This window comes from Dasypus novemcinctus, chromosome 11 (genome assembly GCF_030445035.2).
Source record: "Dasypus novemcinctus isolate mDasNov1 chromosome 11, mDasNov1.1.hap2, whole genome shotgun sequence".
NCBI lineage: Eukaryota > Metazoa > Chordata > Mammalia > Cingulata > Dasypodidae > Dasypus > Dasypus novemcinctus.
The window spans coordinates 96767001-96911179 of record NC_080683.1 but is presented as its reverse complement, the minus strand read 5'-3'; the positions used below and the strand labels follow the sequence as shown (position 1 = coordinate 96911179).

Below are 144179 nucleotides of genomic sequence, written 5' to 3'. Positions count from 1 at the left end.
GCCGGACCCCTCCCCCTAGGGCTGGGGCCAGCTGCGGGGATTCCTGAAGGCTGTGTTGCGCTGCGGTGCTCCCAGACCCTCTGTTAACCAGATGCGTGGTTCCCAGGTCTGTGTCCCCTAAACCCTGTTGGCCCACACTCCAGAGATTCACACACCTTGAGTCTGCAATATCACAGACTTCCCATCCCTGAATCCGCCACGCCTTCAAGTCCATCTGAGGTCCTTTATTACCTTAGCCCTCAGCATTTGTGGGGTTTTTCTTTTCTTTTTCTTTTTTTTGTCTTGATTGCTAATATTGCCTTGTCTCCTGGTCTTTTCTCCCATTTTATCCCCCAAGGACCTTTTTCATTTATTTAGTTTTTTTTCTCCTTTTCTTTTTTTGCTTGTTTCCCTCCCTTTTCTTTGCCCATACCCTTTCTGCTTCTCTTTTTTTTTTCTTTTCTCTCTTTTTCTTCTTATTTTATTTTATTTTCTTTATATACTAGGTGCTGCAGGGAACACTTCACATTTGCTGTGTTTCCTCATCCTCCATTTCCTCTTTTCTGTGTGAATTGATTTTGGCCACCTACACTATCCCCTTTCTCCCACATCTTGCTATCCTCCATCATCTACTATTTCTCTTACATTCCACCTCCCTTTCTTTGGCCCCCAAATTGTCTGACTTTTAATTTCGAATACCTTTGTTCTGTTTTCTGTCTTTATCCACTCTTGATATTATTGTCTTTCTTTTCTCTTTCCCTCTCTCATGAAAACACTGGCTTTTTAATTCATACTATATTCTTCCCCATATTCAGTTGACTGTCTCATTATAGGTACTCTACTTATTGCTATAACTCTACACAACTTACATGAGTCTAATATCCATTCTCCCAGATCTCACATTGTTGCTCTGCTAACATTTATTACCAATACTACTTTACACGTTTTGTTTTCTTATTCATTTTACTTTCCCTGGACCTAATATTTTCCTTCAAAGTGAACTTAGCCAGCAACAAAAAAAAACAGAATAAGAAGAACAAAGTGACAAAGAGAAGACATAACACTTATGCAAGAACAACAACTAATTAATCCCCAAGTCTAGACAAAGAAGCTAAGGAACTGATTAAACCCATCAAGATAAAATGATGACCAGACAGCAACAAGAAACTACAAACCAAACCAATAATCAGGAAAACATGGCTGAATCCAATGAACAAACTAAAAACCCGGAAGAGGACCAGAATATCAAAGAAGTAATTAAAGCTCTCAAAGCATATATTAGAGACCAACTTAATGAAGTAAAGGAAGAGATTAACAATATGAAGAAAACACTTGGAGAGGAAATTGCAGACATACACAAAAAGAAAACAGATATGATGGGGATGAACACCACAGTTCATGAAATCAAACATACACTCTCAACAAATAGCAGCAGATTAGAAGAGGCGGAGGAGAGAATGAGCGATGTGGAAGACAGTACATCTGAAATCAAACAGATAGTAGAACTGATCGATAAAAACATAGAAAAAAATCCAGCTAGGACTTAGGGACCTGAATGACAATGCAAAATGCACAAACATACGTATGATAGGCATCACAGAAGAAGAGAATGGAAAGGGGATAGAAGAGGTGTTGGAGGAAATAATGGCTGAAAACTTCCCCAATGTACTGAGAGAGATGGATGTACATGTCCAGGAAGAACAATGCACCCTAAACTCCATAAATCCCAACAGGCCCACCCCAAGACATATTCTTGTCAAATTATCCAATACTCAAAACAAAGAGAAAATTCTAAAATCAACAAGAGAAAAGAAAACCATCACATACAAGGGAGCCTCCATAAGATTAAGTGCTGATTTCTCATCTGAAACCATGGAGGCAAGAAGGCAGTGGTATGATATAGTCAAGGTACTAAAAGAAAAAAATTTCCAACCAAAAATACTCTCTCCAGCTAAACTAGCATTCAAAAATGATGGAGAGTTCAATATATTAACAGATAAACAGAAATTAAAAGAGTTTGCCAACAAGAACCCTGCCCTTCAAGAAACACTAAAGAGAGTTCTGCAGGAAGAAAGGCAAAAACAGGAGAGGCAGAGTTGGAGGAGAGTGTAAGAGCAACAAAAAAGACAAAAAGAAAAGAGAAAAAGCAAACAAAATAAGACAAACACAAGTCCAAACAAAATATGGCTAACATAAATAATTCCTTGAAAGTAATAACACTGAATGTCAATGGATTAAACTCACCTATCAAAAGATTCAGACTGGGAGATTAGATAAGGAAATATGACCCATCTATATGCTGTCTACAAGAAACACATCTTAGACCTAGGGATTCATAGAGGTTGAAAGGGAATGGTTGGAAAACAATCTTACAAGCAAACAGTAACCAAAAAAAGGCAGGAGTAGCTATATTAATATCAGACAAAATAGACTTTAAGTACAAAACAATTGTGAGAGACAGAGATGGATAATGCATATTAGTAAAAGATAATCTTTCAAGAAGAATGGACAATCATAAATATTTATGCTCCTAACAAGGGCACCTCCAAATACATGAGGCAAACACTGGAAAAACTAATTGAAAGAATAGATGCCTCTACAAATATAGTGGGAGACTTTAATGTACCACTGTCAACTTTGGACAGAACATCTCAAAAGAAAATCAATAAAGAAACAAAAACTTTGAACAGTATATTAGAGGAGCTGGATCTAATAGACATATACAGATCATTACACCTGAATACAGCAGGATATACATTTTTCTCAAGTGCACATGGATCATTCTCCAAGATAGACCATATTCTAGGCCACAAAGAAAGGTTCAATGAATTCAGATGATCAAAATCATACAAAATAATATCTCTGACAACAGTGGAGTGAAGCTGGAAATCTGCAAGGGCCAGGGGCCCAGATTTCACACCAAGATATGGAAATTAAACAGCACACTCTTAGAAAAACAGTGGATCAAAGAGGAAATCTCAAAAGAAATTGATAACTACCTTGAAACTAATGAAAAGGATAACACAACATACCAAAACTTATAGGATGCAGCAAAAGCAGCACTGAGAGGGAAATTTATAGCCATAAATTCATACATCAAAAAAGAAGAAAGAGCTAAAATTGAAGAATGAACTGCACATTTGGGGGAATTAGTAAAAAAACAGCAAAGTAACCCCACAGGAAGAAGAAAGAAAGAAAGAACAAAGATAAAAGCAGAACTAAATGAAACAGAAAATAAGAAAGCACTTGAAAAGATAAACAAAACCAAGAGCTGGTTCTTTGAGAAGATCAATAAAATTGACAAACCCTTAGCTAGATGAACAAAGAAAAAAAAGAGAGAAAATGCAAATACAGAAAATAAGAAATGAGAAAGGCGATATCACCACTGACCCCACAGAAATAAAGACTATCATAAGAGGATACTTTGAAGAACTATATTCCAACAAAAATGACAGTTCAGAAGAAATGGACAAATTCCTAGAAACACATAAGCAGCCTATATTGATGAAAGAAGAAATTGATGATCTCAACAAACCAATCACAAGTAAAGAGATAGAATCAGTCATTAAAAACCTCCCAATTCAGAAGAGCTCAGGGCCAGATGGCTTCACAGGTGAATTCTACAAAACATTCCGGAAAGAACTAACACCAATCCTGCTGAAACTCTTCCAAAAAATCAAAACAGAAGGAACATTACCTAACTCATTCTATGATGCCAACATTACCCTAGTACCAAAGCCGAACAAAGACACCACAAGAAAGGAAAATTACAGACCAATTTCTCTAATGAACCTAGACACAAAAATCCTCAACAAAACACTTGCTAACTATATTCAACAACACATTAAACAAATTATACACCATGACCAAGTTGGATTCATTCCGGGTATGGAAGGATGGTTCAACATAAGAAAATCAATCAATGTAACACACCATATAAACAGATTGAAGGGAAAAAATCACATGATTATATCTATAGATGCAGAAAAAGTATTTGACAAAATACAGCACCCTTTCTTGATAAAAACACTGCAAAAGATCAGAATACAAGGAAATTTTCTGAACATGATAAAGAGTGTATATGAAAAACCCACAGCCAACAATGTTTACAATGGTGAAATCCTTAAATCCTTCCCTCAAAGATCAGAAACAAGACAAGGATGCCAACTATCACCTCTTCTATTTAACATTGTCTTAGAAGTACTTGCTGGAGCACTGAGGCAAGAACCAGATATAAAAGTCATTCAAATTGGAAAGGAAGAAGTCAAAATTTCATTATTTGCAGATGACATGATTCTATACATAGAAAACCCTGAGAGGTCTACAACAAAGCTTCTAGAACTCATAAATGAGTTTAGTAAAGTCACAGGTTATAAGATCAATGTGCAAAAACCAGTAGCATTTCTGTACACCAATAATGAGCAAGCTCAGGAGGAAATCAAGAAACAAATACCATTTAGAGTAGTCAATAAAAAAATCAAATACCTAGGAGTAAATTTAACTAAAGATGTAAAAAACTTATACACAGAGAACTACACAAGACTATTCAAGGAAATCAAAGAAGACCTAAATAAATAGAAGAATATTCCATGTTTGTGGATAGGAAGACTAAATATTATTAAGAGGCCTATCCTACCAAAACTGATCTACACATTCAATGCAATCCTAATAAAAATCAACACAGCATTCTTTAAGGAACTAGAAAAACTAGCTATGAAATTTATTTGGAAAGGAAAGGGGCTCTGAATAGCCAAAGACATATTGAAAAAGAAAAACAAAATGGGAGGAATCACACTACCTGACTTCAAAACATAGTACAAAGCTACAGAAGTGAAAACAGCATGGTATTGGCACAAGGAGAGACACACAGACCAATGGAACCAAATTGAGAGTTCTGATATAGATCCTCATATATAGAGAGTCATATAATATTCGATAAAGCCACCAAACCCTCTTAACTGGGAGAGAATGGCCTATTTAACAAATGGTGCCTGGAGAACTGGATATCCATATGTAAAAGAATGAAGTAGGATTACCATCTCACACCTTATACAAAAATCAACTCAAGATGGATCAAAGACCTAAATATAAGAGCCAAGATCATAAAGACCTTGGAAAGCAGTATAGGGAAACATATACAAGATCTTTTAATAGGAAATGCCTTCATGAACTTCACACCTAAAGCACGAGCAGCAAAAGAACAAATAGATAAATGGGACTTCCTCAAAATTAAGGCCTTCTGCACCTCAAAGGAGTTTGTCAAGAAAGTGAAAAGAGAGCCTACACAATGGGAGAAAATATTTGGTAACCATATATCAGATAGGAGACTTATAACCTGCATATATAAAGAACTCCTATACCTTGAAAATAAAAAGATAAACAACCCATTTAAAAAATGGGAAAAAGATTTAAACAGGCACTTCTCCAAAGAAGAAATACAAATGGCTAAAAAGCACATGAAAAAATTCTCCAAATCTCTAGCTATCAGGGAAATGCAAATCAAAACTACAATGAGATACCATCTTACTCCCAAAGATTGGCAGCTATGGAAAAAACAGAGGACTACAAATGCTGGAGAGGATGTGGAGGAATGGGAACACTCATCCACTGCTGGTGGGAATGCAGAAGGATCCAGCCATTCTGGAGGACAGTTTGGCAGTTTCTCAAAAAACTAGCCATAGATTTGCCATATGACCCTGCAATTCCACTGCTGGGTATATACCCAGTAGAACTGAACAAGGACACAAACCGATATATGCACACCAATGTTCATAGCAGCATTGTTAACTATCGCCAAAAGTTGGAATCAACCCAAATGCCCATCAACAGATGAATGGATAAATAAAATGTGGTATATACATACAATGGAATACTACTCAGCTTTAAGAACAAATACTCTACAAACACACATGATAACATGGATGAATCTTGAGAACCTTATGTTGCGTGAAGTAACCCAGGCATTGAAGGACAATTACTACATGACCTCAATGATATGAAATAAGTAAACCAAGCTGCCTCAGAGAGCTAGGAACTGGATGATAGGCTTACAGGAAATTGGGGGCAGAGGAAAGATGTCAGCTGACACCTACATGGGTGAAATCTATGATAAGCTGGAGGTAAGTATTTGTACAAGGAAGGGATAAAATGGGGGCATAGGGTTACCTTTGGTGGGGCTTTGTGGGCTTGAATGGGGCTAGGGATGGGAGGATGGGTAATATTACCCAAGAAATTGGGGGGAGGGTGGGGCAACATATGAACATAGGAGATTGTCAGGTATTTGGTTGAGAGTATAATGCTGAGAAAACTTTTTCAAAAATATAATAAGGAAAGTTACCTGTTTAAGATGCTTAAAGGCGATATTCTGAATAGGACAGGCTCCTAGGGAATATGTGAATGCTCATTTTGTGATATTGGGTTATATCATTGGATAGAAACCCACAAAATGAGAGTGAAGGTATACCCACATCCTGGGGAGGACTGATGTCCTCAAATAGAGGGATTTGTATCTCTCAAGAGAAATGGTGGCTCCCAGTGCATTAGGGCAGGTGAGCATGTCAAGCCCTCAACACTTTTCCAAGTATCTCTGAACATGGCCCTTCAAGCAATAAAGATTGACTGTCACTGTGGGTCCTAAGGGGAGGGGAAAGAGGAATTGAATAGATGGAACCAATGTAACTATGTGGGCAATAGAAGTGTTCCACAAGAGTATGCAAGGATGGATATAAGACATGTAAAATTACACCAAAAATATATAGGGGGTGATAGGCTAAAATGTAAATCATAATGTAAAGCATAAGATAACTAAAAATTTAGAAAATGTTATAGTCTAAAATATAAACCACAATGTAAACACAAATGTTACCGTGTTTGAAAGCCATTGTCTCAATATCTGTACATCAGTTTCAGTAAATACAGTATGAATATGTAAAAAGATTACTGCCTTGGAAGGGAAAAGGTTTTATGCTGGATATGTGGGGGTACTGTATATTGTATATATGAATTACTGTGATCTAAAACTCTTGTGAAGATAAGCTTAATAATTAGAAAAAAGAGAAAAGAAAAAGTAAGACATAGACACTGAGAAAAAAACGGAAGTAGTTGCCTTGCCAATTTGCATACAGGGTAACACTTATTGCAGTGATGGAAGGCAAAATATCAAAAACAAAGCTTTTGCATTTTTTAATTTTTTGCTACCCCAATTTATTTTTACCATAATTTTTCCAAATTAATATGTATTCTATATCTAACCTTTAAACTCATCGCTATATTCCATTTTACTATTAATGAAACTTGGCAATATACTGGGCTTCACTTTTCAGGAAGTTTTGGATCACAGAGAGGTTCAATAACAGCAGTGGAGGAATACTGGTGTGGGATGTTATTGACAGGGGACACATGGTTGGCAGGGAGTTCTACAGGGCATATATCCAGAGTACATAAAAATGTTTGGATATTTTCATAGTGGGTACAATTAAAAACAATAACTGAGGGAGTGCTGCATTCCTAGCCAGGGGAGCTCTATCACAGTCCCTAAAGGAACAGCAACAATCCCCCAAGTGCAATGGCAAAGACCAAAAAAGAATGAAGGTCCAACAATGAGCCCTTGATACTAATGACTATGCTTGTGAGCCTGTGCACCTGAAATAAAAACAAGGCCTAGAGCTGCAGGGTACCTAAGAGTTACCTCCTGAGAGCCTCCATGTTGCTCAAATGTGGCCAGTCTTGAAGCCAAACTCAGCATGTAAATGCATTGCCTTCCCCCCAGCATGGGACATGACTTCCAGGGATGAGCCTCCCTGGCACTGAGGGATTACTACCAAGTACCAGCTGATGATGTAACTAGAAAATGACCTTGAATAAAAGGGTCATCTTGGACCAGCAGAAAATCTCAGTCTACATATAATACCAGGAGTTAAAAATGCCTTTTGACCTGGATCAAGGGGGAAATGGAAAGGACAATTGAGTTTATATGGCTATGAGTCTCCAAAAAGAGCCAGGAGGTTATCAGAGGGGTTGCCCTTATGCACACTTCAGCAGAGTTCCAGAGACAGATAAAGTAGATACAACCCTGGGTATTGGTTCTTCTGAGGGCTACAGAGACCCACAGGTTCTATGGACATGACAGATGGAGTTCAGTGCCATGTCAGTTGACCCTTCTTTGGAGTTTGTGTTTCTGTGTGATGGAACTGGACTCAGATGTGATCTTTGTTCACAAGCCTCTCCTGTTATTTTTACTGGAACTGTAGTTGGTGCTGGGGTTTAATATATACCCAGGGTCCTGAATCTCTGGACTGACCATATGATAGCCAGACCCTGAGCCTCAACAGACTTCAGCTCCTACACTCTGGTTTATTGGACTTACCCCACTCAGCTAACATGGAGTTGAAGAAAGTCAAACACCACACCATGGAGTCAAGAGTGCCTACAACTGAAAGCTGGGGGATTGCATCCAGCATCCATGTGGAATCTAAGCCCCCTTTTGATATAGATGTGGAGTGGACACAACCATTCCAAGGTCCACAGGATGGAGGAATAGAATATGGATTAGAGTGGACTTACTGCTATTCTATTCATAAAATATTGTGATTAGTAATTGAAGAAAATGTGGCATTGGTGTGGAGAAAGTGGCCATAGTGGCTGCTGGGGATGGGGAATGGGAGGAAGAGATGAGATGTGGAGGCATTTTTGGGACTTGGAGTTGTCCTGGGTGATGCTGCAGGGACAGTTACCAGACATTGTATGTCCTCCCATGGCCCACTGGGTGGAACGTGGGAGAATGTGGACTATGATGTGGACCATTGACCATGATGTGCAGTGGTGCTCAGAGATGTATTCACCAAATGCAGTGAATGTCTCATGAGGATGGAGGAGATTGTTGCTATGTGGGGAGGAGTGGGCTGAGGGGGGTGGGGGGTAAATGGGGCCCTCATATTTTTTGAATGTAATATTTTTAAAAAATAAAGACAAAAAAAAAAAAACAAGCAAAATCTGGTAGGACCGTCTTTCTCAAAGCTCTAGAAAAGTTAGGGTTACAGTAACTGGGCAAGCATCAAATAAAGAAAAATGCAACTTCAAGGCAGTCTTTCTTTTGTCAGCTTTTGGCATTCAAGGAAATCTCTGTCATAACAAAGTTAGATACAAGCCTAAGGAACAGACACCTCAGTGACAAAATTCCGTAGTTAAAACTTGAAAGTATTAACTGTGTAGTGTGCAAAAAAGAATACAAGGCATACAAAGCAAAGAGAACTAACAGCCTATGCAAAGGAACAATATAAAGCATTAGAAACCATAATCAAGGAAGATCAGACTTCGAATATTTTTTTTATTTTACATATTTTTTATTGTCTTTTTTTTAAGATACATAGATGACACACAAAAAAATGTTACATTAAAAAGTATGAGGTTCCCATAAACCCCACACCCCACCCTATCTCTCTCTTCACACATCAACAACCTCCGTCATCATTCTAACACGTTCATTGCATTTGGTGAATACATTTTGGAGCACTGCTACACCACATGGACTATAGTTTACATCATTGTTTACACTCTTCCTCAGTACATTCAGTGGGTTATGGCAGGATATATAATGTCCAGCATCTGTTCCTGAAATATCATTTAGGACAACTCCAAGTCCTGAAAATGCCCCCACATCACATCTCTTCTTTCCTCTCCCTGCCCTCAGCAACTACTATGGCCACTGTCTCCACAACAATCATACAATTCCTTCCATTGCTAGAGTCACAATAGTTCTATAGTAGAATACTGGTAAGTCCACTCTAATCTATATTTTATTCCTCCATCCTGTGGACCCTGGGATGGTGATGTCCACTCCACCTTTATATTGAGAGGGGGCTTAGATCCCACATGGTTGATGGATATGATTCTCCTGCTTGGAATTGTAGGCACTCTTGGTTCCCTGGTGTGGTGGTTGACCATCTTCACCTCCCTGTTAGCTGACCTGGGTAAATCCAATGAACCGGAGACGAGGAGTTGCAACTCTGCTGGAGCTCAGGGCCCAACTGGCACATAGCCAGTCCAGAGATTCAAGTCACCTGAGTATTCACCAACCCCAGTGCCAACCACAGGTTCAGTAAAAGTTACAGAAGAGGCATGTGTAGAAAGGTCACATCTGAGTCCAACTCCATCACATGCAGGAGCACAAAATCCAAAGTAGGCCACACTGACAAGGCACTGAACTCCAGAACCATCTGCTCTGTGTGTCTCCATAGCCCTCAGGAGCCCCAGTACCTGAAGTTGTATCTACTTTGGCTGTCTCTGGGATTCTGCTGAGACAAGTGTAAGCACAACCCCTCTGATGACCTCCCGACTCTTTTTGAAGTCTCTTAGCCATATAAAGTCATTTGTTTTTACCATTTATGCCTTTTATTCAAGGTCTTCTCTTTTTTTTCATTTATTTTATTTTTTTATTTATTTCTCTCCCTTTCCCCTCTCCCCCATTTGTCTGCTCTCTGTGTCCATTCACTGTGTATTCTTCTGTGACTGCTTCTATCCTTATCAGCGGAATGAGGACTTTGTGTTTCTTTTTGTTGCATCATCTTGTTGTGTCAGCTCTCCATGTATGCAGTGCCATTCTTGGGCAGGCTGTACTTTCTTTCACACTGGGTGGCTCTCCTTATGGGGTGCACTCCTTGTGCATGGGAGACACCCCTGAGTGGCATGGCACTCCTTGTGCACATCAGCACTGTGCATGGGCCAGCTCCACACGGGTCAAGGAGCCCCAGGGTTTGAACTGCGAACCTCCCATGTGGTAGGCAGATGCCTACCAATTGGGCCATGTCCGCTTCCCACAGGTCTTTTTCTAGTTGCATCATCAGCTGGTGCTTGGTAGTAATCCCTCAGTGCCAGGGAGGTTCATCCCCAGGAGTCATGTCCCATGCTGGGGGAAAGGTAATGCATTTACATGCTGAGTTTGACTTCAAGAGTGGCCACATTTGAGCAACATGGAGGCTCTCAGGCGGTAACTCTTAGGCACTGCGCAGCTATAGGCCTAGTTGAAATTTCAGGCACATAGGCTCATAAGCATAGTCATCAGTATCAAGGACTCATCATTGGACCATCTTTCTTCACTGGTATTTGCCCTCACACTTGGGGGATTGTTGCTGTTCCATTGGAGAATGTGACAGAGCTCCCCGGGTAGGAACTCAGCATTCCCTCAGTTAGACAATGACCTTTTAAGTTGTTTGAAACATACTCAAAGAGCTGGAGGAAAAAAAAAGACTAAAGGAAATAAATAAAATGGTATACTTGCAAAAAGAAAATTTTGATAAGGAGATGGAAATGATAAAAAGGAAACAAACAGAAATACTAAAGCTGAACAACACAATAACAAAATAAATTCTGTAGAGGAGTCAACAGCAGATTGGCACTGGCAAGATAAGACCATTTAAATTATTCAATCTGAAGAGAAGAAAGAATAGAGAAAAGTGAAAAGAAAAGATTAGTGTAACACCATAAAGCAAACCAATATATGCATTATGGGATTCCCAGAAGAAAAAGAGAAAGGGAGAGAGAGTAAATTTGAAGAAATAATTTGAAGAAACTTTCCAAATTTCACACCAAGAGCAAAAGAACTCCAAACAGGAAAAACAAAAACAAAAAAAGACATATAGTAATCAAATTGTTGAATGTCAAAGACAGAGAAAAGCTTAAAATCAAAACCTCAAGAACAATGAGGCCTCGATAAAATTAAGTACCAATTTCTCTCAGAATCTATGGAGGCAAGATGACAGTGGATGACATAATTACAATACTAAAAGAAAAATTACCAAGAAGAAATTCTATATCCAGCAAAACAATCTTTCAAATATGAAGGGAAAATTAAGACATTGCTGCGGTCACCCCTCGGGCTGAAGTGTGGTTTGCTGGCCTGGCGGGGGAGCGGCCGCGGCAGGCCAAGCCGCTGCCCCCATAATAGGGTGGCTGGTCGGACTCACCGCCACCCCTGAAGGGAGCTCGGCATGGGCGCAGAGTGCCCTAGGGTCTCCCCTTCTCGGCAGCCATGCTTCCACGGCCGCCCCTCCTCCCGGATGGCGCCACACGATGCCTGTGGGGCGGCATCCTTCTTCTTCCTTCTCCCTGCGCAGGCGCAGGGTGGAAAATTCCAGTCTGCCCTTTTCCCCTCCCCCGACAGCAGCAACAGCCAGGTGTGGGCGGGAAACTCAAGTCTGCCCTCCACCCCAGCAACAGCAGCCACCAATCCCTAAACCCTGCCCCTTCCCCCAGCAACAGCGACAGCCAATCCCTAACCACCACCCCTCCCCCGTCCAGTACCGCCCACTGACCTTTCACCGGCAACCAATCAGAACAGGGCGTGGCTTCGACCAATCAGCCTTCCCCAGCCCCTATAAAACTGTTGCCTCTCCCTCAATAAAGTTGGACTTGCGTGTTTACCTTGTCTCCGCGGTAGTTCTTCTGCCGTGCGCCCTCCAGTCCTGAGAGCCCCCGACAAGGGCCTGGCCTCCCTTGTCCCCAGTTCGTCGCCTGCTTCTCCGGGCGACCCCTTCGTCGCCTGCTTCTCCGGGCGACCCCTTCATCGCCGGCTTCTCCGGGCGACCCCGTCAGCCGAACCGCGCAACCCCTTGTGAGACCGATCCCTCGTCTGCTGCCGACCGACCCCTCGTCCCAGGTGGGACCGACCCCTCGTCCCAAGCGGGACCGACCCCTCGTCCAGAGCTGGACCGACCCCTCGTCCGCAGCCAGACCCCACCTCTACCGACCGAGCAAGCCACCGCACATTGCCAAATAATCAGAAGATGAGGTAATTCATTACCACTAGACGAGCTGTATGGGATATGCTAAAGATATTTCTTCATGTTGAAAGGAAAAGAAACTAGACAATGAGTCAAAGCTGAATGAAGAGAGAGTTCTGTGAAAATGGAGCCCAGGTTAGGCAGGGCACAATGCTCTTACAAAACAGGAGAGTAAGGGCAGAAGCTGCCCAAAGGAACTGCTTTGGAAATTTGCAGACCAGGAGAGTGCAATGCACATCAACCGGGAGCAACTGAGGACAGAAAGACAAAGTGACCAAAAGGAAAACTATGAGTTACTAGACCCTGCAGCTCAGAATGGCACTCAGACCCACCCTCAAGGCAAATAATCTTGGTAAAACCTGTGACTGATGGTGGCCAACTGAGAGTATATTGGACATCTTCCTCCCTGGGAAGTGGGAGGCTGTAGCAGAGAACTGAGAGTGCTTCCTCTTCAGTGAGTAAAAAGGAGGGCATGACTTCATATTGCTGATTCAGAAAATCCAGCCAGTAGAAGTTGAAAGATCCATCTTTGTGGAAAAGTTTGATGATGAGGGTCATCAGCTGATGATCTCGGAAAGTGAAGGAAGACAAAGCTTATCTCTCATCCTTATTCCCAGACCTCTGTAGATCTGGTCTGTATCCCATTGTTTTGATAACTTAAACAGGGAAATATTAAAGTTTTAGAAAATGCTGAACCAAAAATCAAAGAAGAGCCATGAAAAAAAAAAAAAAACACTAGGCAAAGGGAGAAATTGCTCAACAGAATAAAATCACCAATATAATCACATGCCAAGTACCAGCAAATCATTACAAGTCATACTAAGAAACTGGAAGGCATGACCCAGACAAACAAATGAACCAAAACTTCTGATAAGCCACAGGATTTAAAACAGCTCATCAATGATGTTCACACAAATCTTTTGAATCAATTCAAGGAGTTGTAGGAAAATATGGCTGAAGAGATACAGGACATTAAGAAGACACAGGGTTAGCATAGTGAACCATTCAAAAGCCTTCAAAGAAAAGCAACAGAGCTTATGGGAATGAAAGACACAAGAAGGTGATTAAAAATGTACTAGACCACCTCTACTCCCCCTCCCTCCAGTGTGTGTGCTGCTGCCCCTGCTGTTGCTTACATCAACCCCAAGTTCCTTCTTTCCACCATTTGGATCTGTTGGGTTTCTTTGTTGAAGAAGCCAGAATGCACGCCCAGTTTTCCAAGAGCTCCGTGATGGGAGAAGCCATCATGGAGAGGACCATGGAGGCAACTGTGGCCTCTTAGTCTTCCAAAGTGAATGGTCAGGAGAAGACCATGTGAAGTGAAAGGGGACCCTTCATAGGCAGCCTCCAAGGAGGAGCTGCAGGCCAATGGCAGCACCTGTTAGATCCTGATTAAATAAGGCTCAGAGACAGACCAAACAAAGTTCAGGCAGAGAAGTTTATTAGATTACAGGTATGGCTGTGGTCTAAAGCGAGACTTCAGTGCATTTGACTGATTTAGTTGTGTCTTAAGTAGCATAGGGGTGGGGTACTAGCAAAAAGTACTGACTTCTACTCCGTGGGGCAGGCAGCTTGGGGTAGGATGAGGTAGATGAGTCAGAATTTTTAAAGAATGTTTGACAATCTTGAGGTCGGCCTTGAGGTCAGACATATCCCATTTTTCAGAGTGGGGGGGGTTTGGCCATCTGTTTTCAGGGCAGGGGACATTTAGTAGCACAAGTTGGGGGTTAGAGGTGGGTCATTTGTCCGGATGGGGCTGACATTCTACTTCTTTTGATATGTTTACGGGGTAGGGAGAGAGAGTGGGAATGTGGGCAACAATCGTCTGACTACTTCCTGCTGTTGTGGGGCATTGTGGAGGATGTTGCCACACCCTCTCCAACTGTGTGTAGTAGGTTTTTTGAGAATTTGGAGTTAGGGGCATGTAGCTGATTCTTCTCATGAGTAGAACGTTGTCAATGTGCATTTCAGTCATGCTGTGCACTGTTCTTTGGATGAAATAGGAGAAGATTCGTTTGGTTTAGGTGTGACTTCTGATTCAGCATCTGGTACTGTATTTCTCACATCAGGAGAAGACTGCCTACATGATTCTGGGTTGCATTCTAGGCTGTTGTTTGGATAAACTGAGTTACTGCATGGAAGATGTATGGACCTGCTGATATGAGGAGAATGAGAGTTATGAGTGGGATAAGGATAGGATTAACCATGAGAGCCATGGTGGATTATGAGCCCATTGGCCCAGGAATTTGAGGAGCATTGGCAGATTTTGGAGGCTTGGTCAGCTAGTTTTCCTGCTGTATCTCTAACTATTCTAGATTTGGTTGACATAAAAACAGCATTTTTTCCCCAAAAAATAAGTAGAGTTCACCTTTTTTTGTGGTTAATAGGTTTAGGGCTTGGTGATTTTGTAAGGTGACTGCTGCCAGGGAGTCTACATGATCTTGTACTTATATAAGGCTTTTGGAGTGTTACCAGGCCAGGATAGATGATTGGGTTATGCACACAGCTTTGGAGAGCACTGCAAAATCTACTCTTGGCTTTTTTACATGAAGGTGAATGCAGGCTAGTTTGACTTGTTTAAAGAGCTATTAGAGAAAGTTTTAGCAAGTTTTACAACAAGGTGATACTGACATAACCGGCTATTAATTTTTTGAAGCAAACCAGCAAAATTTGGGATTAGTGCATATAGCAATGGTGTAACTTTAATTTTAGTAGAGGTGGGGTAAATTAAAGGAATACAAGTCAAAGCATTCGCCTTTTGTTTCCCAGGCAGAGAGGTTGCTGATATGACATATATTTTTTAAAATCATTAAAATTATGATTAACATGATACTTTTATCTAACACTATGCAGAAAACCTTATTAAATTTTCAGGAATTTTATGTATTCTTTAAGTATTCAGATGAATTTTTTTACTCATACAACTTTAATTAATAGAGGGTTAAAGAATTCCTTTTAATTTTATAACACTTTTAAACATTTTCCGCTCAACTTATATTAAATGAACTCAACTATTTTTTTATTTCACTTTTTTCAAGGTGAAGGAAAAAATCTTTTGCAATAATAAAAGATATTTTCCAGGATTTGACTTTGACAAACCAGGTTTGAACATTATGTTCTTTTAAAAATGATAAGACTTGTTTCTCCAACAACCAAGGAAATGATAAGGTTAAAGTACAAGAAGCTATTTTGATAAAAACAGATTTTTTTTTTGTATACTGATTATTCAGGAGAAAAGCTCTTTATAAACTACTAAACAGAGAAGTAGAAGTTGAACAAAATTTTAGTTTTGCATCATTACATTATTTAATATTAAAGCTTTTGAATTTTAATCAATAGGCCCATCAAATCTTACTTAACTTTAACCATAAAATTTCCTTTTCCACGAACCTTCTACACTTTATGTATTCATACAGGTTTTGTCCCACAATTTACTCTTTTTAATAACCAGTTATTTTATATTAGAACAAAATTACTTTATTTTTCCCTAGCAATAAAAACACATTCTATACACCTTACATACACCAGTTACCAAAATGATTTTAGAAACTGTTTTCAAGCAAACCTTTAACATACGATTATCATTAAAGTTAAACAAATGTCATAATAAGATTCAATTTGGTTATATGCAAACATAACTTCTTTAAAAATTTTAAGTATTTAGTAGCATGCAACACTGGAAACAGTTTTTTAGAGGCAAGTTGGCAGGGGAGGCTGGCTGCTGAAAAGTTTCTCTGTTATGAAAGTGTTTTGTTATTATTATTAATTCAGTTGCGGGTTTTTTTAATTAGCAACTTAAATATTCCAATTTAAACAATGTTTCTACAAACTTTTTATAATTATAGTCAGCACTTTCATAAATTTTTACTTTTTTATATTCATTTAAGTTTTACATCTTTCATTCCATATTGTGAAGAAAAATAAACTATTCATTTCAATTTCGGAGCAAACAGACTAGCACAAAAAGGGTTAAGAGACACTAATGGCAACATAATGCTTATGATTTAGATTTATAATTTTTATTTCTTTGGTATGGCTATTTTTAAGCTTTTTTATCATTTCACATCTCTGAATTTATTGCTTTTAAGATCTTTCTGGAATCAATGTTGTCTGCAATATGCAAGCTTATTCTTGAACACTGTTATTAGTAATTAGCAGTCAGCTAGGAATATTTGAGCAGTATAAATGCAGTTAAGCTCTAATTTAGGAGTTTAGAATTGGGGTATTAGCAGGAGAGTTAGTTGGACGCACAATTCCAGCGACAAGGAGTTTGTTATTAATGGGCTGTAACCTCTGCAAGGTTGGGTGTGGGGGGATTTTGGGGTATGATAGGAAAAGGAGTATTGCTTTTGAGTTTTACTTTAATCGGGGTGTGGTGTTTTGCTGTGGAGGGTCATTCGATATCCCACATGACAGGGTTTACATGCTCTAGGGGCATGGAGCGGAGATGTGGAGCAGGGTTGGCTGTGGGGCCAAAAGGAGAAGGGGTGATATTTGGGAGTTAGAGATTGGTATAGTGATGGTGGAACCACGTTTTGTAAGCAAATTTTGCCCTATTTGGGGGGTGGGACAGGTGGGTATGGTTAAAAAAGAATATGTGAAGGAAGTTGTTTCAGTGAGACAAGTCAAGGGTTGTGTCCAGAGGGGATTTGTTATTTGACCATTAACTCCCACAATAGAGATTGAGGAACAGGCTAAATGTCCGGCATGTTCTGGTAAAATCGAGTAAGTGGCCCCCATGTCCAAGAAAAAGGCGATCAGCTTACCTGAAACCTTTATGATTAGCCTGGGTTCAGCTTCAGCAATGGTGTCAAAGGGAACCTTCGAGCCTGGGCAGTGTCGGTCTTCAGTGGGTAGGCCCAGTAATTCTGGGAAGGGCGACCCCGGCTCTGGGTTAGGACCTGGTTTCAGAGCCGTGGTTTTTGGCTTGCTGCCAAAGGGCAATCCGACTTCCAATGTCCTTTAACTCTGCTCTGGTCAAGGGCCCAGTGGAGCTCAGGAATAGGAGCACCCCTTTGCCCAATGTCCCTCTCTGCCACACTTGAGGCAGGGTCCTGGCGGAGTTCGTGCAGAGCTTGATGGTGCAATTAAACAGTACTTAGCCTGATCTCGTTTGTTCTTTTGCGGCTTAATTTCCTCATCTCTATTGATAAAGACCTCGAAGGCCATTTTAATGAGGTGTTTCTGGGAAGTTGTGGCCCATCCTCTAGTTTTTGCAATTTTTTCTTAATGTCTGGGTTGGGTTGTGAGATGAAATGAGTGTGGAATATAATTTTTCTGCCTCAGAATTGGGATCTAGGTTGGTGTATTCTAAAATGACTTGTATGAGTTGGCTCGTAAAGGCCATAGGGTTTTCAGTAGGTTTTGGGTTATTTCTTGAATTTTATCATAATTTACAACTTTAAGGGATGCCTTTTTTAGTCCTTCTATCATGCAGGTAAGAAAGTGAGACATGCGGGCGAGGTCTGGGAGTTGGCTTGGTAGTCCCAATCTGGGACAGCAGGGGGAATGGCAGTAGGGTCTGCTGGGTGCCGATTTGGGTTCTGAGTATGAAGGGTATCGGCAAAAGCAATGGCTGTGGCCCACTTGTGAGCCTTTTCCTCAGGAGTGGTGGAGGAAGACATTATAATTTAAACATTTTGGAAGGTTAACCTATATGATGACTGAGTGAGGTATTGGAATTCTTTAGTACATTGTGCCGGGCCGGTGGAGAAAGAACCCAAGCATTTCTCAAAATGGGAAAAGACAGGAAGTGAGAACTTGTCTACAACCAGGGACTGATTTTAAAGATGTCTTTTTTTTTTTTTACTTTTTTTAGCAGCCAACATTGTTGTCTTAATGTTTTTGAACACTTTGCGTCTCTACTAAAAGATGTAGATTTTCTTTGCCAATCTATGGACATCCTCATATATGAAGGAGATGGGTAAGTCAAAAAGGGATATCAAATGAAGTGACAGGGGCCACAATGGAGAAATTTAAGTGATGCATAAAATTGCAAAGATAATGTACCATTAGAAATGGAGGTGTACTAAAAAAGAGTTGGGAGGTCATCAGGGGGGTCATGTTTACACATGCCTCAGCAGGGTCCCAGAGACAGCCAAAGTAGATACAACCCCAGGTACTGATTCTCCTAAGGGCTACAGTGACCCCATAGGTTCTATGATCATGGCAGATGGCTCTGGAGTTCAGTGCCAAGTCAGTTGGACTTACTTGGAGTTTGTGTTCCTGACTGTGATGGAGTTGGATTCAGATATGACCTTTCTATACATGCCTCTTCTGTTACTTTTACTGGACCTGTGGTTGGTGCTGGGGTTGGTGTATACTCAGAGACCTGAATTTCTGGACTGTCCATGTGACAGTCAGGCCCTGACCTCAACAGACTTGCAACTCCTACCCTCTGGATTGTTAGACTTACCCCAGCCAGTTAATAGGGAGGTGAGGAAGGTCAACCACCACACCAGGGAGCCAAGGATGCCTACAACTGCCAGCAGGAGAATTGCATCCATCATCCATGTGGAATATAAGCCCCCTCTCAATATAGAGATGGAATGGGCATAACCATCCTGGTGTCCATAGGATGGACACATGAAGCTTGCAACTTTATACTCTGCTCATTTTTGTAAAACTGCAGTCATATTGGACATTATAAACACAAATTTTAAACTCAGCCAAGCTGTGATAAGTAGTATGGTCACTCTTTGAACTCTTGTATGCTTCTGATTACAGCAGACAATGCATTCTTTTCCAGTCATCTTTGAGAATAAAGGGGAAAATATATATTAGAGGCATATGACAGCAGATTTGAATATACTGATGATGGAATAAGTGAATTAGAAGACAGCATCTGAACATGAAATGACAGAGACTAGAAAGAGACAAGAATGATAAATATTGAACAAGGCCTCAAAGAATTGAATGACATCATGAAACATTAAAACATTCATATTATAGGTGTCCCAGAAAGAGAAGAGACTAGAAAAGGGACAGAAAGACTATATGAGGAAATGATGACTGAAAATTTCCCACCCCTTAGGAAAGACATAAATTTTAATATCCAAGAAGGACAATGCATCCCAAATAGAACAAATCTGAATAGATCTACTGCAACATACCTATTATTTAGACTGTCAAATGCCAGAGATAAAGAGAGGATTCTAAAAGCAGGAAGAGAACAGCAGTACATTACATACAAGGGAACCTCAAATAGACTAAGTGCCATTCTATCATCAGAAACCATGGAGGCAAGAAGTCAGTGGCATGATATATTTAAGGGACTGAAAGAAAATAATTGCCAGCCAAGAATGGTTTATCTGGCAAAACTTCCCTTCAAAAATGAGGGTGAGTTTAAAGTTTTCACAGAAGAAAAACTGAGAGTTCTTCACCAAGAGACCAGATTTACAAGAGATACTAAAGGGAGTGCTGCAGCCTACAAGTTAAAGACAAGAATGAGAGGCTTGCAGAAGAGGGTAGAAATGGAGATTAACAGTAAGAGTATCTAAAATGATTTTTTAAAAAGACAAGCAATAGTAAGATATGACAACAGAAAGCCAAAGGATAAAATGGACAAAGTAAATGATATATTTGAAGTTATAACACTGAATGCTGATAGACTGAATGCCCCAATCAATAGACATAGACAAATAAAATGGATTTTAAAAATGAGCAATCTATATGGTGTCTATAAGAGATTCACCTTAGAAGGAAGGCCACAATCAAGCTGAGAGTGAAAGATTGGAAAAAGATATTCCACAAAAATAGTAATCAAAATGATATAGATTAGTGATACTAATATGAGACAAAATAAATTTTAAATGCAATGTGTTGTACTTAATAGTGAATGACTGAAAGCTCTCTTGCTGAGATCAGGAACAAAACAAGGATGACCATTGACACCATTGTTATTCAATATTGTGCTAGAGGTTCTAGATAGAGCAATTAGGCTAGATAAAGAAATAAAAGTCACCCAAATAGAAAGGAAGAGGTAAAACTTTGACTATTCACTGATGATGCCATCCTATATCTAGAAAATCCTGAAATATCCACAACAAAGATACTACAACTAATAGAAGAGTTCAGCAAAGTGATGGGATACAAGATAATTAGGCAAAAATCAATAGCATTTCTATACAATACTGATGACTAATCTGAGGAGGAAATCAGAAATAATTCCATTTACAATAGTGACTAAAGAATCAAATATTTAGGAATAAACTTAACCTAGGACACCAGGAACCTATATTCAGAAAATTACAAAACATTCCTAAAAAAAAAAGTAAAGAAGATGTAAATAAATGGAAGAACATTCTGTGTTCTTGGATTGGAAGATTAAATATCATTAAGATGTCAATTCTACCCAAACTGATTTATGGATTCAACACAATCCCAATACAAATCCCAACAGCATTTTTTGCAGAAATGAAAAAGTCAATTATCAAATTTGTTTGGAAGGCAAGGGGCTGAGAATAGCCAAAAATGTCTTTAAAAAGAAGAACAAAGTTGGAGGACTCTCACTTTCTGACTTTAATGCATATTACTCAGCTACAGCAGTAAAAACAGCAAGATACTGGCATAAAGACAGTCACGTAGACCTATGCAATTGAATCAAGAACTCAGAAATAGACCCTCACATCTGTGGTCAAGTGACTTTTGACAAGGCTGGCAAGCCCTCTTGGCTCAGCCAGAACAGTCTATGCAACAAATGTGCTGAGAGAAATGGATAGCCATATCCAAAAGAAAGAAAAAGGATCCCTATCTCACACCTTATACAAAAATTAACTCAAAATATATCAAGGACCTAAATATAAAAGCAACAACCATAAAACTTCTAAAATAAAATATAGGATAACATCTTCAAGATCTTGTGGTAAGTGGTAGTTTTTTTAAAACTTACTCCCAAAGCATGAACAACAACAACAACAAAAGTAGATAAATGAGACCTCCTCAAAATTAAACACTTTTGTTCTTCAATAGACTTTGTCAAGAAAAGTAAAAACCCAGCCTACACAATGGAAGAAAATATTTGGAAACCACAGATCCAATAAGGGTTTGATATCCATGTTACATAAAGAGATCATCATACTACGCAATGATAAAAAGACAAGCAACCCAATTTAAAAATAGGCAAATGACTTAAATAGACATTTTTCCTAAGAGGTAATACAAATGGCCAAAAATACATGAAAAAAATATTCATCTTCACTAGCTGTTAGGGACGTACAGGTCAAAAGTATAATGAGATGCCATTTTGCACCTTACTGAATGTCCATTAATAAAAAAAATTAAAAAACAGAAAGCTACAAGTGCTAAAGAGGATATGGAGAAATAGGAACACTCCTTTACTATTGGTGGAAATGTAGTGTGGTGCAACCTATGTGGAAAACAGTTTGACAGTACCTCAAAAAGCTGAACATAGAACGACCATATGATCCAATGGGAAATATATTTCCCATTACTAGGAAAATACTCAGAGGGACTAAAAGCAAGGACGCAAACTGATACTTGCCTACTGATGTTCATAGCAGCGCTATTCACAATTGCTAAAATACTGAAACAGCCCAAGTGTCCATCAGCTGATGAACTGATAAACAAAATGTGAAATAGAATACTATTCGGCTGTAAGAAGAAATGAAATCAGGATGCATATAACAACATGGATGAACCTTGAGGATATTATGTTCAGTGAAATAAGCTAGACATAAAAGGACAAATACTATGTGATCACACTAATATTAACTAAATATGGTGAGTAAGCACATGGATTTACACTAGAGTTAAGTTACTAGGAGATAGAATGTGGGTTGAGAATGGGAACTGATGCACAATGTAAGTAGAATTTTTTAAAAGATTATTGTAGAAGTGTGGTAATGAATAAAGTTGATAGTAACACATAATAGTGAGTATATCTAACACAGCTGACTTATAAATGTGATAGTGACTGAAAGGGGCAGTCTGCAGGTGTAATTGCCATTGAAAGGAAGCTAGAAAATAATCTAGGGGCTGTATAACAATGATTTCAGTGGTGAATAAAGAGTGTGGTTAATAGTATATTTATAAGAATGTTCTTTTACAAACTGCAAAGAAAATGGTGATACATAGAAAAATTACAACTAATATAACTTATGGATGATAGTTAACTTAATATTGTAATATTTTTGCAGCAATGGTAAAGAAGATATTATATCAATTCTAAGGAACATCAATGTGGGTACTGGGGGTATGGAATTTTTCCCTTTGGAGTAATGAAAACATTGTAAAATTGACTGAGGTGATGGCAGCACAACTTAATAAAAATGAGAGCCGCTGAGTGTACACTTTGAGTAGTTTGCACAAAGCATGGGACTGCATAACACAGGGAATTCTGTGGTAGAACATGGACTGTGGTTAACAGAACAAATATGAAAATGTCTTTCATGAATTATGACAAATATATAATACTAACACAAGGTGTCTTTTTTCTCAAATTGAAAAAGTTTAGCTAGATTGACAAAAAAAAGAACAGAGGAGGTGCAAATAAAATAAAAAATGAAAGGGTAGACATTACTACCAAACTTACAGAAATAAAAAGAATAATAAAAGGATGCTATGAATAACTAACAACTATATAAACAAGTTAGATAACCTAGATGAAATGGACAAAGTTCTGAGAAGCACACAAATTGTCTAAACTAACTCAAGAAGAAATAGACTATCTCAACAGACCAATAACAAGCAGATTAAATCTGTAACCAAAAAATACCCAACAGAGAAAAGTCCAAGATCACTGGTGAATTTTACCAAACATTCCAAGGATAATTAACACCAATTCAGCTGAAACTCTTACAAAAAAATTAGCAGGAGAACATACTCTCTAACTCATTCTATGAGGCCATTATCATCCTAATGCCAAGGCTAGATAAAGATACCAGAAGAAAAGAGAATTATAAACCAATATAGTCTATGAATACATATGCAAAAATCCTTAACAAAATACTATCAAGCTCAATACAACAGCACATTAAAAGAATTATATACTATCATCACGTGGGATTTATCCCAGGAAGGCAAGACTGGTTCAACATAAGAAATCAATTATTGTATTATACCGCATTAAAAGAAGGGAGGAAAAATAAAAACAGATGGTCGTCTCACTTGATGCAGAAAAGATATTTAACAAAATCCAGCACCCTTTCTTGATAAAAACACTTAGAATACCAGGAATAGAGAGATACTTCCTCAATATGACAAAGAACATGCATGAACAACCCACAATTAACACCATAATCAATGGTGAAAGACTGAAAGCCTCTCCTCTAAGATCAGGAACAAGACAAGGGTGCCAACTACTACCACAGTTATTGAACATTGTACTGAAAGTACTAGTCAGAGTAGTTAGGCAAGGAATACATATAAAAAGCACCCAAACTGGAAAAGAAGAAGTAAAACTTCCTGTTTGTAGACAATATCATTCTATATATGGAAAATCTCGGAAAATCCACAGCAAAGCTATTAGAGCTAATAAACAAATTCAAGATCAACACAAAAATTAGTAGTGTTTCCAGGGAATTCTGTAGTGGAAGATTAACTGTGGTTAACAGAACAAATGCGAAAATATTCTCTCAACAAATATATAACAAATATATAATATTAATACAGGCTATTAATACTTGGGTGGGTTGGGGGGCAAATATACCAATATACCAAATGTAAGATATAGGTCATAGCTAGTAATATTTTGGCAATGCTCTTCCATAGTTTGTAAGAAATGTTTCACAACAACACAAGGTGTTGGTGGTAGGGTAAAGCATGTGAACCCTATATGATAATATACATGTTTGTTTTGAAAGTTCACAACTATTACTATACACTTATTGTTTATGTACGTTCATGAATGAATGGTATAATTCAATATAATTTTATTCAAAAAACCAGTAGTGTTTCTATACACCAGCAATTAACTACCTGAGGAGAAAAAAAAAAAATTCCATTTACAATAGCAATGAAAAGATTTGAGTGTCCAGAAATAAATTTAACCAAGGATGGAAAGGACTTGTACACAGAAAACTGTAAAGCATTACTGAAAAAAAATTAAAGAAGACCTAAATAAATGGAAGGACAGTCAGTGTTCATGGATTGGAATATGTAATTCTGTTAAGATGTCAATGCTACCCAAAGATATTTACAGATATAACCCATTTCCATCAAATTTCCAACAGCCTTCTTTGCAGAAATTGGAAAGAAAATCATGAAATCCTTATGGAAGAGCAGGGATTCTGAATAGCCCAAACCCCCTCGAAAAAGAAAAACAAAGTTACAGCACTAACACTTCCAAATTTTAAAACTTATTATGAAGCTATAGTAATCAAAACAGTGTGGTACTGGCAAAAGGACAGACAGATGAAAGGAACAAAATCAGGAGATCAGAAATAAACACACATCTCTATAGCCAATTCATTTTTTACTATGGCATCAAGTGTACTCAATGTGGAAAGAACATTCTCTTCAACAAATGAAGCTTGAAAAACTGAATACAAATGCAAAATAATGAAAATGAACCGCCTTCCTCTTACCATATATAAAAACTAACTCAAAATGGATCAACAAACTAAATATAAGAGCTAAAACTATAAAACTCTCTGGAGAAAACCTGGGGAACTAGCTTCAAGACCTTGTATTGGCAACGGATTCTTGGACTTTACACCAAAACCATGAGCAACCAAAGAAAAGACAGTCGAAGGGACTTTATCAAAATTCAAATCTTTTGTGCAGCGAAGGACATTATTAAGAAAGTAAAAACCAAAGTATGTGAGAAAATATTTGGAAGCAATATATTTTATGTGATAAGGGCTCTTATAAGGGTTTACTATTCAGAATATATAAAGTCCTACAACTCAATGACAAAAACTCAGACAACCCAATTTAAACAGGAACAAAGGACTTGAATAGACATTTTTCCACAAGAGATAAACAAATGGCCAATAAGCACATGAAAAGATGCTCAATATATTAACCATTAGGGAGATGCAAATTATAACCACAATGAGATACCACATCACAACAACTAAAATGGCTATTATTTTTAAAAATGGAAAATACGTACTGAATGTGGAAAATACAAATATTTTGACATTTTTGACAGGTATATAAACTAGATCAGCCACTGTGGAAAACAGTTTGGCAGTTCCTCAAAAAGCTAAACACATAATTACCATGTGACCTGAATCCCACTTGTAGGCCTATACCCAAAAGAATTGAAAGCAGGGACTTGAACATTTTTACACCAAAGTTCATAGCAGTATTATTCACAACAGCCAAAGATGGAAGCAATCCAAATATCCATCAAGATGAATGGATAAACAAAATTGGTATTAATATATATACAATGGAATGCTATTGAGCTGTAAAAAGGAACGAAGTTCTGATATACACTTCAACATGGATGAGCCTTGAAGACATCATGTTGAGTGAAATAAGTCAGGCACAAAGGGACAGATAAATGAGTCCACTTATGGGAAATAACTAGATAAGCAATTTCATAGAGGCAGAAAATAAAATACAGTTTACTGGAGTAAGGGATGAGGGAAATTGAGGAGTCAATATATAACAGGAAAAGGGTTTCTGTTTGGGATGATATAAAAAATTGGTAATTGACAGTAGTGATGGTAACAGTGGCACTAGATTGTGAATGTGATTAATGCCACTAAATTGTATGCTTGAGAGTGGCCAAGATGGGAAACTTGTGGTATATATTTTACTACAGTTTAAACAAAAGAGAGAGAGATTAAAGAGACACTAGCGATTCAATGAAATACATGAGCCTGAACTGGATCTAATGTGAAGGAGAAAAAGCCCCAATATTAGAACAAGTGAAACAATTGGAATATAGATTCTGTCCTTTTATCAAAGTTAAATTTCTTGAACTGGATAACTGTACTTATTGTAGTTATATAAAGTGAATATCTGTGCTCTTAAATACACATGGAAGTATTAAACACTGAAGGAACATAATATATGCAACCTACTCTCAAATGCTTAGAAAATGGGTGGATGGGTGGATGGATGGATGGAAGGATGGATGGATGGATGGATGGATGGATGGATGGATGGATGGAATGATAAGGCAAATGTGGCAAAATGTTTAAAGTTGTTAAATTTGGGTATCTGGATGGGGTGCATATTACAGTTCTTTATATGGTTTTTATATTATTTCCATATCATGTAAGTTAGAAATTATTTCAAAAGTAATAAGTTTTAAAACATTAATATTGCTTTTAAGGGAAACTGACCAGCTCAAAAACACTGATGAAGTCCTGCAAGTCCACCTCTTAGCCCTAATTTTTCTACTAGGGGTAGAATGTTTACCAAATCTCAACCTGTGGTTGTCTTCATTTTTAGTGGACTAGATGAAAAGCACTGGATTGCCCAAATAGTTCCCTATTTTAAAATTTTACCTATGATATCCTAAAACATTGAGGCACTTAAGTAGGAAAAGCTGAATTTTAAAAACGATTTAGAGGAAGGTTAGAGGATCCATGTGTAAAGCAATGTTATAAGGACACAGAACTTGGAATGTAGTAGAATGTAGAGAACATAACAGAATAAAAGTTAAGGAATCAAGCTGTAAATACAAAAGGAGGCATTTGGAAAGTAGCTGAGCCAAGTTAAAAGGCAGGGACTGGAGCAAGCATCCCTGACTCTGGAATTGAACCCCCTAGGGCCTCCTCCAGTTCCTGACTTTTCCATTTTCTTGGGGCCAGTTTGTTGGATTTGCCCTAGCATTTGTACCCATGCACCTCTACTCTGAGCTATCATAAGTGGAGGCAATTTAAATCTCTATTCCTCACAACCATAAGAACAACAACAACAACAAAAATACAAAGAAAAAGAAAGCTGGGTTATTTATTTTGAGAGGAAAGCAGATTGTGAAAAACAGCGAACCATTTTGCCACATAACCACCCAAAATTGTCCTCATCCGTGGACAGAAGCAGTCCACCAAGACAAATGTGTGTGTATAGCCCACATTTCATGGAGAAAATTGAAATTGTTGTCCTATGCAAAAAACACCTTATCCAAATCAGACAAAATTATTCTAATAATACATCTTCAGGGTATTTTTAAGCCAAGTTGCCACTATTCAGCCTCATTACAGCCATGATGTTTAATAACGCAATACATACACACACAAATATCCCTAATTTTGGAACTGGGCAACATTCATTATTCTCAATCCCTCTTAATTCTGTTTTCCAGAAACACACTCATTCACAAATCTTAATTCCTAAGGCTATTGTAAATTAGGAAACAAAATAAAAATTAAAAATTCTTTAACACTTAGGCAAAATTGTGTGTTTGAAAATACTCAGAAAATCTCAGAACTATATACACTTAAACTATAAGTAAAAGTCAATAAAATAAATGTTTCAATAAAAACATGGTATATACCATTAGTAATTTGGACTTTATTATAATAAAAATTATTAAAATGTTAAAACACTACTTGGGATAAGTTCAAAGTGTTTCCAAATACATTTTATGAATTTTTGAGGATGGCAGGTAACATATTGAAACATTTCCACTTAAACAACTGCACAAATCACCTATATTTTAAACACATTGTGTAACTTTATTAATATTTCAGTAATGTTCCTACATTCTATTTACATATTTGAAGTATCCTGCATTTCCATAATTTGAAGATTTTACATGTATACCAAGTTGGAAATTAACATGCACTGGATATTAATTATAAAGTCCTGTACAAATGTTATCATCATTACTAAAATATGGTTTTGTCACACAATTTCACTTACAATAATACAAACACATTACTATTGCATTTATAAGCATCATAATGAGTTTTAAATAGTTTCTAAAAACACTGGAAAAAAGATAAATGAATGTTAGGTGAAGAATAATTTGAATTCTTGTATCATCATGTGACTTGAATGTCTGGTTTAAGCATTCCTATACCTGACACACTAATTTAGCTACAATGCAGTAAAACCAGCACCGTGGTAATAGAATATTGATTATACAGTGTTCAAAGACAAAGAACTTATGTTGGTCTCCTTTTTATAAATTCGTGGTATTGCAGCACAATATCCATGTTCATAATTTTCACAAATTAATTCCATTACCACTGTGTTCAATAGGTGATTTAATTATGAAATATATAATCTTTTGGTGATATACTTTATCTTACATTAACCTAAAATATAACTAATTATGCTGGTCTTGCGAGACTTTGCTGTAAAAGCATAATGAAAATACTTTCATAAAGTTAATTTAAGTACATTATTTTCTCATTTTTATTATGAAGATTTTTATTCTCATTACAAACATTTGAGAAATCTTTCTCATGGGGAGTCTAATCTCATAGGGATTGAGTCATAATTCCATATAATCAGCTTCCCACCACAACAAATTTAAGAGTAGTTTTATTAAGGTGCCAAAATGTATTTTTTAAAAGAATTTCTTCAATAAAACACTTCTTATGGTCACAGTGCTGGTGCTCCTTTTAGGAAGAGTTTAATCATGAAGAAATGCTACTTTACTAACTTGGAAATGCAAACATAGAACCTAATAAGAATTGTAAATAGAAACCAGATTTTAATCTTGGCATTCAGATCAACAAATCTTTATTTAGGCAGCCGACTTGGCCCACTGGTTAGGGCATCCGCCTACCACATGGGAGGTCAGTGGTTCAAACCCCGGGCCTCCTTGACCCGTGTGGAGCTGGCCCATGCGCAGTGTTGTTACACGCAAGAAGTGCCCTGCCACGCAGTGGTATCCCCCGCATAGGGGAGCCCCATGTGCAAGGAGTGCGCCACAAAGAGTGCACCCCATAAGGAGAGCCGCCCAGCACGAAAGAAAGTGCAGGCACTGCACACACAGAGAGCTGACATAACAAGATGATGCAACAAAAAGAAACACAGATTTCCGTGCCACTGACAACAACAGAAGTGGACAAAGAAGAAGACACAGCAAATAGACACAGAGAACAGACAACCAGGGTGGGGGGGGTGGGGAAGGGGAGATAAATAAATAAATAAATCTCTTTTTTTTTTAAGTCTTTATTTAAAAGCTGTTTAGAGACTTGAGGAATGAGGAACAGGAAATAGTATCTTCACAAATTTGGAATTTGACAAGGTCATTAACGTTCTCTAAACTGACTGCCACACAATATGAGTCCCCTTTCCAGCATCTCTGATAGAAATTCATACAACATATGCTTGAAGATCTCTAGGGCAGCTGTGGCAGTTAATTTCATTTGTCACCTTGGCTAGGTTATGGTGGCCAGTTGTTTGTTCAAGCAAGTATTGGCCTGATCTTTACTGTCAGGACATTTTATGAACTTAAATCATTGGTATGTTGATTGTATCTAGGTTAATTACATCTGCAATCAACTGAGGAGATTGCCTTCAACAATGAAAGTTGTCTCACCCAATCACTTGAAGGATTTAAAGGAAAAGTGATCATTTCTGCAGTCAGAGGACAAAATTGCCATTTCTCTTTCAGCTAGCCAGCTTCTCCTGGGGAATTTGTCAAGGACCTTGATCAGAGTTCCCAATTTGTGGTCTTCCCTATGAAATTTGGACTTGCCAATCTCCACAATCACATGAACAAATTCCTATAATAAATCCCTTAATATTTACATATATATGTGTGTGTGTATGTATATACATATATACATAAATAGCTCCTGTTGGTTCTGTTTCTCTGGAGAACCCTGAATAATATAGCAACTGTTCAGTAAAAATTGTATTTCCTATGTTGAGACCAAACCTATTACCTTGTCTTAGGATAGTCAGTCTCCTACACTACTGGTGAAAGTCTAGAAGGGTAAAACAAACCATAAAACTTCTTGGGCCTATAATTCTAGTTCTAGGACTTTATCCTAAGGAAATAATCATGGCTAGAAGTAATTTCTGTGATTCATTGCCTAGAAAAATAAATTATGATCAATCCAGACAATAGAACACCATGCTCACACAAAATATTTCTTAATGAAATTATGTATACAAAACGCTTAGTAAACTTTTTTACACTGAGGGAATGAAAAATAAACATTGTTATTGTTCTTCAAAGTTAAGCAATAGAGAAGTGTATTCAGTATGATACCCCTATTAAAAATATACATACATATACAAATATATAGTTAGGCATCAATATTTATGAGAAAAGCTTTGAAATATTAACAGAAATTATCTTTAAGTGGTGAGAATAGAAGAGATTATGGTTTTTGTTTTCCTTCTTATCTTTTCTGTTTGCCACCTTTTTTGCATTGAGTAAATATTCCTCTTCTAATCTAAACAAATATTATTTTATATTCATTTAGTTAGCTAACACTTGATGAGTACCTACTATGTAACAGATACCACCAAGCAAGGCTTACATTTTATTCAGGGGGAAATATTAAAGAAGAAATCAAGCAAAATAACTGCAGGACATAATGACTGCTATGAAGGAAGCCAGCACTGTGTGGTCTAAAAGGTAACGTAGTTGAGATATTTATTTAAATATGAGGGTCACTAAGGGTCTTGCTGGTCAACAACTTTTCAACTAAGAGCTAATGGCTGAGAAACCACTCAGGCAAAGAGGCAAAGAAAAGCCTTTCCAGATAGAAGGAACAGCAAATTCAAAGGCCCTGATGTTGGTAATGAGTGTGTCATGGTAAAACCGAGGTGGTAATATACAGATGTTCACTGTAAAATTATTTTAAAGTTCACTGTAAAATTCCTTGAACTTTTCTGTATATTTGAAAGTTTTCATAACAAAATGTTGGAAGGGAGGAAGGAAGAAAGAATAGAAAAATGGAGCGAGTGAGGAAAGAAGGAGAAAAAAGAAAGGAGAGAGAAGGAGAGAAGAGGGGAAGAAGGGAAGGAGAAGAAGAGGAGGGGAGAAGAGGAGAGAAGAGAGAAGGCAAGGCAAGGAAAAAATGGCTCATGCTGCCAAGTCCTGGAGCAAGGAACAGAAAGGTTTAAGAAGAGTTTAGAGAAATGGTCAGAGGTTAGATCATGCAGGGATTTTCAGGTAATTTTAAGGGGTTTGGATTTTATTTTAAGTGTAACTTGAAAAGGCTAAAATTATTCAAACAGGTGAGGAATGTGATTTGGTTTCCAGGTGTGTGGTGGAAGGGAAAATAAGGAGTTCCAATTCGGACATGCAGAGATGCTGTGCCTATGAGACATCCAAGAGTAGGGGTCAGGTAGTTATTCAAACTTTGTCTGGAGTTCAACAGTCTAGGTAAGAGCAATACATTAGTGAGTTGTTAGCATTGAGAAGGTATTTCAAACATGAAAGTAGAGGGAATCATCTAGGGAGAAGACAGAGAAGAGATGAGAGCCTGGGTACCCTTAATCATAAAAAAGAAGTCTCAATAGAGAGGGATAAATAGTGAGTGTGAGAGGAGGAAGTACAGATTATGCATATAGACAATTGTCTCAAGAACTTTTAAAATTGAAATAGGGGCAGAAACATAGAGTACCTGGTGAGTTGAAAAGAGTTTGCTTTTAACTTCATTATTGATATATGACATAGAAAAGAGTACACAAAACCTGAACATACAGCTCCATGACTCACCACACAGCAAACACTGAGTAACAATATCCAGGTGGGAAACAAGAACATTGCCAACACCCAAAACCTCTCTTATGCCCTTTCCAAATTACCTCCACCCTCAAATCCCCAATCACAGGACACAATGCTTCAGTTTTGCCTAATTTTGAATTTTATGTAAACAGAACCATAAGAAAAGAATTTTTAAAAGATGAATGTATTGTATTTTGGTCTATTATTAAGCAAGACTATCTAAAAGGACTGGTGTCTTTGACAAAGAGGGAAGGGAAGGGTGGTATCTCAGCCCTAGTGAAGTACTTGGAGGAGGTCCAGTGCAACCTGAGGGGAAAGAGAGGGTTTCTCAGGGGCTCAGTTTGCAGATTTAGTGGTGAAAAAGGGGAATTATAATAGGCTAGCTTCTGTTTTCTAAAGTATGTAGCAAGAATACCAGTTGAGACTGGGAAGAAGGGAATATACAGAGTTTGAAAAGAAAGAAAGTATTGACCATCCTCTACAGGAAGACACAATGTTAGGCATGGAGGACACAAAGTCAAATAAGTTTTATGGTTTGTGAAGAATTTTGAACACTTGAAAGTAACGAAAATGCTTATTAAGGGAGCACATATAGCATGGCAGATTTATATAATGAAATACTGTAGAGTTAGAAGGGAAAAAATGAACTAGGCCTATATGCATCAGTGTGAATAGGTTCAAAAAAGATGTAATATTGAGCGGGAGAAAAGTTGCAGAACACTATGTATACTAGGGTACCACTTAAGAGAAAATTTTTGAAATCAGATATATGCTTGAAATTATTCTATATACTGCTTATGAATATATACATATATTCTGTAAGTACACAGACAAAAAAAAACAGTATCAGGAAGGATACATATCAAATTCATAACAAGGAAAGCTTCTGATAAGGAAGAAAAGGAATTAAGACTGGGGAAGCTTTCAAATACACAAGTTATACCCATAATATTTTATTTCTTTTAAAATGAAAGGAAAATGTCTAAAGCAAATGATAGAAATGTTGTAACTTTTCAGTTCTGGGTGGTAAGTAGATGCCATCATACGTTCCTTTATTTTTAAAAGAAGAATGTATAACTTTTAACCACAAGTAAAACAAATACCTCATTGTAATAAGTATTATAAAAATTAATGGAACAGGACCCAGGAAGATAGTGTAGGAGTAGTTATGCAGGGCTCAGCTCACTTGCAAAAACAGTGGAGAAGGGGCAGAAACTGTCCAATGGAGCTGCTTTAGGGGTCTGCAGACCAGGAGAATGCCATATGCATTGTCCGGGAGGGAGTGGAGACAGAATGAAGAGGCCAAAAAGAAAACTAAGTTTTCACCCCCATGGCTGGTAGTGACACCTACACCCCCACCTTCAGTAAAATGAATGAATGATGGTGGCCAACCAAAATGGGAATGACATATTCCTCTCTGGGAAGGAAGGGTGCAGCAGTGGGCTAAATGTGCTTTCTCTTTGGCAAGTTTTAAGCATCAGTGCCTTGCTTTGAATTGTGGCTCCAATCTGCTCAGAAACACAAGCCAGCAGAGGCTGAAAGAATCACCTATGTGGAAAGGGTCACCAAAGAGTGCCATCTCATGGTAGGCCATGAAAATGAAGGAAAACAACTTTGGAGTCTCTCTTATCCCTATACACAGGACAACTTGCATCTGCCATGTGCCCCATTAAAGGGACACTGGTCCTGTTCTGATATCTTTTTTTTTAATTTATTGAAGTATATCACTCACACATAAACACACACAAACAATATGTATAGTAATAGTTGTGAACTTACAAAACAAGCATATATGGCAGCATACAGGACTTGCATAACTCACCTATAACTTAAACAGGACAATTTTTAAGTTTTAGAATAAATTGAACCAAAAGTCAAAGAACTGTGAAACAAAATCATTAGGAAAGAGAGAGAAATTGACCATCAGGGTAAACTCACTAAAAATAATCAGATGCTTAGACATCAGCAAAATATTACAATTCCTACCAAAAAACAGGAAGATATGGTCTAGCCAAAGGAACAAAGTAAAAGTCCTGACATGACATAGGATTTAAAACAACTGATCAGTGATGTTCACACAAATCTCCTAAATCAAATCAAGGAGTTGAAGAAAAATATAGCTAAAGATATGAAGAATATTAAAAAGACACTGGGTGAGCATAAAGAAAAAATTGAAAGCTTAAAAATAAAAGAAACAGAGCTTCTGGGAATGAAAGACACAATGAGTAAGATTAAAAATACATTAGAGACATATAACAGCAGATTTTAATTGGCTGAGGAACAAATAAGCAAATTGGAAGACAGAGCATCTGAACCTGAAAGGACAGAAAAAAAAAAGAGAAAAGTATGGAAAAAATTGAACAGAGTTTCAGGGAATTGAATGAGTGTGAAATGCACATACACAATACAGGTGTACCAAAAGGAGAAGAGAATGGAAAGGGGTCAGAAATAATAGCTGAAAATTTTGAAACCATCATGAATGACATAAATATCAATATCCACAAAGGACAATGCACCCAAACAGAATAAATCTGAATAGACCTATGTCACACGCCAGAGATAAAAAGAGAATGTCAAAAGCAGCAAGAGAAAAGCAATTCATCACATACAAACAATGCTCAGTAAGACTAAGTGCCAATTTCTCATCAGAAGCCATGGAGGCGTGAAGGCAGTGGTATGATATATTAATGGTATTGTCTTCATTGAGAAAGGGCTGCTGATGAAAAGTACCAAAAAAAAAAAAGGTTGGCTTTTATAATGGGAACTTTATTTAGAGTAAAAGCTTACAGTTCTGAGGCCATGAAATGTCCAAATTAAGACATCTGAAGAGATGCTTTCTTAACAAAGTCAGCTACTGGTGATCCCGGGGTCCTGCCAGTTGGTGAAACAAGATGGTGGCCAATCTCTACTAAGGTCCCAACCTACCTTTCTTGCCTCAAGGTCTCCTGGAGCCTGCCATGGATGAACAGGCATAGGACTTGTCTTTTTCCAGGCCTTCTCTCGATCTTAGCTGTTCCACTTTCTTCATGAGTTTAGCTGTGGGATATCAGGCATATGGCTTGGCTCAGCTACTCTGCCTTAATTGCTCCATGGCCTGTGCCTCTGTGCTCTGCTGAATCCAGACTCTAGGGCCTCTCTCAGCCTCTTGGGGCTTCTCTGTTTTCCTACAGTCCTCTCTCTCATATGGCAGGATCAACACAGCAGGTTTCTTTATCTGAGTGTCTCTCTCTCTGTGTCTCCAGGGCAGACTCAACCTGAGTCATACCTCACTGACATAGCCCAATCTAAATCAATCTAATCAAATGATTTAAAGCAAATCTAACACAATCAAAGGCTATCAGGCCCAGACAAATAGATTAATTTAAGAACATAATCATTTATTTTTTGGGATTCATAAAATAACTCCAAACTATCACAGGTATTGAAGATGAAAACTGTCAATCAATATTTTTATCCAGCAATACTCTCCTTCAAAAATAAGGTTGAGTTTAAAGTTTTCACAGATAAATAAAAACACAGAGTATATCAAGAGACTAGATTTATAAGAGATAGTGAATGGAGTGCTATAGCCTGAAAGGAAAAGACAGGAAAGGGAAGCTTGGAGAAGAGTGTAGAAATGAAGATAATTAGTAAGAGTAACTAAAATGATAAAAAGACAGACAAAAATAAGATATAACAATGGAAAGCCAAAGACTAGAATGGATGAAATAAATAATGCATTTATAGTAATAATATTGAATGTTAATAGATTAAACTCCCCAATCAAAAGACACACTGGCAGAATGGTTAAAAATCCATATTAGGATTATTACAAAGTCAATAAAAATAAATAAATAAAAAGAAAAAAAAATCCATATTAGGGAAGCAGACATGGTTCAACTAATAAAGCATCTGTCTACCATATGGGAGGGTCCAGCATGCAATACCCAGGGCCTCTTGACCCATGTAATGAGCTGGCCCATGCGCAGAGCTGCTGCATGCAAGGAGGGCTGTGCCATGCGGGGGCACCCCTGCATGGGGGTGCCCCACGCACAAGGAGTGTGCCTTGTAAGGAGAGCCACCCCACATGAAACACAAAAGCACAGCTCACCCAGGAGTGGTGCCACCCACATGGAGAGCTGACACAGCAAGATGACACAACAAAAAAGAGACACAGTTTCCCAGTGCCACGGAGGATGCAAGCAGACACAGAAGAACACACAGCGAGTGGACACAGAGAGCAGACAATGGGGGGGGGAGGGAAATAAATAAAATAAATCTTAAAAAAAAACTATTATCAGCTACCTATATGCTCTCTACAAGAGCCTTGCCTTAGAAACAAGGACACAAATAGGCTAAAAGTGAAAGGGTGGCAAAGATACTTGACATAAACAATAACCAAAAAAGAGCTGGAGAAACTACTTTACTATTGGACAAAATATATTGTAAAGGCAGAACTGCTATAAGAGATGAAGATGGTAATTATATATTAATTAAAGGAAAATTCAACAAGAAGAAATAACAATAATATGTGTGCACCTAACCTGGGTGCATCAAAAAACATGAGGCAAACAGTAGCAAAACAGAAGGGAGTAATAGACAATTCTACAATAATAGAGACTTCAATATACCACTCTCCTCATTGGTTAGAACATCTAGACAGAAGATCAATAAGGAAAGAGAGCTTAAATAACACAGTAAATGAACAAGAATTAACAAATATCTTTAGAACATTACAACCCAAAACAGCAGGATATACATTCTTCTCAAGTGCTTGCATTCTTTTATAAAGGGAATTTTATTAGGATAAAAGCTTACATCCTTAATAATCAGTGGGTCGAAGGAGAAATTGCAAGAGAATTCAGTAAATATCTCAAGACAAGTGAAAATGAGAACACAGTATCTCAAAACCCATGGGATACAAGAAAGGTAATGCTGAGAGGAAATTTATAGCCCTCAATGCTTACATTAAAAAAGAACTAAGAGTTAAAATCAAAGACCTAACTGCACAGAAGGGACTAGAAAAAGGACAGCAAACTAGTCCCAAAGCAAGTAGAAGGAAAGAAATAACAAATATTAAAGCAGAAATAAATGAAATGGAGAACAAAAATAAAAACAATAAAGAGAATCAGCAAAAACAAAGGTGATTCTTTGAGAACAACAAAATAAAAAAACTGACTAACAGAAAAAAAGAGAGAAAATGTAAATAAATAAAATCAGAAATGACCCCAGAGAGATAAAAGAGATCATAAGATGATACTATGAACAGCTGTACACAACAAAGCTAGACAACATGGAGGAAATAGACAAATTCCTAGAAACACACAAATTACACTGACTTAAAAGAAATAGAAGATCTCAACAAATCAATCACAAGTAGAGAGTCATCAAAAACCTCCAAAAATGAAAAGGCTAGGGACAGATGGCTTCACAGATGAATTCTACCAATCATTCAAAGATTTAATATCAATATTACTCAAACTCTTCCAAAAAATTGAACAGGAGGGAATGCTACCACACTTATTCTATGAAACCAACATCATAGCAATACCAAAACCAGATAAAGACACTATGAAAAAAAGAAAATTACAGACCAAAGTTTCTAATGAATATAAATACGAAAATCCCCAATGAAATGCTTGCTAATCAAATGCAAAGGCACTTTAAAGAATTATACATCATGACAAGTGGTTTTTTATCCCAGTTATGCAAGGGTCATTCAACACAAGAAATTCAATGTAAGATACCACATTAATATATTGAAGAAGAAAAAAAAAACATGATCATCCCAACTGATGCAGAAAAGGCACTTTATAAAATACAACATACTTTCTTGATATAACACTCTGAAAGATAGGCATAGAAGGAAACTTTCTCAGCATGGTAAAGAAACATATAAGAAAAACACACAGTTATTTTACTCAATGGTGAAAGACTGAAAGATTTCCTGCTGAGATGTGATCAAGACAAGGATACCCACCATCACCACTGTTAGACAATATTGTGCTAGAAATTCTAATTAGAGCAATTAGGCATGAAAAAAGAATAAAAGGCAACCAAATAGGAAAAGAAGTAAAACTCTCACTATTTGTTGATGATGTGATCCTTTACCTAAAAAATCTTGAAATAGTCATGATAAAGCTGAGAACTAGTAGACAAGTTCAGCAAAGTGACAGGATACAATATTAATATACAAAATCAATAGTGTTTCTTTACACTACTAATGAGCATCCAAAGATGAAGTAAGGAAAAAAATTCTACTTACAATAGAAACTAAAAGAATAAAAAATTTAGGAATAACTTTAACCAAGGATATAAAGGATTTGTATTCAGAAAATTACAAAATATTGCTAAAAGAAATCAAAGATGACCAAAACAAATGGAAGGGGATTCCATGTTCATGGATTGAAAGACTAAATATCATTAAGATGTAAATTCTACCCAAACTTATTTACAAATTCAATGCAACCCCAATAAAAATTCTAACAGCCCTTTTGAAGAAATGAAAAAGCAATTATCAAATTTATTTGAAAGGGTAAGGGGCCCTGAATAGCCAAAAAATATCTTTTAAAAAAACAAAGTTGGAGGACTCTCACTTCCTTTAAAGCATATTACTTAGCTAGAGTGGAAAAAACCACTATGGCACTGGCATAAATATAGACATTGACTAATGGAGCCAAATTGCAAGTTTAGAAATAGACCCTCACATCTACAGTCAATTGATTTTTGACAAAACTGTCAAACCCACACAGCTAGGTCAGAACACTCTATTCAACAAATGGTACTGGGAGAATATATATATATGTCAAAGAAAGAAAGAGAACCCCAATCTGACCCTTGAACAAAAATTAAGTCAAAATGGGTCAGAAATGTAGAGAGATAATAACACTTATTCACTGTTGGTGGGAATGAAGAATGGTACAACCACCGTGGAGGACTATTTGGCAATTCCTAAAGGAGTTGAATATAGATTTACCATGTGACCCAGCAATATCACTACTGAGTATATACCCAGAAGAACTGAGAGCAGTGACAAGAACAGACATCAGCACAGTGATGTTCATAGCAGTGTTATGTCTAAACAAACTGTGGTGTATATACATAATGGATTATTTATTATGCAGCTGTAAGAAGAAATGAAGTCATAAAGCCTATGACAACATGGATGAAATTGGAGGACATTATGTTGAGTAAAGCAAGTCAGACACAAAAGGACAAATGTTGGAAACTGAGGCACAGTGGCCTCACAAGGAGAGACATGCTGTCTCCATGGCTATGCTAACAACCTAAGGAATGCAGTAATTAAGAGTTCCTGGCAAATGGGATGAAGCTGTTCAAGGCTGAAAGAAAAGATAAGCACATACCTTTTGTAGTAAATAGAACACTTAGACTTTGTACCTTGAGATAAGATTTTTTTGAATTCCTTAGACTAAGAGTAACGCTGATATAGTTAACTGCTTGTTGCTGCTGTTGTCATGTAGACTGGGGTATATAGAGAGCCCTTGTAAACAATAAAGTTGTCTGATGAGTCTCTACTCGCAGAATCCCTGATCCCAGCTCTCTCGTTCTTTCATTCTCCTTTTTCTCTTTCTTTCATTCCTGATACCCTTTGGGTCCAAATCTCCAACAGACAATACTGTTTGAGTGTGCTACTATGAACTAAATATATTGTGTAATCTCATGTAATTAATAACCTGAATATGGGACACCAGAAAATAGAATGAGGGCAAAGATTGGAACACTGAGGATTAATTTGTGCAGAATTGGTGAAAAAAAAAAAAAGAGAAGGATGCATGCTAATCTTTGGAAATTAGTAGAAAAGGTGAAAACCCAACATAACGTTTGTGACTAGCAGTACTATTATATGGGTATGAAAGTGGTTTAAGGAGAAAGTCTAAGGTCATGCACATTACTAAAAGGAAAACTAAAAAATGTTACATGGAACTGTATAGGAAAGTCAAACCACATGTGAAATATGAATATGGGTAAAGTTGCTAAATCACAAAGGGAATAGAATATTTTAAAGTTGCACATATAAGACGATTTTTCTTTGAAGCTGAACAAATGTATGTTAATACTACAGGATGTTAATATCAGACCAAAAAAATGACATTATGCTAAGTGAAATAAACCAGACACAAAGTACTACATATTGTATGATTCTGTTTATAAAAAATGTAAATATAAATCAATTTAAAAAGATGAAATTAGATTTGTGGTTATGTAAGACTGGAGAAGGACTGCTAAGGGGAGTGGAATTTTTTTTTTTGGAATAATGAAATTGTTCTAAACTTTTTTGTGGTGATGAATGCACAACATTGTGACTATACCAAAAGCCATTATTATATAGTTTGGATAGCTCATTTGGTATATGAATAAATCTCAATAAAACTGTTTAATAACTAAGTAAATAACTGAGCAAGAATAGCCAGAAATAGTATCTATGTACAGGAGGGGAAGCATAGAGAGATTGAGATGTGAAGAATTTTCCTGTTTTTTTGTCTGTTTTTTGTTTATGATTATTATTGAAATAATGAAAATGTTCTAATAATGATTGAAGTGATGAATGCACAACTATGTGATTATACCAAATACCATTGATTACACACTTTGGATTAATTGTATGTTTTATTATGTATCAATAAAATTGATTTGTTTAAAAAATGAATCAAAGACCTAAATATAAAAGCTAGAACTATATCTTAGTTTGCCAAAGGGCTATCAATACAAAGTACCAGATATGAGTTGGCTCTTATATTGGGAATTTTATTAGGGGAAAATCTTACAGTTCTAAGGCCATAAAATATCCAAATCAAATCACCATTAGAGATGCTTTCTCACCAAAGTCAGCTACTGCTGATAATGATGTACTACCTATGATGAAGCAAGATTGCAGCTGATCTCTGCTGAGGTCCCTGCCTTCTCCTCCAGGCTTTACTGTCTCTCAGAGTTGTGGGCAACCAGGCATAGGATTTGTCTCTTTCTGACCTCCTCTCTCAGTCTTGGCTGCTCCACCATCTTCCCAAGTTGCGCTATGGGAGTTCATGCATATGGCAGAGCACATTTCCTCAGCCTTGAGCTGCTCCATGGACCCAGCCTCAGGAGGTTTCATGCTTCAGCTTCAGCCTCAGCTGCTAGCAATCTTAGACTCCTCTCTCTCACACTACCAGATCAGAATAGTAGCTTCCTTTCTGTGTCTTTTCCTATGTATCTCTATTTCTATAAGGTCCAGCAAGGGGGCAGATACCCAGCTTGTGTCACCCCTCACTGATGTAGTCCAATCAAAAGCCCTAATGTGATCTATTCAAGTGATCCAATTAAAGTCCTCTTAACTGAATTTAATGCCATCAGACCACAGAAATGGATTCATTCAAAAACAATCTCTTTTTGGGATTCACCAAATTTAAACTGTCATAAACTATAAAACTCCTAGAAGGAAATGTAAAGAAATATCTTCAAGATCTTGTGCAAGATACGTTTCTTAAGCTTTATGTCCAATGCCCAAACAATGAAAGAAAAAAACAGATAAATGGGACCTCCTCAAAATTAAACCCCTTTGTGTTTCAAATGACTTTGTCAAGAAAGTGAAAAGTCAGGCTACTAAATGAGAGAAATTTTCAGAAGCCACAAATATGATAAGGGTGTATTTCCATGTTACATTAAGAGATCATGCAACTCAATGATAAAAAGACAAGCAACACAATTTAAAAATGGGCAAAAGACTTAAATGGACATTTTTCCAAATGGTCAAAAACCCATGAAAAAATGTTCATCTTCACAGCTGTTAGGGAAATGCAGATCAAAACTACAATGAGATATCCTTTCATGCCTTACAGAATAGCCATTATTAAAAAAAGGAAAAAAAGAAAAATAAAAGTGCTGGACAGGGTGTGGAGAAATATGAATATTCCATCACTATCGGTGGGAATGGAGAATGATGCAGCCTTTGTAGAAAACAGTTTGGAAGTTCCTTAGGAAGTTAAATAAATATAGATCTGCTTTATGATCCAACAATCCCACTACTAGGATATATTCAGAAGAACTGAAAGAAGGAATGCAAACAGACATTTTCACATTAGTATTCATAATGGCATTATTCACAATGGCTAACAGATGGAAATAGCCCAAGTGTCCATCAGCCAATGAATGCATAAACAAAATGTAGTATATACGTTCAACAGGATATCATTCAGCTATAAGAAGAAATGAAGTCAGAATGCATATGACAACCTGGATGAACCTTGAGTAAAATGAGCCAGACAAAAAAGGACAAATATTGTATGGTCTCGCTACAATGAACCAAATGTGATGAGTAAAATCATGGAGGTAAACTCTCAAGTATAGGTTACTAGGAGATAGACTGTGGGTTGAGAAGGGGGAGCTGATACTTAAAGTAGAAATTTTAATAAGGTTTATTATAAAAGTATAGAAATGAATAGAGTTGATGGTAACAAATTATAGTGAGTAAAACTAACACTACTGACTTATAAATGTGATTGTGGCTAAAGGGTATTCAAGAGTTGTAAATGCCAGTTGAAAAAAGCTAGAGGTTAATCTAGGGACTATGTAATATAATGATTTTGGTGGTGGAAGAGGATTGTGGTTAATAGTATAAATACAAGAATGCTCTTCTATTACAAGGTGTTAAGAAAATGGTGATACATGGGATAATGTATAACTAATGTAACATGAACTATAGTTAACAGTAATATTGCAATATTTTTGCAGCAATGGCAAAGAAGATACTATATCCGTTCTAAAGGTATAAGGGGTATGGGCTTTTTCCTTTTGGAGTAATAAAAGCATTCTAAAATTGACTGAAGTGATGACAGCACAATTCTGTGATAAAACTGAATATATACTTTGATGTACTGTACAAGGAATGTGAATGTATAACACAGTGAACCCTATCGTGAATGAAGGACTTTGGTTAACAGTAATGCATAAAAACATTTTCTCATGATCTGTAGCAAATATACTAATACATGACAATAATAGGGTGATTTGTGGAAAAAACAAACCAAATGTAAAATATGGACTATAGTTAGCAGCAATATTTTGACATTGCTCTTTCATCATATGTAACAAATATTCTACAACAATGCAAGGTGTTGGTGGTGGTGAGATCTATGGGAATCCTGTATGCTATGCATGATTGTTTTGTAAACTCAAAACTTCTCTAATTAAAAAAGTAAATGAAAGCAAAAAGTCCCTACCCAGCATTTCCACTCCAACAGATAATAGTACCTGTGTTCACTGATAGACATATTTATTACATCTTTTCCATAACAGCACAAAACTGGAACCAATCCAAGCACCCATTAAATATAGAACAATAAAATGTGGTATTTTCTTAACAACTTTATTGAATTATGTGGCAATTTGAAATTATTTTATGAATCCCAAAAACAAAAACATTATGTTTGTAAATTAATCTATCTGTCTGGATATGATACCCTTCAGTTGTATTAAACTCAGTTGAGAGGCCCTTGATTAGATTACTTGATAAGATTACTTTTGGGCTTTGGATTGGACTAAGTTGGTGAGGTGTGACTTATGTTGAGTCCCAGCACCCTTGCTGGGTCTGATATAAACGGACTCACTCAAACAGACACAGGAAGAGAGAGCTTGCAATTTTTGATCCTGCTATGTGACAGAAAGTAGAGGTTCAAACAGCTGAGGACTCCGGGGGTAGATGAGCCATTTTCCTGATAGCTGACAACTGAACTTGGGAAGAGAGCAGAATAGCCAAGAATGATATAGGAGTCCCAGAAAGAAATAAACCCTATGCCAGGAGAGAGAGGACTGCAGGATCACTTAAGCACAAAATCCTAAGAGGCTGGGCCAAAGGAGCAGCTCAAGAGGAAAAGGGTGAGCCCAGAAGGGAAGGCTGAAACCTGGGCAGAGATCAGCAGCCATCTTGCTTCATAAGGTGGAAACACTCCAGGATCAACAGTAGCTGACTTTGAGAAAGCATCTCTGATGGTGCCTCAGTTTAGACTTTTCATGGCCTTGGAGCTATAAGATTTTACCCCCAAATAAATTCCCTTTATAAAAGCCAGCAGATTTCTGGTACTTTGTATCAGCATTCCTTTGGCAAACTAAAATAAAGCATAATTTACATAGCATAAAATTCACCAAGTTAAAAGTAAAATTCAATGACTTTATTAAATTTACTAAGTTGTGCAATGATAACCATAATCAAGTTTTAGAATATTTCTATCACTGCTAAAATCTCTCTCATGTTCATTTATACTTAATCCCTGTTCTCATTCAGCCCCTGGCAACCACAAATCCATTTTCTATCTCTACAAAGTTGCCCAATTGTGATATATTCTTACAACTAAAATAAATTGTAGCATATTCTTATAAGGAAAAAAATTATAGATATATATAACAATGATGAATCTCACAGGCATAACAATTAATATATAAATAGCTAAAATTTTTACAAAGTATTGCTATGTGATTCCATTTATGGAATTTCAAGAACAGGCAAAAAAATTCATAATAATAAAAGTTAGAATAATGGTTGTCTTTGAGAGGCATATTACTTGGAGGAGAAGGCATATTACTTGAGGTGGTGGAAATATTCTATATGTTGATCTAGGTGGTGGTCACATGAGTGTATTAGTCAGCCAAAGAGGTACTGATGCAAAATACCAGAAATAAGTTGGTTTTCATAAAGGGTATTTATTTGTGGTAGAAGCTTACAGTTACCAGGCCATAAAGCATTAGTTACTTCCCTCACCAAAGTCTGTCACCATGTGTTGGAGCAAGATGGCTGCCCACATCTGTAAGGGTTCAGCCTCCTGGGTTCCTCTCTTCCGGGGGGCTCATTTCTCTCTGGGCTCAGCTACTCTGCTTTCTCCACAAGGCCAGCTGTAGACATCAGGTGAACAGCTTGTCTTTCTTCCCAGGGCTTCTGCCATGTCTAATCGAGCCTTGTCTCTTCTCCTCTGTTTCCTTACTTCCCAGGTTCCAGCATCCAAAACTCAAAACTCTAAACTTCTCTGGAGTGTTTCTCTATGAGTCCCCACCCACCAACGGGGCGGGGACTCAACATCCTACTGAAGTGGTCCAATCAGTGTCTCAGTCATTATTAGTGAAACCTCTGAATCCGATATAATCTAATATACCCTGAGAGACAGACCAGTTTACAAACATAATCCAGTATCAATTTTTGGAATTCATAAATAATATTATCCTGCTACATATGAGTATATACATATGTAAAAATTAATGAGCCAATTCATTTAAATTTTTAATACATCTCCATAAAAAATTTTGAGGAAAATAAGCCCATACTTATTTCAATGTTTCTTACATCTTTCTTACCTCACTCTTTCTTCCCCCTCACTTTTGTTTCTAAGTTGAAATTGAATTTCCTAAGAAATGCTACTGAAATGATAGTTATTTAGTTTAAAGACCAGGTAAAAGATAGATCAAATGTCATGAACTCATTTTCTCTACTCTCAACTAGACTACATTTCTTTAGTGATGTATTATAATGGATATCTTATGAGAAGAATTGGTTTGGGAAAATAAACAAAACAACAATGACAAAAAATAAAATACCCACTTTAGTTGAAATTAGCTATATAGCCAGTACTTCAGCAAAACTTTTAGAACTTTCTTGAAAAAAGAGATAAAGAATTTGCCATTCAAGCTGTTCAATTACTTAAATTTTTTGCATGCCTCCTTCTTTAAAGTATATAATCTATCATTTATAAGATAACAAACTTGAAAGACTTCTTCTGAAAACTTTTCACATCTTACAGTGGCACATGCTACTTAGATGTTAGAAGACTTGTTTGAATATCACAAAGTATCTGAAATTCAAAATCAATAATGTAACAAGGAGTAAAACCTCTGATTATGTACCCACTGCAACCAGCTACACAGAAGTCATTCAAGGCAACCAGGCACTACAAACCCAATTCTAAATATACTGTTAAAAGAAGGACAGTAACACCACTTATTATTTATATAACCATATTCTCTAGGAAATCTCATCCATTTGAAACCAATTAATCCAACCCTATCACAACACCTATGCACAGCTTAAATAGTCACTGTTCATTTGAGGGGACATGGGAGAGCAGGTTTACTGACTCTCCAAGATCTTCTAGCATCACTCAATAAGATGCTTTAATAATACAGCCATTTTCAAAAGAGAGCTACTCAATCAGTTAGTGGCAAATCTGAAAAGAATTCTCAGGACCCTTTTATTAAGAAATCAGAGTATTGTCTCATGTTCAAGCTATGTGCTTTCTCATTCTACATCTGGTTCCAGATTAAAACCAAAGGATAAAATCTATCAAATTCTACTCAGAATAATTATAGTGTTTGTAAGACTGTGACCTTATTTAGGTATTAGTCAATAATCTTTTAACTGTAAGTAACAAAAAAAATTCCACCTGGTTGTAAAAACAAAAGTTCATTTATTAATAAATGTTTTAGTTTGTTGAAAAGCTGCTGGGAGCAGTGTATCAGAAATCTTTTGGCTTTTATAATGGGAATTTATTATGTTAAAATGCTTACAGTTCTGAAGCTGTGCAAATGTCCAAATCAAGGCATCATCAGAGATGTTGTCTCACTGAAGGCTGGCTGCTGGCGATCCTGGACTCCTGCCACAGAGCAAGACACAATTGCAGTTCTGCCATCTGAGTCTCTGCCTCCTCCTCAAGACTTTCTTTTTCCCCATATTCATGCATTTGGCTTGTCTCTCCCCATTCCTCTGGGCCTCGTCTCTCTCAGCCTCTCTGGGTTTCTCTGTCTCTGACACTGTTTTCTCTATGTGTCTCTGCTTTTAGACCTCCATTTATAAAGGACTCCAGCAACAGGACCAAACCCACTGTTTTGGACAGGCTTCTCAAGGGAGACTGAATCAGCAGGAGATATCTGTAAATAGTATGAGGTTTTATAAAATTCTCTCACATGACCATGGGGATGCACAAGTCCAATTCCACAGGCAGGATGCAAACCAGGCCTCTGATGAAAGCTCAATGGAGGTCCTTGATAAGCTCCCAGGAGACTTTGGTTGTCCAAAGATGAGCTGGGAAATTCTCTCTGAATGCTGAAATCATTTCCCCTTTTAAGGCATTCAACTGATTGAATAAAACATCACTCATTGCTGATGGCAATCTCCCTGGTTTATTGTAGATGTAGGTGGAATCAGCTATCTATGCAGTAAACTCACTGATGACTAAAGTCCAAAAATGTTCTTGTATTACAGTTAGCCCAGTGCTTGCTTGACCAAACAGCTAGGGACAATTACCTGGCTGAGTTGACAGATTAGCTTAACCATCACACCCATCCTGGGTCACACCTCACTGAGGCAATCCATTCAAAGGCCCCCCCAACTGAATCCAATTCAATCAAAGAGTCCCACACCCATGGGAATGGATTAGCTCCAATAACAAGATCTTTTCTGGGATTCACAAAAAACTCTTCAAACTGTCACAGTAAGTACCTAAGAGTTGATGGTTTAGTCTTTGTAATAATTAATTTCATGTGTCAACTTAGCTAAGTTAAGGTGTCCAGTTGTTTCTTCAGGCAAGCACTGACCTGAATGTTACTGTGAAGGTTTTTCATAGATTGACTGGCATCTGTAATCAGTTGATTGCATCTATGGCTGAGTAGCTCTACATTCAATAAAGAAGACTACCCTCAGTTGGAGTTCTTGAAGCCAGAACTGAGAATTTCAGAAAATAGAAAGAATTTCTGTAAGTACTTGAGCTGGCCAGCTTCTCCTGGGTAATCCAACTACACTTTCATTGATGATTCCAATTTGTGTCCTGCCCTACAGAATTCAGATCTGCCAATCTCCATGGATGCCACAAATCTCAATATTTACATAAATAAATATACATACACACACATAAACACACATACATCCTGTCAGTTCTATTTCTCTGGAAAACAATGACTGGCACAGTACTGATTTCAGGCATAGCTGGATTCAGGTCTGCTCTCCTCCACCTTATCTCTTTCTCTGCTTCTTTATGTGTTGACCTCAATTTCTTTTACAGAAGACCATGACTTCAGTAACTTCAAAGAACTTACCATTTCAATACTATTTACAATCCAAAAGAAAATTTGACTCTCTCGCTCTAGAATTGATAGATCAAATCTATGAGCCCACTTTTGGGTCACGTGACTATCCTTGAACAACTCACTGCAACCAAGAGGAGAACCAAGTGATCTACTTGACTGCTCAGGTCATATACGCACTTCTGGGCCAGACCACAGAACACCCAATGACATAGAGCTTCCACAGACCACATGGAGTTGAGGAGAGGACATTTTTAAAAATCAGCATGCTAGTACTGAGGGAGGAAGAAATGGTGAGCAATCCAAAACAACAGATGTCCACTTTTGTCATCACACATGTGATCTAATTCTTTCCATGTACTCAGAAGAGATTTTTTTTTTTTTTTTTTTTTTTTGGTCTTCTCTAGAGTGGTAGTAGAAAGTATTACTGTTGTGGGCCTTCACAAAAACTGAAAGTCATTTGAGTGACTCAACTATAGTGGGAAATAATAGATTACACATATTGCTTCACAAACTTGCTACTAAAAATTACAAAATTTCCTTGGGAAAAATTTAGTCCTCCATTCATGCTGAAACAGTATATTTTGGCAATTGAATTGACACAGGCTTTTAGACATAGATATTTTAAATTGGCTACATCAAAATGAAGATCAAGAGATGTAAAAAGTTTTGTTGCTGCTGTTGTGTTTTTTAACCAAGTTTAAATTGTAAGTGATACATCTGAGATTTAATTCATCTACCAACTTTGCCACACCTGTTGAAGCTGGGAGGTGGGTAAAGCTGACAGATGGCCCAAGTATGTCTTTTCTGAACATTATTTGTGATTTAAAATATATATATATATATATATATATATATATATATATATATATATGAGAGATAAATGAACTAGAAGAAAATTTAGATAAAATATTTATATACACCTGGGATGTCAAAACATTGCTAAAGTGGAATATCAAAGTCAAAATATGTAAAGATGGATAGACTTGACTGCCACAGTGAAAATAACCATTAACAAAGTTAAAGTAAAATATGAAACTAATGAAAAAACTTAAAGCATATATAATGGACAGAGGATTAATATCTTTAATATAATAAGAGCTTTTTCAAATCAGTAATAAAAGGCAAATATCACAATAGAAAAATAGGCAAAGAATAAGTAGAAATAATTTACAAAAGAAGTAAATGAAGAAACATAGTCCATAACCATATGAAGAGATGCTCAAATTCACTACTGATCAAGGAAATAAAAAGCAAAATTATCTGATTTTACTTATATTGACAAATATTAAAATTCTTAATAATATCAACACTATTAGATGTTTATATTGTAAGCTTTTCAGGAAAGCCATTTTGCGTTATGCATAATTTTAAAAGTATATGAGTCGATATGGCTCAAGCAGTTTAGCCCCCACCTCCCACAAGGGAGGTCCCAGTTTCAGTTCCTGGTGCCTCCTGGAAAAAAACAAAACAAACAACAAGCAAAACAAACAAAAAAACCCAACTTAGAGAAGCTGATATAGCTCAGTGGTTGAGCGCAGGTTTCTCACAAAAGAGATCGTGGGATACAATCCCTGGCCCCATTCCAGAGGAAGAGAAAGTGATCATTTTATTGCTGATCAAGAAGTGTCCCCATTAGGTAATGCTGAGGTCCCCAAGGATCTCCTGACACAAAGGATCATAGTGGATGGGAGAGGGGAACCCAGTTCACCAAACAAATGAATGGTGTGTTCATATTTTATTTTTTATTTTTTCAAGTATATATATGTGAAGTACATTAAAAGTGATTATATCTGGGTGGTAGGACTATAGTTGATTTTTTTCACTTCTAATAACTCATAATGATGTGGGCTATGGGTGGGGGGCTCTTTGTCTCTTCGGAGATAACCTTAACCTAAGCTGTCTGTCCTGACTTGTGGGTGTGGGATGATGAGAGGCTGCAGTCCTGCTCTTGGTGACCATGGCAATGACTCCAGTTCCAGGAAACAGTTTATCAATGCAAACTCTATAAACTTTGAATATTCAGGGGAAATGCAAACCAAATGGGCTAAAAGCTTATCTAGAATGTATGAAATCCATGCTAGAAGCTTACCTAGGATGTAGAAGATATATGTTAATTCAAGCCTATTGAGAGCTGAAACAAAAGAACCATTTGGCCTTTCCTCTCTGTATAAAAGAGACTCAAAAATCTTGTTCCGGGCTCGGGATTGAAGCAGAAAGCTCCCAAGTCCGGCCCTCCGTCAATAAACCATTTTTCCTTCTCAAAATCATTCCTGAACGGGCGCCTGGGGAATGTCTAAATGCTCATTCTGCCAGAGTGGGTGACACCATGGGGTAGAAACCCAAGTAGTGAGAGTGGGGGTGGACCCACATCCTGGGGAGGACTAATGCCATCCAATAGAGGGAACTGTATCCCTCGAGAGAAAGGGTGGCTCCCAGGGCATTGGGGCAGTTGAGCAAGTTAGGCCCTGAACACTATTCCATCTATCTCTGGAAGTGGCTCCTCAGGAAACGGAGGTTGGCTATCACTGAGGGCACCAAGGTGGAAGGGAAAATGGACGTTAAATGTGTGGAACCAAAGTAAATGGGGGGTAAGAGAGGAGTTTCTTGAGAGTACACAAAGATGGATATAAAACATGTAATATTACACCATAACATATAGGAGATGACAGACTGATAATGTAAACCATAATGTAAAACATAGGATAACTAAAAATGTAAAGAACTGTGTATCCTAAAGTATGCACCATAATGTAAGCACAGATGTCACCTTGTTAGAAAGCTAATGTCTCAGACTCTGTACATCACTTTAAGTAAATATGATATGAATAGGGCGTAAGAGTATCACTGTGGAAGGGAAAAGGTTTTCTGGTGGATGTGTGGGAGTGCTGTATATTATATATATACATTGCTGTGGTCTAGGACTCCTGTGAAGAAAAGCTGAATAATTAGGGAGGGGGGGGAAAAAAAAAAGAAAAAAATAGGATGTGGAATTTTTTCAAGTCAACATTCTTTATCTAAGTTCTTTATCTAACTTTATCCAAGTTCTTTATCTATCCTTTAAACTCATCGCTATATGCCATTCCCTAGTAAGGGACCATGACATTATATTGGGCTTCAAATTTCGGGGAGTTCTGGATCACAGAGTGTTTCAACAATGGCAATGGAGGGATACTGGTATGGGATACCAATGACAGGTGATATATGACTGACAGGGAGCTGTACAGAACATATGTCCAGGGTGCATGGTAATGTTTGGATATACTCATAGTGGCAACAATTAAAAACCACAGTAGGGGGGGTACTGGGTTCCTGGCCAGTGGTGCTCTGTCGTGGTCCCTAGGGGAGCAGCGACAGTCTCCCAGGTACAGTGGTGGGGACCGGGAGGGAGTGAGGGTTCAACAGTGAGCCCCAGATGCTAATGACTATGCTTGTGAGCTGATAAACCCAAAATAAGAACAAGGCCTAGAGCAACTTTGTGCCTGGGAATTTCCTTCTGTCAGCCTTCATGTTACTCAAATGTGGCCAGTCTCGAAGCCAAACTCAGCATGTAAATGCAATGCCTTCCCCCCAGCGCGGGACATGACACCCGGGGATGAGCCTCCCTGGCAACGAGGGACCACTATCAACTACCAACTGATGATGCAACTGGAAAATGACCTTATACGGAAGGTTCAATGCGGATCAGCAGAATATCCATGTCTACATAAAATACCATGACTTTAAAATGCTGTTTGACCTAAAGTAAGGGGGAAATGGAAAGGAGAAATGAGTTTATATGGCTACGAGTTTCTAAAAAAGAGTCTGGAGGCTGGCAGAAGGTTTGCCCTCATGCACAACTGAGCAGAGTCAGAGAGACAGATAAAGCAGATACAACCCCCAGATATTGGTTCCCTTGAGGGCTAAAGAGACCCATGGGAGTTATGGTCATGGCCGATGGGGTTAACTACCAGGGCAGATGGCCCCTCTTTGGAAATGGTGTTTATGTGTGATGAATCTGGACTCAGATGGGATCTCCCTTCATAAGACTTTCATGCTAATGTGCTGGAGGTGCAGTTAATGTTGGGGTTTAAGATATATTTAGGGGATTTGAATCTCTGGACTGACAATGTGATAGCCAGATCCTGAGCCTCAACAGACTCCAGCACCTACAATCTGATTTATTGGACTTACCACACTCAGCTAAGATGGAGTTGAAGAAGGACAACCACCACACCATGGAGCCTAGAGTGATTACAACTGAAAATGGGAGGATTGCATCCAGCATCCAGGTGGAATCTGACCCTCCTCTTGACATAGAGGTGCAATGGACACAACCAATCCAATGTCCACATAGAAGAGGTGGCATTGGATTGGGAAAAGTGGACATAATGGACAAAGGGTATGGGGAAAGGCAGGAAGAGATGAGAGGTGGAGGCGTCTGCGGGACATGGAGCTGCCCTGGATGGTGCTTCAGAGGTAATCACCGGACATTGTAAATCCTCACAGGGCCCACTTGATGGAATAGAGGAGAGTATGGGCCATGATGTGAACCAATGTATATGAGGTGCAGAGGTGCCCAAAGATGTACTTACCAAATCCAATGGATGTGTCATGATGATGGGAACGAGTGTTGTTGGGGGGGGGGAGAGAGGGGGTGGGGGGATGGGGTTGAATGGGACCTCACATATATATTTTTAATGTAATATTATTACAAAGTCAATAAAAAATAAAAAAATTTAAAAAAAAAATCATTCCTGAGTCCTGGCTTTTCTATATGCAAATAATTGAACCTCTCTCAAATTCTACAACAATAATATTGTTTCAATCTTTTATAATTAAAAAAGAGGAATATTGATAGCTTCCAGTTAACCAAAATAGCAGCATAAGACACTCCACAGAATCTTTGAACACAAAAACTGGCAGAGCCGTCTTCCTCAAACTTCTGGAAAACATTTAAAGTGATTCAGTAATTGGGTGAAGACTGAATTGAGAAAACACAGCTTTGAAAACAGTAGGACCCACAGGTTCTATGGTCAAGGCAGATGGCTCTGGAGTTAGGGCCATGTCAGTTGGCCCTACTTTCGAGTTTGTGTTCCTGAGTATGATGGAGTTGGACTCAGATATAACCTTTCTACACATGCCTCTTCTGTTACTTTTACTGGACCTGTGGTTGGTGTTTGGGTTGGTGTATACTCAGGAGACCTGAATCTCTGAACTGTCTGTCTGATGGCCAGGCCCTGGGCCTCAGCAAACTTGCAGCTCCTACCCCCCGGTTTCTTGGACTTACCCTGGCCAGCTGACAGGAAGGTGAAGAGGATCAGCCACCACACCAGGGAGCCAAGAGTGCCTACAGCTGCAAGCAGGATGTTGCATCCATCATTCATGTGGAATCTAAACCCCCTCTTGATGTAGAGGGGGACCAGACATAGCCATCCCAGGTCCACAAGATAGAGGAATAGAGTATGGATTAGAGTGGACTTACTGGAGTTCTGCTGGGGAACTATTATGATTAGTAAGGGAAGAAATTGTAGTAGTAATGTGGAAAGGGTGGCCACAGTGGCTATTGATAGTCGGGAGAGGGAAGAAGAGATATGGTGTGGGGGCATTTTCAGGATTTGGAGTTGTCCTAGGTGGTGCTGCAGGGATGGATGCTGAACATTGTGTGTCCTGTCATGGCCTCTTGGGTGGACTGGGGGAGAGTGTGGACTACAATGTGGACTACTGTCCATATGCTGGAGCAGTTCCTCAGAATGTATTTGCTGGGTGCAGTGGATATGCCACAATGATGGAAGAGTTTGTTGATGTGGGAGTGGTGGTGTGGGTGGGGTGGGGGGTATATGGGGACCTTATACTTTTTTAATGTAACATTTAAAAGAAAATAAAGAAAAAATATTCTAGTAAAAAAAAAAAAAAACAGTAGGAGAAGCTTGTGGCACCTATGCTGACCCTTCCCCATTCCCTCCCCAGCACAGTGTGGAGTCTGCTGTACACCCACTGTGGGTCCCTGGCCATGTTACAGAAAGAGCAGAGTAGCCCTTCTACACCACTGTGGTACCTGTGTGTTGATGCTAATCTATTGGGTGGCAGCCTGGCAGATTGAACCAGGAAACTCATGTCAAGATAGCCCTCCCAGGGCTTCCCTGAAGGTAAAAGCAGCATGCAGACAGCTAAATCAGTGTAAGAAAAAAATTAAGTGAGAGTGGCCTCAGGCAAAGGATTACCTGCCTAAAGGCATGCACTATATCTCCCAAGAGTGGGAGAAAGTCTATTTTATAGGGAGCAGAGGGAGCATTCAAAATCCCTGTAAATGAATTCCTAGGACCATAAGCAAGCACAGTCTCGGAAAGGATGGAGAGGGCCATGGATTTATTATTCATCTCAGCTGATATTTTTGACAGATGGTATAAACCCTGAATCAAAGCACAGCCAATTTGCAAAGATGGTGAAAGGCTTTTTTTGCATTGTTCTGTTTTGTATGGTTCTCAAGGAATAACTGTCATGTCACTAGCTGAATACTAACTTAAGGAACAGACAGTCAGGGTCTAAGTTAACATTTTAATGTATTAAAATGTACAGCATGCAAATAGATTACAAGACAAAGAAACAGGAAATCATGGCCCATCCAAAGGAAAGATAAAAATGCAGAAGCCATAAAGACCAGACTTTGGATATACTGGACAAAGACTTTTAAAATCCTCAATGTGCTCAGAGAGGCCAAGGGAAACACAAAGAACAAAATGATATCAGGAAAACAACAAATGAAAAGTATGAAAATCTCAGTAAAGACATAGATATTTTAAAATGGAAAACAACAGACACTGGAGTTTAAGACCAATATAACAGAAATGAAAAATTCCCTAGAGGTTTCAACAGCTTTGGAGCTGGCAGAAGAAAGAATGAGTGAACTTAAAGACAAGACAATTCTAATGATTCAGGATGAGGAGGAGGGGGAAAAAAAGAATTTTTAAAAAACCAAGCAGGAAATAGAAAGGGAGAAGACGGTCATGAATCCATGCCCATATGGGCAAAATCTATGATAAGGTGGAAGTGAGTAGTTGTGCAGTGAAGGGATATGACAGGGGTGTGGTGATACTATTGGGTTGGGTGGTACAAGTTTGACAGGGGGATAGGGTGGGAAGAGTGGATTGAACTTTCCATGGAACCGGGGTAGCATTGGGGAAGGGAGCAGGTGAACACTGGGAATTGGTGGGTATGTGGTTGAAACTACTATGTTGGGAAAGCTCTTTGGACAATACAACAAGGAAGAGTTACTGATTTAGGGTGTTGTATGGAGGGAGGGCTTTCAGGACAGGGCAGACCTGGGGTGGTCTACTAGAGAATGTCCAAGTGATCATTTTGTCATAGTGTGTTGTATTAGTGGGTGGAGACCCACAAAATGAATGGGAAGGAGTTGGACTCTCATCCTGGAGAGGCCAGGTATATTCTCAAACAGAGGGGTGGAGGTCTCTCAAGAGCATGGCTGTCCTGAGCCTCAACAGACTCCAGCACCTACAATCTGATCTATTGGACTTACCACACTCAGCTAAGATGGAGTTGAAGAAGGACAACCACCACACCATGGAGCCTAGAGTGATTACAACTGAAAATGGGAGGATTGCATCCAGCATCCAGGTGGAATCTGACCCTCCTCTTGACATAGAGGTGCAATGGACACAACCAATCCAATGTCCACATAGAAGAGGTGGCATTGGATTGGGAAAAGTGGACATAATGGACAAAGGGTATGGGGAAAGGCAGGAAGAGATGAGAGGTGGAGGCGTCTGCGGGACATGGAGCTGCCCTGGATGGTGCTTCAGAGGTAATCACCGGACATTGTAAATCCTCACAGGGCCCACTTGATGGAATAGAGGAGAGTATGGGCCATGATGTGAACCAATGTATATGAGGTGCAGAGGTGCCCAAAGATGTACTTACCAAATCCAATGGATGTGTCATGATGATGGGAACGAGTGTTGTTGGGGGGGGGAGAGGGGGGGTGGGGGGGTGGGGTTGAATGGGACCTCACATATATATTTTTAATGTAATATTATTACAAAGTCAATAAAAAATAAAAAAATTAAAAAAAAAAAAAAAAAAAAAGAGCATGGCTGTTTTCCTAATAGGGCAGGACAGACCAGTGTGTTAAGCCCTTAGTGTTGCAAGTAACTATGAATCTTCTCCTTTAACAAGTGAAGCCTGGTGGTCATTATGGGCCATGAGGGGAGTGGGAGGATGGAATAGAGTAGATGGAAGAGGGGATATTTAGGGGGCAATGGAAGGGTTATACATGATCTTGCAATGATGGATACAGGTCATATTGAATTTCATCAAAAATTTATAAAAGTGTGTGGTCTAGAGTGTAGACCATAATATAAACCATTGGCCATGGTGGGTGGCTATGTTTCAATATTTGTACATCAATTGCAACAAATGTACCATCAACATATAAAAAGATTACTGATATGGGAAGGGGAAAAGGGAGGAGAATGTTCAGTATATGGGAATCCCCTGTGTTCTGTGTGTTACTTTACTGTGACCTAAAACTTCTTTCAAGACAAAATGAAAAAAAGTAAGACACTGGGGAAGAAATGGAAGACAATTTCACTGTACATACAGGACAATGGATATTACAGTGATGAAAAGCAAAACATCAAAAAATTTTAATATTTTTTCATTTTTTCAAATACCCCCATTTTTAAATTTTAGCTTAGTTTAGTTTTTCTAAATTATCATGTATTTTATTTCTTATGTTTAAACCTATCATTATTATTTAATTTTCCTATTAATTGTATTTGGCAATGTTCTTGCCTTCCTTTTTGAAGAGGTTTTGGACCACAATAGGGTTGCAACTGTGGCAGGGGAAGATCTTTGCTGTGTGGCATCAGTCATGGGGGATACATGGGAGGAAGTTCACCTGGGCATACATATAAGGTACATAAATATGTTCAAATGGTCTTGGGGCATTGTCATAGTGGGTGGAGATTCACATAATAACTGAAAGAATATTGAATTCCCATCTTGGAGAATTCTGCCACATTCCCTAATGGAGCAGCAACAATGCCCCCGGCACAGGGCAATGATTAGTGAGGAAGGATGGTCCATCGATGGGCCCTTGATATTGACAATTATGCTTATGAGCCATTGCTCTTGAAATTGCAATTTAGTCTAGTGCTGTAGGGTGCCTAAGACTTACCTTCTGAGAGCTTCCATGTTGCTCAAATGTGACCACTCTCTAAGCCAAATGCAGCATATAAATGCATTGCCTTCTCCCCAGCATGGAATATGACTCCAGGGGATGAGCCTCCCTGGCACTGAGGGATTACTACCAAACACCAATGAGCAATGCAAGTGGAAAAAGACATTGAATAAAAAGGGGGAAAGGTAAAGACAAATGAGTTTTTATGGTGAAGAAACTTCTAAGTGAGTCAGGAGGTCATCCTAGAGGTAACACTTAGGCACACCTCAGCAGGATCTCATAGACTGTCAAAGTGGATACTCACCCAAATAGTGGGACTCCTGAGGACTCTGGAGACACTCAGGTCATATGGTCATGGTGAATAGCTCTGGAGTTTGATGCCTCACCAGTGGACCTGACTTTCGAGTTTGTACTCCTAAGTATGAGAGTTGGCCACAGACATGGCTTCTCTCCATGAGCCTCTTCTGGCCCTTCTATTTGAACATAGTTGGTGCTGGAGTTGGTAGCTGTACATCCAAGAGACTTGAATCTTTGGGCTGTCCATGTGCCAGCTGGGACCTGAGCCTCAGCAGAGTCTCCAGTTCATTGGACTCACCCAGGACAATTAACAAGGAGGTGAGGATGGGCAACTACCATACCAAGTAACTGAGAGAGTCTACAACTGCAAGCAAGAGAGTTCCATCCATTAGCCATATGGGATCGAGGCTCCCTCTCACTTGGAGGTGGAGTGGGCATCAATATCCCAGAATCCTCAAGATGGGGGAATAAAATATGGACTAAAGATGACTAACTGGTATTCTACTATGGACTCATTGGTATTTTAGCAATGGAAGAAATTATATCATTGATGTGGAGACAGTGGCCACTGGAGGTGCTGAGGACAGAAAGAGAGAAAAAGAAGTGTAATATGGGGGCAATTTGGGGACTTGGAATTTTCCTGAATGATGTTGCAGTGACAGATACAAGCCACTATATATCTTGCCATAACCTACAGAATTGAGTGTGAAAGAGTGTAAACTACAATATAAACTATAATCCATGCTTAGTGGCAATGCTCCAAAATGTGCTCATCAATTTCAATGAAAGTACCACACTAAAGAAAAAAGTTGTTAATGTGGGTGAGAGGTATGGGGAGTGGGGCATGTGGGAATCCCTTATTTTTTGTGTGTAACATTTTGAGAAATCTAAGTATCTTCTAAACATAAAAATAAAAAATATATTCAAAAAATAAGAAAGCAAACAGAGCTTAACAGATCTGTGGGACACAATAAGCATACTGTTATGGTTAAGTCCATGTGTCAACTTGGCTAGGTTATGATGCCCAGTTGTTTGGTCAAGCCAGCCTGATTGTTGCTGTGCAGACATTTCATGCACTTAAATCATCAGTACATTGATTGCATCTGTGGCTGATTACATCTACAATCAAACTGAGGAGATTGCCTTCAACAATGAGAGATGTCTCATCCAATTAGTTGAAGGCTTTTAAAGGAGAAATGATTATTTCAGTGGTCAGAAGAGAGAATTTCAATCTCTACTTCAACCAGCCAGCTTCTCCTGGGGAATTAATCTGAAACCTTTGTTGGAGTTCCCAACTTGAGGCCTGCACTTCAGAATTTGGCTTATACATCCCCCAGTTGTAAGAGACAATTCTTATAAAGATCTTATAATATTTACATATATCTCCTGTCAGTTCTGCTTCCCTAGAGCACTCTGACTAATACATATATCAATATACAAATTATGGGAATCCCAGAAGGAACAAAAAGAGTGAAAGGGGCAGCAGGAATATTCAAAGAAACAATGGCAGAAAACTTCCCAAATTTAACAAAAAAGATGTAAATACACATTCAAGAAGCTCAATGAGCACCAAACAAGATAAACTCAAAGAGGACAACAGCCAGATACATGGGAGTCAAACTGTTCAATGGCAAGGACAAATGAGAGAGTTCTGAAAACTGCAAGAGACTGGCAGTGTGCTATGTACAAAGGAGTCCCAATAAGATTAAGTGCCAATTTCTTATCAGAAACCATGGAGGCAAGAAGGCAGTGCTGAAAGAAAACAATTGCCAAACAGGATTTTTTTTTGGTAAGACTGTCTTTCAAAAAGGAGGAAAAGATAAAGATATTGCCAGATAAGCAAAAGCTGAGGAAGTTCATTATCACTACACTTGTTCTACAAGCAATGCTAAAGGGAGTACTTCAGACTGAGAGGAAAGGGAAAGAACACTAAACAGTGGATTGACACAACATAAAGAAATAAACATTCAGTAAAGGTACCTATATGGATAATTATAAATGACAATAATACAGTTATACTATAGTTCCTTTCTTGATATGTGACACCAAATGTCTTAATATGGAAATTGATCAAAAGTAAAGATAGGACTTACTGGAAAATGGCATCAATGTAGGTAGGCATTGATCAGCTCTCTTGCAAAAAAAAAAACAAGGTACAGAAAGGGAAAAAACCTACTCAAGGGAACTTCTTTGGAGATCTACAGAATGGGAGGTAGCTAAACATTGTCTAGTAGGGAACAGGACAAGGAGATAAAGAGGTCAATGGAAAACCATGAGCTGCTCACCCCTCTGGCTGGAAAAACAGTGGGCATGTAAGCCACACCTTGAGAGCATATAGCCTCTATGAAACATCTGGTTTGCTGCAGCCAGCTGAGTGGGAGAGAATGTTCCCCAGGAGGAAGATAGGTCTGGTGGAGAGTGGAGAGTGGTTTCTTTTTGGTAGATTTTGCCACATGAGCCCCCTTTGAATCTTGGGGAGGACCCTAGCAGCCCCAGGGAGAGGGGAGGGAGTATCTTCTCAGGTAGGCTGTCATACTCAGCTGCCCTGGGAGAAAGGAACTAGGTCAGGGAAGGGATGGAGACAGGTGCCTAACTAGCCTGGACCCTGAAACTGTTAGACATCCAACTCACCTGAGGGAACAGGGGCAGTGTAGCAGTTTGATATGGTTATGAATTCCAAAAATAGATACTGGATTATGTTTGTAATCTGATCTGTAGCTGGGCCTGATTGAATTATGATTAGGACTTTAACTGGGCCACGTCATTAGGGCATTGAGTCCCCATCCCTTGCAGATGGGGATTCACAGGTAAAAGGCATGGCCAAGGACAGAGTTGTGGTTTCTGATGTTGGAGTCTGATGCTGAAGTCTTAAGCTGGAGCCCAGGGAAAGAGACAGAGCCATTTGTCTGATAGTATACAGCTGACCTTGTGGAGAGAGGCAAAGCCTAGAGAGCTTCACAGGCTCTCTGTTTCCTCCACAAGAGCCTTACCTTGTAAAGGAAACAGAAGAGCTGAGCCCAGAGGAACCCAGAAAGCCTGGGAAATAGACTTTGGTGAGAGAAGTAACTTATGCTTTATGGCCTGGTAACTGTAAGCTCCTACCCCAAATAAATACCCTTTATAATGCCCAGCAGATTTCTGGTGTTTTGCATCCACACCCCTTTGGCTGACTAATATAGGCAGGAAGAGCCAGATAAGCTTTCAGAAGCCTATTTAACCTATAGATGGGAGTAGCTCAGTGCAGGAATTCCTGCCTTGCAAATAGAAGGTCCCTGGTTTGAGTCCTTGTACCTCCTAAGAGAAGGGATCCAGGGAGTGATCCACCAAGTTATCAGGCACACCTAGCACCTTATGATAGAGAATGTATACACTGAGATTCTGTTGTTTTGTGTAAGGTATTTTGGGATCTATTTTTTAAATATATATTTTGTCAGTTCATTTTTTTCCTGTGTTTTATTTGCTAAAACTGATACATCACCTTCAGAGGGCAGTCTGCAGGGTGATTAATTGATGAGCACCAGCAGTCTGAGAAGGTTCCTCAGGACCTAAGAGGCAAGGTTGTTTTTCCTGGGTTACTGTTGTAAAGATTCTTTATTCATATAACTTATTTAGTTTCCTTTGTCTTTTATGGTTCCTCTTCTACCATTTTTAACTATTGCTATTATTCTTTTTTCTTCTTTTCTCCTTTCTTTTCTCTGGTCCAAATATTTTTTTTCAAGGGAACACAGACAACTGCAAGGTACAGAATAAGAGGAAACAAGTATCAAAAAGGAACCTTACCATACACAAAGAAACAGCAAAATAAAACCCTAGAGTAGAAAGAGAAGCTAGCCCATGGAATAAGCCCATCAAGATAAATAGATGCCTACACACCCACAAAAAATTACAAGCCATACTGAGAAATACGAAAACATGACCCAGTCTAATGAAAAAACAGGAAGAGATGCAGAATGTGGAACAACTATTCAAGGATGTCCAAACAAATACCATGAATCAACTTAATGAAATGAAGGAAGAGATAAAGTATATTAAGAAGACACTGGGGGAATATATTGAAAAAATTGTAAACATATGTAAAAAGATAACAGCTATGATGGTGATGAATGACACAATGCTAGAAATCAAAAATACACTGGAAGCACATAACAGCAGATTTGAACAGGCAGAGGAAAGAATCAGTGATGTTGAAGACAGTACATATGAAATCAGACAGTAGAACAGATAGATAAAAAGATTTACAAAAATTTGGCAGGGACTTAGGAATTTGAATGACAACATGAAATGCACAAACATACATGTTATGGGCATACCAGAGGGAGGAGAGGAGGGAAAGGGGACAGAAGTAGCATTGGAGGAAATAATGCCTGAAATTTCCCAACTTTATTGAGGGACATGGACATAGATGTCCAGGAAGCACAGTGCACCCCAACAATAAAAATCTTAACAGGCCTAACCCAAGACATACACTTGTCGAATTGCCCAATGCTCAGGACAAAGAGAGAATACTGAAAGCAGTAAGAGAAAAGAGATCCAACCCATATAAGTGAAGCTTGATAAGATTAAGTCTTGATTTCTCATCTGAAACCATGGGCAAGAGGGTAGTGGTATGACATAGATAAGGTGCTAAAAGAAAAAAACTTTCAGCCAAGAATTCTGTATGCAAAACTGGCATTCAAAAATGAGGGAGAGTTCAAAATATTCACAGATAAGTACAGAAATTAAGAGAGTCAACAAGAAACGTGCCCTTCAAGAAATACTAAAGGGAGCTGCAGGTTAAAAGGAAAAAACAGAAGAGAGAGAGAGTTGGAGGAGAGTATAGGAAGGAAGATTATTGATAAGAATAGCTAAAAAGATAAATGAGAAATAAAAACAATATGTGACATATATAAACCTAAAGAAAGTATGGCTAATGTAAGTAATGCCTTGACAGTAATACCATTGAATGTTAATAGATAAAACTCTCCAAATAAGAGACACAGATAGGCAGAATGGATAAAGAATATGACCAATCTATATGCTGTCTACAAGGAACTCTCCTTAGATCCAGGGACCCAAGGAGGATGAAAGTGAATAGTCAAGGAGAAAATTGCCAAAAAAAAATAAGTAACTACCTTGAAAGAAATGAAAATTACAACACAATGTTTCATTGCTGGAATGCAGCAAAAGCAGTGCTGAGAGGGAAATTTATAGCCATAAATACCTATATTAAAAAAAAAGAGAAAGACCGAAAATTGAATACCTAATTGCACATCTGGAGGAATTAGAAAAGGAACAACAAACTAATCCCAAAACAAGTAAAAAGAAGGAAATAACAAAAAGTAGAGCATTGCTAAATGAAATCAAAGGTAAGAAATCACTATAAAAAATTAACAAAACCAAAAGTTGGTTCTTTGAGAGGATTAATAAAATAAATTGACAAGTCCTTAGCTAGAATAATAAAGAAAGAAAGGAGAGAAGATGCAAATACCTAAAATAAGAAACAAGGAAGGGGCTATCACCACTGATCCCACAGAAGTAGAGAGTATCATAAGAGGACACTTTGAGAAATTGTATGCCAATAAGATGGATAACTTATATGAAATGTTTAAATTTATAGAAACACAAAAGCAGACTAAATCAACAAAAGATGAAACTGATTAAATCAACAGATCAATCACAAGTAATGAGATTGTATTAGTCATCAAAAGCTCCCAACTAAGTAGAGCCCAGGACCAGATGACTTCATAAGTGAATTCTACCAAACATTCTAGAAAGAACTAACAGCAATCCTGCTTACAATCTTCCAAAAAACAGAAGTGGAGGGAACATTGCCTAACTTATTCTACCATGGCAACATCACCCTAATACCAAAGGCAAATAAAGATGTCACAAGAAAGAAAAACCACAGACCAACCTCTCTGATGAACCTGGATGCTAAAATCCTCAACAAAATACTGGCTAATCCTACTCAACAGCATATCAAACAAATTATACACCATGATGAAGTGGGTTTCATTTCTGGTATGCAAGGATGGTTCAACATAAGAAAATCAATCTATGTAATACACCACATTAACAGAGAGAAAGAAAACAATTCAAGATCACTCTATTGATGCAGAAAAAACATTTTACAAAATACAGCACCCTCTCCCAATAAAAAACACTTCAAAATATAGGAATAGAAGGAAATGTTCTCAACATGACAAAGGGTATATATGAAAAATCCACAACTAACATCATATTCAATGATGAAATGCTAAAAGCTTTCCCTCTAAGATCTAGAATAAGACAAGAATGTCCACTGCTGCTGCTCTTATTTACATTGTGTTAGAAGTACTTGCTCAAGCACTTAGGCAAGAAAAAGATATAAAAATGCATCCAAATTGGAAAGGAAAAAGTGAAAATTTCATTATTAGCAGATGACATAATCCTATATATATAGAAAGCCCTGAAAAATCTACAACAAAGCTTCTAGAGCTGATAAATGAGCTCAGTAAAGTGGCAGGATATAAGATCTATGTGAAAATATCAGTAGCATTTTAGTATACCACAATGAGAAATCTGAGGAGGAAGTCAACAAAAAGGTTCCATTTACATAGCAACCAAAAGAATGAAACACCTAGGGATAAACTTAACTAAAGATGTAAAGGACTTGTATACAGAAAATTATACAACATTGTTAAAGAAAATTAAAGAAGACCTAAATAAATGAAAAAATATTTCCTACTCACGGACTGGGAGACTAAACATCATTAAAATGTCTGTCCTACTCAAATTGATTTACAGATTTAACAGAATCCCAATAAAAATTACTACACTATTTAATTAACTTGGAAAAGCTAACTGTGAAATTTATTTGGAAGGGCAAGGGGCCCCAAATAGCCAAAGACATATTGAAAATAAACAATAAAAAATAAAAAATGAAAAAAGTCACTACCTGACTTTAAAACATACTACAAAGCTTCAGTGGTCAAAACTATATGGTATTGGCACAAGAATAGACATACTTACCAATGGAACTGAATTGAGGGCTCTCATATAGATCATCACATATAAAGTCAACTGATATTCAACAAGGACACCAAGCACACTTGTCTGGGAGAGAATTGCCTCTTCAACAAATGTTGTTTGAAGAACTGGATATCCATATCCAAAAAAATAAGAGAGGATGATCACCTAACACCCTACACAAAAATTAACTCAAGATGGATCAAAGATCTAAATATAAGAGCCAAGTCCATAAAGCTCCTAGAAGATAACATAGGGAAGCATCTATGAGATCTTGTAGTAGGAAATGATTTCATAAACTTTACACCCAAAGCACAAATAACAAAAGAAAAAAAAACAGATAAATGGGAGCGCCTCAAAATTAAAAAACTTTTGCACTTCAAAGGAGTTTGTCAAGAAAGTGAAAAGGCAGCCTACTCAATGGGAGAATATAAGTGGCAAACAACCATCTGATAGGAACCTAATACTCAGCATATATAAAGAAATCCTACAACTTGAAAATAAAAAGACAAACAACCCATTTAAAAAATAGGCAAGAAATCTGAATAGACACTTCTCCAAGAAAGAAATACAAATGGCTAGAAAGCACATGAAAAGATGCTCAACATCACTAAAGCTATTAGGGAAATGCAAATCAAAACCACAATGAGATATCATCTTACACCCATTAAATTGGTAGCTATTAAAAATGCAGAGGACTACAAGTGTTGAAGAGGATGTGGAGGAGAGAAAACACTTATCCATTGCTGGTGGGAATATAGAATGGTGCAGCCATTTTGGAGGACAATTTGGAAGTGACTCATGAAGCTAACTATAGAATTATCATGTAATACATCCCACTGCTGGGTATATACCCAGAATTGAAAGCAGGGACATGAACAGATATATGCACGCCAATGTTCATAGTGGCATTATTCACCATCACCAAAAGTTAGAAGCAAACCAAATGTCCATCATCAAATGAATGGATAAGCAAACTGTGGTATATACCTACAATGGAATATTACTCAGCTGTAAGAAGGAATGCAGTATTAACAAATGGGATAGCATGGATAAATCTTGAAAACCTTATTTGAGTGAAGTAAGGCAGACACTGAAGGACAAATACTACATGACCTCACTAATATGAATTAAGCAATTGAGCAGACTCACAGAACTTTGAAGACAGGTTTACAGGAGACAGAAAGGGAGTAGAGGGTGGTGAGCTGATGCCCATAAGGGCAAAACTTATGATAAGGTAGAAGGGTGTTTTTCAGCAGTGGATGGGCATGACAGTGGTGCAGTGAATGATTGGATTTGGTGGTGCTGGTCTACAAGGGGGAGTAGGGTGGAGGGTTCAGTTGGACTATCCATGGGACTGAGGGGAGGGTCAGGGGAAGGAGCAGATGAACTCTGGGAATTTGCAAGTTTGCAGTTAAACCGATAATATTGGAAATGTTCTTTTGGCAGATATGGCAGGGAAGTGTGTTGGATGTGGGGGTATATAGGACAGGGTGCACCTGGGGCAGGTTTCTATGGAATATTGAAGTGTTCCTCTTGTCATAGTGTGTTACATCTGTAGGTGGAGACCCACACAATAAACAAGAAAATATCAAACTCCCATCTTGGGGTGTCTTGCTTTGTTCTCAATTAGAGGGACAATAATCCCTCAAGAACACTGACAGTGCTTAATAAAAGAAAACAGACCAATATGGCAAGCCTCAATATTACCGCAAGTAACTATGAATCTTATTCTTCAAAAATTGAAACATTGTGATTACCATAGTTTCCGAGGGGAAGGGGATGGAAGAATAGAATAGATGGAACGGAGCAAATGAGGCATGCCTCTAAGACATATGGATATTTTCAAGTGGTCAAGGGACATTGTCTTGTGGGCATAGATCCACATGATGACTGAAAGAATATTGAATTCCCATCCTGGGGAATTCTGCTATATTCTCTAATAAGACAGAAAGAATTACCCAAGTGCACGGGCAATGTCTAGCAAAGACAGACCACTATGCCATGGCCCTTGACATTGATGATTGGACTTATGAAACTTTTCTTGTGAAATTGAAACTTGGCCTGGTATTATATACTTCCTAAGCGTTAACTCCTAAAAGCCTCCTTGTTGCTCAAATGTGACCTCTCTCTAAGCCAAACTCAGCATATAAATATACTACCTAGCATGGCACATGCTATCCAGGGATTAGCATCCCTGGCAGCGAGGGATTATTACCAAGGACCAACTAGCAATACATCTGGAAAAAGACCTTGCCCAAAAGGTGGAAATGGTAAATACAAATGAGTTTTTATGGCTAAGAGATTTCAAAGTTAGTTGGGAGGTCATTCCAGAGGTTACAGTTATGCAAATCTCAGCAGGATCTCATTTACTGCCACAGTAAGGATCCTGAGGGCTCTAGAGACATCCAGAAACTATAAGCAGGGCAGACAGCTCAGGAATTCAGCACCCCGGCAATGGGTCTTACTTTGGAATTTATGCTCCCCAGTATGACAGAGTTAGACTCATCTATAGGTTCTCTACATATGGCTCTTCTGTCCCTTTTATTTGAACCTATAATTACCATTATGCTTGATAAATATATTCCTCAGAGACTTAAATCTTTGGTCCATCTCTGTGCCATTTGAGCTCTGAATTTCAGCAGAGTTGCAACACCTACTCTCCAGTTCTTTGGACTCACTCAGGACAACTAACAAGGAGATGATGATGGACAATGCCCATCCCAAGGAAGAGGGTTTCTGCAACTGCAAGCAAGATAGCTTCATCCATCTGCCCCGTGGAATCTAAGACCCCTCTCAGTTAGAAGCAGGATAGTCATCACCATTCCAAAATCCTCAAGACTGGGGAATGTACAATGGACTAAAGTAGATGTATTATTATTCTTTTGTAGGCTTATTATTATTCTAGCAATGGAAGAAATTTTATCATTGATGTAAGAGCAGTGGCCACCAGAGGTTCTGAAGGATGGGAGAGGAAAGAAGGGGTGTAATATGGGAGCATTTTCAAGATATTGGATTTGTCCAGCATGACATTGCAGTGGCAGATACAGGCCATTGTATATTTTGTCATAACTTAAAAAATTGTGCAGACAAAGTGTAAACTATAATATGAACTGTAGTCCATGGTCAGTAGCAATGTTTCAATATGGGTTCATCAATTGTAGCAAATGGACCAACTAATGAAGGATGTTGTTAATGTGGGAAAGAGTGGGAAGATGAAGGAGTGGGGTATACGGGAACCCTTATATTTCTTTTATGTAATATTTATGTAATCTAAAATTTCTTTAAAAATTAAAAAAAAATTATTTTAAAAAGTAAAGATAAGTCTATGGTTTGGGAAATAATATGGAAAGATATAATTTGTAATAAGTACAAGGAGAAGTAAGGACCAAAGAGTATATGAGTAGTATATGCATATGCTGTTGAAGTTCAGCTGATATGAAATAAAACATGCTTGTTATAAAATGAGGATGTTAAATTTTAGCCATATGGTAACGCCAAAGAAACTATGTGAAAAATACACCCAAAAAGAAATGAGAAGGGACTCAAAAGTGGTACAATAAAAATCAAATATATATGAAAGGAGGCATTAATGGAAGAATTAAAAGACATAAATGGCAGAAGTCATGCAGTATAGGTAGTTTTCGGTTTTTTTCTAGTTAAATGGATTACATTCTCCAATCAAAAAATAGAGATTGGCAGAATGGATAAAAATAAAATGTGACCAAAATGCTGTTTACAAGACTCACCTTAAATTAAAAATTTTTTTAAAAAGCAAGTAGGTTGAAAGTGAAAGGACAGAAAAAATGTACCATGAAAATAGTAACCAGAAGAGAGCTGAGGTAGCTACACTAATATCAGATCAAATAAATTTTAGGCAAAAACTGTTATGAGGGACAAAGAAGGTCTCTGTTGGTCACTATATACTTATAAACAGGTCAAATCAACAAAACGCCTCTTCTGTCACTTTTACTGAACCTGTAGTAGGTCTTGGGGTTGGTGTATGTCCAGGAAACTTGAATCTCTGGACTGTCCATGTGCCAGCTGGGCCCCGAGCCTCAGCAGAGTTGTAACACCTACTCTCCAGTTCATTGGACTTACCCAGGTCAGCTAACAAAGAGGTGAGGATCATCAACCATCACACCAACAAACCAAGAGAGAGTCTACAAGTACAAGCAGGAGAATCCCATCCATCAGCCATGTGGGGTCTAAGTCCCTTCTCAATTTAGAGGTGGAGTGGACATCACCATCCCAGGGTCCTCACGGTGGAGGAATAAAATATGGATTAGAGTGGACTTACTGGTATTCTACTATAGAATTATTTTGACTCTAGCAATGGAAGAAATTATATCACTGATGTGAAGACAGTGGCCACAGAAGTTGCTGAAGGCAGGGAGAGAGAAAAAAAGTATGATACGGGGGCATTTTTGGAATTAGAGTTTGTCCTGAATGATATTGCAGGGACAGATGCAGGACATTATATATCCTGTCATAACCCACTGAATGGACTGGAAGAGAGTGTAAACTACAACATAAACTATAATCTATGCTGTGTAGCAGTGCTCCAAAATGTGCTCATCAAATGCAAAGAAAGTACCACATGAATGAAAGAAGTTGTTGATGTGGGAGAAGTGGGAGGGTGGGGAGTGGGGTATATGGGAACCTCTTATATTTTTTAATGTAACATTTTGTGTGATCTATGTATCTTTTTAAAAAAGATAATAAAAAGGGGGGAAAAGACATAATATATATATATACATACAAACACATATTTAAGAGCAGAGTCCCAAAATTTATCAAGCAAATACTGACAAATTTGAAGGGAGAAATAGATTGTTCTGCATTAATAGTAGGAGAATTCAATAATGGATAGAACATCTAGAAGAAAGATCAATAAAGAAATTGAAGAGCTGAATGATATTGTAAACCAATGAGACCTAAATGATATATATGGAACACTTCCCCCAAAAGCAGCAAAATATACAAATTTCTCTAGTGCACATGGATCATTCTCCAGGATAGAACATATTTTAGATCACAAAAGAAGTCTCAGTAAATTCAAAGATATTGAAATCATACAATATATCTTCTCTGATCACAATGGAATGAAAGTAGAAATCAATAAAAGAGGGAAAACTAGAAAATTCACAAATATGAGATAATTAAACAACACATTCTTAAACAACCAATGGTTGACAGATGAAATCATAAAGAAAATTAGGAAATATTGGGGCAAATGAAAACAAAAGCAAGACATACCAAAATTTACTATAGGATGCAACAGAGGTCATGCTGAGAGGGCAATGTGTAGCTCTACATGCTTACATTAAAAAGGAGAAAAGATCTCAAATCAAAGACCTTATAACTGGAAGACTAGAAAAAGAAAAGCAAACCAAACCCAAAATGAGAAAAATGAAGGAAACAAAGATTATGTGGTGATAAATTAAAGAGATTAAATAAATAATAGAAAGAATCAATGAAACTAAAACTTGGTTCTTTGAAAATATGAATAAAATAAAACTAGATCAATAAAGAAAATATCAGAGAGGATGCAAATAACTAAAATCAGAAATGATAGGGGACTCACTGCCAATACCAGAGGAATGGAAAGGATTATAAAAGGATGCTATGAACAACTCTATGGCAATAAATTAGATAACATAGATGAAATGGGCAAATTCCTAGAAACACACAAACAACATGCTCAATGAAGAAAAGCGCAGGACCAGATGGCTTTACCTGTGAATTTTACTGAACATTCCAAGAAAAGCAAGCATCAACCCTGTTCAAACTTCAAAAAAAAAAAAGAAAGAAAGAAAGAAAGAAGAAAACACTAACTTATTCTATGAATCAAGCATCACCCTAATACCAAAGCCAGATAAATATAACAGTAGAAAAGAAAGTTATAGATCAATTATCTATTATGAATATAGATCCAAAAACCCTCAGTTAAATACTAACAGACAGAATCTAAATATATGTTGAAAGAATTATACACCATGATCAGGTATGGAAAGGTGGTTCAACCAAGAAAATCAATTAATGGAATACACCACAAAAATAGAATGAAGGATAAAAAAACAGATGAATATCTCAATTGACAAAGAAAAGGCCTTTGGAAAAATCCAGCACCGCTTCTCAATAATAACACTTAAAACACTAGGCATATAAGGAAACTTCCTCAACATGGTAAAGGACATATATAAAAAACCTACAGCTAACATCATATTCAATGATGAAAGACTGAAAGCTTTCCCTCTAAGATGAGTAACAAGATATGGGTGCCCACTGTCACCACCATTGCCCACCATTGTACTGGAAGTTCTAACCAGAGCAATAGGCAAGAAAAAGAAATAAAAGGCATTCAAAATGGAAAAGTAGAAATAAAACTTTCCCTATTTTAATATTATACAATCCTATATATAGAAAATCCTGAAAAAGTAACAGCAAAGCCACTAGAGCTAATACACAAATTCAAAAAGTGGTGGACTACAAGATCAACACACAAAAATCAGTAGTGTTTCTATACACTAACAATGATCATTGGAAGAAGGAATAAAGAAAAAATTCCATTTGCAACAGCAGTTAAAAGAATCAAATATCTAGAATAAATCTAAGGATATAATGGACTTGTACACAGAAAACTACAAAATACTGCTAAAATCAATCAAAGAAGATCTAAATAAATGGAAGGACAGTCTGTGTCAATGGATTGAAAAGCTAAATATTGTTAAGGTGTAAAGTATACCCAAAGCAACTTACAGATTCAATGCAATCCCAATCAAAATCCCAACAGTTTTCTTTGTAGAAATAGAAAAGCCAATCGTCAAATTTATATAAAAGAGTAAAGGGTCCCAAAGAGCCAATGTCATCATGAAAAAAAAGAATGAATTTGGAGGACTCACAAGTTTCAATTTTCAAACATATTACATAGCTACAGTAATCAAAACAGCATGGTATTAGCACAATAGGAATAGATTTGAGATTTTAGAAGTAAACCCTTATGTCTACAGCCAACTGATGTTTGATAAGGGTGCCAAATCCACTCAACAGGAAAGATAATCTCCTCAACAAATGGTACTAGGAAAACTGGATATCCATATGCCAAAAAAAAAAAATGAAGGTGGACCCCTACTTAACATCACATAATAAAAAATAAACTCAAAATGGATCAAAGACCTAAATATAAGAACTAACAGTATAAAACTCCTAGAATAAAACATAGGGAAGCATCTTCAGGACCATGGGCTAGGCAATAGTTTTTTAGACTTCACACCAAAAGCATGAGCAATAAAAGAAAAAAATAGACAAATGGAATCTCATCAAAATTAAAACATTTGTGCATTAAAGGGCTTTATCATGAGAGCAAAAAAGACAACAAGAAAAAGACAAACAACCCAATTAAAAAATGGGCAAAGACTTGAATAGATATTTTTCCAAAGAAGATATGCAAATGACCAAAAAGCACATGAAATATGCTCAGCATTATTAGCCATTAGGGAAATGCAAATTAAAAGTACAATGAGATGCCATTTCACACCCCCTTGAATGGCTATTTAAAAATGGAAAATAACAAGTGTTAGAGAGGATGTGGAGAAACAGGAACACTTGTTCAAGGTACCTGGGAATGTGAAATGGTGCAGCTGCTGTGGAAAACAGTGTGGTGATTCCTCAGAAAGTTAAGTATAAAATTACCATATGACTTGGCAATCCCACTTCTAGGTACATATTCAAAATAACTGAAAGCAGGGATATATTAGTTAGGGTTCTCTAGGGAGATAGAATCAATGGGAGATATCTGTAAATAATAATATGAGATTTTATAAAACTCTCTCACGTGAGCATGGGGATGCACAATTCCAGATTCCACAAGCAGGCTGCAAACCAGGGGCTCTGAAGAAAGCTCAAGGAAGGTCCTTGATGAGTTCCAAGGAAACACTGGCTGTCAAAGGACAAGCTGGGAAATTCTCTCTGATGCTGAAATCACTTCCCCTTTTAAGGCGTTCAACTGATTAGATAAAGCATCACTCATTGCTGATGGCAATCTCCCCCGTTGATTGTAGATGTAATCAGTCATCTATGCAGTAAACTCACTGATGACTAAAGTCCACAAATGTCCTTGTATTACAATTAGCCCAGTGCTTGCTTGGCAAAAAAAAACCAGCACAATTACCTGGCCGAAATGATACATTAGCCTAATTATCATAAGGGACTTGACGCCAATATTGCACACCAATATTTATAATAGCATTATTCACAATTGCTAAAAGATGGGAGTAACCCAAGTGTCTATCAACAGATGAGTGGATAAACAAAATGTTTATTCATAGAACAGACTATTACTCAGCTGTTAAAAGGAATAAATTTCTGATACATCACAACATGGACGAACCTTGAAGACATCATGCTGACTGAAGTCAACCAGACAGAATAGGACAAATATTATATGATTTCACTGATAAAGAAATCATTGGAATAAGCAAATTAAGAGAGTCAAAAACTAGAATACAAGTTAACAGTGGCTGAGTGAGGGTAGAAAGTAGGGAGTTGGTGCTTAATTGTTATAAAGTTTTTGTTTGGAGTGAAGGAGGGATTTTGGTGGTAGATGTACAATTCACAGCATTTTGAACATAATTAACAGCACTGAATTATTTATTTGAATGTGGTTAAAAGGGCAACTATTCATATATTATTAGAATAAAAACTTTTTAAAAATCATAAGACTATATAACACAGTGAACCCTCATGTAAACGATGGACGACACTAATGCAAAATGTTAGTAATGGGGAGTACATGGGAATTCCCTATTTTATGCATGCTTTTTCTGTAAACCTACAATGTCTCTAATAAAATATTTTTAAAAATAAATTTGAAAAAAAATGAGGAATACCTTAGTTTCTTTGGAGGGGGTATCACTTTATTGGTTAATTTGTAGAATTTGCCAAAATTTATCCTTGCCAAAACAACTATAACTAAAAGACTTTATCAATATTTCACGTATTCTTTAAAGCAATCCCATTCTCTTAGAGATGCATTTATTGCCTTACCTTGCATAGCACAGAAGGTGTTCCATGGCATTAATTATTATTATATGGGAAAAAAAGTATATGTGCTTGGGAAACACTAGGATAAACAAAATAGGCAGGTTTTATTACTCCAGAATTTCTCAGACTATTTAATATGCTAACATGAAATGCAGTATTTCTCAAATTTATATTGCTCTAAACTTTTTAAGGAAGTTTATCATTGTTCTAGTGTTCCAAATGCCTCTCAAATCTGTTTACAAGTGGGTCTTACGTGTAAGTGCAGTTTACCTCACTTCCTGAGCCAATTCTTATTAAACCAAGATTATCAACAATCTCTGTTGTATGGCTAAAGGTGGAAAACTTTTTATTATTTACTAAATCTGTCCTCAGCTTTTGACAAGTTGGACTTTTACATCTTTGAAAGGGTCTTCTTCTTAGATTTTCTCTTTCCATAGGCATTTCCATTTAGTTTCTTTCTCAATTACTATTGCCTGCCATTCTCATCTTTTCATTTTGGGTCTTAAATGTGCATTTCCCCTGGGGAATTCTATCTGCCAGCTACTCTTCTGACTAGACACTCTATGGGTGAACTCATTATCACCCATTATTTCAATGACCAGCTCTAATAAACTCATTATTCCTAAATCATGAAGAATCTTCAGCATAGATCTCTCTTCTAGGATTGATGCTTACATATTCAGCAGCCCTCCTTAAATATCTCCTTGGAAGCCCCACAGCGCATCAAACTTTACACATCCAAAACTGAAAGGTATTTTCTCCCCCTTCCCATTTGGCATTTTTTCTTTTATCAGTGAGTGATGTCCTTCATCCATCCAGCTTCCAGCAGCATCACTTATTTCTCCCCTGTCACACCCCAAGCTATATTCATACAAAATTTCTCTTGATTCATCTTAATGCCTCTCCAGAGACTCACTTCTACCATCCCTATGGTCATTATCTTAGTTCTTAACTTTTCATTTTTCACCTAAATTACTGCAAGTCTCATAATTTGTGCCTAGTTCAAGTATATTAATAGCACTCAAAAATTTGTTGAATAAACAAATGAACTTTCTTAAGTCATTCTTAAGACAACAGAATAATTTTTTCTTCTTTCTTTCTTCCCCGAACTTTTTTGGAACTAATTCTTACGCAGAGTTCAGAATTCATTATAGTTATTACACCTTAGAAATTTGCAAATATAGAATTAGGTGCCTTTTTTATGGGACACCCATCACACTCATAAGCTGCCTCCTTAAGATGACTTGACTGTAGTAGAACTTAAGGGAATGAAAGACGTATCATAGCATGCTCAAGAATAGCCCAGCACCATACACGGGCTACTTTGAGAATCGAGGTCCTCATCTGTATAATGGGGACATTGTCCTACCTACTTCAAAGAATGCCAGGAGTGTTACCTATAGGGTGGCCAAACAGAATAACCTATGCCCAGTTAAAACTGAATTTTAGACAAACAACAGATAAAATTTTATATTTCGGACAGTCTTACACTAAAAATTATTTGTTATTTATCTGAAATCCAAATTTTCCTGAGTGTCCTATACTGCTTTTTTTTTTTTTTTGCTGAATTTGGTAACCCTAAGCAAATAAGATCATATATATGAAAGTGTTTTATAATCTATAAAAGGTTCTATAAAAATGTAAATTCTATAGCTCTAAAAATCCATTACAGCTTTAAAATGAATAATAAGGGAATTTTTCACGTCAGGTTTCTGTGATTTTTATCTATTATTGACAAATTTTGCTATGTGAATTTGATTCTTGTTCTTAAACAAAATTCTTGAAAACAAAAGTGTGTTTTGAGGGGAAGTACGTTTAATTCCGGACAACTAGACACTAAGATGCATACCAACAACCTAAAAACGATCATTACACTTGAGGAAAAGAGTGGGAGTGAGGAGAGGAAGACTTAAAATTGTGCCTGTAATCAAGTAATTTCATGACAGAAATTCCTGGGGCTCTTATTTTAATACTATTTACTACCATAAGTTTCACTCACTCATGTACACTTCTTCACACTGACTAATGTAAATAAATTGGTGAAACATAAGTTCTAATTACCCACTCGATTCAAGACTTAAGAGTTTTTAATATGTAGTAGAAAATCCCTGGTCTGTGGGGAGCAAGGACATGATTTCAGCTAACTCCTGTGTCTAACCAGTCCAGGCATCTGCTTTCTCCTCTTTGAAAAAAGAGGGTTGATTCATGTTATTTCTAAATTTCCAAATAGCTTCAACATTATAATTTTATGAAATAGTTACAGACATCACCTTGCAATTGGCATTAGTAGAAACAAAATGTAAAAAAAAGTCTGATTTGTATATTAATTGGAACTAACAATATCAAATGAAATTCATATCTCTTGTTTATTATATTATACAATCTTGTATACACACAGACAGCAGGAAAGGCTATCAAAGTTTTGTGGTGGCAAAATAATGCTTAAAATTTCGACAAAATTACAGGGAGATCCAAATTGGCAACGCTCCAATAGAAATAAAGGCACAAGAGCATCATCTCTCCTCCCCTTTCTCCTCTTCATTCGCCCAGAAGGGGAAGTGCGAAGGGAGACTAATTTGGAACTAAGCTTGAATGTCACAAGTGCTGGGACATCAGGAACAAGGACAATTACCAGAATTACTGGACTGGAAGAGATTTAAGAAATCATCCTAGACAAACACAAATCACTTCTGGTGAACAGATTCTCTTGCAAGTAGCAAAGTTAACAGAAACAAGTTCCTGTTTACACAGCCCAGTACCTTAGATGAAATTCCCTAAAACATAACTGACCTCAAGTATGTTAATGAAGTAAACAGAGTTTTTTCTGCTTATCCTTCCTATCTTCTTTCTTTCAACCTCTTCACTCACCTGAAAACTTGTAAGCTCTCAGTACAATTGGGCTAAGGATAGTAGAGAGCCTGGAGAAAGCGTCTTTGGGCCAAGTGCCCTAAAGAATGAGATGGAGTTAGCCAGCAAAGAAGGGGGACATTTGAGGGATGTTTATTATTCTGTCTGCCTAGCATTCCTTGCTTCTTCTTCTGGAACTGCCCCCTTTCTTGTATAGAGAAGGGGTCTGCTCCACCATTCTAGCATGAGCTGCTCTGACAAGGAACCGCCATCTTCCTACAAGAATCTGCCTTTGGGGTCACAGTGGTTGGTCCAGGAGGCAAGTGATCCAAGATATGCTGGTCATCATTCTTGTGATTTTCCAAATTAGAAAGAAGATAATAGAGTCTTCAGCTGTGTGGTGGTAAAGCAAGGAAAATATCAAACAATCAACTATTGGCAGTCACACTGTGGCCACGTGGCAGAAACTGAACTGCTGAGGAGATGATGCATCCAGCAGGTACACAAAAGCAGGGACCAAAAGTAGATAGGGAGAGTGCTAGCTCTATTCAAGACCAGGACTGCTTGTATTCCTGCCCTTCCCTGGTGTGGAAAAAAATGATGAAAACCCAAATGATAACAAACAAAGGCTATTTATTCAGAGCTCACTATAGCAAGGGAGTCAGCCACCATCACTTGGATTTGTCAGAGACTTAAAGGCATGCAGAGAAGTGAGAAAGCTTTATAGCAGGCAAAAGGGAAGACTTCAGGTATGCCCTGATTGGAGGCTGTTGGCCTGGGGAAGCTAGAAGAACTAAAAGTGGGCCATCCTATGTGATTGGTTAGGGGAGCATATTTGGCTTTCTCTAGTTGGCCCTAAGCTGGAAATAGGGGCAAAAATTAAAGAAGCTGTCTCTTATTGGTCAAGTCCTGGATATTTGGAGTCCAGTGTTGCTGGGACTGTGGTTGACTTCCTGGGATGGTTGCTCTTGATAATGACCAGCTTCCAGGATGGACTGTTGTAGGTAGTGGGCCAGTTTCCTGGTCACTACTGCTGATAATGGGTCAGGGTTTCCTAATCATTGTCCATTCATATATTCAGTCTCTCACTGGTTTGCTTGACTTATGGGAGCAAATAATTCCCCTTCCCTTTCTTTCCACAGTTTTTTTCAGATTGGATCTCTGCCAAGAACTCTGGATTATAACATTAAAGACTAAGGGAAGGTGCAGTGTCATAACTAACAAAATGTCTAAGACAGTCTCTGTCGCTCTCTAAAATTTGGGAAAATATGCCTCAAGTTTTTGCACACTATAAAAACCCAGGCAGGGTGTGCTCTTTTCCTAATGATTTATGACATTATTAATTTTGGAGAAGCCTTTTTGCCAACAGAATAGACAAGTATGAATTACAGAAGGGAAACTTGAACAAGTATAGCGATATATTTTGGTATTGATCATACTCCCATGGATATTTGATCTGGCATTTATAATTTGGTTATTTAACATTTCAGCCAATTAAAGGGGAAGGCAGGGCTTAAATATTACTGTGTAGTGGACAGAATTGTGAACTCCTCCACAGGGCACTTGATAGAGCAGCTTTTCATAGGATGTGCTCTGAGAAGAGATATGCATGCTAATACAGGCTTGTAAACACTGCCTAATGAAGTCTTCCTCTTGGAAATTCACAATTCATATTAACACATAAGAATAGTACCAGTAAATAAATCTGCTTAATTCTGCATAATAAACAAAACTCTTTACACAGAGACAGATTTGTTTCATTCTTCCCACACTGATTAACAAACCCCAAAGCAATTTTCCCCTAATACCAGTTAAGGGAAGCATAGAGCATGGACAGAAATTGAAGAGGTTATGGAGTTTCACCCACTCTCATCATGGAGGTTCAATCTCAAATTAAATTATGTGTCCCAGAAGCCTAAGGTGGATTTTGAAGACCAAGCAAATTTCTTTTCTATCCAAGTCTGTTTTTGGTTCCTATGCTTATGTGGGTTATTTATTGATAGTGATCAATTGGAAATGTTATCTTAGCAGACCCTTTAAAGTTCAAATGGCCGTAGAGAAGGCATGAGCTGCTGTTAGTGTTAGTTTTGACCCTGGAAAAGATACAGGAAACAATAAAACCCATTCAAGTGCAAGCAGCTCTTGACAAAACAGCAGGGCAAAAAGCTAGGTAGAACCGGTTAAAGATGAGGAGAGCCCCAAATCTGTGGTGAGGCTGAAGACAAGGGAATGATTACAATAGATCATGTAGGTGCTGATTGGCTGTAGGAGGCAGTGAAAGAGAATCTGCCAGGAGTTTGTGGCCTGGTCCTGGGTGTGAGAATAATTAGAAAACCAGAAATTCAGTTAGGGTGAGGAGTCCAGTAAAGGAGAAATTCTCTCTTTGCTGGGCTAGGTCCCTTTTTGTAATGTCTTCCTCTGTGATATGATTCTAGAGTATTAGGGGAATTGAAATCAGCACAAGGTGGCAAAAACAAGTGAATGCAAGAAACCTGCTTATTCACAGCGAAGCACATTCTACCCAAGTGTGGAGAATCATTTAGAACTATTCCAAACCAAAAGAACTGACAATACACTTGTCAGATAGTGAGTAGTGATAAAAATTATAAAGTTAGTCCTGCCTCACCTAGGCAGAAAAAATGAATTGTAAATCCACTAAACATCACTTAAGATGTCTTTAAAATGACAACTTTGCTTTGATGATCAGGACAGTAAAATAATAATTTTCCTCTGAAAAGGGGTTTCTCACATTATAGCCTGTAGTACTAATGATTAGAAATAATTACAAATTATTCAATCATATAAATAAAGGTTTAAAAAATGCATGATTTGCCATCACTTACTAAAATGTACATGATTGAGCAATCTTTTAATAGTTTGACAGCACTATAATATAGTTAGAGTTTTTAGAAAAATCAATTTCCATTTTTTACTACTGAAATTATAATAAAAAATTTTTCACTAATCCCAGTAGGCTATATACAAAAGGAAATGCTATCCTCTACTATATACAGAATGTAATGGAATAACTCTAAGGTAAACTCTAGGGTAAAGATGTCTTCTTTACTCTTTTCTAAATAAGTCGTATGAATATGTCTGATACATAATTCTTGAATACCTAGGGACTGAATGATTAAAGTAGAAAGGTATTCTGTTTTGTTCATGTTTTCTTCCAAATTAGGTATACATGCATCTTTTGTTAGAATTTCATTGCTTTTGATCATCCACTCTTAAGAACTTATCAGAGTAATAAATCCTTTGTAAAATAATGTCTATTTTGTAATGCAGATTTAAGAATAATTTATTTTTTACCAGCTCCCAATAAGATAAAACATATAATGACATTAAAGAATAATTTGGATATTTTACTGACTTTATATTTTGGCAATGTTTCATGCCTCATTTGCCTGAAAACTCATTAGATTAGTGCAACACCATGTTTTAATGCAATAAGTTCAGACTTATTTTCCAAGTAAGTTGAGCTCTGCCTATTTTCCGTACTTTCATGCTTGAGTTAATAAATTGCAAAGTCTCCCTCTTCTGTTTGCTCTGTTTTTCTTTATGTACCATTTGTTGGAGGTTCTCTATTTTGAGAGAGAGGGAGGAGTTGAACAGCAAATTATCCCCTTAAGCTTGTGAAGTTAAGTTTGCCTATCTATAATCTGCAATCCCAATAATTTCTTATATTTTACTAAGCCTGTCATTTGTGACAAGTATTTGCACTAAAACTAACATATCGATGGATGAGAAACCAGAAAGTAGTGATTGGGAGAGCACCTGGCAAGGACACATTAGAGATCACATCTTCTTGGCAAGCAAAATCAGTTCAACAGAGAAGACTGGGAGATGGTTAAGGTATGGCATGCCATTGTTCCCTAGAAAACTTTCTGCCTCCGCTTCATCACCCCACAGAGGGTGTGTCTTCCTCATCATCCACCTTCATCCTACTGATAATTAGGCTACAACTGAACTTACCTAAAATATATGCCTTCTTTTGTAAGAAATTATTGAATCATGATAAATGAAACTTCTATCTAAATGAGTCCAATGGTCTCAGCCTACTGCATATTGGAAAGTCATCTTAGTCATGAAAGTTTAAGTGAACACCAGATCTGTTCTCTCTCCTCCTACCTCCATACTTTTGCTCTAATCATGACACAGAAAAGTCTACTGCATCCTTCTTAAGCAGCTAGGCTTCTCTTTCTTCTCCTGTCAGCTTTCCAAACACTACCCATCTCTCAGGTCCTCAATCTGCCCTGGCTTGGCTTTCCCTGGTGGTCCCACCATTGCATCCCAACTCAACGCTTTCACCTCATCCTGACCCATTTAGCCACTCATCCTATTCCACCCCCATCATTCATCTTAACAGTACTTGGCTTTTTCATGGGGTGTGTGTTAGCTCCTTACTATGACAGCAAGGGCCTGTGATACTTCTGTCATATTTGTATCCCCTAACAGTGTCCTAGAAGTGAATGCTCAATACATTTTTGTTGAATTTTTAATTTCTCTCATATTAAAGATGCCAATGGACAAAAACAGAGCATGAAGATTTGTACTTTTCCACCCCACTCTATCTTAAACTCACCTCTATCCTTCACATCCATATTCTTTCTCCAAATTAGATTTCTTTCCAAGCACATTTAAAGAGCCTACCCAATTTCACCGCAGCTATAAATCTTGAAATTTGACTTTAAATTTCCCATCCCTAAAGAAAACTTAGAACATCCTCTCCATTCAAATGTCCCAATGACGCAGAACATTTTCTTTCTTTCTCCATAGGGTTGTCTTACAAAACTTTGTAGAAACCTCTAGTAATTTTTCTGATATTTTGATCTTTTGTGGTCATTCATTGTTACCCTATCATTATCCTATAACTTGGATAAACTAGTAAAGTATGGTGTCTTATAATTCTAGGGCTGCTAAAATACAAACAGTATTTTAAAACAGCAGACACATTTTGTCTCACAATTCTGGAGGCTAGAAGTCCAAAATCATTTTATCGGCAGGGCCATGCTTCCTCTGAAATCTATATAGAAGAATCCTTCCTTACCTCTTCCTAGATCCTGGTGGTTTGCTGGCACTCTTGGAGTTCTTCGGCTTGCATCTACAGCATTTCTCTGCCTCTGTTACCACATGGCATTCTCCCCTCATGTCTGTGTATCTTTTCATCTTCTTATAAGGACATTGGTCATTCAGCCTATGCTATAAGACAAGGCAAAAGTTTACTCAAAAGTTTATCATCAGTTTAATCCTGCGATGTCCCGCCTGCTCTGGTTCACGAAGTGCCACATCAACAATTGAAATGGACAACAGCAGCATGGCCTAGAGCACAAGTACACGCACCCTGGAGCCAGATGGCCCAACTGACTCTCTGTGCAGTCTTGGGCAAGTCATTTAATCTCTCTGTTCTTCATCCATAAAATGAAGCAAAACCTTAGTTGTCATGAAGATTGAGATTATAATACAGGGCCCTCAGTCCAATTTCTACAGTAAGTTTACAGTAAATTTTTTAAAAATTCAAGTAAGTGTACTGAAGGAGGATGGGAATTGACCCAGAAGTTTAAAAGTGGAATCAAGCCAGGGAGCAGAGGCAGAAAGTAGTTCTTACTGACCAAAGCATTGTACAGGATGAAACCAGGGGTCCTCAGGCAAGGTTTCTCAAAGAATTACTTTTGTCTCAAACAATTTTAGTCCCACAAAATACCTTTCATTACCTAGTTCTTTATAGTTATTTAGGGGGGATTTCCAGAATTTATAAAGAAATCCTACAACTCAGCAACAAAAAGACAAATGGTCCAATCAAAACACTAGGCAAAAGACTTAAATAGACATTTCTCCAAAGAAAATGTACAAATGGCCAAAAAGCTCATGAAAAGAGGCTGAACATTATTAGTTACTAGGGAACCAAAACCACAATGAGATACCACTTCATACCCTCTAGTGCAGCTATTATAAAAAAATTAAAAACAGAAATAAGTGTTGGAGAGGATGTAGAGAAATAGAAATACTCATTTGTAGTTGGTGGGAATGTAACATGGTGCAGTCACTGTGGAAAGCAGTTTGTTGGCTCCTCAGAAAGTTAAGTACAGAATTACCATATGACCAAGCAATCTCACTTCTAGGTATATATTCAAAAGAATTGAAATCAGAGTCTCAATTGTTTGCACATTGATGTTCTTAGCTGCATTATTCACATTTGCCAAATGATGGAAGCAACCCAAATATCTATCAGCTGATGAATAGAAAAGCAAAATGTAGTATACATACAATGGAATATTGTGCATCCATGAAAAGGAACAAAGTTCTCATACATGTGACAACATAGATGAATCCTGAAGACATCATGTTGAGTGAAATAGGCCAAACATAAAAGAACACTATTGTATGATCTCTCTGAAATGAAATAATTAGTTAAACCAATTCATAGAGTCAGATACTAGAAAAAAAGATTACCATGGGCTAGATAGGGAAGATGTCAGGAATGGGAAACTGAAGCTCAATTTCTATAAATTTCTGTTGGGGTGATGAAAAAGTTTTGGTAGTGGAGAATGGTGATGGTAGCATCACACTAATGTAATGAGCATCACTGAATTATAAATTTGAACATGGATAAAGGGGGAAATTTTAGGTTGTGTATATCTATATCTGTATATATTTTAATGATCATCTCAAATGATGTCATAAAAGCATTTGACAAAATCCAGCACCCTTTCTTCACTGAAAAATAAAAAATAACTTCTTCAGCATGATAGAGGTCATATATAAAAAAACCCACCTCTAATATCATACTCATTGGAAAAAGACCAAAAGTTTTCCTGCTAAGATAAAAAACAAGGTGAAGATGCCTACTACCACCACTGCTATTCAACATTGTACTAGAAGCACTAGCCAGAGCAATTAGGCAAGAAAAAGAAATAAAAAGCATACCAATTGGAAAGGAAGAAGTAAAACTATTCCTATTCACATTTGACATGGTCCTATATTTAGAAAATCCAGACAAATCTACAAGAAAGGTACAAGAGCTAATACAGCAAAGTGTCAGGGTTCAAGAACAATACCTAAAAATTAGTGGTGTTTCCATACACCAGCAATGAACACACTTCCTGAAATCTCTTTTAATAATTCCATAAGTTTAGCAGCCAAACCAAGGCAATGAAATTCTGGGACAACAGACAGAGCTGTATATGCCCATGCCATTCTTCCCTAGCTACTGAGTCTTCTGCTTTACACATAATATAACCATTAAACTTCCCACCAGTTGCCTCTGCAACAATGAAGTACTCTGACCAATGGGAAAGGTATTGTAAGTAAAAATAAATTCCATAAGTTCATGTAAGTGGATCCAACTTAATGTTATGAAGTGGAACAGGTCATCACAGGTGAATTCCCGGAGCATGATCGCATCATCACCAAGCCAGCTTGCCCTACAATTGTTTTTTTAAAGTACTTTTCTATTCCTACCCAAACATGGTACTAACATAGAGTTTACTACTTCTATTTTCTGAATAAAGAAATTAAATCTAATTGAGGTTAGCTCATATTGCCCTGTCACTATTAAATGCCCTTCACAAACCAGAGCCATCTGAAACCTTGTTTCAGGATTCTTTCCACCACACTTATGTGATTCAGGTAAATCACTTTCTTTCAACCCGAATCATAGGTAACACAAAAAGAAAGAGCAAAAGTTGTCAAAGTAAAATATGATAGTTACAATGCCTAAACAGTATTTCCTCCATGAACATAAGATTTGAGTAAGAGTAGGCTTTGCAATGTCCGCAGTTCAAACGACTTGAAATCCAGAGATATGAGCGCTGGGCTGGTTGATGTGGTAACTGCAAGCCACACGTGGCTATTGAGTACTTGAAATATGGTTAGTGCTACAGGTTGAATGGCAATTTTTTAAAAATATAATGAGTTAAAACATTTCAAAATTATTCCCGTTTCTAATATTTATGCAACTGCTAGAAATTTTTTAAATGAAGTTTGCATTATGTTTCTATTGGACTAAACTATACCAGAGCCATCATAATCAGAAAACTATATTCCCTCTCCATTCCTTCATGCCCAGTGCTCTTCACTGCTACAGAAATACTCAAGTTAAGATGACTGAGATGTAACTCTCTGAGACCAATTAATCAGCAGCACATTTGTAAGAAGCAATTGTCTCCCACCATATATCACGTCAGTAAAGCAGGTTGGTATTTCCTCATACCTAATATGATTTGGCGGTTATTGTAGCCCCAGGGAGTAGAGTTTGTTTAATATGTGAGAGACAAATGGAGGTCTATTGCTAAAATAATTTCTTTCCAGTTAGCACAGCAATATAAAATGGTGAATGTTAATTTTTAAAAGTATCTTCATGAAGGAACATACCTGACAAAATTGAGTATTTTATAGAAAGATCAAGTGCTGTTAACAAAGTTAATCTCACTGGGTATCTGCATGTCAGTTTTCTGCTTTCCAACTCAATTGATCGGAACACTTTGAAGTTCTGTAGGTAGATATAATAGAAATGGATTGTGACATTTTTACCTGCTAACTTAGCATTGAAATTTTCACAATGTCAAGTGGGAAATCAATAATTACACTACTTTTTTACCACTGAATGTCTGTTAAAGAGAACAAAACTATGCCATACAGAAGCAGTGTACAGAGATGGAACCATTTGAAGCACCATCTCTCACGCCTGCTTGAAAGAGCATATTATACACAAGTTCAATATGTTCTCCCCATAGTTAATAGGCATGTAGTACTAAAATAATAAGACAAAATAAATTAGTTTAGTATACAGCTTACCGTAAGCCATGTATCAAGGAATATGAAATTCTGTCACACTGAAATGTAGAAAGATTTGAGTCCAATAAAAGTAAAACTCTCAAGCTGAAATAAAAATTTTGTAGCACAGATTCATCCTTTGATGTATATAATATCCATCCTCACACTGAGAAGAATAAGTCAAGTCAAATTTCCTACTAGTTACATTAGTAAAGGAACTCAGCATTGATGACTTCAAATTATCTATTCGCACCTGAGTTTTATGGCCACTTGTGGTTTGGCTAAAAGGTAGATTAAGCCAGTTACCAACTTAAAGTGTTTACAGCCTCTGCTTTTTAAAATATATATAGAGAAAAATGTATTCCTATGTGATGTGATCTGTGAGCAACCAGAAAGTTCTCTTCACTGAAGGATTCTGAAAATTCCTCATTAGTAAGAACCAACAGTAAATTCCTTGCCCTTATCAACAGCACTTGAGCATCAAATTAAGTCACTTATAAGGGTGGATGGGAGCAGCCTCTTTCCTAGAGAAGGGAAGGAGGTAGATATTAAAACCTAAAGGGAGTGGGGTACCTCTTCAGAGGGGCAAGAAATAGGAGACAGAATATGCTAAAAACCAACAGCATGGTTCCATAATTTCCTCAGGAAAAGAGAGGAGTCTTGAAAAGGTGTCTAGGGCCTCAGATTCACTCCCACATGATTCATGTTAAAGACAAACATATACTTTGCATTCATCATGGGCTTAAACTCCAATAGATCATCCCTTTGAGTCTCTAATGTCAGAGAACTTCAGAAAACTAAAGAGCATAGTGGTCTAAAAGAAAATTCACCTGGGTAACAATTTCAAGATGCCAAGAGTCTAGAAGCCCTACTTTTATCACCAACTGAAAAGCCAATAAGTCTTAATTGTCTCTAAACAATCTCCAGCTGTGTAACCTTCTTTCCGTGCACGTGCCTTATAAAAGAAAGGCTCATAAAATAGTTTTTCAAGCAGTGTATTTATGCTGGGATTTAAATTTCAATTACAAAGAGAAATTATATCTACCATTTGAGGCAAATGCATTTGAACACGTTACGACTATAAAAGTAAAACCTGCTTAATCCTCTCATAAACTTAGTAATTTTACAAAACTCATATTGTCTCATGCATAAAATGTGAATGACAATCAGCATTCTAAACAGCATCTCATTCTCCATGTTTTCTCCTTCTGTTCACTCTATATAACAAGAAGAGTGAAATATGCCTTCTATATTTTAAAAGTCAGCATAAGGGGTTGATTATTCTACTATTTCTGGATCTCATGGACCTCACTGTTCTAAACTAAAAGCATTCAGAACTATATTTAATACTTTTTTAAGGTAACAAAGCATTATTGCTTAAGCCTGTCCTACTTGCAATATAAATCTAAAATATTTAAAAGACCAAATAACCTCAGTCTTCTTTTCACTACTTACAACATTCAAATTGTTATGGAAATCTAAGAGGCTCTCAGTTCTCCCTTTATTCTCAAACCAAAGTGGAGCGATTTGGTTGGAAATAATTTGCCCCTATTCCTGTACCCCACCAGTCAATAAACATTCCCTAAGTAGCTACTGTAGCAAGACACAATTCCAGGCAGACAGGAAGGTTTTGCCTCTCAAAGTGGAAGAAGAGACTATCCTCCGGATGATCTGAGACTGCCACACAAAAGAATTTGACACTTTGCATAACTTTTAAGTCACCATCATTACATGTTTATTACGAGCACAGCCATACTTCAAATCAATTCCTATGCTAAAGTCGTGTTTCCTTTCCTCACTTCCTAACCCAGCGCATGAAGTTTGGGGAGTCTCCAAAAGCAGAAAAGGCTCCTCAGTCACATCCATTTCTCCCATCTTCCTGCGCCAGCTGGGAACAGTGTTTAGATGAAATTTCAGGCTTACAGAATTTGAGAGTGAAGAGTCAGGGGGATTGAGAGTGACGGCAAAAGAGCTTTCTGTTAAGGTTGGTTATAGAGAATTACAGTATTTATTCATGTTCATGCTCTCTGAATAATATATGTGTGGCATGTAATAAAACAGAGGAGATCAACATGCAATCTAAAAATAGTATCTGTTTTACTGCCTTGCTCACTATTTAAAAGGAGAACATGAGCTTGCATTCGTAGAACTCATGGAGTTATTGTTGCTTAAAAATTGGAATGCGTGAGAGAAAAGTTGCCATTCACTAAGTATATAATCAAAAAAAAATTCTGTACATCATGCCAAGACATTATGCAGTAGGTGGTGTTAACATAGAAAGCTTTTATATAAGAAAGTAGAAACCCTATTACCTAAGTTAATAACTGCAACCTGCAATGCAAAGGTCTATTTTAGTAGAGCTTTGTACGTTTTTTAAGAATAAGAAAAGATAATTTGTCTCCCTTTCTATGAACTAGGCTACACAATTGGTTGCCAGTGCCTTTTCTTTTTATTCTGTTCCCTCAAAAAGAGAAGGCAATAACAGTTGTATAAGGTTGACTCCACATGAATGGACTAAATTCACAAGAATGGAATTTTTACAAGAAAAAGAGCCCACATCATGGTAGGCAGAGATTAATATCTGAGAGTGGGTAGACCACAGACCATTTGATAAATCATGTTTCAATGACAGTCTCTAAAGAATGATTCCAGTAAGCCAGAACAAAATTCATCTTTTTACTTTGTAGTCGCACCAGGCAAATTAGGCTTTTTATGGAAATGCATCATTCTCTCTGGCATTATTAGAGAGTTGAAGGTAAGCAGGTGTTCCCCACTGTGCTGCTGAGTGACAGGCAGTGAGGAAACCTGCACCCTCACACTGCCCCTAGGATCAGGTGGGAGAGAGGAGGCAATGGCTGCCAGCAACCTCCGGGCAGGGGCAGGACACTGGGGCTGCAGGTCTCTAGCCTCCCTTGCCTCTCTGTGTTTTCCCATAATCTTGCTCATGGAAATAGTAAAGTCCACAATAAATACTCATTGACCAGCCCCACGTGGCTCTTCAAGCCCTCAAATACCATGGCTGGAACGCTGTGTGCCGTGGAGCCGGGGCAGGAGGTGATCTGACTGGCTGTGCTGTAAAGAGCACAGAGCTGTAAAGAGCACTCTTGTGACTCAGGCCTCATGTGCACCTCCGGAGTCTTGACTTGAAGAGAAAGGGGTTTAATGGTCTCCCCTCTCTGGATAGTGGAAGAACCACTCAATAAATCAATTGAGCACAGCCTGTTCAAGCACGGCTCTGTAACAATCCTTAAAGGAACTCTTGCTTTAAAGATCTGAAAGAACAAGAACAGGATGCATGGAAGGGAATTTCACTCTTGTGATGGGATAAACCATATACATTTACAAGGAATAACTCACCTATGACTATACAAGGCAAAATACAAGTAACACCTAATAGCATTTACACTTCAGGCCTACTCCTAGAAGCCAATAGGAGTATTAAGATATTGTAAGTATTAAGATATTGGTAAAATCCTAGCCATAAAATGCTAGGGTGGTGTTTCTGTCCTAGTTGTGCCCTCTTCCCTCACATTAATATTGTTTGTTTGTTTGTTTTTTAAATTGACATTACCATTAAGCACAAGTTTAAAGTCCTAATCACTGGAAAATACAGTGACGTAAAAGATAAATTCCCTGTCTTTAAATTCAAAACCTAATGAAAAGTACTAAGATAGAATACAAAGTTCCAAACGATATACATATAGAGTGCTTTACACTAGAGTAAAATGGAAAGAAGTGTCTACTTAGCCTCACGGCTCATGTTAAAATGTGTTGAGAATATTAAAAATAAACAAAGGACAGGGCTTGCCTGCCTGTTTGCATTTCATCAGGTCTGCCTCATTTGCTCTCGCTGCCCTCACTCTTCTGGCTCTGTAACCCCTTCCTTTCACCCTGCACCTCTACGACTGTTGCTCTGCTCACCCTTCTTGATAGGCACCTAGGTTTAGATTTAATTTCTCTAATTCAGCACTGCCCATCTCAGGACCAGGCTCTTGTCACTCATTTGCTTAATCCTACTGTGTGACCATGGGATAGAGGCACCCAAGACCTCACACCACACTGAGATCCCATGGGTCCAAACAGAAGAGGAGACCCTTCCCTCAAGTTCCACCTGGGGAAAGAATTGAGCTGTTGAATGAGGAGTGAAAACTTTTGTGAGAGTGAGAAAGCCAGAAAATGTTGGTCCTGCCTTTCCTAGTCCCATCCAGCTGCAGGAATTAGAAGTTTAGGCTGTACACCTAGCCTGATGCAATCCTTGGGTCCAACCTATAAAGCCAGTAGGGCATCATGCCCCAGCATGTGAGATCTAAAAGCAGCCTACAACATAAGGCCCAATCTCCATTTTCACCTCAGCCACAGCCTCTCCAACTCCTTCCACGGCTCCCCAGTTCTATGCCCCAATTCCTGGTTTTGCAGCAGATCACCAACTAGCACTGGAGACCTGGCCTGAATGCCAAACAATTGCCTGATGTGATAGACCTAATCCTTGACTGCCCTTTCTCACCCCAGAGGAGACCTACTTCCTGTGCTATCACTGCTGGCTTGTCATCCAACTTCAAAGCACCTTCAAACCAGACTGGGCTTTAATGCCAAAACACCCCACTCCACTGATTTTAATATCCCTGAAACCAAGACTCCAGCTGTTGTCCCCAACCAGGCAGTCAGAACTCTTGGGTATCAACACAGGCCTTACCTCCTTGAACACTATCATGAACCTGCTGTTTTTCTGCTCAACTAAACCTTCCAACCCTCCTGCAGTCTCAACATATCTGGTTCTGCCCATTGCTAGTATCTTCCCATTTCTAAAATACAATATCTCATGGTAAAGTCAACATGGATTATAACTAAAAGGATTAGGAGAAAATTGTTGTCAATGAGTGGAAATCAAGTTTAGATTTCAGATGCACATTAATTCTGAATGGTAATAACAAGATCTGGAGATGAAAAATCACTTGAGCAAAGTCCAGGAACATGAAGGTTACTGTGTAAAAAAGGTCTCAGCACAAAAGCCAAGAACACCATCTAGCATTAGGGGCTGTGGTAAAGAGAAAGATAATAGTCTCATCCTCAAGTGATCAGTGGAGCACAGAAACATGGAGGTTAGTGGATATGATAGGTAGAATTCTAAGACGGCCCCCATGATCCCACCCCCTGGTGTTACTCCCAGGCTTGTGTTACATTACATGACATAAGGGATTTGAAGATGTACTTAAGCACATTAATCAGTTGTCCTTAAAACAGGGAGACTACCCAGATGTGCCAAACTTACTCATGTGAGCTCTTTACAGAGAGTCTTCTCCAGCAGTGTGCAGGTGAGAAGGCAGAGAATCAAAGCCAGAAGGGGATTTATCACAGGAGAAATAGCCCACTGCAGGCTTGAAGATGGAGGAGGAGAACATGTGGAAAGGACCTGAGAGCAGCCTCTAGGAGGTGAGAGCAACCTGCTTCCAACAGCCCGCAAGAAAACAGGGACCTCAGTCTTACCATTGCCAAGAACTGAATTCCACTAACAACAAGCATGAGCTTGGAGGCGGTTATTTTTCACAGAGCCTCCAGATAAGAGCCCAGCCCAACTAATACCTTGACTTTGGCCTTGCAAGACCCTGAGCAGAGAATACAATTAAGCCCAACCACACTTCTGACCTACAAAACTGTGAACTAATAAATGGGTGTTGTTTTAAGCTACTAGGTCTGTGGTAACTTGTTATTTAGCAATAGAACACCAATATAGTAGATAGCAGGGATACAGACAGCAGGGAGAGGCTGGTGTGGCTGAGTGCATGAACCTCACAGCAAAGGAGAAACGTGATATTTAGAAGCACCACTGATGATTCTATTGTGACATCAGTGATGAAAGCCTCTATCCTAGAGGGTATGTGGTCTACATGCAGGTGCCATGGATCCTCACACATTTAATATTATCAATGTATATTGAAAAGCGAACATTATCACCGGATAATGTAGAATGCATTTCTACCTTGTCACAAATTTTTCAGTCACTTTTATTTTTAAAATAAAATTAGTTGTATTTAAAGGTTGAGTAATAGTATGCTCATACTAGGGTTAATAAATTTATTTTAAATGTGAATGATCATAGATAAATAAACAGATGGACAGTGGACAGTTTGAGACTATTTTTGTGAGTCTCAAAAAGATAAAAGATTATGTTTGTAAACTAATCTATTCCTCTGGGTGTGATACCCTTTGATTGTATTAAATTCAGCAAGGGAGGAGAAGATGTGGCTAAGCAATTGGTCACCCACCTTCCATATGGGAAGTCCTGGGCTCATTTTCCAGCACCTTCTAAAGAAGATGAGCAAGACAGCAACCTGATGCGGTAAGCTGATGTGACAGTCCGGTGCGGTGAGCTGACATGACAGGCTGGCACAACAAGACAACACAATGAGGAGATGTAACAAGGAGGCCCAATGAGGAGATGCAATGAGAGACACAACAAACAGAAAGTGACTGTGGCTCAAGCAATTGGGTGCCTCCCTCCCACATGAGAGGTCCCAGGTTCAGTTCCCAGTGCCTCCTAAAAGAAGATGAGCAGACACAGAGAGCACACAATGAACAGACACAGAGTGCAGATGGTGAACAAAAAACAATGGGGGAATGGGGAAGATAAATAAATAAATAAACCTTTAAAAATAATAATAAATAAATTCAGTGAGGGACCTCTGATTAAGTTTACTTGATAAAGGCAATTTAGGTCTTCCAATTGGGCTACATCAGTAAGGTGTAGCTCAGGTTGAGTCCCTGTCCCCTTGATGGGCCAATGTCAATGGATATTCACTCAAGAAGTCATGCAGGAAGAGAGAGCTCTGCCATTTTTGATTCTGCTGCACTTGGGAAAGATAAGCCATTCACCTGATAGTTCACAGCTGACCTTGGGAAGAGAGCCAAGACTGATACAGAAGGCCTGGAAAGAAACAAAGCACTATGCTGGGAGAGAGAGAAAGCCCTGAGAAACTAGCCCTATGCAGGCCTGCAGCTGACAGAGAAGAAGCCCAGAGGGGAAGGCTGAACCCTCACAGAGATCAGCAACCATCTTGCTTCAATACGTGGCAACTGACTTTGGTGAGAAAGCAACCTTGAGGTGGACTCTTCAGGGCTCTGTAACTGTAAGCTTTTACCCCAAATAAACACCCTTTATAAAAGCCAACAGATTTCTGGTACTTTGCATTGGCACCCCTTTGGCAGACTAATACAGACATATATAAATTTGTAAAATTAAGTGAGCATTCATAATTTGAGCAGCATTTCTAATTTCTGTATTTCATCAAAGAAAGATTTCTATTTCATGAACTACATAATGGCAAAAACTTTCAATTTATCATTTGATGATCTTATTGTTTCTATAACAAATCTAAAATAATCGTGAGAAAAATATCAACTCAGACATGAATTGATTAATCAAATGAATTATAAATTTTAAAGGTAAAATTATGATTATAAGTTATATGCACTGATTATATTTGTCATTTTCAGTGGAATGGAGAGTTCCTCCTTATAATTGCTGTGATATGATGAAGCACCAACTACAATGAATATACTTTTTATATTATCATTTTAAATAAACCAAATAAAACTATTATCTCAATAGCCTGTCATTTATCGCACTTTTAAGCCTCCACAATTAGGCAATGTCAAGATGCCCTTAGAAATAGCCTGGAACTTCTGAGTAATAAATAGTTCTAGACTTACTTGTAATTTACCTATGTAGGTAATTTTGCACTAAATTCCACACTTTAGAATTCACTACTCACTTAGAATTTTGTTATTTCCTGTTTCTGAGGTATTGTCCATCCCAGAAAAGAATACTTTAATTTTCATTTATTAATCATAGATGAAAGGGTATCTCATTGAAGTTCATTCACATGAATATTTGAAAATGCTAATTGATTTTAAATGAGAAATAACTATCCTATAAGAAGAAATGGGGATTTGGACATTGTGATGATTACATTTATGTGTCAGCTTGACCATGTTATGAAGTCCAGTTATTTGGTCAAGTAAGCACTGGTCTGATTGTTACTGAGAGGACATTTCATAGGTTTAAATCATCAGTCAGTTTATTGCATCTATGGCTGATTACATCTACAATCAACTGAGGAGATTGCCTTCAACAATGAGAGAAGTCTCATCCAATTAGTTGAAGGTCTTAGAAGGAAAAGGGACTATTTCAGCAGTCAGAAAAGAGAATTTCCATCTCTACTTTAACCAGCCAGCTTCTCCTAGGTAATTCATTGAGAACCTTCAATAGAGTGCCCAGCTTGCAACCTGCTCTTTGGAATTTCGACTTGTGCATCCCCCAGTCATGTGGGACAATTCTTATAAAGCTCTCATAATATTTACAGATATTTCTTGCTAGTTCTGCTTCCCTAGAGAAACCTGACTAATACAGCTATGATACTGGGAGTGGTTCTTTTTTTTCTTTTCTTCTCCTCCCTTTCCCCCACTAATTTTTATCCTGTCTGTGTCCATTTGAAGTGTGATCTTCTGTATCTATTTCTCTTTTTATCTTCTTTTCTTGTCTTTCTCCTCTAGCATTCACCAGGATTTGGTCTGGGGACCTCTGATATGGAGAGAGGTTCCCTGTCAATTGTGCCACCTAGGTCCCTGGTCTCTGCTGTGCTTCACCTTGACTCTCCCCTTCATCTCTCTTTTGATGCATCTTCATCTTGCTGCATAACTCACTTGCATGGGCACTGGCTAACTGTGCAGGCCCTCAGCTCACCATGTAGGCACCTGGCTCACCATGCGGGCACTGGCTTGCCACATGGGCACTGGCTTACCATGTGGGCACTCATGCAGGCACTCAGCTCACCACATGGGCACTTGGCTTGCCACGTGGGCATTCATGTGGGCACTTGGCTTGCTGCATGGCACTCAGTTTGCCCCACAGGCACACGAGTGGGCACTTGGCTTGCCACAAGGGCACTCGGTTCACTGCGTGGGCACTCGGCTTACCACGCGGGCACTAGCTTGCCATGCAGGCTCATTTCCTCTTCTTCTTTTTCACCAGGAGGCCCCAGGGATTGAACCTGGGTCCTTCCATATGGTAGGCAGAGGCCCTATCACTTGATCCACATCCGCTTCCCTGGGAGTGATTCTTGAGAAACAGAATCTTAAAAATGAGATTTCTAAATTGGTTCTGTGGTTCTTTTAATTGGTAACTGGTTCTCTAATCTGATTTAATTAAAAGACACTAATTATTCTATTTCCAACAATCAAGATGACACTAACAGTACACAGTGTGAGTTGGCAATAGAGAGACGCAAAATATCACCACTGGCTACAGCTACTAAAATGCTTATAAGAGGTAAGTCTCTTGGTGAGAGTGCTTTTGACAACTAAATAAAGTTTTGTGAGTTAAAAGGTATAATGACGTTGGCTGGTTGTTCCTAAATATGCTGGATACAGTTGTAAAAGAAAGATGAACTCAACTCTTCAGGTTCTCAACTTCAGTGTCACATGAAGGACATGAAAATTTCTATGTGTGACCTGAAATAAAAACTTTTTCCTTGTGGCTACACACTTGAGATTTCTGAAAACCAGACCCAGAGTCTCATTGTGCAAGTGGCTGAATAATATTGTAAACTAAATTCCAAACTGCTGTTAAAGTGACGGCATTAACTGGAAAGGAATGGGATGCTGAAAATAGGAATGGGAATGCATGGGTTGGTAATGACGGTGGTGGGCACACTGAAACCCTAGATTCTCCTGTGTCTTTCCCAGATTAACCTGTTATGCTTTGCCTAGAGCAATCTGTCATTCAACCTCAATCGAAGAGATGAACTCTGCCATGCCTGATAAACTAGTAACTACCTCCACTGAGAAAATAGCCATTGTTCCGCTGAAGAGACTAACCCTGTTTCAACAGATAAAACTGTAACAGAATGCCCTGTGGTAGTTAGTTTGTGAGACATTTCTAATTCTTCTTGTGACCCACTCCCACCACCCCTCTCTTCTTCCAGATTTATAAGTAGACTGAAGTACTAACAGGCCCCAAAAAGTGATGTAGAAACTGTGACCCATGAAGAGGTATGTTATACCCCAAAAGCACTGCATGATTTTTCCAATTTATATAGATAGAAATCAGGGGAATATGCATGGGAATATATTTTAAGGGTATGTGATAATGGCAGAAGGAATATAAAGTTGGGTTAGGATGAATTTGATATGGCCCAATAAGCAGAAATTGTGAAGTCAATGTTGTAGTTCAAGGTGTTAGAAAGAGCTCTAACATTTTGGGTGGTTGGCTGAAAGAAGGACAAAAAGGTAGCCTACACTGCCTGAAGTCAAAATGCCAGAACTGTCCTGTAATGTAGTGTAGATGAAGAGATCAAAAAGTTTAAAGAGATTGGAATTTATCATGTAAGACTTGCTCACCAACTCCAGGAATGTACAGAGGACACATCTTTCACCTGGATGATGAACAATAAATTTGTGAGACTAATTCCCTTCTCCATGAAGAGCTCTGTGGTTGTTCTTCTCTGTAGGTCAGATACTATCTGCTATCACTGAACTGGAATCCTTAAACACAATAGGGATGGCCAGATCCTGGGTTGGCAGAAGCCAAGTGGCAGCATTTCATCACCAAAGATGAGGTGAGCATAGCTACCATAAAGGAAGCATGCTGACTTGCTGACTTGAAGAGACCTACGGTGTTGAGTTGTAGGTCATGGGGTACCTAGAAGTAAAATAGATGGGCAATCTACTAAATTCTTATTTGAGCAATAAAAGCAGAACTGTTTTATATCAGGTGAACAAAAGTTTAATTTAAATTACAAAAACAGAGAGTCATGGCCCTTTAATCAATTCCCAGACTTGAGACAGTTTACAGACCTAGAGCCCCTTGAATGAAGGGAAGGTTGGGTTCCCTTGAGAAAGGACCCTACTACACTGCCAAAAATTTATACCAATAATCGTCCTCCCAGTCTTCCCCAAAGTGACCAATGGCCTTTTACAAAGGTAGCCGTGCATTGTAGAGAAGGAAATAATGAGATATTTTGGGGATTATTAGACCCTAGCTCAGAATTGACATTAATTTCAAACCCAAAACAACTCTGTGTTCCACCAATTAGAGTAAGAGCTTATGGAGGTCAGGTAAACAATGAGGTTTTAGCTCAGGTCCATATCACAGTGAGCCCAGTGGTCCCCAGACTCATTCTGTGATTGTTTCCCCAGTTCCAGAATGCATAATCAGAATAGACATACTTAGCAACTAGTAGAATCACCACATTGGTTCCCTTACTTATAGGGTGAGGGCATTTCATGGTAGGAAAGGACATGTGGAACCCACTAGAACTTCTCCTACCTAGAAAAACAGTAAACCAAAAGCAACACTGGATTCCGGGAGGTATTGCAGAGATAAGTCCCACCATCAAGGATTTGAAGGATGCAGAGGTGGTGAGTCCCACCATATCCTCATTCAACTCTCCTATTTGGCCTGTGCAGAAAACAGACAGATCTAGGAGGATGGCAATGGGTTACTGTAAACTTAACTAGGTATTGATTCCAGTTGCAGCTGCTGTTCCAGATATGGAATCACTGCTTAAGCAAATCAACACATCCCCTGATATCTGGTGTGGCAGTTTGATATTATTTATGAATTCCAAAAAGAATTTATTATGTTTGTAAACTGGTCTGTTCCTCTGGGCATGATACTCTTTTGAGCATATTAAATTCAGAGGTTTCACTTTTACTTTATTAAATCAAGATAAGGGCTTTGATTTCACCATTTCATTAGGGTATGGATTGAGTCCCTGCCCCCTTGGTGAGCTTTATAAATGGACTCGCAATCATGAGCAAGAACACAAAAGTGTATAGACAGAGAAGAAGAACACAGAGAAAAGAGACAGCTTCATTGACATGGCAGAAGCTCCAGGAAGAGAAATGAGCCTAATAGTTTGCAGCTGTAGAAAACAGAGCAGCTGAGAAGCCCTCAGAAATGAGCCTTATGCCAGCCTACAGCTAAGATCAGAAGAAGCTGGGCCCACAGAGGTTTGCAGGCATCACCTGCCATCTTGTATCAACATGTTGGAACAGAGTCTGAGATGACTTTGGGTTGGACTTTTTTTTTTTTTATAATTTTTTTTGTCTTTGATTTTTTAATGTTACATTAAAAAAATATGAGGCCTCCATATACCCCCCACCCCCCTCACCCCACTCCTTCCCCCATAACAACAACCTCCTCATCATCATGAGACATTCATTGCATTTGGTGAATACATCTCTGAGCACCACTGCACCTCATGGTCAATGGCCCACACCATAGCTTTAAGGCCTTATAACTGTTAGTTTCTATTCTAAACAAATACCCTTTATAAAAGCCAACAGATTTATGGTATTTTGCATTAGCACTCCTTTGGCTGACTAATATACCTATATGCAGCTACTGACCTGGCAAATGTTTTTCCTCAATTTTTGTTAGTAAAACCACCAGAAACAGTTTGGTTTCAGCTGGCAAGGCCAGCAATATGCCTTCACTATCCTACCTCAGAGGTATATAAACACTCCAGCCTTACGTCATAATCTAGTCCACAGGGAACTTGACTGCCTCTCTTTCCCATGAGAAATGCATTGGTCTTTCATTTTATGGTATCACCTAGGTGGCAATACCTTGCAGGGTTAGAGCAGTGTTCTCCAGGAGGTTGTGTATGCTCTAAATCTTTATTCATTCTATGGTGCTATTTCTCCCATTGCCAGGACTCATGAGTCCAGGAATCAATAGGTGGAAATGGGAGTGGCACCACTCACTATTACCCCTAGTAATCCACCAGAAAAAAATTTTTTTCCTGTCTCTGCAACCTTAAGCTCTGCTAATCTATAGGTCTTAGTTCCAAAAGGAGGCATGTTTCCACCAGGTAACACAACAGTGATTCCATTGAACTGGAAGTTAAGACTGCCACCTGACTACTTTGTGCTCGTCATGCCTCTGAATCAATTGGCAAAGAAGGAAATTATCATACTGGCTGGGGGAATTGATCCTGACTATCAAGGGAAAATAGTACTATGGCTACACAAAGGAGGTAAAGAAGAGTTTGCCTGAAATACAGAATATCCCCTAGGTTGTCTCTTAGTACTACCACGCCTTATGATTAAAGTAAATGGAAAACTGAAACAACTCAATCCAGGCAGGATTACCAACAGCCCAGAAATTTCAGGAATGAAGATATGGGTCAAGCCACAAGGCAAAAAAGTCATAACCGTCTGATGTACTTGCTGAGAGTAAAGGGAATATGGAATGAGTAGTAGAAGAAGGTAATTACAAATACAAATTATGATGACATAACCAGTTACAGAAATGAAAAATGTAATGCTTTTAACTATTCTATCTTGTTTTGAGTCTGTTTGAATATATACATAAATGAAATATATTTGTTTTCTTCCCTATCTTATCCCCTTATCATATGACAAAAAAATGTATTAGCTTTGGGTCATAATATTTAGGTTATATGATATCAAGTTTAAGAGTGAATATTACCCAAGGACTTGCATCCTATCCTGGGGAGAGTTTATGGGTTTCTAGCTGTACATAGGACAGTGGACTATTTTTAAGTGAAAATATACCTGCCAAGTTGACAAGGGGTCAAAAAGAAAGAAATTTAAAGAAATTTTAATGGTTAAGTTCATATATCAACTTGGCCAGGGTATGGTGCCCAGTTGTTTGTTCAAGCAAACAATGCCCTGATTGTTGCTGTGACTTAATCATCAGTAAGTTGATTGCATCTATGACCAATTACATCTGCAATCAACTGAGGGGATTGCCTTTAGCAATGATAGAAGTCTCCTCCAATCAGCTGAAGGCTTTAAAAGAGAAATGAAGATATCAGCAGTCAGAAGAGGGAATTTCCAACTCTACTTCAGCCAGCCAGCTTCTCCTGGGGAATTTATCAGAGTTTGCAGTTTGCAGCCTGCCCTATGGGATTTGGACTTGCCCATCCCCCCAGTTTTGTGAGAAAATTCTCATACAAATATTTTATATATCCTATATCCTGTCAGTTCTGTTTTCCTAGAGAACCCTGACTAATACAGACATCTTAAGAATGAAGAGTTTTAGCACTAGAACATGAATCTGGATCAGGTAACATGGATATGGGAGTGAGAAAGGGGAAAGAAAGGACTGAGACAATGAGCAAAGGAAAAGATCTGCAACAAGTATAACCATTGTGGGAGACAAAAAAAGTACTGAGACAAAAAAAGTAGCAAAATTAATATTGCAAGGGATTTTATAAAACAGTTTTTAATTTCAGATGAAATGACTGTCTTTGTAGAAAATCCTAAGGAATCTACAAAGCAACTATTAGAACCAATACATAAATTTAACCATCTCATAAGAAACAATGTCAAGAGTAAATATTCAGTTGTGTTCCCATGCACTAACAGCAAACAATTGGATAATGAAATTTAAATAAAAATCTATTTAAAATAATAACAGAAACAAACACTTGCTGAAAGAAATTTTAAAAGATCTAAATACATGAAGAGATATACCATGGTTCATGATTGGAAGAACCAATATTATTAAGATGTCAGTTCATCCTAAAGTAATTTATATATTTGATGCAATCCTAATCATGAACATAAGAGGCTTTCTTAGAGAACTCTACAGTGAATTCTAGAATTTACCTAGATAGACACAAAAATCTTTAAAAAGAAAAACAAAGCTGGATGACTTAGATTACCAAACCACATGCCTTAATAAAAAGCTGAAGTAATCAGACAGAATAATATTGGCATGAGGATAGACAAATAGAGCATTGTAACAGGATAGAGAATTTGGAAATAGACTACACATAAACAGTTCATTGATTTTCAGTGAGGCATCAAAATAACTAACTAGAAAAAGAAAACCTATTCAATAAATGTTTCTGTGATAGCTAGATATTCAAAAAAGAAAAAATAAGAGCCCTAATCTGTACCTGAAACTATACACAAAAATCAATTTATGGTAGGTGGTAGGGAAGAAAGCAGTGTAGGGAGCTCCAATACTAACTCCTCCTCCAAAACAGTCAATGAAAAGGCAGGAACTATTTGAAACAACTGTTCTGGGGCTCTAGCATTGAGGGAAGAGCAGGAGGAAAAGGATGAGAAACTGCAGTACAGAACTGTGAGTAATTCACTCCAGCAGCTGCTGGCACCCACCCCCTACTCTAAAGGTGTCCTGCTGCAAATGGAGAGAGATGTGAAATCATCCACCCCAAGAACAGTGTGATTTGGGGGAGGGGGGTTGGCTAAGCTCTGATCGCAGCTTTTGATCAGCAAATTCAGATCACTACATCCTGACTCTGACCTATTGTTTCAACCCAGGCAAGAGAGAAAATGACCTTCAGAGTAAACTTATCAAGATAAGCAGATGTCTAAACATTAGCAAAAATTACAAGCCATACTAAGAAACAGGAAGATATGGCCCAGTCAAAGAAACAAATTAAAACTTAAGAGGAGACAGAGACTAATCTAGGATGTTCAAACAAATCTCCTGAATCAATTCAAGGGGATGAAAGAAATAAAGGATATTAAGAAGACACTGGGGAGGAGGCAGGGCAAGATGGCATCTGAGTGAGTGTACCTCATAATCTCTCCTGCAAAGAAGTGGCTGAGTAGGGTTGGAGTCCTGCTGGGCTGGGCTGTTTCGGGTGCTTGCAGGGCAGGAGGTGGCTGGATGTCAATTTGGTGGGACGGTGATGGAGGAGATTCTTGAAAGAGGTTGAATTTTGGGTCTCTTTCACAGAGTTCAGGGTTGTTTGGGGTTGTGTGTGGGATCCTTCTGCCTGGGGCTGGCGGCCCAGCAGCGGTGATTCCTGAAGGCTTTGCTGTGCTGGGGAGTTCCCAAGCCCTGAGCAGGCTGTTTCAGGGGCTTGTGGGGTGGGAGGTGTCTGGAGGTCGATTTGGTCAGACAGTGACAGAAAAGATTCTTGTAAGAGGTGGAATTTTCGGTTTCTGACATGGAGGTCAGAGGTTTTGGGTGGAACCCCTCCCCCTAGGGCTGGCGGCCTGCCCACAGTGGTCCCTGAAATCTTTGTTGTGCAGCGGCTCTCCTGAGTGCCGGGCAGGCTGTTTCAGGGGCTTGCAGGGCAGGAGGTGTCTGGATGTTGATTTGGTGAGATGGTGACAGAGGAAATTCTTGTGAGAGGGGGAATTTTGGGTTTCTGGCATGGAGGTCGGAGGTTGCAGGTGGGGCCCCTCCCCCTAGTGCTGGCCCGCTGCTGCAGGGATCCCTGAAGGCTGTGTTGTGCTGCGGTGCTCCCAGGCTCCCTGTTGGCCAGATGCGTGGTTCCCAGGTCTGTATCCCCTAGACCCTGGTGGCCCATGCTCCAGAGACTCACACACCTTGAGTCTGCAGTGTTGCAGATTTCCCATCCCTGAATCCACTGCACCCTGGTCCGTCTGAGGTCCTTGATTGCCCTGGCCCTCAGTGTTTGTGTTGTTGTTTTTTTTTCCCCTCTTGTTTGCTAATATTGCATTGTCTCCTGGTCTTTTCTCCCATTTTATCCACCAAGGTCCTTTTTCATTTATTTAGGGTTTTTTCTCTTTTTCTTTTTCTTGTTTGGTTCTCTCCTTTTCTTTGCCCACACCCTTTTTCTCTTCTTTTTTTTCTTTTCTCCCTTTTCTTCTTATTTTATTTTATTTTCTTTATATACTAGGTGCTGCAGGGAGCACTTCACACTTGCTGTGTTTCCTCACCCTCCATTTCCTCTTTTCCGTGTGTATTGATTTTGGCCACCTACACTATCCCCTTTCTCCCACATCTTTCTATCCTCCATCATCTACTGTTTCTCTTACATTCCACCTTCCCTTCTTTGGCCCCAAATTGTCTGACTTTTAATTTCTAATACCTTTGTTCTGTTTTCTCTCTTTTATCCACTCTTGATATTATTCTCTTTCTTTTCTCGTTCCCTCTCTTGAAAAAAAACTGGCTTTTTAATTCATACTATATTCTTCCCCATATTCAGTTGACTGTCACATTACAGGTACTCTACTTACTACTATAACTCTACACAATTTACATTAGTCTAATATCCATTCTCCCAGATCTCACATTGTTGCTCTGTTAACATTTATTACCAATACTACTTTATACATTTTCTTTTCTTACTCATTTTCATTTCCCTGGTCCTAATATCTTCCTTCAAAGTGAACTTAGCCAGCAATAAGAAAATAGAGTAAGAAGAACAAAGTGACAAAGAGAAGACATAACACTTATGCATGAACAACAACTAATTTACCCCCAAGACTAGACAAAGAAGCTAAGGAACTGATTAAACACGTCAAGATAAAATGATAACCAGACAGCAACAAAAAACTACAAACCAAACCAATAATCAGGAAAACATGGTTGAATCCAGTGAACAAACTAAAAACCAGGAAGGGGAGCAGAACATTGGACAAGTAATTAAAGATCTCAAAACATATATTAGAGACCAACTTAATGAAGTAAAGGAAGAGATTAACAATATGAAGAAAACACTTGGAGAGGAAATTGTAGGCATACACCAAGTTCAAGAAATCAAAAATACACTCTCAGCAAATAGCAGCATATTAGAAGAGGCAGCAGAGAGAATTAGCAATATGGAAGACAGTACATGTGAAATCAAACAGATAGTAGAACTGATAGATAAAAAGATAGAAAAAATCAAGCTAGGAGTTAGGGACCTGAATGACTATGCAAAATGCACAAACATGTATTATAGGCATCCCAGAAGGAGAATAGAAGGGAAAGGGGAAAGAAGGAGTGTTGCAGGAAATAATGGTTGAAAACTTCCCAAATCTACTGAGAGAGATGGATGTACATGTCCAGGAAGCACAATGCATCCCAAACACAATAAATCCCAAAAGGCACACCCCAAGACATATACTTGCCAAATTATCCAATGCTCAAGACAAAGAGAAAATTCTAAAAGCAGCAAGAGAAAAGAGAACCATCACATACAAGGGAGGCTCCATAAGATTAAGTGCTGATTTCTCATCTGAAACCATGGAGGCAAGAAGGTAGTGGTACGATATAGTCAAGGTACTAAAAGAAAAAAATTTCCAACCAAGAATACTCTACCCAGCTAAACTAGCATTCAAAAATGATAGAGAGTACAAAATATTCACAGATAAACAGAAATTGAAAGAGTACACCAACAAGAACCCTGCCCTTCAAGAAATACTAAAGGGAGTTCTGCAGGAAGAGAGGAAAAAACAGGAGAGGCAGAGTTGGAGGAGAGTGTAAGAGCAACAAAAAAAAAAGACAAAAAGAGAAGGAAAAAAAAAAACAAAATATGACAAAACAAATCCAAACAAAATATAGCTAACATAAATAATTCCTTGAAAGTAATAACACTGAATGTCAATGGATTAAACTCACCTGTCAAAAGATTCAGACTGGGACATTGGATAAAGAAATATGACCCATCTTTATGCTGTCTACAAGAAACACATCTTAGATCCAGGGATTCATGCAGTTTGAAAGTGAGTGGCTGGAAAACAATCTTACAAGCAAACAATAACCAAAAATGGCAGGAGTAGCTATATTAATATCAGACAAAATAGACTTTAAATGCAAAACAATTGTGAGAGACAAAGAAGGATACTACATATTAGTAAAAGGGATAATCTTTCAAGAAGAATGAACAATCATAAATATTTATGCTCCTAACAAGGGTGCCTCCAAATACGTTAGGCAAACACTGGAAAAACTAAGTGAAAGAACAGATGCCTCTACAATTATAGTGGGAGACTTTAATACATCACTGTCAACTTTGGACAGAACATCTCAAAAGAGAATCAATAAAGAAACAAAAACTTTGAAGAGTATATTAGAGGAGCTGGATCTAATAGACATACACAGATCATTACACCTGAATACAACAGGATATACATTTTTCTCAAGTGCACAAGGATCATTCTCCAAGATAGACCATATGCTAGGCCACAAAGAAAGGATCAATGAATTCAGAAAGACCAAAATCATACAAAATAATATCTAAGGGCAGAGTGGAGTGAAACTTGAAATCTGCAAGGACCAGAGGGCCAGATTACACACCAAGATATGGAAATTAAACAGCACACTCTTAGAAAAACGGTGGGTAAAATGGGAAATCTCAAAAGAAATTAATAACTACTTTGAAACTAATGAAAATGATAACACAATATACCAAAACTTATGGGATGCAACAAAAGCAGTACTGAGAGGGAAATTTATAGCCATAAATTCCTACATCAAAAAGGAAGAAAGAGCTAAAATTGAAGAACTAACTGCACATTTGGAGGAATTAGTAAAAAAACAGCAAAGTAACCCCATAGGAAGAAGAAAGAAAGAAATAACAAAGATTAAGAGCAGAACTAAATGAAATAGAAAATAAAAAAGCACTTGAAAAGATAAACAAGACCAAGAGCTGGTTCTTTGAGAAGATCAATAAAATTGACAAACCCTTAGCTAGACAAACAAAGAAAAAAAGAGAGAAGATACAAATACACAAAATAAGAAATAAGAAAGGAGATATCACCCCTGACCCCAAGAAATAAAGGCTACCATAAGAGGATACTTTGAAAAACTATATTCCAACAAAAATGACAGTTCAGAGGAAATGGGAAAATTCCTAGAAACACATAAGCAGCCTGTACTGATGAAAGAAGAAATTGATGATCTCAACAAACCAATCACAAGTAAAGAGATAGAATCAGTCATTAAAAACCTCCCAACTAAAAAGAGCCCAGGGCCAGATGGCTTCACAGGTGAACTCTAGAAAACATTCCAGAAAGAACTATCACCAATCCTGCTGCAACTCTTCCAAAAAATTGAAACAGAAGGAACATTACCTAACTCATTCTATGATGTCAACATTACTCTAGTACCAAAGCCAAACAAAGACACCACAAGAAAGGAAAATTACAGACCAATTTCTCTAATGAACCTAGAAGCAAAAATTCTCAACAAAATACTTGCTAACCATAATCAACAACACATTAAATGAAGTATACACCATGACCAAGTGGGATTCATTCCGGGTATGCAAGAATGGTTCAACATAAGAAAATCAATCAATGTAATACACCATATAAACAGATTGAAAGGGAAAAAATCACATGATTATATCTATAGATGCAGAAAAAGCATTTGACAAAATACAGCACCGTTTCTTGATAAAAACACTCCAAAAGATCAGAATACAAGGAAATTTTCTGAACATGATAAAGATTATATATGAAAAACCCAGAGCTAACATCATTTACAATGCTGAAATACTAAAATCCTTCCCTCTAATATCAGGAACAAGACAAGGATGCCAACTATCACCTCTTCTATTTAACATTGTCTTAGAAGTACTTGCTCGAGCACTGAGGCAAGAACCAGATATAAAAGGCATTCAAATTGGAAAGGAAAAAGTCAAAATTTCATTATTTGCAGATGACATGATCCTATACATAGAAAACCCTGAGAGGTCTGCAACAAAGCTTCTAGAACCCATAAATGAGTTTAGTAAAGTCACAGGTTATAAGATCAATGTGCATAAATCAGTAGCATTTCTGTACACCAATAATGAGCAAGCTCAGGAGGAAATCAAGAAACAAATACCATTTACAATAGTAAATAAAAAAATCAAATACCTAGGAATAAATTTAACTAAAGATGTAAAAAACTTATACACAGAGAAATATACAACACTGTTCAAGGAAATCAAAGACCTAAATAAATGGAAGAATATTCCCTGTTCATGGATAGGAAGACTAAAGATTATTAAGATGTCTATCCTACCAAAACTGATCTACACATTCAATGCAATCCCAATAAAAATCAACACAGCATTCTTTAAGGAACTAGAAAAACTAGCTATGAAATTTATTTGGAATGGAAAGAGGCCCCAAATAGCCAAAGACATATTGAAAAAGCAAAACAAAATTGGAGGAATCACACTACCTGACTTCAAAACATACCACAAAGCTACAGCAGTGAAAACAGCATGGTATTGGCACAAGGAGAGACACACAGACCAATGGAACCGAATTGAGAGTTCTGATATATAAAGTCACATAATATTCGATAAAGCCACCAAACCCTCTCAACTGGGAGTAATGTCCTATTCAACAAATGGTGCCTGGAGAACTGGATATCCATATGTAAAAGAATGAAAGAGTATTACCATCTAACACCTTATACAAAAATCAACTCAAGTTGGATTAAAGACCTAAATATAAGAGCCAAGACCATAAAGACTGGAAAACAGTGTAGGGAAGCATATACAAGACCTTGTAATAGGAAATGGCTTCATGAACTTCATACCAAAAGCATGAGCAGCAGAAGAACAAATAGATAAATGGGACTTCCTCAAAATTAAAGCCTTCTGCACCTCAAAGGAGTTTGTCAAGAAAGTGAAAAGAGAGTCTACACAATGGGAGAAAATATTTGGTAACCATGTATCTGATAGGAGACTTATAACCTGTATATATAAAGAACTCCTATATCTTGAAAATAAGAAGACAGACAACCCATTTTAAAAATGGGGAAAAGATTTAAACAGACAATTCTCTAAAGAAGAAATACAAATGGCTAAAAAGCACATGAAAAAATGCTCCAGATCTTTAGCTATCAGGGAAACGCATATCAAAACTACAATGAGATACCATCTTACTCCCCTAAGATTGGCAGCTATGAAAAAAACAGAAGACTCCAAGTGCTGGACAGGATGTGGAGGAATGGGAACACGCATCCACTACTGGTGGGAATGCAGAAGGATCCAGCCACTGTGGAGGACAATTTGGTGGTTTCTCAAGAAACTAGCCACAGATTTGCCATATGACCCAGCAATTCCACTGCTGGGTATATATCCAGTAGAACTGAAAACAAGGACACAAACCAATATATGCACACCAATGTTCATAGCAGCATTGGTGACTATTGCCAAAAGTTGGAATCAACCCAAATGCCCATCAGCAGATGAATGGATAAATAAAATGTGGTATATACATACAATGGAATACTACTCAGCTTTAAGAATGAATACACTACAAACACACGTGATAACATGGATGAATCTTGAGAACCTTATGTTGAGTGAAGCAACCCAGGCATTGAAGGACAAATACTACATGACCTCAATGATATGAAATAAGTCAACCAAGCTACCTCAGAGAGCTAGAGACTGGATGTTAGGCTTAAAGGAATTTGGGGGGTAGAGGAAGGATGTAAGCTGACACCTACATGAGTGAAATCTATGATAAGCTGTAGGTAAGTGTTTGTACAAGGAAGGGATAAAATGGGGGCATAGGGTTACCTTTGGATGGGGCTTTGCGGGCTTGAGGGGGGCTAGGGATGGGAGGATGGGTAATATTACCCAAGAAATTGGGGGGAGGGTGGGGCAACATACAAACATAGGAGATTATCAGGTATTTGGCTGAGAGTATAATGCTGAGAAAACTTTTTCAACAATATAATAAGGAAGGTTACCTGTTCAAGATGCTTAAAGGGGATAATCTGATGCAGGACAGGCTCCTAGGGAATATGTGAATGCTCATTTTGCCATAGTTGGTTATATCATTTCATAGAGACCCATATAATGAGAGTGAAGGTATACCCATATCCTTGGGAGTACTGATGCCCTCAAATAGAGGGAATTGTATCTCTCAAGAGAAATGGTGGCTCCCAGTTCATTAGGACAGTTGGGCATGTCAAGCCCTCAACACTTTTGCAAGTATCTCTGAACATGGCCCTTCAAGCAATGAAGATTGACTGTCACTGTGGGCCCTAAGGGGAGGGGGAAAGAGGTATTGAATAGATGGAACCAATGTAACTGTGTGGGCAATAGAAGTGTTCCAAAAGAGTATGCAAGGATGGATATAAGACATGTATAATCACACCAAAAATACATAGGGGCTGATAGGCTAATATGTAAATCATAATGTAAAACATAAGATAACTAAAAATTTAGAAAATTATATAGTCTAAAATATAAACCACAATGTAAACACAAACGTTACCTTGTTTGAAAGTTATTGTCTCAATATCTTTACATCAGTTTCAGTAAATATAGTATGAATATGTAAAAAGATCATTGCTGTGGAAGGGAAAAGGCTTTATGTTGGATATGTGGGAATACTGTATATTGTATATATGAATTACTGTGATCTAAAACTTTTGTGAAGATAAGCTTAATAATTAGAAAAAAGAAAAGAAAAAGATAGGATGTAGACACTGAGGAAAAGACAGAAGTAGTGCCTTGCCAATTTGCATACAGGGCAACACTTATTGCCATGATGGAAGGCAAAACATCAAAAACAAAGCTTTTGCATTTTTAAATTCTTTGATTCCCCCAATTTATTTTTACCTTAATTTTTCTAAATTAATATGTATTCTATATCTAACCTTTAAACTCTTCACTATATTCCATTTTACTATTAATGGAACCTGGCAATATATTGGGTTTCACTTTTCAGGAAGTTTTGGATCACAGAGAGGTTCAACAATGGCAGGGGAGAAATACTGGTGTGGGATGTTATTGACAGGGGACACATGGTTGGCAGGGAGTTCTACAGGGCATATATCCAGGGTACATAAAAATGTTTGGATATTTTCATAGTGGATACAATTAAAAACAACAATTGAAGGAATGCTGAGTTCCTAGCCAGGGGAGCTCTATCACAGTCCCTAAAGGAACAGCAACAATCCCCCAAGTGCAATGGCAAAGACCAAAAAAGAATGAAGGTCTAACAATGAGCCCTTGATACTAATGACTATGCTTGTGAGCCTGTGCACCTGAAATAAGAACAAGGCCTAGAGCTGCAGGGTGCTTAAGAGTTACCTCCTGAGAGCCTCCATGTTGCTCAAATGTGGCCAGTCTTGAAGCCAAACTCAGCATGTAAATGCGTTGCCTTCCCCCCAGCTTGAGACATGACTCCCGGGGATGAGCCTCCCTGGCACTGAGGGATTACTACCAAGTACCAGATGATGATGTAACTAGAAAATGACCTTGAATAAAAGTGTCAACTCGGACCAGCAGAATATCTCAATCTACATATAATACCAGGAGTTAAAAGTGCCTTTTGACCTGAATAAAAGGGGGAAATGGAAAGAACAAATGAGTTTATATGGCTATGAATCTCCAAAAAGAGCTGGGAGGTTATCAGAGGGGTTGCCCTTATGCACTCCTCAGCAGAGTCCCAGAGACAGATAAAGTAGATACAACCCTGGGTATTGGTTCTTCTGAGGACTACAGAGACCCACGGGTTCTATGGTCATGGCAGATGGAGTTCAGTGCCATGTCAGGTGGCCCTACTTTGGAGTTTGTGTTTCTGTGTAATGGAGATGGACTCAGATGTGATCTTTGTTCACAAGCCTCTCCTGTTACTTTTACCGGAACTGTAGTTGGTGCTGGGGTTTAATATATACCCAGGGTAGCTGAATCTCTGGACTGACCATGTGATAGCCTCAACAGACTTCAGCTCCTACACTCTGGTTTATTGGACTTACCCCACTCAGCTAACATGGAGTTGAAGAAGGTCAACCACCACACCAGGGAGCCTAGAGTGCCTACAACTGAAAGCAGGAGGATTGCATCCAGCATCCATGTGGAATCTAAGGCCCCTCTTGATATAGATGTGGAGTGGACACAGGATGGAGGAATAGAGTATGGATTAGAGTGGACTTACTGATATTCTATTCATAACTACTGTGATTAGTAATTGAAGAAAATGTGGCATTGGTGTGGAGAAAGCGGCCATGGTGGCTGCTGGGGGTAGGGAATGGGAGGAAGAGATGAGATGTGGGAGCATTTTCATGACTTGGAGTTGTCCTGGGTGGTGCTGCAAGGACAGTTACCAGACATTGTATGTCCTCCCATGGCCCACTGGGTGGAATGTGGGAGAGTGTGGACTATGATGTGGACTATTGCCCATGAGATGCAGCGGTGCTCAGAGATGTATTCACCAAATGCAATGAATTTCTCATGATGATGGAGGAGATTGTTTTTATGGGGGTAGGAGTGGGGTGAGGGGGGTTGGGGTATATGGGGACCTCATATTTTTTTAATGAAATATTAAAAAATAAATAAAGACAAAAAAAGAGAAAACACTGGAAAAACATAAAGAAGATTTTGAAAGTGTAAAAGAAAACCACAACAAAAATTATGGGAATGGAATATACAGTAGAAGAAGTCTAAAATATTCTAGAGGCATATAACAGCAAAAATAATGAGGCAGAAGAAAGAATCCACATACTAGAAGACAGGACAACCAGTATCTTACACACAGAAATACAGATAGAGTGAAGAATGGGGGAAAAAATGAGAAGGGTCTCAGGAAATGAATGACAGCATGAAGCACACAAACATACACATTATGGGTATGCCAGCATAAGAAGGGAAAGGGGGAAGAAAAAATATTTGAGGAAATAGTGGCCAAAAATTTCCCAACTCTTATGAAAAACTTAAATATAATTATCCAAGAAGCACAACATATTCCATACAGAATAAATCCTAAATAGACCTACTCCAAGACAATACTAATCAGAATGTCAAATTCCAAAGACAAAGATTTCTCATCCTGACAGCAACAAGAGAAAAGTGATTCATCACACAGAAGGGAACCTCAATAATACTATATTTAAAGTACTGAAAGAGAAAAAAATGCAGCCAAGAACTATTTACTGGGTGAAACTGACCTTCAAAAATCAGGGAGAAGTTAAAATATTCACAGATAAACAGAATCTGAGAGAGTTAATCAATATGAGACCTGCTCTACAGAAATACTAATGGGAGTTCTTCAGACTGAAAGGAAAAGACGGGAAAGAGAGTCATGGATAGAGTGTAGAAATGAACATTATTGGTAGGATCATTAAAATTGCATAAAGAGAAACAAAAATAATATATGACATATAAAAACCAAAGAATAAAATGCTTGAAGTAGTGTTAAAGGACTAAACTCCCCATCAAAAGACAGAGATTGGAAGAATGGATTAAAAGTGTATGGTCCAACTCTATGCTGTCTACAAGATACTCACCTTAGACCCAAAGAATCAAATAGGTTGAAAGTGAAAGGTTTGAAAAAGATATTCCATGCAAATAGTAACCAAAAAAGAGCTGGGGTAGCTACAGTAACATAGAAAAAAATAGACTTTCAATACAAAACTGTTATAAGAGATAAAGAAGGACACTATATATCAGTAAAAGATGCAATCTACAAAGTAGAAAATCATAACCATAAATAGTTTTGCACCTAACCAGGGTGCCCTAAAATACATGAGGGAAACACTGGCAAAACTGAAGAGAGAAATACAATAATAGTTGGAGATTTCAATACAGCACTCTAATCAAGAGATAGAACAACTAAGCAGAAAATCCATAAGGAAACAGAACTTAAATAATATGATAATCGACTTAGACCTAACAGACATGTACAGAGCATTACATCCCAAAAACGCTAGGATATACATTTTTCTCAAGAGTACCTGGATCATTCTCCAGGATAGACCACATATTGTGTCACAAAATAAGTCCTGATAATTTAAAATGATTGAAATTATTCACAGCTCTTTCTCTGAACTTCTTTTCATCCATAAATATATTTATACATAATCATAATAGCACTATCATACTTAATAATTCTGCAACATCATCAAATATCCAGTCAGTTTCCACATATCCAATTGTTTCAAAAAGTCACAGCTTTTTGGGGGGGAGGGGAGATAGCAGGGATGGAACCAAGGACCTCATATATGGAAAGCAGGCTCTCAGCCACTAAGCTACACTTTATATCTTCTTAAAGTTAATTTGTTCTTCTTAATTCAAGGTCCAGACAAGTTTCTACACATTGCAATTGGTTGATGTGTCCTAATTCTTTTTTAAAATATATTTTTATTGAACTTTATCATTCATGCATGAACATGTATAAATGACAAGCGTGTTGTAAAACTTGTGAACTTAACAAAATAAACATGCATAACACCATACAGGGGTCTCATACATCACCCCTCCGCCAACACCTTGCATTGTTGTGAAACACTTGTTACAAATTATGCAAGAGCATTGCCAAAATATTACTACTAACTATAGTCCCTATCTTATATTTGGTGTATTTTCCACCAATCTGCCCTCTTTTTATTACAGAGGTTGTGAACTTACAAAATAATCATGCACATGTGTAGAATTCCCATACAGCACCCCTTCACCAATACACCACACCATGGTGGAACATTTATTACAGATTATGAGGTAATATAATCAAACTATTACCACAAACCATGGCCCATAGTGTACATTTGGCAACACTTTTTCCACACACCTCCATTATCAATACAGTACATCTTTTGCATTGATGTAAGAATATTAGAGTATTGCTGTTAACCACAGTCTATAGTTCACCACAGTTGTACTTTTCCCAGGCTTCTTCACATTCCCACCACCCTGCAAAAGTGATGTACATCTGCTCTAGCTCAGAGAAGGACAAAAGGCTTGCATTTGTACCCTCAACCACAATTCTAATCCACCAGGATTCACTGTGTTATTCAGTCCCTAGGTTATTATTTAGCTTTCTTTCAATTGACATTTACTTCCCCAGATTACCATTTTCAGCCACAATCCCATTTATAAACCAGCTGCTACTCATTATAATGTGTTACCATTAACTAGTTCCACACATTTACAGTCAAGTTAATTAAAACGTCTACATACACTAAGCATCAGTATTCCTTCTTAACCCTCCTCTTATCTCCTAATAATACATACTCTAGGTTTTAACTCCACGTGTTTATTCTTTGTATTTAGTTCATATTAATGAGACCATGCAATATCTGTCCTTTTGTGTCTGGCTTACTTTGCATAGTATAATGTCTTCAAGATTCATCCATGTTATCACATGTGTTCCAATTTCATTTCTTCCTGCAGCATAGTATTCCATCACATGTACATACCACATTTTTTTATCCCTTCATTGGTTGATGGACACTTGGGTTGTTTCCATTTTTTGGCAATTGTGAATAACACCAATATAAGCATCGGTGTGCAGATGTCAGCTCGCATTATAGTTTTTAGTTCTTCTGGATATATTCCTAATAGAGGAATTGCTGGATCATAAGTCAGTTTCATATTTAGCTTCCTGAGGAACCACCAGTCTTCCACAGAGGCTGAACCATTTTACAATCCCATCAACTGTAAAGGAGTGTTCCTATTTCCCCACATCCTCCCCAGCACTTTTTGTTGTCTGGTTTTTTTTTTATTATGACCATTCTCTGTGGTGTTAGATGATATCTCACTGTTGTTTTGATTTGCATTTCCTAATACCTAGTGATATGGAACATTTTTTCATGTGCTTTTTGGCCATTTATATTTCCTCTTTGGAGAAATGTCTATTTAAATCTTTTGCCCATTTTTTAATTAGATTGCATGCTCTTTTCTTGTTAAGTTGTATGATCTCTTTATATAGTGTGGAAATCAAACCCTTATAAATATTTTCTCCCATTAACTGGGCTACCTTTTCATCTTTTTGATGAAGTCTTTGAGTCACAGAAGTGTTTAAGTTTGAGGAGGTCCCATTTATCCATGTTTTCTTTCATTGCTTGTGCTTTTGGTGTAAGGTTTAAGAATATGCCACCTAACATGATGTCTTGAAGATGTTTCCCTAATTTTTCTTCTAGGAACTTTGTGGTACTTGCTTTTATATTTAGGTCTTTATCCTTTTTAGAGTTAATTTTTGTATAAAGTGTGAGATAGGGGTCTTCTTTTTTGCTTTTGGCTTAGGATATCCAGTTCTCCCAGCACCATTTGTTGAATAGACTGTTCTGTCCCAGTTGGGTGGTTTTGAGGGGCTTGTCAAAAATCCCTTGGCCATCGATGTGAGGGTCTGTTTCTGAACCATCAGTTTGGTTCCATTGGTCTATGTGTCTATCTTTATGCCAAAACTGTGTTGTTTTTACCACTGTAGCTAGGTAATATGATTTTAAGTCTGGAAGTGAGAGTCCTTCAACTTCATTTTTCCTTTTTAAGAGGTTTCTGGCTATTGGGGGTCACTTCCCCTTCCAGATAAATTTGATAATTATGTTCTCCCTTTGTTTAAAAAATGCTGGTGGAATTTTTACTGGGATTGCACCAAATATATATATCAATCTGGGTAGAATTGATATCTTATTGATATTCAGTCTTCCAACCCATGAGCATGGAATGTTCTTCCAGTTATTTAGGTCTTTTTTTATTTATTTTAGCAATGCATTATAGTTTTCTAAATACAACTGTTTTACATCCTTGGTTAAGTTTACTCCTAAATATTTGACTCTTTTACTTGCTGTAGTAAATGGAATTTTTTTTCCTGACTTCCTCCTCAGACTGCACGTTACAATTATCTAGAAAAGCCACTGATTTTTGTGTATTGATCTTGTATCTTGACACGCTACTGAAACTGTTTACTAGCTCTAGCAGCTTAGTTGTAGATTTTTTTGGAACTTTCTAGATATAGGATCATATAAACAGCAAATAGTGAAAGTTTTATTTCTTCCTTTCTAATTTGGCTGCATTTTATTTCTTTTTCTTGCCTGATTGCTCTAGCTAGAACTTCTAGCACTATATTGAACAGTGGTGGTGACAATGGACATCCTTGTCTTGTCTCTGATCTCAGTGGGAAAGCTTTCAGTCTTTTACTATTGAGTACAATGTTAGCTGTGGGGTTTTTATAAATGGCCTTTATCATTTTGAGAAAGTTTCCTTCAGTTCCTATCTTTTATAGTATTTTTATCAAGAAAGGATGCTGTATTTTTGCCAAATGCCTTTTCTGCATCAATTGATAAGATCATGTGGTTTTTCTTCTTTGATTTGTTAATGTGGTATAATATGCTGATTGATTTTCTTGTGTTGGACCACCCTTGCATGCCTGGTATAGACCGATTTGATCATGATGAGTATTTATTTTAATGTGCTATTGGATTTGATCAGCAAGTATTTTATTGAGAATTTTTGCATCTGTATTCATTAGAAAAGTGGGTCTGTAATTTTCTTTTTTTGTAATATTGTTACTGGCTTTGGTATTATGGTGATATTGACTTCATAGAATGAGTTTGGTAGTGTTCATTCTTGTTCAATTTTTGGAAGAGCTTGAGTAAGATTGATATTAAATCTTCAAATGTTTGATAGAACTCACCTGTGAAACCATCTGGTCCTGGGCTTTTCATTCTGGGGAGCTGTTTGATGACCATTTCAATGTCTTTACTTGTGATTGGTTTGTTGAGGTTCTAAGGTCAGTGTAGGAATTATTCCGTTTCATCTATATTGTCTAGTTTTTTGGCATTAAGTTGTGCATAGTATCCACTTAAGATCTCTCTTATTTCTGTGGGGACTGTAGTAATGTTCCCGTTTACATTTTTTTTTTCATTAATTAGCATCTTCTCTCCTTTTTCTTTAGCTAGTCTTGCTAAGGGTTTGTCAATTTTGTTAATCTTCTCAAAGAACCTATTTTGGTTTTGTTAATTTTCTCTATTCTTTTTCGTTCTCAATTTCATTTATTTCTGCTCTGATTTTATTATTTCATTCCTCCTACTTGCTTTGGGATTAGTTTGCTGTTCTTTTTCTAGTTCCTTCAGCTGTGTAGTTAGGTCATTCATTTTAGTCTTTCTTCTTTTTAATATAAGCATTGAGGGCTATAAAATTTCCTCTCAACACTGCCTTCCCTGCATCCCATAGGTTCTGATATGTTGTGTTCTAATTGTCATTCATCTTGAGCTATTTATTGATTTCTCTTGATATTTCTTCTTTGATCCACTGATTATTTAAGAGTGTGTTGTTTAATCTCCATGTGTGTATGTGTGTGTGTGTGTGTGTGTGTGTGTGTGTGTGTGAATTTTCCCTCTTTTTGCTCCTGGTTGAATTCCAACTTTATTCCATTATGATTAGAGAAAGTGCTTTGTATAATTTCAATCTTGTTAAATTTATTGAGATCTGCTTTGTGACCCAGCATATGGTCTATCCAGGAGAAACTTCCATAAGCACTTGAAAAGAATGTATATACTGCTGTTTTGGGGGTACAATGTTCTGTATATATCTATTAGAGTTAGTCCATTTATCATACTATTCAACTTCTCTGTTTCTTTATTGAATCTCTGCCCAGATGTTCTATCCAATGCTGAGAGTGGTGTATTGAAGTCTCCAACTATTATTGTAGAGATGTCTATTTCTCCCTACAGTTTGGCCAGTGTTTGCCTCATGTATCTTGAGGCATCCTTGTTAGGTGCACATACATTTGTGATTGTTGTTTCTTCCTGGTGAATCATCCCTTTTATTAATATGCAATGTCATTCCTTGTCTCTAATAACAGCTTTTCTTTTAAAGTCTATATAATCTGATATAAGTATGGCTATCCCAGCTTTTTTGTTGTTGTTGTTACTGCATGCATGGATTATCTTTTTCCAACCTTTCACTTTCAATCTATTGGTATCCTTGGGTCTAAGGTGAGTCTCTTGCAGACAGCATACAGATCGCTCATATTTTCTTATCCATTCCATCAGTCTGTGTCTTTTGATTGGTGAGTTTAATTCATTAATATTCAATATTATTACTGTAAAAAGTTCTTATTTCATCCATTTTGATCTTTGGATTTTATCTGTCATTTTATTTTCACCACTCTGTTGACACTTTTAGCTACTGTTACCAATACAGTCATCATTTCTAGACTCTCTTTCAAGCCTCTTTCTCCTCTCTTTTCTTTTCAGGCTGTAACACTCCCTTTAGTATTTCCTTCAAAGCTGGTCTTTTTGCTATAAACTCTCACAGTTTCTGTTTATCATGAATATTCTAATATCACCCTCATTTTTGAAAGATTATCCTGTTGGATATAAAATTCGTGGCTGGCAGTTTTTCTCTTGCAGTATCTTAAACACATCATACCCCTGCCTTCTTGCCTCCATGGTTTCTGATGAGAAATTGACACAATTTTATTGGGTACCCCTAATATGTGATGTATTGCTTTTCTCTTGCTGCTCTCAGAATTCTCTCTTTGTCTTTGACATTTGACATTCTGATTAATTTGTGTCTCAGATATGTTCTATTCAGATTTATTCAGATGGGAGTACATTGTGCTCCTTGGACACAGATATCGGCATCCTTCAATAGGGTTGGGAAATTTTCACCATTATTTCTTCAAATATTCCTTATGACCTTTTTCCCTCTCTTCTCTTTCTGGGACATCCATGGCATGTATGTTTGCATATCTCTTGCTATTATTTAGTTCCCTGAGACCCTGTTGAAATTTTTCCATTCATTTCTTCATCTGTTCTTTTTTATGTTCACTTTCGGAGGCCATGTCTTCAAGCTCACTGATTTCTTCTGCTTCCTTAAATCTGCTGTTATATGCCTCCAGTGTATTTTTTAATTTAACTTATTGCTCATTTCATTGCATAAAGTCTGCTATTTTTCCATGTATGCTTTCAAATTCTCCTTTGTGATCTCCCAGTGTCTTCTTAACATCCTTAATCTCTTTAGCCATCTCATTGAATTTATTAAAGAGATTTGTTTGAACATCTATGATTATTTGTCTCAACTCCTTTATGTCATCTGCAGGCTTATTTTCTTCCTTCAACTTGGCCATAACTTCCTGTTTCTTGGTATGATTTGCAATTTTTTGCTGGCATTTCCACATCTGGCTTGCTAGATATATTTATTCTGGGTGCAGTTTTTCCCTTTAGTTTAGGGCTTTCTTGTCTTTTCTCTCTTGCTTGTTGTGTAGTAGGAATCAAAGATATATTTGGTGCTGTAAGCTATGGGACCTGAAGTTGCCCCATTGTCCCAGGAATTGATGAAGCTTCTCCCATCTTTCTCCTCTGTCAGGAGAAAGGACAGAGTGGCAGCCACATATAATAATTCAAGTTGGGCAGGACAAGACTGTCTGTAGTTGTGCAGAGAGACTGATGAAGCTTCATAGCCTTTTCTCCAATACCTTGGACAGGAATAGAGATATTCTTGTGGGCAGCAATCTATGCCATGTAGGTCCAAAATGAGCACAGTTGCTCAGGTAAACTGATATAGGATCAGACACCCTCCCTGCCTGGGGTGGGAATGGACCCTCTGGAGTGCCCAACAATCTAATCCATGTGGGCCAAATATGCCTCCAGTTGCCCTGAGAGGTTGAGAGAATACTGTCCCTTCTGCCCTTCAGGGGATGGGAACAGAACCAGCAATGCCCAACAGTTCAGTCCCTATAAGCTAAAAGTATCCACCATTGCCTGGAGAGGCTGAGGAAACACCAGCCCCTTTCTATCCTACTGGATGGGGTGTGGTTCTATGGGTGTCCAACAGTTCAGTCCCTTTAGGCTGATAATACTTGCCATTGCCTGGATGAGCTGAGGAAACACCAGCACCCTCCTATCCACAGGCACCCAACATTCCAGTCCCTTGTAGGTCGAAAGTACCTGCCGTTGTCCAGAAAGGCTGTGGAGACACCAGACTCTTCCTATCCTATTGTGGGTGTGGATTCATAGGCATTCAACAATCTAATCCATGCAGACCAAAAGGGTGTGCCATTGCCCAGAAAGACTGTAGAAACCCCAGACCCCTCCTTTCCTATTGAAAGTTGAGGTTGGCTCCACAAGTATCCACCCATCCAAGCTGTGTGGGCCAAAAGCAGCTGCAGTTACCCAGAGAAACTGGGAAAATACAGTCCATCTCTTGCCTTATTGGGAATGGGGGTAGAGCCACAGGTGTCCAACAGTTGGGTTTGTGGGGGCCAAAAGTGCCTGCAGTTGCCCTGAGAGACTGAGGGAACACCAGTACCCCTCCTATCCTATTGTGGGACAGAGGTGGAGATGGACTTGAAGGCACTCAACAAACCAGTTCATGTGGGCTGAAAATGCCTGCTGTTGTGTAGAGAGGCTGAGGGTACCCAGCTCCTCTCCTATCCTACTGGGGTGTGGGGATGCAGCCCCAGGTGACCAACTATTCCATCTGTGCCAGTGGAGAGCACTTGCAGTTGCCTGGAAAGCCTGGTGCAGGTCCTGCCAATTTCCTCTGCTGGAAGTGGGACTGGAGCCTAGGCTAGGAATGTAGTCTAATCTTGGTGAAAAGAAGCCATTCCCTAACTTCATGGAATTTTCAGTCATCCAGGCTTCTCCTCATGCTGGAGACAGAGTAAAAATGGCAGCTACCAGATTCTTTACAACTTGGACAGGCTCAAACTGTTTCTAGGATTATACTTTAGTCGGCCAAGTCCAATAATCAGTATGTGAGGTTGGTGGACAACTGTCTCTTCCTCCACCATTTATGGGAAATGGAGCTTCTAACTCCTCACACAGAGTAGCTCCTGAAGCATCTTGCACCACAAGTAGAATGGGCACTAGCCTCTGTAGTATGGCCTGCAGTTTTCCAGAGAGGTGGTACAGGTTCCTCCAACTTTCTCCCTGCCAGAAGTGAGGCTAGGGTTTAGGCTAGAGCTGCAATCTGATCTGGATGGAAAGAAGCTGGTCCCTACCAGCCTGTGATTTTCAATCAGACCCACTCCCACTCATTCTGGGGTCAGAGTCAAAATGGCAGTTACTGGCCTCCTTCTGACCAGGAGGTCAGTTTAGTAGTCAAAGTTTAGCTGTTCCTAGAATTATACTTTAGCCTGCTGAATTTACTAATCAGTAGCCAAAGTCAGTGCCACACTGTGTCTTCTACCTCCAATTTTTGGGAAATGGAGCTTCCAACTCCAGCCTCAGAATAGCTCCTGAGGTGGCTTGCGCCATAGGCACCAACCTCTGCAGCATGGAGGGTACTACTCATGAATTCTCTCTTCAGATGGTCAGTCTCCTCCTTCCATACTTTTGAGGATGTTGCAAGATATTCTTCTGGTCTCCTAAGCCTCCCAAACAGGTGCTTTAGATAGCTCTAGGAAAAGCAGATGTGGCTCATGTGATTGGGCTCCCATCTACCACATAGGAGGTGCAGGGTTTGATCCCCAAGGTCTCCTGGTGAAGGCAAGCTGGCCTGAGTAGAGAGCCAGCCTATGCAGAGAGCTGGCACAGCAAGATGATGCAACAAAAAGAGACACAGAGGAGAGACAAAAAGAGATGCAGTAGATCAGAGAGCTGAGGTGGTAAAAGAGATTGAGTGCCTCTCTTCCACTCTGGAAGGTCCCAGGATTAGTTCCCAGTGCCACCTAAAGAGAAGACAAGCAGACACAGAAGAATACACACAAAAGGACACAAAAAGCAGACAACAAGTGCAAAAACAATGGGGGGGGGGGGAATAAATTAAAAAGATAGCTCTGCATGATTACTAACTGCCCTGTAGCACAAGCTGACCCCAGGAGCTCCCACTCTGCCACCATCTTGGCTTCTCCCCTCTGGCCATTTTTAATGAAGCTGGTAATCAATAACCATGGAGAATGGGAAAATTCACAAACACATGGATTATTTAAAAGACTCTTAAATATTGAAGAAGAAATTGCAAGAGAATTCAGTTAGTATCTCAACACTAATGAAAATGAGAAAACAATGTATCAAAACTTATGGAATGCAGTGGGAAAATCCACAACAAAGTTAATAGAACTAACAGACAAGTTCAGCAAAGTGGTGAAATACAAGATTAAGACTCAAAAATCAGTAGTATTTCTATACACTAGTAAAGAGCAAATCATAGGAGGAAATCAAGAAAAAAATTCCATTTACAATAGCAATTAAAATAATCAAACATCCAGGAATAAATTTAACCAGGAATGTAAAGGACTTATTCACAGAAAAATTATAAAACATTGCTAAAAGAAATCAAGGAAGATCTAAATAAATAGAAAGACATTCCGTGTTCATGGATTGGAAGACTAAATACCATTATGATGCCGATTCTACCCAGATTTACAGACTCAACTCAATCCCAATCAAAATTCCAATAGCCTACTTTGCAGAAATGGAAAAGCCAAACATCAAATTTATTTGGAAAGGTAAGGCGCCCAAAATAGCCAAAAATGTCTTAAAAAGAAGACTACAGTTGGAAGATTCACACTTTCTGACTTTAAGGCATATTACAAAGCTACAGTGGTCAAAACAACATGGTACAGGCATAGAGATAGATATATTGACCAGTGGAATCCAAGTGGGTGTTAAGAAATAGACCCTCACATTTATGGTCAATTGATATTTGACAAGGCTGTCCCATTCAACTGGGACAAAACAGTCTCTTCAACAAATGATGTTGGTAGAACAAGATATGCATATACAAAAGAATGAAAGAGGACCTTTATTTCACACCTTATACAAAAAGTAACTCAAAATATATCAAAGACCTAAATATAAGAACCAGAACCATAAAAATCCTAGAAAAAAGAAGGAAAATATCTTCATGATCTTATGGTAGGCAATGATTTTAGACTTTACATCTAAAGTGCAAGCAATGAAAGAAAGAATAGAAAAATGAGACTTCCTTAAAATTAAAAACATTTGTGCTTCAAAAGACTTTGTCAAGAAAGTGTAAAGGCAACATACACAAGGGGAGAAAAATATTTGGAAACCACATATCCTTTAACAGTTTAATATGCAGAATATATAAAGAATTATTACAACTCAACAATGAAAAGACAAACAACCCAATTTAAAAATGGGCAAAAGACTTGAATAGACATTTCTCCAAAGAGAAAATACAAATGGCTTATAGCAGTTTGATATTATTGATGAATTCCAAAAAGAAATATTGGATTATGTTTGTAAACTGATTTTTAACTCTGGGCATACGAGATTAGATTGTCAGTCAGGTATTGAGTCCCCACCCTTTGGTGGGTAGAGATCACAGATAAAAGGCATGGCAAAAGACAGCGTAGGAGAGATTTTTGATTCTGGAGTTTTGATTGGAGTTTGATACTGAAGTCTTAAACTGGAGCCCCAGGAAGTACACACACAGAGGAAAGAGAAGCAAGCCCCAGGAAGAGAGGAAACCAGAGCCCAGAAAGAAGCAAGCCTGGGAAGAGAGGAACCCTGAGTCCAGAAAGAAGCAAGCCTGGGAAGAGAGGGACACAGGAAGCCTGAGCCCTGACAGATGTCAGCAGCCATCTTGCTCCAACACATGGAAATAGAGTTTGGTGAGGGAAGTAACATATGCTTTATGGCCTGGTATCTGTAAGCTCCTACCCCAAATAAATACCCTTTATAAAACCCAACCAATTTCTGGTATTTTTCATCAGCACCCCTTTGGCTGACTAATGCATGGCTAAAAAGCACATGAAAAGATATTCAACATTACTAGCCATTAGGGAAATGTAAATCAAAACCACAATGAGATATAATTTCATACTTACTAGAATAGCCACTATTTAAAAAGAAAAAAAGGAAAAGAAAACTACAAGTGTTAGAAAGGATGTGGAGAAATAGGAACACTAATTTACTGCTGGTGGAAATGGGAACTGTTAAGTAATGCAGCCGCTAGACAATTCCACAGAAAGCCTAGTATAGAGTTGCCATGTGATCCAGCAATCCTGTTACTAAGTACATACCCAGAACACTGAAAGCACGGACTCAAACAGACATTTGCACACCAATGTTCATAGTGGCATTATTCACAATTGCCAAAAGATGGAAGCAACCCAAGTGTCCATCAACTGATGAATGGATAAATAAAACATGGTATGTTCATATAAAGGAATGTTATTAGGTTTAAGAAGGAATGAAGTCCTGTTGCATGCAACAACATGGATCAACCTTGAGGACATCATGTTGAGTGGAATCAGTCAGACACAAAAGGACAAATATTGTATGATGTCACTGATAGGAAGTAATTAAAATAAGCAAACTCATAGAATTAGAATCTAGAATATAGGTTACCAGGAAATAGAAAGAAATTAGAGAATGGGAAGCTAATGCTTAATTTGTGCAGAATTTCTATTTATGTTGATTGTACATGTTTGGAAATGGATAGTAGTGATGGTAAACCATTATTGTGAGTGTAATTAACAGTGCTGAATTACGTTTGTGAATGTGGTTGAAAAGGAAAGTTTTAGGTCATGTATGTTACTAGAAGGAAAGTTAAAAGATTAAACATGGAACTGTATAACACAGTGAACCCTGTGGTGGATGATGGACTGTGGTTAATAGTACAAATATAGGAATGTTCTCTCATGAATTATAACAAATGTATGACACTATTACAAGGTGTTAGTAATGGAAAATGTAAACTATGTACTATAGTTAAGAGTAATATTTTCATATTCTTTCATCAATTGTAACAAAGGTACCACACTAATGCAAAATGTCAGTAATAGTGGAGTATATAGGAAAATCATATTTTTTACATGCATTTTTTTTATAAACCTACAACTTCCCCAATTAATAAAATTAATTCAAGATGAATCATAGATATAAAGTAAAACTAAAACTTTTAAGGCTTCTAAAAGAAAACTTGGAGAATACCTTTACATCAGGGCAGGCAAAAAAATGAAATGACAAGTCACAGACTGGTAAAAAAAAAATATTTACAAAACAGATGTCTGACAAAGGACTTGTATCCAGGATATTAAGAACTCCTACGGCAAAGTAATAAAAGACAACACAACCCAACAAAAAGAAAAAAAGGTAGAAAGACTTGAACAAACACTTCAAAAGAGAAGATTATTAATAAATGCCCAAAAAGCTCATGAAAAAGTACTCAAAATCTTTAGTCATCATGGAAAAGCAAGTTAAAAGGCTAAAAAAACAAGCCTGATAATACCAAATAGTTGAGGAAGATGGAGTCAACTAGAAGCCATGCATGTTGCTGGTGGGAGTGTAAAATTCCCTACAGCCACTCAAGAAATCAATTTGACATATTTCTCAAGTTAAACATACCCCTGCAGATGACCCAGCAATCCCACTCCTTAGTACTTACCCCACCCCACCTCATCCCCCCAAAATAGCAATACATACCCACAAGATTCGTGCAAGAATCTTCATAGTAGCCTTAATTGGAACTGACCCAAATATCATAGGGAAAATGGACAAAGGGGAATGAAATACTACTCAGCAATTGTCTTAGTGCCCCAGCTGCCATGAGAAATGTTTTTTGTGGAAGTTCTTTGGATGAAGAGATGCATAAAAGCAGAGCTTTGTTAGATCAAAGGCCCTGAGGAGATGGTAGAGTGAGGGCAGTGGAGGGTCTTCCTCTGGGCTTACTTAACCCAGGGTTCTACAAGGATCTGTGGAGAAGAGAGCGAAGAAGCACACGGAGGTCCCGAACTCCTGCCTTTATTGTGATGCAGATATTGGAGTAGGACTTTCCTGGGGTACCGGAGATTGGAATTTCAAACTACATGACAGAAAAAGCAGAAGCACCAAGGACCATTTGGAGAAGCTGAGGGCAGCTTCTTATCAGCCAAACCCTATGGAGAAACAGGTTTTGCTAGCAAGATATGTGGCCCGAAAGGGCAAGAGGCCATTTGGAGAAACTGGGGAAGTGCTTCTTATCATCCTTACTAGTTACAGTTTCGCCCAGGGCAGAGGTAGCTGGGGTGTTCACTCAAAAGGTAAACTTACAACTATACCAGGCAGGATGACAAAGCCCCTAGTGTAATTTCTTTTATACCATCACAACAAATATCACATAATGGGAAATTATCGGCTCACTGTTTCAGAGCCTAGAAGACATGTTTCCTCCCTGGGTCAGTAGTGTTCAGCCCCACCGCCAACATTGGGTTCCTCGGCTTTCTCATCACATGATGATGTCCTTTCCTTTATCTTTCTGGTTCCCCCTGACTTCCAGCTTCCAGCTCCTCCCTGGGTTTTCTCTAAGTTCTCCACTGATAGAATTAAAACCCATCCTGATTCAGTTAGTCACCTCTTAATTAAAAATAACATTTTCAAAAGGTCCTGTCTAATGGGTGCCCACCCACAGGAATGGGACTAAAGATTAAGAACTTTTTTTCCCCTGGGGTACATTATTCAACCTACCACTGCAATGAAAAGAATAAAATTATTGTAATATGCACCAACCTGGACGAAACTCATAAATAGTATGCTAAGTAGCCAGACACAAAAGAATATATTGGGAAGCAGATGTGGCTCAACCACTTAGGCTCCTGCCTACCACATGGGAGGTTCCAGATTTGGGTACCAGTGCCTCTTAAAAGATGAACAGATCCCACCTCCCATGGCAACAGAGCTAGGCACTAGACACCTCATCAAGGAGCTAGACTCCACCCTCCCTCCCAGCAATAAGCAGAGGCCACAATCCAGCAGAGGCCACAGCCCATAGGTGGCTCAGCCCTGTGGGCATGGGGGGTACGGTGAGCACTCCCTTCTCATGTGGGAGGTACTGGGTTTAGTTCCCAGTGCCTCCTGGAAGGCAAGCAGACAGATGAGTGAACCATCTGGGGGACAGGGGGTGATAAATAAAGAAAAAAATAAATAATAAACCTTTAAAATATATATATATGTATATTCAGGGAAGCAGATGTAGCTCAAGTGGTTGAATGCCTACTTACCATGTATGAGGTCCTGGGTTATATTCTGTATGATTCACTTACTTGAAGTCCAAAAACTGGCAAAATTAGTCTGTGGTGATAGAAAATCAGATAGTGATTGTCTCTAGAGAATCAGGGATATGAACGGGAAAGTGACATAAAGAATCTTTTGGACTCATGGAACTGTCCTATACCTTGTCCCACGAGCCCAATTGTATATACTTTTATCAAAAGCCCTCAATTTACAATTGTCAAAACCCTTCAAACTGTGTACTGAAGAACAGTGCCCCTTATGGTATATAAACTATATCTCCATACCCAGAAGAAACTATGACAGAAAACCACTCTCTTTGTTAATGCTGATTGATGTATATTTGGTAAATAATTATTTTTGGCATTTTCTCATTTTTCCAAAAAAAGAAAAACACACTAAAATATTTAAAATTAAATTTTAAAAGTATGTATCTAAATCAAGAACTTCCTGTCCTCAGGGAGCTTACAAATTAATACAGAGCCAGACAAGTAAAGAAATTTTTGAAGTTCATAAAGTTCAATGTGTCAGCAAGGACTTTGCTTCTCAGGGGCCTGAAGCACCAGTCTAGCTAGGATACAAGAGATTGCATTTGAAATGAGAGACATTCCCAAAGCCTCGATGAGCTTACTTGGGCATATTACTACAGTAAACTAGAACACCTGGGCCTTTGTTTGTGGTCACCAAAATTTAAAGGAAACAAACAAACAAACAAGATAGTTAATTTTTTTTACATTTGTTCCTTTTAAACTACATGACATTTACATGTTTTCAGTATACTCCCCCTTTCAGCAACTCAGAAACAAGTGAGCTCAGCACCTAACTGTAAAAATAACTAGTAAAAATAGGCAGCAACCAGATGGCACCCACTGATAATAACACTGACTGAAAACCACGTCACAAATCACACAGGTTTGCTTTTCATTCTGCTTGTTCTGGACTCCAAAATTGCTCTGCTCCCAACTGTAGGTACATGGTAAAGGTTTTTTTAATTTTATTTTAACTTTAAAAATTAAAATAACAGGCAAAAGGCAGTGTAAAAAATTACAAAAGTATTACTCTAAAAAATCCTGTCCAAGCACATTTATCTTTCTTAATCCAAAAAACAAACACAATTATTTCTCCAGTGTTCCTAAAGATGAATAAATAAGCATAGATTGGTTAAATGGAATGACCAAAGTCCCCTTGTTAATGAAGAAAATGAAAAGAAATGCTTGATGATATTCACATCTCATAAAACTAAACCCTATATTATTTTTTTACCTTTAGCATTGATATAGTACCTTTTTTGCCTTTGCAACAAAACTATTATAACATTACTGTTAACTATAGTCTATAAGTTACATTAGTTGTATTTTTCCCATGTATCATCATACTCTTAATACCTCGTAATAGAGGAACTTTCTTCTATTGGTATTATTAACCACAATCCTCATCTACCACCCAAATCACTGTATTCTACAGTACCTAGATTATTCTCTAGCTGTCTCTCAATTACAATCAACCTCCTTAGGACATTATGTTGAGTGAAGCAAGCCAGACACAAAAGGACAAATGCCCTATGATTGTGCTATTACGAACTAAAAATATTATGTAAACTCATTGAGTTAATAATTAGAGTATAGGTCACCAGAAAATAGAAGGAGAGCAGAAAATGGAAAGCTAAAGGTTAATCTGTGTGCAGAATTGATAAAAAGGGTGTTATAAATCTTTGGAAATGAATAGAAATGGTTAAAGCGTATCATGGTGTTCGTAACTAGCAGTGCTATTGTATGGGTATGACAGTGGTTGAAAGGGAAAGTCTAAGGTCATGTATAGTACTAGAAGGAAAGCTGAAATTGTAACAAGGAACTGTATAAGATAGTAAAACCTCATGCAAAATACGAATATGGGTGATATTGCATATATAAGCCTGTTTTTATAAAATATAAATATACTAGAGAAAAGGAAAAAGAATAGCAGCTACATATGGCAGAGGAAGCATAGAGAGATTGAGAGGTGATGAACTTTGGTTGTTTGTTATTTATTATTATTATTATTGGAATAATGAAAGTATTCTAGGAATGACTGAAGCAATGAATCCACCAATATATGATTACACCAAATAACATTGATTGTATGCTTTGGGTGGATTTATGATTTATTAATATGCATCAATAAAATTGATTTGTTTAAAAAAGTTAACCTCCTTAGACTATCCCTTTCAGCTACAATCACATTTATAAATCAGATGTGTCAGTTTTACTCATTATAAAGTGTTACCAACAACTCTAACCATTTCCACATATTTACAATGTTTTTCACTCTGAACTAAATGTGTCACCAGTAGGGTTCCAAGTAATGTAAAGACTGTGCCCAAGATTGTGCCTGGGCATGCTCTTCTTGGATGTATAACCCCAGCCTTCCTTCAATCACAGAATGAAGTGCTCAGTTGATCTGAAAGCCAACTTGACTTCCTTTCCTCTGAATGTTTCAAACAATCTTCTTGGTTCAAGCCAAACTAGCAAAGAACTCAGCTCTTGAACAACATTGCTTTGAGGCTTTATAATACTTCTTCTGAACTGCACTTGATAGTACTAGATTGTTTTAGGAATGGTATTGAGGATATTGCCAAAACACCACAAGGCCCTATATGTATAGAACTACTGGAGACCCATCTCTAAGAGCCCAGTGCCGGGGAGGTGAGCTCCTCTGAACAGGGTTGTGTTGGCACATGAGTTCTTCAGTGGACTATGATCTCCTCTTTGCTTCGGCACTTACAAACTCACAAATAAATTTGAAATCCCCTTTAGTAATTTTCCATGACCTTACTGTATAATGTTATCTATTTATTTTATGATATAGTACCAGAAATCCTTTCCAAAGGAAATAAGATTTTAAATAGATTACATCTATCTATTTATATTTATACCTTTCAAAAAGATTATAAATAGATTACATCTATTTATTTATATCTATACCTACTTTCATAAAGAATTTAATCAGGTATATTTAAAATTAAAATGAAACTCAAATTATATTTACATCAGCTTCATTTTTGTTTCATATTGATATTACATATGTACAGACTGTTTGAATGAATACTTAATGAAATACCTAAAGATGAACTAAAGCAAAACAATAAATTTTTTAATCTGTTGGGATATTTTAAGGTGTTAAATGATGTTTTCCTTGAGATATTTCAGAACAGAGATAAGGGACATCTTTTCTTATATCTCTATAAACAGATAGCGTCAAAGAACAGACAAGAGCCTTCTAAATCCTTGACAGAATGGAGACCCCCAGATCTTAGTCATGGCCCTGGATGATACTAAAGAAACCCCAAATTGATTTGATTAAATTTCTACAACCCTAGAATGAAAGCCTAAACTAAAAATTACACTTTTAGAAAAAGTAGACCTATATGTGTAATCTGGGTCCATATTGAGTTTCATTATATGAAGCAGGATGATATGGGTTTTTTTTTTCTGTTTATAGGCCTATTTACATGAATTCATATGTGTACAACTTTTCTTTGAGCCAATATTAATGGAGAAAATGCAAACAAGCTAGTATTATTTTACAAAGAAAGTCTTACTAGATATTTTCTTGTGGGATTAAAATTGTCATGGCTTTTCTGTTTGTCTGGTTATCAAAAGATGAGGTGGTTCTTTTGTATTATATAGTTATTCTGAAATATACTTTAGGTATATCATTTGGAACATTTAAATTAATTCATATGTTGGATTCTCCAAGGAAAAAAAATCTTTTACTATTACTTCAAATAATTTTCAGAAGTTTTTTTTTCCTAACCAATCTTAATCACATATAATAGATAGCATTTTTGTTTTCAGGTGAAAAAGGTATACTCTTGAACAATTTCTGAATTTGGTATAGTGAATCTATGATAACAGATTGATGGAAATAGTCTGCATAATTTTTTACCTTGAACACTATAATTTATTAGTTCCCATATGCCATAATTCTAACAGAATGAGCCATTTCTTCTTTGCCTTTCTTCATTGTCACTTCCCCATCTATAAATATGACCCAGTTTTGAATCCCACCTGCAGTGTAAATTTCTTCCTGTGCTGATTGTATATAAATGGTGCTTCTTCCCTGAAATTGTGAGTCTACTAAATTATTCAAAACAATTAGCAGGACTGATCATTAGGTGCCTGGTTCTCAAGACCCAGAAACACACACATCAAAACTAGAACTACAGCCTGAATCCATCAGTGAATCCTTTGCCTGATCAGATTAATGGCTTTCTCCATGTGCTTCCTAAGACTTGGTTTGGCTCTCTGCCCTAAGATTTTGTCCACCTCACTTACATTATAATTTGCTGTTCACAAGACTATCTTCCTCCTTAGCCTGTAAGCTCCTTGAGGCAGTAACACTGTCATATCATCAGTGTATCCTTCCTCCCCATGTACCACACCTAGAACAGCTCTGTGCACAACCGGCCTTCAACAAGCATGAATGAGATTAAAACAATTTTCATTTGACCCAAAGGGAAGTTGTATTTACCAAAGGTCTCACTTACAATGATTCATTTCGGTGAACAACAAGCAATCCAGCCAAGAATTGACACTGTGCAGGAGCCGCGGAAAGCATCACAGCCTATTCATGTATTCCACTCTGACGCCCGTCACACGTCTTAAGTAACTGCAGATCCAAGGCTTTGATAGAGTGTCCTTGCCATTAGCCTATGGCCATCTGTCATGCCAGGTTGTGAATGGCAGTAGGTCAAGGAAACTAGGCAAGGAGCCAGAACCAGGAAACCGGGATACAGACAAAACATGAGGTTCATGACAGCAAGGGGTTGGTCAGAAGTCACTAAACAAATACAAGTCAAAAGGACACTGGCAGCAGAGGACAGAGAATGATAAAAGGCCCAACAATGAGCAACTGAGAAATTGGCAAGAGTTGAAGGTCAGCACATAGTAGAGGATCATTATGTCCAAATAAGTCTATGCACACGGATGCAGAGATATGCTGGCAGGATCTAAAGTAGGCACTTGTCTAACAACTTTACATAACAGTCCTGTGACCAAACCAAACACCAAAGGAGCACTCTGAACTAACCTATTTTTTAAATTTATCTTGTAATTATCTTAAGAAAAGCATAATTATATTGCATCATGTTATTGTCTGATAACAGCATTAATTTAGTAAAGTTGAACATTTTAAATAGACTACAATTTTTGCTAACCTGGTTTGGATTCTCTTCTGTTTTTAATACATCTGGAACTTCAAAAAACTTTGAGTGATATTGACTTAAGGAGTATTTGAAAGGCCCCATTATATACCTTGCTTTTAGGTACAATCATTTCAATTTTAAGTTAAAAAATCTGCTTTTACACACAAGCAGACATAGAAACCAGCAAGACTACCTTTAACTATTTCCTAACTTACCTAAGACAATATGTAATCTCCTTAGCCTGCTCTTCAAGGCCTTCCACAACCTGGTTCCAACCTGTTTTTCCAGCCTAAACTCCTACTATTTGTAAAGAGTAAGGCTACCCTCCCGCTTGCTCTTCCCCTCAGAAATAAAGAAGAGACCCAGGAGTTCTATGAGCTCTGAGTAAGCCTGTGCCCTCCCCAGCTCCTACCTTAAAATTGGCAAGAGTAAAGAGGGGACCACTAACTCTGAGTTCCTGGTAAGGCCCTCACGTTTCTCTCCCCTTCCCTGAGAGCTTGGAGGGCAATCTCACTGCCCTGTATCCCCATGCACAGGCATCAGGAGAGCCAACCAAGCCCCAGGGGATTCCTCATCTCCAGAGCCCCAATACCGTCCACATCAAGCTGTCCTTCTCCTTTCCTAGTTTCTTTTTCTCAGTTATATTTGACATACATATTTTTCTTACTTAAAGGGTCATCTACGTTCCACCTCTCGATGGAACACAGCCTCTAAGGGAATAGGAATTTTTGTCTGTTAGGTTCATTACAGTATCCCCTGTGCCTAGAACAGTGCCTGGGACATAATAAGCACACAAAACGTTTTTCTAATAAATAAGTAAAAAAAATCTATTTAATCCACTGAATGTACTGGGGGAAAGTGCAAACTACAGGGTAAACTATTATCTATGTAGTACAGCAGTGCCCCAAAATGTGTTCCCCAAGTGCAATGAGTGTGCCACAATGAAGGGGGAGGGTGTTGGTGTGGGAGGAGTGGGCTGGGGAGATGGAAGGTATATGGGAACTGCTTATATTTTTTAATGTAACATTTTTTATGTGATGTATATATCTTCAAAAAAATACAATTTACAAAAATGATGCGGTGGGGGGGTGGGGAATGGGTTATATGGGGAAAATAATAAATAAATAAATAAATAAATAAATAAATAATGGGGGAAACATCTATTTGAACAGTCCACGCTCTTCCTGGATACAAGCAAATACTCTGTTCCACAAATCTGTTCAAAGAGTTCCTGATGCTGCAGTTGGGGCCCTCTTTCACTCCTGTCTGCCACTGTAAACCCTATTTGTCAAGGCCCATCTAAAAACACTTTCTTTCTGGAAAGCCTTCTTAGCCCACTCCAGCTTGCAGGTATCTTGTCCTCCTCTGATCTGCAATAGTACTTATTATCATTTAACCATTAATCATCATCCTGCCTGCACCTGCTCTTGCATAGGTGTGTGGAACCACTGTTTAAATTGTCTGTAGTTATTTGACTTACCACTTTTAATTTATCCTCTAAACTGGATTTGTAAAGTAATAAGAGAAGGAATCCTAATTGTATCCTTTTCCTGATTTTCCCTGCAGAGCTTACCACAGTGTAGGGGCCCAGCAGATTATTATTGAATAAATGATTGAAATGATTTAGAACAGAGTCTTGAAAGAGGAACAAGTATAATTTTCAGTTGTCTATTCTAAAGTATGGGAACAAGGCTTCCTTTCATTGCTTTTAATAAAAATAAAATAATAGATGCAACAGTATTTAGAAAAATATGTTGGAAGTGAGGAACCATAGTAGGATCCACATGAAATTAGCATGGCCCAGACTCACTGACTGCAGTGGACCCTTCCGTTTACTCTCCCTCCAGGCAAAACCCCAACTCTTTCCAAGTGTATGCTCTCTTACACACAGACATACGCTTCAGAGGAAATTACACAAACTTAATCCCAAGGGAGTAGGTTCTGAATGCTCTATGCTAACCAAAGTGGTTCCATTGTCCTTACCATCAAATGGTTTAGGTGTGGGCGCTTGATGAAATTCTGATCAATGAGAAATAAGGTGAATTCTATATACTAAATATAGTATATTTATGGACTACCTGTAGGTAATAAAAGATGATAGATAGATAGATAGATAGATAGATAGATAGATAGATAGATGATAGAGAGAGAGAGGGGGAGAGAAAGAGATAGATAGATGATAGAAAGACAGAGATAGACAGATAATAAATAGATAGATAGACAGATAGATAGGTAGGTAGGTAGATAATCAGTAGTAATAAACTACTGATACATGAGCAATATGAATCTCAAAAATATTACGCTGGGTGAAAGAAGCCAGTCACAGAAGGCCACATATTATATGATTCCATTTTATCCTATATTCTAGAAAAAGAAGCACTATAGAGGCAGGAAACAGATCAGTAGTCACCAGAGGCTAGGACTGGGGCAAACAGATGGACTGCACTTTCCACATGGTAGCCACTAGAAACCTGAGGGTATTAAGCACTTAAAATGAGACCATTCTGAATTGAGATTTTCTTTTAAGAGTAAGACACATTGAATTTCAAGGACATAATATCTAAAAAAGAATATAAAATATATCAATAGCTGTTGGGAACTGAATCATGTCCCCCTTGAGGCATGCTCAAGTTGCAACCTCCGGTTCTATGAGTATGAACCCATTTGTAAACAAGACCTTTGACACTGTTATTATTTAAGGTGTGCCCAAGCTGAATGAGGATTGACCTTACTCATTCAAAGACTTACAAAGAAACCACCAAAGTAATGATATGGAAAATTCTCAGCCTATCCAGATAGTGTGCTCTGAGTCTAGGGCCAGAAGCAGCTCTATCAGGAACTATCATGAGCTTTCGGGAAGTACATCTCCAGAGGACAGGGATCCGTGGAGGGTTTAACTGACAATCCTTTGTTAAAGAGGATGTGGCTGAACATCAATCTAGTCAGTCATTTCAGTAGAAGTCAAGACCGGAAATACAGTTATCCAGAAAGAATTTGTGTGAAGTTCTTTCATCTGGTGGTTTGGATCCCCTAGAAGTACATTCAAAACCAGCATTTTTTTTATGAAATTTGTTTGAACAGAAATGATGTCTGAACAGAGAGGGAATAAACTGAAGGCAGAATGACTTGAAGGGCAGAAGCTTGGAAGCCAAGGAATGAACTGAAGAGATCTCCTCAGGCCAAGAGAGCGGGCCAACTAACATATGGAAAGGGCATGTCCACCTCTCTGCCATTCGCCTCTGTGCCTAGAGCGGGTGGGCCTTGTACCCCACTGTTCATGGAGAATGCTGACACTAATGCTCGGAGACAGTGGGGCCTATATCCAAACGTTCAATTAGAGCATCTGGCTGCCACCCAATGCTCATAGAGGGTGGGGCCTTGTAGCAGTTTGATATGGTTATGAATTCCAAAAATAGATATTGGGGGAAGAAGATGTGGCTCAACTTATAGAGCATCCGCCTACCATATGGGAGGCCCAGGGTTCAAAGCCAGGGCCTCCTGATCTGTTTGGTGAGCTGGCTCACATGCAGCGCTGCCATGCGCAAGGAGTGCCCTGCCACACAGGGGAGTCCCCTCTGTAGGGGAACCCCACGCACAAGAAGGGTGCCCCACATTGAGCCGCCAAGCATGAGAAAAGCGCAGCCTGCCCAGGAGTGGTGCCACACACACGGAGAGCTGACACAGCAAGATGACACAACCAAAAAGAGACACAGATTCCCAGTGCCACAGAGAATACAAGTAGACACAGAAGAACACACAACAATGGGGGAACATGGGAGAGAAATAAATAAATAATAAATCTTTTTTAAAAAACACACACATTAAAAAAAAATAGATATTGGATTATGTTTGTAATCGGATCTGTAGCTGGGCATAATTGAGTTATGATTAGGGCTTTGATTGGGCCTCATCACACATCATTAGGGCATTGAGTCCCCACCCCTTTATAGGTGGGGACTCACAGATAAAACGCATGGCAAAGGACAGAGTTGAGGGTTCTTAATGCTGGAGTTTTGATGTTGGAGTTTGATGCTGAAGCCTTAAGCTGGAGCTCCAGGGAGAGAGACAGAGCTGTTTGCCTGATAGTCTACAGCTGACCTTGTGGAGAAAACAGAGGAGCTGAGCCCAGAGGAACCCAGGAAGCCTGAACCTTCACAGACTTCAGCAGCCATCTTGCTCCAACACATGGAAACAAACTCTGGTAAAGGAAGTAACTTATGCTTTACAGCCTGGTATCTGTATCTCCTACCCCAAATAAAGACCCATTATAAAAAACAGCCAGTTTCTGGTATTCTGCATCAGCATCCCTGTGGCTGACTAACACAGGCCTAGTCCAAGTATTCATTCACAGAGAGCCTGGCTGACACCCCAATACTCAGAAAGTGTGAAGCCCACACTCCACTATCCAGGAGGACATAGCTGCTGTGCAAGAGCTTAAAAAGGGTGAAGCTGGTATTCCATCAGGACTAGAGGACAAAATATATTCAGCCACAGGTGACTCTCAGGCCTTGAAATCAAATGGAGTTTGCCCTGGTAGGTTGCTGAATTGCTTGGGACCTATGACCCAGATTTTCCTTCCAATTTCCCCCTTGGGAATATTTATCCTATGTTCTGTGCCACCTTTGTATATCAGAAGCAGATAACTTGTTTCCCAGGTTTCCCAGGTCCATCAGATAGAAAATGTTTGACTCAGACTGGATCACACATGTAACTGATTTTGACAAGATTTTGTACTTAGCATTGCTACTGAAATCACTTAAGGTTTTTGGGCTGTTTTGATTGAATTAATGTATTTTGCCCATGGGAAGAACATGTATTTTGAGTGTCCAGAGAGCAGACTGTTGCAGATAAAAATCGTGTCCTCCCCAAAAGGCATGATCAAGTCTCAACCCCTGGTCCTGTGAGTGTGAACCCATTTGTAAAAAGGAACTTTTTTTTTTTTTTAATTTTTTTTTAATTTTTTTATTCATTTTTTAAAAATATTACATTCAAAAAATATGAGGTCCCATTCAACCCCACCGCCCCCACCCCACCACTCCCCCCACAGCAACACTCTCTCCCATCATGATGACACATTCATTGAAATTTGGTAAGTATATCTCTGGGCATCGCTGTACCTCATGGTCAGTGGTCCACATCATAGCCCATACTCTCCCATGTTCCATCCAGTGGGCCCTGGGAGGATCTACAATGTCCGGTAATTGTCCCTGAAGCACCACCCAGGACAACTCCAAGTCCCGAAAATGCCTCCGCATCTCATCTCTTCCTCCCATTCCCCGCACCCATCAGCCACCATGGCCACTTTTCCCACACCAATGCCACATTTTCTCGGTGGACCTTGGATTGGTTGTGTCCATAGCACATCTATGTCAAGAGGAGGCTTAGATTCCACACGAATACTGGATGCAATCCTCCTGCTTTCAGTTGTAGGCACTCTAGGCTCCATGGTGTGTTGGTTGACATTCTTCAACTCCATATTAGCTGAGTGGGGTAAGTCCAATAAATCAGAGTGTAGGAGTTGAAGTCTGTTGAGGTTCAGGGCGTGGCTATCATATTGTCAGTCCAGAGATTCAAATCCCCTAGATATATCTTAAACCCCAGCACCAACTACAATTCCAGTAAAGTAGCATGAAAGTTGTAAAAAGGACCTTTGATGATGTTCTTAAGGTGTGCCCAAACTGAAAGAAGGTTGACCTTAACCCAATATGTCTTAGGTGCTTATTGGTAAAGGAATTTAGACAAAGAAGGAAAAGCCATAGGGAACAACAAGAAGCTAAGAGTCAATGGAACCCAGAAGAGAAAGGAGAAGACATTGTACGTGCCTAACTGGGCATACAGGAGCCAAGGACTGCTGACAGGGGGTCTTCAAGAAGAAAGCATCGCCTTGGTGATGCCTTGATTTGGATATTTCCCCAGCCTCAAAACCATGAACAAATAAATTCCCATTGTTTACTCCAATCCATTTCATGCTCTTTGCTTTGAGCAGCTTAGGAAACTAAAAGAGTCTGAAATAAACATCTTTATAAATAAACCATTGTGCCCATTGTAATTTCCTTAGGGTAGATTCTTATAAGAGTCTCTGAGTTCTGAGTTAAAGAATTTGTAATGGGGAGGTGGACTTGGCCCAATGGATGGGGCATCCGCCTACCACATAGCAGGTCTGCAGTTCAAACCCCGGGCCTCCTTGACCCGTGTGGAGCTGGCCCATGTGCGGTGCTGATGTGCGCGGGAAGTGCCGTGCCACACAGGGGTGTCCCCTGCGTGTGGGAGCCCCATGCGGAGGGAGTGCACCCCACTGGGAGAGCCACCCAACGCCAGGGAAGGTGCAGCCTGCCCAGAGGTGGTGCTGAGCATGCCGAGAGCTGACACAGGAAAGGGAAATACAGATTCCCGGTGCCACTGATAGGGATGGAAGCGGTCACGGAAGAGCACACAGCGAATGGACACAAAGAGTGGATATTCTCTGTGTGGGGTGGGGAAGGGGAGAGAAATAAATTTTTAAAAAATCTTTCAAAAAACAGAATTTGTAATGCTATGTACGTAGTAACTTCTACGCACATTTTAGATAGAACATCTAAGATCTGTGAATAACTGCCTTCCCTTTTGCATGTGCTCAGACTATTTGATAGGATTCCCTTTCTGAGAGACATCAATAATTAACTGAGATTCTATCCATATGAATATGAATTTTTATTTATTTTTTCACTTTTATAAGCCACTGCTATTTCTCACATTCATTCAAGAAAAATTTATTCAGCCCCTACCATGTGCTGGGCATTGTGCCAGATGCTAGGGATAGAAAGATGACTATGACATAGTCCTATCCTCTAGCTCTCATAGTATCAGGAGTGAGCCAGACACATCAAGTGATGATCACAATGCAATTCAATATAGTTTTCTTACTTCCATTGATCTATACAGACAAAGGCGAGTCTAAAGTGCCCTGCATTGGTCAGTAACAACCTCATACAATCAGCAGATTATGAATGAACTGAATCTTTAGATGGCCCAAATGTCAAGAAAAGGAAAAACATTCCTGGCACAAGGAAAAAAAACATATGCTAAACCATGGAAGCATAAAAAGAACATGTAATATTTAGGGGATTTGAATCTCTGGACTGATAATAAGACACCCAGGCCCAGAGCCTCAACAGACTTCAGCTCCTACACTTTGATTTATTGGACTTACCCCACTCAGCTAACATGGAGTTGAAGAAGGGCAACCACCACACCATGGAGCCTAGAGTGTCTACAACTGAAAGCAGGAGGAGTGCATCCAGTATCCATGTGGAATCTAAGCCCCCACTTGACATAGATGTGCAATGGACACAACCAATCCAATGTCCACAGAGAAAATGTGGAATGGGTGTGGAAAGGGTAGCCATGGTGGCTGCTGGGTTTGGGGAATGGAAGGAAGAGATGAGATGTGGAGGCGTTTTCGGGACGTGGAGTTGTCCTGGGTGGTGCTTCACGGACAATTACGGGACATTGTAGATCCCCCCAGGGCCCACTGGATGGAACGTGGGAGAGTGTGGGCTATGATGTGGACCATTGACTATGGGGTGCAGTGATGTTCAGAGATGTACTTACCGGGTGCAATGGATGTGTCACGATGATGGGAGAGAGTGTTGCTGTGGGGGGAGAGGGGGGTGGGGGCGGTGGGGTTGATTGGGACCTCATATTTTTTTAATGTAATTTTTAAAAATAAATAATTTTAATAAAAAAAAAGAACATGTAATTTCATGTGATTGGGCCATAGCAATTTGAGCCTTGCCTGAAACCTAATAAATGTTTTTAAAAAATATTCATGTGTAGCTATCAGGTTCTGTGTGAAGACTGCATTTCTGGATCCCTAACTTAATTAATTATTGTTGTTTATTTGCAATTAACCTTTGGTGGTCTTAACAGTTGCGAATAAACTCACTCAGTTTGATTTTACTATTTGTGCCAAGGAACTGATGTTTCCCCTACTCAGAAAAGAAGTCTGTCCCTACTGTCTCTATTTATGGGGCACAATTGAAGGCCACACCCAACAAGCCCCAGGAGAATACACGTTTTGATCCCAGCAAGCATCCTCCTTGACCAACTTAACTAAAGCTATTTTTCAGAAGTTATTCTCTTCTGCAGTAAGTAGAAGAAAAACAATTCTTTCAGTTCTGCATTTAATCAAATAATCCATACTAGATAATTTTTTTACTAAAACTTTTAAAAATGCATTATTATACCAAAGAATACATTTCCCTCTACTCCAACTACAGCTGAAAAGTAAAAGTTTTCTACTCATATACAGTCTGAGAGTATTCAAACTACTTTTACACAGAACTCATTTGAACCCTAAACAATACTGGAACTTCTTGAGACTCAAAACAACCTTGGAATAGTATACCTATTTTTCTAGGCAAGAAAATCCAGGCTGAACATAAGTGACTTGTCCAAAATCACACAATGATTAGAACTAAACTGTGCAGCTCAAATGTCACCTTAGGTAATCCATTCTAGGAAGTCTTCTGAAAACTTCAAGTCTGGATTAAGCATTCTTCCCTTGAGGAAGGGTGCTATGGTTCCCTTAGCACTCATTTCCCCAGAACTTCTCAAACTTTAGTGTGCATACAAATCACCTGAGAGTCTTGTTAAAATACAGATTATGATTCAGTCCATTTGAGGGTAGGGCCAGAGATTCCGCATTTCTAACAAGCTCCCAAGTGATGGTGATGCTGCTAGACTAAGCATCACACATCGGGAAATAAGGCAAGAAGTGTGTCATTATGGCCTGATCTCATTTCCTTCTCCACTGCAGTTTCAGCTCCATGACAGCATGAACTATGCCTTCTTAATAACAGCATACCCAACATTTCACTAAGATTTGGCAGGCTGTAAAAGTCTCATTAAATGAGTGTGCAAATAAATGAATAAATGCACCCATGTTTTCTAGCCTGGTATTGTTTCCATTACATCACTCTGTCTCTCAAAAACATGAGTCAGGTCTAACTTTCCCTTTTAACTACCACATTAGTTAAGGTAAATACCAACTGCCTTAGGCAAACCTAACAGTTTAGTGGCTTCACACATTGAAAGTGTTTTCTCACTCACCTAAGGACGTGTAGTATTCTTACTTGAGGTACAGGACAAAGATAGGGAGTGCTCCGATTCGCTCAGTCCTATAGAATCAAGGCTGACAGAGGCTGTCACAACTTCAGTATGAACCTTTCAAGGATATTTAGTAATTGCTACCTAACAGGCATGTGGGGAGAAGAGAAAGTGAAGACAGACTTAGGCCTAAAAATGAGCCATCACTTCTGCTTCTATTCCAAGGGAAGCTGGAAACCATACCTTTGTCTGGATAGCCACTTCCCAGCAAGAAGTTACTAGAGAAGGGAAGAGGAATCTTAGACAGCTTCCCTCTACTCCTAAGCAAGCCCCCTATGCCTCAGCCACATTACTCACTGTTCTTTAATCGCACACACACTTATCCAGATGCTGACTGAATCCAAGATTTTCCTTTTTCCTGGAATCCCCAAACTTCATCTGTTCAAATCCTTCCCATCCTCAGTGCATATCTCAAAAGATAGCTTTTCATGCAGTTTTTCCAGATCTCCCAAACAAAGATATCTCTCTTTTAAAATCTTTCTAATGTTTTGTGCTTTTCTGATAATCTCTAACACATTCCACCATGCATTTCAGTTATGGGTGTACTCAAAATTTCCCCAAGAGCAAAGACTACTTGGTAGCCCTTTTGGCATCTAGCAGAAAACCCTACATATAACTGTAACTCAGTAAATAGTAATATTTTTAAGTTGAACTGAAATTATATATGTATGCATATATATATACACACACATACACATATATAAGAGCTCATCTGACAACAACCTTACTCTATGTTTTTGGGAACAGCAGAGAGCTATAACTGTGAAAGAAAGTAGAAAAACTAACCAGTGTTCAAAAACTACAAATATAACTAGAACTTGGCATAAAATGAAATACTTCTGGCTCATATACTTCCACTGAGCAGCACTGCATTTTATACACTTCTTCTTTAATGGTTCAGACATATAGTTCTTAACATCACATGGAGACTCATAACCTTCAGAATACAGCATGAATCAGCTGGCTGCACTGCAAAAAGGATATAAAATGCCATCAAGAATGTCCTAACTGGAACAGTAAACTTTTAAAGTACAAACAACTCATCTGTTAGCAGCCTGGCATTTTGCTGTCTGGAACGTAAATACATTAGAGAGATATCTTTGAAGATATTCTATTACCTGTGTAAGCCGCAATTTTCTATCATGAGTGTGAATCAGATCTAAATAAGGGGTGCTGTGACCTGGGCTTTTAGCAGTAGATGCTGCATAAGCAATCCCAGGGGCCTAATATGAAGAATGTCTAATCAGTGGTCCTTGAATCTATGCAGTAACTTCCATAGGCTAAGCCAGATTTGGCCTCACCTATCCAGCTTGTGGGGCGTGGATTCCTGGATATACAGTCTATAGAAAAATATCACTATCATCAAAAGTATAAGTCTGACAATAAATTTGTCCCCCTTTATCTCACTTTTTTGGTTTTTCAAAACCTTCTCTAAGATGCCTGGTTTGCTTGAGTGCCTCAGGACACCAGTGCCCAGGTGTAACAGCCCATCCAGAGAAACATTACTTGCTTTGGCCTGAGGATGTCTGTTGCTTTTCTGAAGCCAGAAATCAGTAACTTTCTGCAACTAAAATTTTTGCATTTTGCAGTGGCTACCTTAGAAGGGGCAGATAAGAAGAGGAGCGAAGGAAATGGGGTTTAGGGAGTCTTCCCATAGAAAGACGGGATCCTCTTCATCCCTTGTATTTCCTACCACAACACAACCAAGAGAGAAATAGGTGGTGCAGAAGAAGGGAAAGGGAAAAAAAAGGTGAGCTTGGGCAAAGTTCCTTGTGCAGAAGGAAGGGATAAAAATAGGACTAGACTAAGAACTTTATAGCCCTAAACACTGAACAAATTATGGGGCAACTCCTTCTACCACCAGAATATATGTAAAGTATCAACAACGTTCTGATTTTCTCATGTTGAAAACCTTGATACTTATTTCTTAAAAGTGAAATATAAATTATGAAAGATTTTCCAAAGAATTTTGGATACCACATGTAGGGCTTTGAAGCTGTACTGTACCCCCAAAAAACATGCTCTTAAATGTAACCTATACCTGTGGATATGAACACATTGTAAGTAGCACCTTTTGATGAGATCACGTCAATTAAAGTTGTCCCACCCCCATCAAGATGGGTCTCAATTCTACTGCTAGAGTCCTATATAAGTGGAATGAAATTCAGACAGAGAAAAAGACATAGGAAGCAAGAAGATGAAACAGAACCTGGAAGAGAAGGGAGAGAGCAGAAGATGCCACCATGTGCCTCGCCATGAGATGGAGGAATCAAGAATCACAGGCAACAAGCCCCAGAACATCACAACGTTCAGGGAGAAAGCATCGCCTTGATGATGTCTTGACTTGGACATTTTCCCAACCTCAAAACTGTGAGTGAATAATTTTCCATTGTTTAATCAGACCCATTTCATGGTATTTGCTTAAGCAGCCTAGGAAACAAAACACAACAATTTTACCATTGCCCTAAGGACAGACTTTTCTGGGAGCCAGGGGTTTTAGAAAGTAGTGAATGCCTAACTCTAAGGCTGTCATCTCATAATGTAGAATTCCTGGGAGTTATGACAGGTAATCCAGAAAACTGGGTTTATCAATTAAATTTAATAATTAATTTCTCAATTAAATAATGTATCAATTAAAATCAATAATTTCTCAAACAATCAATTAAACAGACATTTGAGGATCTTCTATGCAATCAAGCTGGATATTGAGGGTGATATAAAGATGAGTAAACTCCCTGCCTTGGAGGGATTAATTATCTGTTTGGGAACTTTTGTTGTGGTTTTTTACTATAAATGGCTGCAGAAAGAGGTTTTTTTTTAAAGAGTGAAAGTAATTGTAGGACCTGAAGAAATATATGCTCTAAAAGCAAGGACAGTACATTATGAAGGTTCAGAGGTGAGAGAGAAGATATGTGGTTGGATAGAGTAAGAAGTGACTTAAAAATGCGGCATTTCAGAAAAGACTTATGCCTTGAAGGAAGGGTAGTATTTTGTCAAAAAGGAGACAGAGTTGAGGGAAGTTTTTGAGTAAAAGAAGAACATAAACAATAGCACACAGCATCACGGTGACTGGTATTTATTAAATACTGGCTTTATGATAGGCATTGTGCAAAGAACTTTACATCATTTACTTCTTTAATCTTCACCAATCACCGAAGAATCTCTGAAGTAGAGCCTATTTTACAGATGTGGAAACTAAAACTCTGGACTCCAGAATAGAGTCTCTGACTTTAATTGCCCAGAACCAATTAGCTAAAAGTTGCACAATCTGAAACTGATAAGGGTTCAGGTATTGTGAGAAAGCTAATTTGAATACAGCATTAAGTGCATATGAATGAATAAAAATAACTAGAAATGCAGGTCAGAATGAGATTATATTTTCCGAGACCCCGGATGCTAACTTGAAAGCTTTGTGCTTAGTTGTCAGACAAGAGGCAGCCACTGACGGGTTTTGAACAGGTTTTGACATTACCCAAGCTGACAACACTGGCCGGGACATAACAAAGTAAAAAGGACTAGAGAGAGAGAGAGAGACCAATAAGAAGTTGTTGTGAGTTCATCAGGTAGGAAGAAAACTTAAAGTTTTTGATAATGAACTGGGGTAAGAGATGTAATAAACTGGAAGGTAGAATATAAACTTGTCAACAAATTGAATGCTGGAAATGTTAAAGGAAATAAATCAACAACTTCAGGAGTTGGGGTCTACGGCTGAAATGATGGATTCAGAAACAGAAATAAGTAAAGCTTAAGAAAAAGACTATTGAAGGGAGATAATGACTATAAAAATCTCCCTTCTCCCCTTTTTCACCCTCTGCTCCTTCTCATCATCATCATCATAGTTTATATTTAGATGGTATTTGGTCTGTGCCAGGCATAGTCTAAGCATTTTATACATATGGATTAATTTAACCCTAAAAAGAGCTTGATTAGGTATATGTTATTAATAGCCCCATTTTATAAATAAGAAAATGGAGACAGAGAAA

At 38.2% G+C, this 144179-nt stretch overlaps 1 long non-coding RNA gene across 1 annotated transcript; it reads right to left on the bottom strand.

The window, feature by feature from the left end:
- Positions 1-46784: 46784 nt before the first annotated feature.
- On the bottom strand, positions 46785-130538 carry LOC131280438 (uncharacterized). Its single transcript, XR_009188033.1, has 4 exons — positions 130393-130538; positions 125858-125927; positions 81762-81913; positions 46785-46931 (listed from the first exon to the last, which is right to left on the bottom strand). It is a non-coding gene; the product is annotated as an uncharacterized lncRNA (long non-coding RNA).
- Between the last annotated feature and the right edge of the window lie 13641 nt (positions 130539-144179).